Source organism: Symphalangus syndactylus, chromosome 2, assembly GCF_028878055.3.
Source record: "Symphalangus syndactylus isolate Jambi chromosome 2, NHGRI_mSymSyn1-v2.1_pri, whole genome shotgun sequence".
NCBI classification, from domain to species: domain Eukaryota; kingdom Metazoa; phylum Chordata; class Mammalia; order Primates; family Hylobatidae; genus Symphalangus; species Symphalangus syndactylus.
Genome location: NC_072424.2, coordinates 153,786,974 through 153,931,152, shown reverse-complemented (window position 1 = coordinate 153,931,152; position 144,179 = coordinate 153,786,974).

Sequence of the window (144,179 nt, the reverse complement as noted above, 5' to 3'; positions counted from 1 at the left end):
AATAGTGGAAAAACGAATATCTTCAAATAAATACTACACAGAAGCATTCTGTGGAACTTCTTTCTGTTCTGTGCATTCAACTAACAGAGTTGAACCTTACTTTTGATTGAGCCATTCTGAAACACTCTTTCTGCAGAAACTGCAATTGGACATTCGGAGCGCTAAGAGTCCTCTATTGGAAAAAGGAATATCATCAAATAAAAACTACACAGAAGCATTCTGTGAAACTTCTTTCTGATCTGTGCATTCAACTAACAGAGTTAAACCATACTTTTGATTGAGCAGTTCTGAAACACTCTTTCTGTAGAAAATCCAAGTGAACATTCGGAGCGCTAAGAGGGTTATAGTGGAAAAAGTAATATCTTCAAATATAAACTATACAGAAACATTCTGTGAAACTTCTTTCTGTTCTGTGCATTCAACTAACAGAGTTGAACCTTGCTTTTGATTGAACGGTTCTGAAACCCTCTTTCTGTAGAAACTGCAAGTGGACATTCGGAGCGCTAAGACGCCTATAGTGGAAGAAGGAATATGTTAAAATAAAAACTACACAGAAGCATTCTGTGAAACTTCTTTTTGTTCTGTGCATTCAGCTAACAGAGTTGAACCTTACCTTTGATTGAGCAGTTCTGAAACACTCTTTCTGTAGAAACTGCAAGCGGACATTCCGAGCACTAAGAGGCCTATAGTGGAAAAAGGAATATCTTCAAATAAATACTACACAGAAGCATTGTGTGAAAATTCCTTCTATTCTGTGCATTCAACTAACAGAGTTGAACCTTACTTTTGATTGAGCTGTTCTGAAACACTCTTTTTCTAGAAACTGCAATTGGACATTCGGAGCGCTAAGAGGCCTATATTGGAAAAAGGAATATCTTCAAATAAAAACTACACAGAAGCATTCTGTGAAACTTATTTCTGATCTGTGCATTCAGCTAACAGAGTTAAACCATACTTTTGATTGAGCAGTTCTGAAACAGTCTTTCAGTAGAAAATGCAAGTGGACATTCAGAGCGCTAAGAGGATAATTGTGGAATAAGGAATATCTTCAAATGTAAACTACACAGAAGCATTCTGTGAAACTTCTTTCTGTTCTGTGCATTCAACTAACAGAGTTGAACCTTACCTTTGATTGAGCACTTCTGAAACACTCTTTCTGTAGAAACTGCAAGGGGACATTCGGAGCGCTAAGAGGCCTATAGTGGAAAAAGGAATATCTCCAAATAAATACTACACAGAAGCATTCTCTGAAACTACTTTCTGTTCTCTGCATTCAACTAACAGAGTTGAGCCTTACTTTTGATTGAGCAGTTCTGAAACACTCTTTCTGTAGAAACTGAAAGTGGACATTCGGAGCGCTAAGAGGCGTGAAGTGGAAAAACAAATATCTTCAAATAAAACTACACAGAAGCATTCTGTGAAACTTCTTTCTGTTCTGTGCATTCAACTAACAGAGTTGAACCTTACTTTTGATAGAGCCATTCGGAGACACTCTTTCTGTAGAAACTGCAAGTGGACATTCGGAGCACTAAGAGGCCTGTAGTGAAAAAACGAATATCTTCAAATAAATACTACACAGAAGCATTCTGTGAAACATCTTTCTGTTCTGTGCATTCAACTAACAGTGTTGAACCTTACTTTTGTTTGAGCAGTTCTCAAACACTCTTTCTGTAGAAACTGCAATTGGACATTCTGAGCGCTTAGAGGCCTATAGTGGAAAAAGGAATATCTCCAAATAAAAACTACACAGAATCATTCTCTGAAACTACTTTCTGTTCTCTGCATTCAACTAACAGAGTTGAGCCTTACTTTTGATTGAGCAGTTCTGAAACACTCTTTCTGTAGAAACTGCAAATGGACATTCGGAGCGCTAAGTGGCGTGAAGTGGAAAAAGGAATATCTTCAAATAAAAACTACACAGAAGCATTCTGTGAAACCTCTTTCTGATATGTGTATTCAACTAACAGAGTTGAACCTTACTTTTGATGAAGCATTTAAGAAACAGTCTTTCTGTAGAAACTGCAAGTGGACATTCGGAGTGCAGAGAGGCCTATAGTGGAAAAAGGAATATCTTCAAATAAAAACTACACAGAAGCATACTGTGAAACTTCTTTCTGATCTGTGCATTTAATTAACAGATTTGATCCTTACTTTTGATTTAGCAGTTCTGAAACACTCTCTCTGTAGAAACTGCAAGTGGACATTCGGAGCGCTAAGAAGCCAATAGTGGAAAAAGGAATATCTTCGAATAAAAACTACACAGAAGCATTCGGTGAAACTTCTTTCCGATTTGTGAATTCAAGTAACAGAGTTGAACCTTACTTTTGAGTGAACAGTTCTTAAACACTATTCTGTAGAAACTGTAATTGGACTTTCGAAGCGCTAAGAGGCCTATAGTGGAAAAAGGATTATCTTCAAATAAAAACTACACAGAAGCATTCTGTGAAACTTCTTCCTCATATGTGCATTCAACTGAGAGATTTGAACCTTAATTTTGATTGTGCAGTTCTGAAACACTCTTTTTGTAGAAACTGGAAGTGAACATTCGTGGCGCTAAGAGTCCTATAGTGGAAAAAGGAATATCTTCAAATAAACACTACACAGAAGCATTCTGTGAAACTTCTTTCTGTTCTGTGCATTCAACTAACAGAGTTGAACCTTACTTTTGATTGAGGAGTTGTGAAACGCTCTTTCTGTAGAAACTGGAAGTGGACATTTGGAGCAATATAACATGAATATATTTTCACTTTAAGCATAGGAGTATAAGAGTAAGGGAATATGCCTGCAATTCCGCAAGGTTTGATTTTATCTTACAAGTAGTTCGTTATCCAGTCAGTAAGTGTTTGTTGTACTCGATCCTGTGCCAAGTGCTGGGAATTGAGGTATGGGGACATAGTTGTAGAAACTCGGGCTATTGAGATTCTATTCAAAAGGCTCTCCTCAGTATAAGTTAGTAATCACATAAATAGACGAGATATTGACATATTATAATATATGCTATGAAGAAAAATCAGATTGAGGATTTTTAAAAGAGGTTGAAGGTGAAGTGAGATAAGGTGGGATCAAGAAATGCCTGTTTGAGGAAATTAATCTCAGGCCTGAAAGAGGAGAAGATGACAAGAGATTTCCAGGCAACCAGAAGAACACATGACAAGACCTTCTAACAGGAGAATGTTCAGCGTGTATGAGTAATAGAAGTCCATGGTGGCCGGAGCATAGTAAGTGAGCGATGCATGACATGAGGTTATACACACATTTAGAGTTAGGGGGTCCGAATATGGGTTGTGAGCTTTCTTGCACAAGTATTGGGAAGCTTCTGCAAGATTTTTCTAGGGCAATGACCTGATGTTATTCCTTTCCTGTTTTCTTTTTCTTTTTCTTTTTTTGGTGATTACTTTCTTTGCTTTCTAGAGAACAGATGGTAGAAGGGGGAAGTGGAAATATGCAGACACATTAGGGATCCATCAAAATATTGAACCGAACTGATGGGTTTGGCCGTGGTTTGACCTAGAGTGGTTATTATAGAGAATGAGCAGAATGGATGCATTAGAGAGATTTCTCAAGTTTGATATGGTTGAGCTACAGATTGGATACAGGTAGGAAGATGGTAAAGGAAGGGATGACATCAGGTATACTTCGAGTTTGGTGTTGACAAGCAGGGTGCATGGTAGAGCCGTTTATGAGAAGGCTTCAGGAGAAAAAGGAGACTTGGAAACTATTCCGAAAGGTCAGAGACTGTGTTCTGAATCTCATGGTAGAAACAGGAAGGATTCTATTGTATACAGTAACAGGAAGAAGAATGCAAATGCAACTTTTTTGACCAGCTTTACAGAGTTCAGCCAAACAAGCCATACCTAGTTCAACCTCAGTTTAGAGATGAGCAAACTGAACTTCAGAACCTGTAAACAACCTGTCAGAATCAAAAACGAGCCAGAAGAATATTTCGCCCATTACATGATACTTTGTTTATTTAAATAGTTATAATTATTTTAGATATTTTACTTTCTTGATTTTATTATTAAGCACAAATAACATTGTACTTAAAGTTTATCTCTATTTTTCACTTTTCTTATTTTATCATAATTTCAGGTAAAAATCAATCAAAAAATTATATTGAAATTGAAATACTGAATTTTATACTAAAGACAAGGCATCCAAATGAAAATGAAATTTTCCAGGTGAAAATTTCCAAATCATAAATATGTAGGGACAAAAAACTTTATTTATAAAGAAAAAGATAATTCTAATTAATTGATGATTCAAAGGTTTACAACTTTAAAAGTAAATATTATCTTTGAAGTAAAGTCCATTTAAATTATTTATGCAGCCAAAGTTTTAGTAATTGTTTATGTATATCATGTAAACTTTTCCGAGAAAAATGGAATTGGAAATGTTAGAGTATTATGCGGAAAAAATCACCTAAATGAAAAAATTATCTCCTCATGAAGGATTACTTTAGCCACTTTGACAGGTGTAGGTAAAAGAACACTAAATGCACATCAATATGATTGGGAGATGCGCGCTTAGAAATACGTTATCATTGAAAATAGAATTGTACTATCAGGTTTGCAGGGGCCCTTCTTATCCTTCATATTTATGTAACTTTGTCATCTATAGAAAGATTATGGGAATTTTAAAAATAGCTGATAGTTAAGAAACATCACCATAAAACTGTGCTGAATGCATAATAAAACATTTCCCTTCTCTCCAAAAGCCTTTTAAAATTATGTACCATAATCAGTATGGCCAGCAGAGGGTCATTTCCATGTTCAAGTTCCTCTGTTTCTCGAGGGTGAGAATCCTTCTATAGTCTTCTGAGGGTGACACTGTAGGGTTTTCTTATCCTGATTATTTTTACCTATTTTTTCCGATCCTTTCCTTTGTATATTTACATTTTACATATTGAAAGTTATTTTTTCAAATATTTTATATGCAAGTTTACAAAGTACAACGACTGTACATTAAAATAACTTATTTATGCCATATGGAAGTTTAAATATAATTTTACAATATCTAATATTGATTGTTTAGTTTCTAATCATTGATACTTGACATGATTTTTCCCAGCATACCTCAAAATATTCTTCAAAATCCTGCGAATTAATTCCTGTAACACTTCTGAGGTGTATTAATAAGCTAGAGATGTAAAGAAGATTTGCAGAGAAAATTAGGTTCCCAAATTAGAAATTTTGTCCCACTATCGACTAGAAACCTCTTGAAATGATCAAAAACAATAATAATGCATGTCATAGAGGAAAACCAATAAGCCTGCTGCAGCATGACTACCTCTGTGACCTCAGACAAGTTACGTGTGGGTCCGCACTTATTTTCTTCATCTCTAATAAATATTTGACAAATCTCATTTTCAAAAGTCTTTTAAGGCCTTTCCACCTTTTTTTTTTTGAGATGGAGTTTTGCTCTCATTGCCCAGGCTGCAGTGCAATGTCGTGGTCTCGGCTCACACAACCTCCGACTCCCGGGTTCATGTAATTCTCCTGCCTCCACCTCCTGAGTAGCTGGGATTACAGGCGCGCAACACAACGCCCAGCTAATTTTTTGTATTTTTAGTAGAGATGGGGTTTCACCATGTTGGTCAGGCTGGTCTTGAACTCCCGACCTCAGGTGATCTGCACGCCTCGGCCTCCCAAAGTGCTGGGATTACAGGCATGAGCAACCGCGGCCTGTGAGGGCTTTCTACTTTTAAGATTCAGGACGCATAGCCTGGGAGGTAAATGGTAGTATATATATATATATATATATATATATATATATATATACACACACACACTGTATATATATATACATATATACGGTATATTATACTATATATACATATATACTGAATATTATACTCTATATATACATATCTACTGTATATTATACTGTATATATATATACACATACACACATACACACATGAGACAGAGAGAAGAGATAGACAATTTCATGTGAAAATATAAACTGTTAACATAACATTTTGCTTCTCTGAGGAATATTTAGCATTGTTCTCAAACTTCTCTGCAGAATTTAAGCATTTTTCTTAGAACTCACCAGATAGAATGAGGGAGGGGCCATATGATAGGAGCCAGAGATGAAGGGAGAATAATAGAGAGGGTGCTTTGGGAAAAATAGTACAGTAAGGCTAGGGAATACTTCTCTCCAACGAAAAGACCAAGGTCACAGCTATATCTCTTCAGAAGCCAAACTTTCTTTTAAAATGTCAATTTCCATCTATTTCTTGCTTCACAGACGACATTCCATTCATTGCTGGATTTCAAATAAAGCCTTTCCATGTGCAACTTTTCTATAGAAAAAGAGAAATATGGGGGACAGTACAGTCTAAGAAGTGATTAAGAATATCTAGTGGACTTTCCCAGACTGTAAATCTTTACATATATCTGAGCCTAATGAGGTGATTTATTGTGCTATAATGCACAGTGAACTATACAGATGCTTCTTTTTGATCATGCTGCAGAATGGAACTAAATACTAAATACCAAATAGCACTCCCATAATTCTTAGAGATGTCATTCATATGGCATATTTATGCTTTTTTATATAGCAATTCTTATTCTTAGCTCTTAGGCAATTACGGAATCTTTTTTGTCATTTTAATAATCATGCTCCATTTGAGTTATGCAAGGTAGAAATTCTAAGTAGAAAATCTTGTTTTTATTGAAAGTTTTTAGTAAACATTTTGGAAAAAGTCTGTTTTTTGATGCTACTTCTGCACGCTTTCTCAACATGATATTACTTGGTATTGTCCTTATTAACCATAGTACACCATATTCTGCAAATATTAGAGAGGGTTAAAAATCAGTCATGTATAAGTGTATTGTCCTTATTAACCATAGTACACCATATTCTGCAAATATTACAGAGGGTTAAAAATCAGTCATGTATAAGTAAAGTTAATGAAATAGAAAGGAAACCACATGTAGGAAATGGAAGGCAGAAGCAAATGTATTAACCGTGAGTTAGAAACGGTTTGGTCTTTGGAATGAAGCAGCAAGAGTTTAAAAATCTTGTTTGTGATTCACTAGCTTTGTGACCTTGGAGAATTACTTCAGATTTCTGAGTATCAGTTTAGTAGGTGATATCAATTGCAACTTCGCAGAATTATCATAAGTATTAAATAAAGGACTTAGTATTTGGGAGAGCATAGAAAATTACTAATAGTTACATTTTTGTTAATATTACTGTTATTATTATCATACGTATAGTATTTTCTTTCACTGACAATGCATTTAGGACATAAGCAGAACTATAGAACAGTGCTTCTCCAACTTAAATGCAGAGCATGAATCACCTGGAGTTTTGTCAAAATGCGAATTCTGACTCAGTAGTCCTGCAAACTAACGAAGTCTTGGTAATGCTGGTGCTGCTAGTTCACCAACAGGCCACACGTTTTGCAACAGCTATATAGAATGTCCTGTTTCTTTTTTTAATCACAAAACATGGCAAGCTCTAAAATAAAGCAGAATAACAGATTTAAATGTTAATACTCATGTCCTCAATTTATAATTTCTCCCTCCCTAACAATGGTATAATTCTGATTAAAAATTAGCAAAGAAAAAAATGGAAATTAATCTTCCTATGTTTATTCTTTTAACAAATTCTGGGTGATTACTACTGGGTTACTTGCTGTAGGAAATAGAAAAATTGCTTTGACATAGATCCTCAAGAATCTGTCCCACTACAAGCTTATTTTTGTAGGAAGCTAAAAGATTTATATAAATAACCGTAATTAAAGAGACAAATGAAGAAGTGCAATGAAAGACGTAGGGAAAGTGCTAGAGGAGTTCGGGGTGGAGGAAAATTATCCTCAAATAATATCTATGCGTAACATTATGCTATCTTCCCTAACCAGCGCTTGACCAGATTGTCACAGTGAACTTTGGTCCTTTCTTATATCTTAGTTTTGGTTCCCACATCCTTCTGTTTGGGGAAGTTCTTGTTTTCCTCATGTAATGACAACAACACTTAAACAATGTATACTAGATAAAAGGAACTATATTGCTTGCTTTATTTACATAGTTAATTTAATTTGCACAATGAACTATGAAGTAATCAGCATTATTTCCTTCATTTTACATATGAGAAAATGGAGAATCAGCGACATTGAATCATCTCAAGTTTCTAAAATATCCACTCTCACCAGGCTGTTTCCCTGTTTTTGTCTGTATGCTGCTATAACAAAATGCCACAGATTGAGTAATTCATAAAAAACAGAAATGTATTTCTCACAGTTCTGGGGCTGAGAAGTCTGAAATCAAGACAGCGGAGATTTGGCAGTTGGTCCCGAGGTGGCACCTTCTTGCTTCGTCTTCAGGTGACAAAAGTGGGCAAAAACGGACAATGTAAGGACATGGCAGAAGAGACTGAGGAGCCCGGCATTCCTCTAAAGCATCTTTTACGAGGACGTTTATCTCATTCATGAGGGTGGATCCTTCTTCACTTAATCACTTAACCAAAAGCCCCATCTCTTGATGTCATTGTCCTGGGATTTTAGTTTCAACATACAAACTTTGGATGGGCACATAGGTTCAAATCATAGCACCCTCCAAATTATAATGCCTCTCTCATGCCTGTTCTCCTTGAAGTACCTTCTGGTTTTGCTCTCTTCATTCTTGCCATCACAGTTAACCCTTCAGTTCCATTTCTTTAAGTAATCTCTAAATTTGTAAGATGGTTCCATCTTTTTTTTTTGTATATGGCAGTCTCTCAAACATATTTGTCATATGAACTAAGTAGGTAAATATGTAAATGCCTGCTAAATTTTAGTGAATGATATAATGGCCTAAAGATGTATCTACCCTTCAGCCAAATATATTTACTTTTAGTAGCAATCTCCTGCCATATACAAAGTCACGACTCTAGGGGTAAACATTTTAGCCTGTGGGTAAGATGTAAAGCAGTGGTATGTTATACTGACAACTCACTGTCATAGCACTGGGACATGCTCCTCTATCTGCTACAAATTGAATCAACAAAATATATATGATTTTGTGAGATTTAAATGTATGCTCCTGTTAGTAAAATAAAAGTATGGGAAAACTTTACGGAGTAGATTTAATAGAAATGTTTTCCTGAGTTATCTGCCTTCTTTATTTTTATGTTATGCTTTAAGTCTATGGTCAATGTATAGAGCTATGATTGATGTGCTTTTCCAATTCTGTTCAGATCAGACAGGTTAATTTTCTTCTTTTAAATCTTCTTGAATTTTGTCTAACACATTTTGTTCAAATTTCTTACTAGATTATACTCCCTTCCCTAACTGCTTCATGATTACTTATACACAAACAATATTATGATATTTACACATTGAATTCATTTTAGGTGATGATTTTGGTCATAAACATGAGCAGGTTGTGAACTGTTTCAGCCATCCCAGGGCATGGCTGTCAGTCCCTTGTCTAATGTTTCAAAAAAATCTTGAATTTGTGATGATGCTGTGATGGCCCCTCAGATATTCTTACACACATCTTTGCCCCTTGTTCCCTCTAACTTTCCTCTTCTGAGAAAAAAGCAAACACTGCCAAGCTCACATGGAATTACATTTGGATGCAAGTGTCACTATGCGATGGTTGCCAATAAAAGTACACAAGGAATTTTATTATGGTGAATTAAAGGCAAACAGACTTCAGAGAAATGAGCATGAACATGAAAATGGCGCATGGTATGCGGATCTCACTGGAAAGTCATTCGGTACACAATGTTTTCACTAGAAAAATCCATTAGCTTTAGCTAGAAATTGAAATTACTTTGTAGGAAATCAGAATAAAATATGTGAAAACATTATATTCTGTGCAAGATTAATACCACGCATGGTGTTGAAAGGTTTGTGGTCTTGCTTCGACGATGCTAAAAGGTCAGAAACCACAAAGATGCATATGTGCTGTCGTTTGCACAGTTACTAATTTTTCTCATTATTTCCATAATGCGATGTGTTGTTTCAACAGAGAAACCCTCTGGAGAGTGGCTTGCACTGTTTTCAGGCAGCTCTTTTGCTTTCATGTTTTGGCCTTGGCCAGGGAATTCAGACAGACTTTTCAGTTATTTTCGACAAGAATGTATTCATTTATTGTTTTAAATAATAATAAATAGATTTTAAAATTACTGTACATTACTGCACTTTAAACTCCATGAGGTCAAGGACTCTAAATTCTGGACATCATTGTATACCCTACATCTTGCACAAGGTTTAGAAAAAATGGCATGGACACCTATTTTTTGAATCAGTAAATGAATACATAAAAGAATTCCAAACTCTAGTCCAAGGTTTTAGATTAATAATGTATTAAAATGCGTAAAATTTATAGACAAAACTCTTCTTATTTAGAAGTTTATTCTTTAGTTGGAGAGATAAAATATATGCACATAAAAGCTTAAGGAAAAATAATAAGGGTTTTGAAGTACTTACTATGTGAAAAATTTAGCATAAACCTTACATCCATTTAGTTAACACATTTTATACGTTGCATTATTTATATATAGTGCTGATTGGTAGAATTTATATGTGAACGGAACTATAAAAATTTTGAGGATAAGCACTAGAAACACAGAATAAATAGAGTGTTAACATGCAAAACACAGAAATACTTCAATTGACTAGGTGAAAGAAAAGATTTCTGGTTCCATGTACACTGATTATTGAGGGATGAGTATGACATTATTATGCCTGAATCAATAAATATTTTAAATAGGGAGAAAACTATAATTATATATCTTTGTGTTCAACAGGAGTAGCAGTATTGATAAAGTAGAAGTTTGTTATACCTTGTTTATAGTCTTTTAAAGTTGTTTATAAATAAAATCTACTCCTAGTTAATTAATGGTTGATGTTCATTGAAGTGTTTTAAAATTTTTGACCTCTGAATTGCCTTGTACATATGGAGAAATAAAGCTTGCCTAGCATAATTTCTTGAGTGGAGAATTAATGATCTGGATAGATTTGTTGACAATAAATATGTCTGTACTTATTTTATTAATTCATTAATCTTCATGAAGAAAAATATAAAAGTCATATTCTAGTATTTTATACCATGGAAAAAATATCTTATCCTTTTCCTAAGGAAAAATACATCATGACACAAAAGTAAAGTTAATTAAATTACTTAGTTTGTTAATTAACTGTCTATTATTTCTATGGGTTGAAGTAAATCTGATACTCAATGCTATTTAATCTAATTCTAAAAGCTTGAATGAGTAATGATTTTTTCATGTAAGGTTAGTTGAAATAAATTATCATTGATTTTCAGATTTAATATTAATTAGCTATTGCATATTCTTAATGGGAAATAAGTGTCTAAAAAGCCCTTTTTGGTTGCGAAAAGACCACGCCCATTGTAGACTTCTTAGAATACATCACATCTGGCCTCTTTTTTAGAGTGGGGAATTCAACTCATAAGTGGCTGGACATTGATTCTGAACATATTGAACATTATTTGCCTGTCTTCACTCATACTGGTTGCTGTTCTTTTATAAGTAATCACCATGTTTAGCATGCACTTGAACTATTGTTACTTAGGGTGCTTGACTATTTACAAGTCTCACTAGGATTCTAGGTATTCATTAGTCTCGTGGTGTGTATTTGCTGATGGTCCTATTATCTTTGTTGGTTCAGTTACACAGTACCATCCAAGATGCTGCAACACATTATACACAGGCTATGGGTTGTGGGAGCTACAGATTTCAGTTATTATTTAGGCTCAGAAACTTAGAATCTCTGCAAGGTTGGACATGTTCCTTAGTCTTGTTTTAAGACCGTCTTGTTTTAAAAGTTAGTCCCAAATTCTTAAAATATAGAATAGGGGTGCTAGTAGTGCTCACAGAATTGTAGTAAAGATCAGCTGGGAAAAAAGAGCCTATTAAACAGAGCCTGGTATTTAATAAGTATCAGCTGCCTTCAATTAGGAATCTGTGTTGTCGTGATTAGAAGATTGCTGGTTTATTTTACAGATCTGTAAGTATAGCCAAAATATGTCAAAATAACAACCAGAAAGAATCATATACCGTCCCTTGAACATTTCATCCCTAGAATCTAGCCAGATTAGCATCTCTATACTGGCAATACTGTTAACACAGATTGTGCTCAAACCCCTCATTGACTTTTCAGCACCTGTAAATTACTGGAGATTTAGGAAGAAGTCTGGGGTTATGGCTTAGTTAAGCTGAATGGCCAGAAAGTGTGAGATGCTGGATGCCTCCTCCAGTTCATTTCTCCAGCGGCCGCACCAGGCGTATCCATAGCTCCGCTCCCGGGAGCTCGTCTCCGGCGTGGGGCGTGTGCGCACCCCTGGCCGGGCGGAGCCTGGAGCCTGCTCATTAGCAGCGCGGGCAGCTCGTGCGCCCGCAGGAGGGAGGCGGAAGCACAGCCCTGCGCCGCCAGCAGGAGGAGGGAGCGCGGCGGCTGCAGGCAGGGGAGGGAGAGGAAAGAACGGAGGGACGGTTCCCGGACAGAGCGGGAGGAATCGGGGAGCGGCCGGTCCGGGGGGAGCTGCTCCGCTGCGCTGCGCTCGTTATTCACAGGACGCGGCGGCGCTTCCCGGGGCCGCTTCCCGGTCCCCTGGGTGGAGGCTGCCGTCTAAACCTGACTCCAGGTGAGTTCCCCAAAGAGGCGAAGCGAGGGGTCTCGAACCAGAGACGTGGAACTGGCGAGGCTGCTCGGCTCCCCAAGCGCTGCTGCCTTGACATTTCCCGATTCACGGGAGGTTTTGGGGGCGGCTGCACAGGCTGGAGGGGCGGATGGGCGGTTGCGATCCTCAGCCGGCGTGGGGGCGTTCGGGAGGAATTAGCTTCAGTGAACGGGGTTTTAGGAGATGTCCCCAAGGCACGCGCTACGTATGCGTTTCTAGACGAGCTTTTGAGACAGAAATTTGGCTTTCCGGATGCCCGTTTTGGCCTTCTGTCCTTCCTTTTGCTTGCCTCATGCCCAATTTTCCAAGCCGAGGAAAGGACTGGAAGGGCGTGGAAGTAGGAGGTCTGGGCACAGAATGAGGCAGGGCAGCCCTGGTCTCCAAGTTTGGGGGTGGGGGGTGGGACTCTTTTCCTTTCAGCCTAATTTACCAGGGGAAAACCCGCAGAGCAACTTGAGGTGCCTTTGCTCCGCACCCTCCATAAGCTTATTAGAGGGAACTTCAGGCTCGCTAGACAGCCTGTGACAGGTGACGGCAATTGAGCTTAAAAGCCATGTTGGTTCACTTCGTCTCCTCTTTATCCTTTGTTGCAAAATTGATACCTTTTTGGATTTCTTTAACAGCACAAAGTTTAAGTGGCCGGCTGACAGGAAATATTTCTTTTGAAACTGCTATGAGAAAAGTGATGAGTTAACGTTGAGAGAAAGGCAACTTTATTTTCTTGGAAGAACTTTGGGGAAAGAGATTGATAGAGAAATTCTGGGCATGAAATTATGGACATTTCCCACAGAACTTCCTTCATTTATTTATTTTTTTACATTTCCTTCATTTTTTTAATCGTGTGTGTGTGAGTGTGTGTGTGTATCAGAGAGACAAAATTCCTTGGAGGTATTAGGACTTTATTTGGTTCAGAAGTTTCTTTCTTACTAATAGCACTAATTTTTGATCATCAAGATTGTAAGAATTTACTAAGTGTTTTGCTTTTAGGTGTTTTGGATCTGTTTTTTTTTAAAATTCAATACTTACTTTGTGGGCCTTGCTGAATACCTGTCAATAAAATCGGTGGGCATACAGCTAGTCACATGACCCCTGTGGATTTAATAGCAGGTAAGTATACAAATGATAAGTTTAGGAAATAAATGTCAGAATCAACATTTAGGTGTGAAATTGAAATATCTTTCAAATATTTACCAAATTCTCTTTTAGGATCCAATGTCATTTTATGGTCAAGAGAGCTTAAAGGTTTCTCAGATTGAGATATATGTATCTACTTTGTTAATCCAAATGTAATGTTTTATTTTGTTCTTTCTTTAATGACTGTTTGAATTCAACAAATAAAACTTGCATATTTAATGTAAGGTTCTTTCACATATATTACTTCTCCAATTTTTAATATAAATTTAAGGAGAAAAGCAATATTAATTCCATTTTGTAGATGAAGAGACTGTGTCACAGAAGTATTACTTTACCTAGATTTCTGTAATTATTATGTTATAAACTTAGAAATTACATATTATTCTGGAACATATAAAATATATGAATGTTATAAACCATAAGAATTCAGACCTATGCTATTTAACTTCAAGTTTAGTTGTTTACCCAAACAATTGCATGACTACATTGAGACTACTGAAGTAATTATATATAAGCATGCTATATGAAAAAATAAAACGTTTCTTATTTTTCTCCTTTCTCTTTGATATAAAATATACTATAATTTTATGGAGTTATATTCCATATTTAGATGCTCCTAACTTCCAAATAACACCTAAACTCCTAAAAACTGACCTGTGTCCTTCTTAATAGAAGTGGCTTGACAGGGAGACTCAATTTTTACTAAGAATATTCTTGGGATAATTTATGTCTTATAATCAAGATAAAGACAGGCCACATTTAGTTGTATTTTTAAACCACTTAGTGTGAAGTTGCAACGCAGACATAACTTGCTTCCAGGCTACACTGCCAGCTTTGCAGTGAATAGTCTTTAAGATTCCGTGGAAACATTGGCAGATATAGCTAATGTATATCTGATGTAGGATTTATGAGAAAAGGAGAGGTAGAAACTGAATGCTCTTATATTTCATATGTGACCACATTCATAAAACTTTATTGATAAGTACTTTGTTGTCTGACACGGGCTGATACAAATAGGCTTCTTCAAGAGTTGAGGAAGAAAACAAAATCCCCATAATACAGCCTTTTTCCTCCTTTTCTTTCTTAAGTGGTAATAGTGGATCCTAGCTTTTGTGTGTCTATGCATGCTCAATACAGTTAGGGGTATAAGGAGAAGATAAGCAAGAATATTGAATGCTAGCTAGGAAACTTTTTGGAGTCTCAAATACTTTGGAACGATTTTTCACATTATATACATAAAATTCATAGTTACACTTGGGAACTAAGTATATTATACACAACTTTGCATCTGATTACAGGATTCCCTGTACATTTATAGCTCAGGTATTCTGGAAAGAGTCAAGATAATTAGTTTTATGGCTCTTGCCCGTGTGACCTGTTTCTTTCTGGTCCTGATATTAAAAGGATGACTTAAATTTTCTGGAATGTCAAAATTTTCTCTTCCCTTGGATCCTACAAAATACTTCAAGCAGTGTATGTGTGATTCTCGCTGTCATTCCAACATTTCCAATCCTCCTGAGAATGCTAAACAATGCCCTATATTTCTTCCTTTGTAATTCTTTCAGATAGAGGGTTAGCTGAGTTAGGAAGAAAGGAGAGAGGGAGAGAAGAAGAGAGATGACATTTTATCCCTCAGGAAAGAACAAGACCAATTGTATTCCTAATTTAGAAATATTATTCTACAAACATTCCTGAACAAGAGGGCTTTGCATATACATTAAAGCAGAATACCTAGTCAACTTCTAGTTGTGCCATGCAGTGAGATGGAAGTAAGATGAGCAAGCCGAGATCATTTTTGTTGGAGAACTGAGACCACATGAAATAGGTAACAGAGTTACCCCAACTGAGGGGCAAGAGGACTTGAAAGTTTCCTCCATAAATTTGCAGTTAGTACAGGGCTGCTCCAGTGATCAGAGTCATGAATGCCCTAGAGTGTCTGTATAACCCTGTACACAGGCTGAGACAGCTCTAATGGCCCAGAAAAGCCTCTGGACAGAATCACTGCACCCTTGGACATTGTCCGACCGCATGTATGAGAATAGTGAGTGCTGAGGAGTTGTGGGTAGCTCGGTACAACTCTTGCTAAAGGAGTGTCATCAACATTCATTGCTGAAAGTGAATTTTTTCATTCACATATGTGATGCCTATTAGGTCATGCTTTCTTGGATACAAATTTGTACAAGATATGAATTAATTTTTGAACATCCTTTCTTAAAAGTACCATGTTCATATAGTTGCTCATTTTAATATGAGTAGTTCAGATGGGACATAATACAGTAAGGAGATGATTGAACATCCTAAGAGCTAGTGTATATACCTTTGTTCATGATGAGATTCATCCCCTGTCCCCCTTTGTAGTGACACTGATGGCATAAGGGAGTATTAGATGAAATTTAATGCAGAAAACAATGGGATATATGAATGGTAGATATGGTTGACAACCACCATTTTCATTGAAGTTGTTTCAAAGCAAAGAAATTTGGGATAAATTCATTTTATTTGCTCCTGAAGGGTAATTAGGAATAAGTAGGAATTGTGAAGAGGCTGTAGTGTTGACATTAAGAGAAGTTTTTGATTCTTAAAATAGGATATATTACACAAGAGTGAACAAACAGAAGATACTGAACAAATATTCTGTCATAAGTAAGTGATGGATTATTCGGACTTGTTGAACTATGTTTTTAAATGTATTATTTAAATATTTAAATATTATTAAAACCTTAAATAATATTTAAATATTATAAAAGTTATAGAAAATTATGTTTTCAATACAAATATACACTTATAAGCTATATTGTAGATATGGGAGTAAACAATGCAATTTTTTTTAACTGAGTGAAAAATTTAGTTTTTTAAAATTCCAAATGGAGCTAACAGCTTAGTGTGATACATATTTTGAATTTCAAAATTTGTAACCAAATAGGACAAATGTGTTGAAGTGTACTTTTCTTGAAGAACCGTGATAAGAATGAGCGGTGAAAAAATTACAGCATACTTACCAGGGATCAAATACTTGCTTAGGGTTAATAAGAAAAATCTCAGCAAACGCTAGAAATGAGGTACACGATCTATCACAGACCCATGATTAAGGTGGTATCTTGTTAGGTATATGAGCTTGAAAAGAAATGGCATGGCTTCACTTTACCTCAGTTGCTTCTTTTGTAAAACGGGGAGACTAAGAGTGTGGTAACTCAAAATCCTTTGTTAATGATTTTCTTCTTAGAACAGTGCCAGGTCCAATTAGGATGAGATTGCTATTTTTATTATTGATATTTGCCCTAGTTCTGCCTTTTATTGACTGTGTGAAATTGGTGAAGATCCCTTTCTGAAGCTTTGTTTCTTACCTACAAGCTGGGAATAGAATACCTGCTATGAAGAGTGGTTGTTAGTACATTAGAAAGGCTGGGTATTTGTTTATATAAGGGGCTCAGCGCATGGTAGAATTTGATAGCATTTTTTTCTTGCCCTCCCATGTATTACTGTGGAGACATCCCACATATTATGTCCAAGTTTTTATTTTCCCCTCAAATGCAATGTCAAGCACAAAACATTCCCATCTCCCAATTCTCTTCTGATGTTCTACAACCATTAAAGTATAGAAAACTAGAATGAGTGTTTTTATAACTTTTGCTGTACTTAAGCATGTGGAGAGAAGAGCACTAGATCACAGGACACACTTTGATAGGAAAAGGGAAATATTTACACCGCAAACAACTTTCTCCTCATGCTTAACAGTTTTATGCTGTCATTCTGTCAGCACCAAGTGAGATTTTTCTCTTTAAATAGTTTTCTATTTGTGGTATGATAATTCATGTATGGACTTCATGTAATTAACATAAATATAATGGATAGTTGAGAAGTGGTTTATTTTTACCAAGAGGAAAAAATTTGTACACGATTTTTTAAAATATTGCTTTGAAAATATTTAAAATTAATTTTGATTCAGTTGGTGGAAGATAGTGTCACAAACTCACTGCTAGTGGTATTCTTGAGAAGTAATGTTTGAATTTTCTAGGTATTGTCCCCAGACTGGCTTAAAATAATTTAATTTTAGATGTAAATTTTCTGCTTAACATGGAAGATTTTTCCCTGAAAATATTAGCTTCATCAGATACACAGTTGCTTAGGGGTAGCTACATGGAATTATGGGAAGGGTGAAATAGAAAAAAATTTTCATGTCTAAGTTATACATACTGGTGTAATCATATTGATTGGATGATAATGATAATTACAGCAATAATGTGATTGAAAGGGTAAGCAAGTAACATATACTACAGTTACTAATATAATCCTGTGATTGAGTTTACCACTTCGTTTCTCTTTTCTGGAATCCCTTAAGTTTGTCACTATTGCACTTTATTTCCTTTGCTTATTGTAGTGGTGTATTAGTTGTATTACTGCTGCTATAACAAATTACCACACATTTACATAACTTAACACATATTTATTGTCTTGCAGTTTCAAAGGTCAGAAGTCCAAAATCACTGTAATTAGGCTAAGTCAATGTGTCTGCAGTGTGGGTTCCTTCTCGAGGTGCTGAGGGGAGAATCCATTCTCTTGCATTTTCTGCTTCTGGTGGCACCTGTCTTCATTGTCTTTTCCCCATTCCTCCATTTTCAAGGTGCGTTGCTTTTATTTCTGTTTCTGTCTCCGCGTTGTCTCCTCCTTTAACTTTGAGTCCTTCTCTCCACTTCATCTAAGGACTCCTGTGATTACTTTGGACTCACATGGATGATCTGGGATAATCACCTTGTCTCCAGATCCTGAACTGAATCGTATCTACAAGTCCTTTGGCTGTGTAAGGCAGCACATTCCCAGGGCCTGGAGATTAGGTGAAGAACATCTTTTGGGACTATTATGCAGCCTATCACAAGTGGTAATAACACTTTTATGCCTTGAGACCCTGAAATTAATGTACTTGCTTACGCATGGAAAAGCAATGTATCTGTGGGGGTAACAGTTTATTTTTGAACCATTAGAAGGTATTGATGGGGAAGTTTTCATCTGACAACAGATACTGATAAATTAAATACCCTTAGATTTGTCAAAACTAGCTTTAGTAAAATATAAGTAAAAGTATTTGCACTGCTAGGGTCAAAAATATTAATTAAACCCATTATTTATCAAGGCCAAGTCCTGGATTAGTTAGGTTTAAATTAACATGGAACATTATCTTCCATAGTGCTTAATTGTGAAGCTTAGTTCTTGTTGACAAAAGCTCATCCATATAAGAAAGCATCGAAAGGTTGGTGTTTTTTTAACCTTTGCAGAATATAAATTTTCAAAGGGATGTTAGACAGTAGTTCCATCACAATTGATGCAGTTCACAAACATTCATTGTGAATATTTTATCTCATGAGTTATATCTATGACACTAATCATAGACTTCTAGAATAAATTTAGCAATGGTCATGTCAGCCTTTCAAATCTTTCTATAACCTAGAAGAGGATCATTGCATAAGATAGATTCATGTTCCCCTTTATTCCATTGTTGCCAGAGAGAACTTGAAATGCCCTGTTCAAATTAATTTAATGCAAATGAATTCTTGCTGCCTCACAAGTAGTTTGTCCTTCATTTTTCTTAAAATTATATTGAAAATGGATGTGACATGCTTTACTGGTTGTTGTGCAGGAAGCATTGTCCTTCCTGAAAGCTCCCTCATTTGTCAAAATGAAGCCATTAAGAGTAAAGTAAATTATATTATCTGATCATAGTATCACAATTGACCTTAAAACAATAAATTTTGTAATCAGTGCAAATTGCTGAATAGTGTTTGCAGTTGTAGAAATTTCAAAGGAAACCCTGTTTGAGATACAAAGCTGCTATAATCATTTTTAAAATCTTTGTTTTTCTTTTACTTTGGAACAGTAGTGCAGTAAGTACTTTTGCCTTATTGTTCTCTCTGCCTTCCAGAAACCCTCATTCAAATATTCTAAGTTTTTAAGTCTTTTTCATTTCTTTTAATATTGTAACATTTAACAATGTCAAAGAAAGTATAATTTTTCTGGAAATCAAGCTAAAAATAAAGAGAAGCCGATGTAAATGAACATCAAATTAACAAGATTGATTAGGAAAAGTAATTTTTGAAAAGGGCCCAAAATCCCTTTGCACATAAATGCAAAAGAATTTAGTGAAAAAGGTGAAACTGGAGTAAAGAACTCTACGGATGCGTAAGTAACTCTTAATGAGAATGAGTAACGTACATGCATATCTTTAGCTCCCAGTTTCAGAGATACAGTAGTTGTACAACAAATGGTCCTTTCCTGCTGTTAAGGAAGCCTCTCCTCCTCCAGCCATGCCATTCCTCAGAGCAAGCTCTTCCACTGAGTTTTCAGCAACCATAAGTAAGAAGGATGGTACGATAGGCTGCGTGTACATATGGCCCTCATTAGCAGGCCAACTGTTCCTTTTGCCCACCCACATCACTGGGGACATATGGCGTTACTTTGACTGTTGAAACAAGTGTGTGTGGACATATCTTGGTATGAGTAAAAGACTGTTGATTGTCTTTCTCTTGTCGCTCGTGCAACCGTCTCCTTGTGGAGATCGTATTATCCATAACACTAGATTTGAGGATGATAAATGACGTTGTTATTATTAACTGAATTTGCCTCTCTAGTTTGATCACAAAATCAGCGAATGTTTGCTTATGGAACATGTAAAGCTTATAGAAGACGGAAAGCTTACAGAAAGAAATGATGGCTTTTCTAAGCATAAGAATCAGGTCTTTTTCAATCAAAAACTAACTCATTCAAAAATTCAAGAGTTATGTAAAACCAGAACAGCAGAGGTTTCAGAAATGCTATTGAGATCATTTATTATAAAATAGCCATTAATGAAATGTAATAGTGAGTCTGTTGTTGTGACTATGTGGAGAAATGAATGAGAAAATATAAGATAGGCTGGAATGAAGAGAGTCATCTGATCCCAGCATAATTCATTTTATATAGTTCACAGTCTTGTAACTTTAAAAAAATTATGAATTTTTTCAATACTGTGAATTCTGAGTTTGCAATATGAGGCTTTTCAATCCTTGCAACAAGTGTGTATTTTTCAGTGGTTCTAGAATTATCGGGGCTTTCGAGCTGCTTCTGATAAGAAGGCAAGGCTAGAGGACTCGTGTTGAGGTGGCATTTGCACAGGACTTTAGATAACATACATCGATGATGTAGAGAGAAGAGCGGGTGATGTTGCTCCGGATTACAGTGGAAAGGCACCTTTTGCTCCCTCTCCTGACCTATTTGTGTATTTAGTTGTGTAGCATATTTCTTGTAGAATTACATAGTAATTTCACACACTACATTAAGAAAATCTGAACAATTTTTACTAAACTCATGTTTTCTAAATATTAAGTAAATAAAACCAATATTTGGCTAGGTAACATTTATAAAAACAGGATTTCTAGATGATAAATTTTCATCTATATCTATAGAGCTGATAAATTTTCAAAACCCTTTGAATATCACTAGTACTACAAAGTCTCGTTTCAGTTTCAGTGCCATGGCACATTGATTAATCACCACTAAAGCGGTACATGAAATATTTGGCAATATAGGTAATTGGTAATGGTGATTGATGCACAGAATACGGCACCATTATTATGCACTGGCCTTGAGAACTTTAGTTTTCATCTTCGTTCACCTGATAGAGAACAAACTAACAGCTTTTTTCTTTCAACTTGCTGGAGAATAAACTAACAACTTCAAATTATCTGATCCATCCAAAAACTTATTTCCTTGAAACTCACTGATTTATTTATTATTTCGTGGGGATCACTATTATTTGCTGTAGTAAAATATCAAATGATCGATGTTTTATACCAACATGGCAGCTCACATGGTAGGCAACAGAATGAAAACAAACAGGTTTACTACCAAGAATTATACTATATTGCTTTTATTGACAGAAAAAGCCTACAGATAATTTTATTCAGAGATTTTATGTGAATTATTTTGATAAGTGTACACATATATTTATAAGTGACCTTTCTTTGTCAAGTGTGTGCCCACACATGTATTCATACTAAATCAATCTTAGAGATTTTATCCAAAGATTGAATTTCTTAAAGTGACTGTTCCAAATATGTATAATTTATGGCCAAAAAGTCACAAAATGGCAATACAAGGAGGCATAAAAGTGAAGATAAAGGGGGAGATGATGGTTAAAAACACCTGTAAATGAATAATTGATTTTGATTTAAATTCTCTTTAGTTCTTAGCTGATGAAATGAATATAAATGAAATTATTATGCAAAACACTTCTATTTGTTGTATATGCATGTACATATATGTGTTACAAATACAAAACTGATAGGATATTATTTAACATATATTCACACTCATAATGTGCATATATGTACATAATGAAAATGAGTGCTTGATTTATATGTATGTATACACACACATACACATATTGCATACTTTCATTTTTTAAAATTTTACTTTAAGTTCTGGGATACATGTGCTGAACATGCAGGTTTGTTACATAGGTATACTTGTGCCATGGTAATTTGCTGCACCCATCAACCCGTCATCTAGGTTTTAAGCTCCACATGCATTAGCTATTTGTCCTAATGCTCTCCCTCCCCTTTCCCCCCACCCACCTACAGACCCCAGTGTGTGATGTTCCTCTCCCTGTGTCAACATGTTCTCATTGTTCAGCAGCCACTTATGAGTGAGAACATGCAGTGTTTGGTTTTCTGTTCCTTTGTTAGTTTGCTGAGGATGATGGTTTCCAGCTTCATCCATATCCCTGCAAAGGACGTGAACTCATCCTTTTTTATGGCTGTGTAGTATTCCATGGTGAACATGTGCCACATTTTCTTCATCCAGTGTATCATTGATGGGCATTATGTTGGTTCCAAGTCTTTGCTATTGTAAATAGTGCCATGATAAACATATGTGTACGTGTGTCTTTAGAGTAGAATGATTTATAATCCTTTGGTATATACCCAGTAATGGGATTGCTGGGTCAAATGGTATTTCTGGTTTTATATCCTTGAGGAATCACCACATTGTATTCCACAATGGTTGAACTATTTTACAAGCCCACCAACAGTGTAAAAGTGTTCCTATTTCTCTGCATCTTCTCCAGCATCTGCTGTTTCCAGAATTTTTAATGATCACCATTCAAACTGGTGTGAGATGGTATGTCATTGTGGTTTTGATTTGCATTTCTCTAGTGACCAGTGATAATGAGCTTTTTTCATATGTTTATTGGCCACATACATGTCTTCTTTTGAGGAGTGTCTGTTCATATCCTTTGCCCACTTTTTGATGGGGTTGTTTGTTTTTTTTTCTTGTAAATTTGTTTAAGTTCCTTCTAGATTCTGGATATTAGACCTTTGTCAGATGGATAGATTGCAAAAATTTTCTCATATTTTGTAGGTTGCCTGTTCACTCTTGTGATAGTTTATTTTACTGAGCAGAAGCTCTTTAGTTTGATTAGATTCCATCTGTCAATTTTGGCTGTTGTTTCAAGTGCTGTTGGTGTTTTAGTCATGAAGTCTTTGCCCACACCTATGTCCTGAATCATATTGCCTAGGTTTTCTTCTAGGGTTTTTATAGTTTTAGGTTTTACATTTATGTTTTTAATCCACCTTGAGTTAATTCTTTTATAAGGTATAATGAAGGGGTCCAGTTTCTCTTTTCTGCATATGGCTAGCCAGTTTTCCCAGCGCCATTTATTACATAGGGAATCCTTTCCCCATTGCTTGCTTTTGTCAGGTTTGTTGAAGATCAGGTTGTTGTAGATGTGTGGTGTTATTTCTGAGGCCTCTATTCTGTTTCATTTGTCTATATATCTGTTTTGATATTAGCACCATGCTGTTTTGGTTACTTTAGCTTTGTAATATAGTTTGAAGTCAGGCAGCGTCATGCCTCCAGCTTTGTTCTTTTTGCTTAGGTTAGCCTTGGCTCCACAGGCTCTTTTTTGCTTCCATATGAAATTTAACATAGTTTTTTTCTAGTTCTGTGAAGAAAGTCAATGGTAGCTTGATGGGAATAGCATTGAATCTATAAATTACTTTGGGCAATATGGCCATTTTCATGATATTGGGTCTTCCTATCCATGAGGATGGAATGTTTCTCTATGTGTTTGTGTCCTGTCATTTCCTTGAGCTCTGGTTTGTAGTTCTCCTTGAAGAGGTCCTTCACATCCCTTGTAGGTTGTATTCCTAGGTATTTTGTTTTCTTTATAGCAATTGTGAATGGGAGTTTACTAATGATTTGGCTCTCTGCTTGTCTGTTATTGGTATATAAGAAAGATTGTGATTTTTGCACATTAATTTTATATCCTGAGACTTTGCCAAAGTTGCTTATCAGGTTAAGGAATTTTTGGGCTGAGGTGGTGGCATTTTGTAAATATACAATCATGTCATCTGCAGACAGAGACAATTTGATTTCCTCTCTTCCTATTTGCATGCTTTTATTTCTTTCTCTTACTCGGTTGCCCTGGCCAGAACTTCCAATACTATGTTGATAAGAGTGGGGAGAGAGGGCATCCTTCTCTTGGGTCAGTTTTCAAAGGGAATGCTTCCAGCTTTTGGCCACTTAGCATGATATTAGCTATGCATTTGCCATAAATAGCTCTTATTTTTGTGAGATATGTTCCATCAATACCTAGTTTATTGAGAGTTTTTAGTATGAGGGGTGTTGAATTTTATTGAAGGCCTTTTCTGCATCTATTGAGATAATCATGTGGTTTTTGTCATTGGTTCTGTTTATGTGATGGATTATGTTTATTGATTTGCATATGTTGAACCAGCCTTGCATGCCAGGCATGAAGCCAACTTGATCGTGGTGGATAAGCTTTTTGATGTGCTGCTGGATTCTCTTGCCAGTATTTTATTCAGGATTTTCGCATCGATGTTCATCAGTGATATTGGCCTGAAATTTTCTTTTTCTATTGGGTCTCCGCCAGGTTTTGGAATCAGAGTGATGCTGGCCTCATAAAATGCGTTAGGGAGGAGTCCTTCTTTTTCTATTGTTCAGAATAGTTTCAGAAGGAATGGCACCAGCTCCTCTTTGTACCTCTGGTAGAACTCGGCTGTGAATACATCTGGTCCTGGGCTTTTTTTGGTTGGTAGGCTAGTAATTACTGAGTCAATTTCAGAACTTGTTATTGGTCTATTCAGGGATTTGACTTCTTCCTGGTTTAGTCTTGGGAGGGTGTATGTGTCCAGGAATTTATCCATTTCTTCTAGATTTTCTAGTTTATTTGTGTAGAGGTGTTTACAGTATTCTCTAATAATAGTTTGTATTTCTGTGGGATCAGTGGTGACATCCCCTTTATCGTTTTTTAATGTGTCTATTTGATCTTTCTCTCTTTTCTTCTTTGTTAGTCTGGCTACCGGTCTATCTATTTTGTTAACCTTTTCAAAAAACCCACTCCTAGATTCATTGATTTTTTTTTGAAGGTTTTTTTGTGTTTCTCTCCCATTCGGTTCTGCTGTGATCTTAGTTATTTCTTGTCTTATACTAGGTTTTTAATGTGTTTTCCATTGCTTCTTTTGATTGTGATGTTAGGGTGTCTATTTTAGATCTTTCCCACTTTCTAATGTGGACATTTAATGCTGTAAATTTCCCTCTAAACACTGTTTAACCTGTATCCCAGTGATTCTGGTATGTTGTGTCTTTGTTCTCATTGGTTTCAAAGAACTTATTTATTTCTGCCTTAATTTTGCTATTTACCCAGTAGTCATTCAGAAGCAGGTTGTTCAGTTTCCATGTAGTTGTGCAGTTTTGAGTGAGTTTCTTAATTCTGAGTTCTAATTTTATTACACTGTGGTTTGAGAGATTGTTTGTTATGATTTTCATTCTTTTGCATTTGCTGAGGAGTGTTTTACTTCCAATTATGTGGTTGATTTTAGAATAAGTGCTATGTGGTAATGAGAAGAATGTGTATTCTGTTGATTTGGGGTGGAGGGTTCTGTAGGTATCTATTAGGTCCACTTGGACCAGAGCTGAGTTCAAGTCTGAATATCCTTGTTAATTTCCTTTCTTGTTGATCTGTCTAATATTGATAGTGGGTTGTGAAAGTTTCCCACTATTATTGTGTGGGAGTCTAAGTCTCCTTGTGGGTCTCTAGGAACTCGTTTTATGAATCCTGGTGCTCCTGTATTTGGCATATATATATATTTAGGATAGTTAGCTCTTCTTGTTGCATTGATCCCTTTACTACTATGTAATGCCCTTCTTTGTCCTTTTTTATCCTTGTTGGTTTAAAGTCTGTTTTATTAGAGACTAGGATTGCAACTCCTGCTTTTTTTTTCTTTCTTTCCATTTGCTTGGTAAATATTCCTCCATCCCTTTATTTTGAGCCTATGTGTGTCCTTGCAAGTGAGATGTGTCTCCTGAATACAGCACACCTGTGGGTATTGACTCTTTATCCAATTTGCCAGTGTATGTCTTTTAATTGGGGCATTTAGCTCATTTATATTTACAGTTAATATTGTTATGTGTCAATTTGATCCTGTCATCATGATGCTAGCTGGTTATTCTGCACATTAGTTGAAGCAGTTTCTTCCTAGTTTCATTGGTTTTTATATTTTGGTGTGTTTTTGCAGTGGCTGGTACTGGTTTTTCCTTTCCATGTTTAGTGCTTCCTTTAGGAGCTCTTGGAAGGCAGGTCTGATGGTGACTAAATCTTTCAGCATCTGCTTGTCTGTAAAGGATTTTATTTCTCATTCACTTATGAAGCTTAGTTTGGCTGCTTATGAAATTCCATATGTACAGCATGGAAACGAGTGCATGTGATACACACACACACACACGCACACACATTGCATACTTTCATTTTTGTGTCCGTTTCTTTTCTGATTTTATCAGCAGCCAACTAAAGAAAATAGAAAAAAAAATTGGTAATTCGATCTTTCATGTTCTGCATCTTCCAGCTTCACAACTTATAGTTTTCTATTTTTATTGTTCTTGTGATCAGAATCAAAAAGTATACAATAGAATCAGAATCAGGTCAGAATCAACAAAAATACTATAATGTTTGTACATGCTTTCAATGCAGTTTGTCTCTGCAAAGGGTGTGTGTGTTTCTATGCAAATGTGCGTGTACACAAGTGTGTAAATAAGTGTTTTATTCATGATGGAGAAAGGCTGGTCAAAATGATTCTAAATGAGATAGCACCACTGCAGCAGATAATTAGGTCTCTAGCAATAAAACAAGTCATTAAACATGTTTCTAAGCATCTACTCAGTATCTGGCACAATGTTAAGTAGTGTAAATATAATCATTAGCAAAATTCAGCTTCTACCCTCAATGGTATATGTGTAGAACAAATTGGTAAAGCTGGAGTACATTTCAGGACCAAAAACAGTTTCTGTGTAGTTCCCACTTCATCAAGACCATGTTGTATACCTCTCATACACTTAAGCCATAGGGAAGCAATTATTCCATCCATCCTTTTACAGGGTAGTGGTGAGGAAGAAGAGCTGACTGTCATGCTTGAATTCACATAATTTCATAATTAAATAATTTCATGTTACATAATCTCGATAAACCTAAAATCCAATATATGATAAAGATAGTGTTTCAAATCAGTGGATAAGTGATAAACAGTTCATAAAATAGTGTTGAGATAATTGGCTATATGTATTTTATAGTTGCACAAAGGTATAATATGTCATTAATAAATATTAATTCCATAGTGGATGTCAAATACACATTTTCAAAATATAAAGAAAAAAACCATAGACAAATATCACTTGCAACATTACGGTTAAAATTAAATATCCAAACATAGCCCTAACCAGTAACAGAAAATTTAAAAAAAAATTTATGGATTGGAATTTGTTAAAATATAAAACTTTTCTTTTTCAGAGGATACCATGAATATGTGTAAAAAGCAAATATCAAATCAGCAACAAGTGCTTGCAATTCACTTGACATATTTAAGATATGAGTAGTTCCAACAAATCATAAATAAATGATTAGTAGTCCAATAAAAAAAAGACAAAGTACATTGACAGGAAACTGTATGAAACTCATGAACACTTAATGTATTAGATTCTCTATTGTTAAACAAAATGCAAAAACAATAGAGAACTTTATTAATATGGAGTTAATATTCAACAAAATTATTTTATCCATGTTATAAGTAAATATATACATCCAAAAACCCTTGTTTTCTCTGAAAGTTGTCACTTATGTGTCTATTTTGAAAATGTTTAAAGAACAGTAATTAATTAACTTTAATAAATAGGTACTCCTATTGAGGGAAAACAGACATTTCCATAATTTTTCTTCTGTTTCTAATCTAGTAGATGGTAGGAAAATAATGACAATTGCATGTTCATACCTGGAGAATATGCATTCCATTTCTTTTAAACTTTTGCATTCTCAAAACTATATTGATACCTCAAAGCATACCCTTTGCTGTTGAAAACAGCCTTTCAAGTATAAAGACACACACATCACTTTCCTTAAATCTTATATAGGGCAAGGGCCTAGATGCCTATCAGAAAATGTATTTCAAGAATGCTTTTTTAGTAGTTCCTGTGGCCTTATCTTATAGAGGAAGGTTTTTTTTTTAAACATACACACAGTATTTGATGCACATTTTTATTGGAAAGAGCTTTTATTTCCTTAAATGTTTTGTTGTCTAAGTGTGAAAAGTATCCTGCAGTGGAATTTAGTGGCACAGATGCTTATTGTGATAGATGAGATGAACTTGCTTCCCTAAGCATGCATGGGCATGAAATGCATCTGGCTTCTGTACATAAAAGTCAGTTATGTTCCCAAATGTGTCTCTGCATTTACACAGACGTTTAGGGGCAGACACCCTACTGTTCCCTCAAAAGGCGGCTCTGCTTAATTATGAAGTTCAAGTTAGACCAGAAGTTGGAAAATAGTAAATTCCACATTGCAGACAGAGCCTGAGCAGGTGATGTCACCACTGCATTCTAAGGTGGCAAGTCCTCAGAGAAGTCACTTATCACCTTACCATGGAGAAAAATAACCGTGTCCAGAACACAAGAGGATGCTTTAAGGTAGCGTACAATCAAGTGTGAAAACCTGTGCAATACATACCAGGTGAAATCCAGTTCAGAGGCTCAGGAAAACAAACAAATGAGGATATGCTTTAAAAAATAGGACTTAATATAAACAGTCGTGAGAGTAAAACTATTGCTAAGCACATAGGAAACATAAATCAGGCTTTCAGGAAGGAGTTTGGCACATGTGTGCACTGGTAGGAGGTGTAATGTGCAGAAATCCGGCCTTTTGTGGCATAGCAACTAAAGTTCCTTTTCTATTGTCCAGGCAACCTTAAATATTCCTTTATGCAGTACTATTTTAAAAAGGCCATCTACTGTGCACAATGTGTTAGCATCAAGGACATGAAATTTATCTGGAATATACCAAAGCTTTAATCAATAGACTAGGACCAAAGCTTTTAAAAACAGGTTTTTTTTAGATAAATCATTATAAGTTATTATTTCCTCACCATAGGTAAGGCATGATAGATAACTTTACTTTTTCTCAGTCACTTAGTGTGTAGGTAGAATAATGACCCTTAGCAGGATGACCTTTTGAATGTGTTGTTAGGCAGCATGGGAGCATTATGGTTAGAGGTGGAATTAAGATTGCTAATCACCTGACCTTAAACTGGAGCGATTATCTTGAATTATCTAGATGGGCCCACTGTAGTCACAAAGAACCTTCAGACAGGAAGGCGGAGAGACCAGGGTGAGCAGAAGAGCTTGGGGAAAGTGGAGCCGAGGCTGAAGTGATGTGCTGTGTCCAAGATGTGCAGAGGCCAAGAGCTCAGGGATACATGTGACCCCTCAAACCTGGTGAATTCTCTCCTGGAATCTCCAGACAAAATATAGACTTGATGATAACTTGATTTTAGCACACTAAGACCCATTTTGGACTTCTGACCCTCAGAAGTATAAAGAAAAAAATGTGTTGTTTTAATCCTCTGAGTTTATGTTAATTTACTGTAGCAGCAGTGAGAAACTAACACAGTAAGACGGCTTTTATTTTTATGTGATGTATAGAATTAAATTGGATATGCTAGGAAATATTGGAAATTTATTTATTTATTTCTTTGTCTGAGCTGGAGTCTGGCTCTGTCGCCCAGGCTGGAGTGCAGGGGCGCGATCTCGGCTCACTGCAAGCTCCGCCTCCCGGGTTCCCGCCATTCTCCTGCCTCAGCCTCCCGAGTAGCTGGGACTACAGGCGCCGCCACCACGCCGGCTAATTTTCTGTATTTTTAGTAGAGACGGATTTTCACCGTGGTCTCGATCTCCTGACCTCGTGATCCGCCTGCCTCGGCCTCCCAAAGTGCTGGGATTACAAGCGTGAGCCACCGCGCCCGGCCGGGAATTTATTTTCTTAATATAGTTCTTCATATTAGAATAATGAGAACCATCGAGCAATGAAGTGTTGTATTTTGTGAAGGATGATTATATAAACAGTACGAAGGTTAAAAACCGGGCGGGGCCGGCTGGGCACAATGGCTCGTTCATGTAATCGCAGCACTTTGGGAGGCCGGGGCAGGTGGATCTCTTGAGCCCAGGAGTCTCAGATCAGCCTGGGCAACATGTGAAACCCCATCTCCACAAAAATACAAAAACCAGGCAGACGTGGTGGCGGCGCCTGTGGTCCCAGCCACTCAGGAGGCTGCGGTGGAAGGATCGGAGCCCGGCAGGTGCAGGCTGCGGTGGACCGTGATTATGCCACTGAGCTCCAGTCTGGGTGACAGAGTGAGACCCTGTCTCCATTAAATAAATAGATAAATAAATATATATATAAGTAAAAGAGGAGGGTGTCTTTTGAAGGCTATTAAAGTCGTCTAAGTGTCCTCTGATTATATGAGGCTGGGATGGTGCATGGAAGGTTGTGTTGAATAACCTGATACTGTCTCTGAAACTATAGAAGCATTAGTAATTTTAGCCTGAGAGTGCTATAATCTGGGAAAATTTGGTCCAATACTTCCAGGGAGGGTTGAAGTTTTGAGATAGCTGGAGTTATTTCAGTTGAAGACCAGAATATGAGGCAACTGGATACTCAATTATAATTCAATTTCTACTCTTTATATTAGGTAGAAATGGGTAACATGTGGGACACTATGTTAAAAGTAATGCAGCCATAGTGTAGTGGTAGAAGCAGATGAAAAGTACTACAATAGTCGTATAGATGAGGTACTGGAAAGAAGCAGAGTTGAGAAATTGGAGATAAATGTCAGTTTTCCAGAGCCATGGGATGAAAACCAAACAGGATTACAACAGATTCAATTCACTCAAGATGTCTAACTTGGTATTAGGTCAGAAAACTAAATTTGCCGTATTTTCTTAAAAGTACCCAAAAATGTTCCTTTTGATAAAACACGTGTAGTGCACCTTCGGATTTGATTTTTCTTTATGTTCTGTAAACTGCTCACAGTAAAACAAAAAAAGTCTGACAAATATGATGGTCCTTAAATCTTGTAGGAGTATGATGCTTCTCCAAAGAATAGAGGTTTTGCTGGGAAGGCCCTAAGCAAGGAATCAAATTTCCTTTTGCAAGAAATAAAATTCTCAAAAGTTCCCTGCACCTTGGAAAGGCTCTGGTTGAAATTAATAGCACAACGTTATTTATTTAAATTTTAACTTTTAAGTTCAGGGGTACAAGTGTAGGTTTGTTACAGAGGTAAGCTTGTGCCATGGGGTTGGTTGTACAGTTTATTTCATCACCCAGGTATTAAGCCTAATTTCCATTAGTTGTTTTTCCTGATCCTCATAGCAAATATTACCCCCATAAAGTTTTATGGTTACTTTTTTCTTATGTTCTGATTAATGCCATTAGATTCACAAATTGAAATTATTTTTCAGTACTTTAATTCTGTCTAGAAGGTTTAAAAAATGTTTCCGAATTTCCTAAGTCTTCTTTCTTTGTTAGTCTTCTGAAAAGCTATATTCAATAGAATTCATGTGCTTAGGTACAGTTTCACTAAAAGCGTATCTTCAACATTTGACCTGTTTAAAAGTTCTTAAGGTGTTAAGGAACATTAGGTATCAGAGTTTATGGCGTTTGATTAATCTGAATAAATCTTGGCATCAAATTGAATTCAGCAAAAGTAACAGTGATAAATCAGAGAGCAATATTTGAAATGTCTCCATGAAACATTTTAAAACAATTTTTAAGTTCACTAATTTGAGTCATTACACTTGGCCCTAATATAGTAGATTTTAAGTGAAGCTCAGTCGAACCTGGCAGATATCATATAGAAACTTTTAATAGTCATAATAATTCCTGTACCTCATTTGGAAAAAGATTATTTCCAGAGCATCAGTGCTTTGACCAGAAAGGCATTTATTATTCTGTAACACTTTTCTTGAGAAATTAGCATGATTCCTCGTTTGAGTACGCTCTCTCAGATAAGATTCTAATATTAGGGTGTGAATAAAACTTCAGGGCATTGAAAGCAGCTGGAAGATAGACAATAGGGCGATCATCCTCTCTTGTCATTCTCTATCAAGGTCCTCTTTAATTATTGGCCTAAACAGCTATAACTTTGTGGTGAAAACAAACCGCTTGGATATAGCGTTAAAGGTTGAAATAATGAATTATACATAAATCTATTTAGTTCAGTTATATTCTGTTGAATTGGGAGAACATCTAATTTTTAAATTTCTCTGCATTTCTTGAAGTTAGGAATAAAAGCTGGGGTGGGGTCTCCTGAAATAATGAGGTCTAGAATAATTTCTGTTGTTAAATTTACTTTTTAGCAGGATAAGTCTACTAAAATCAATATGAATGGAACCTTCAATGTACCACTGAAGATAATTAATCTTTGAGAGGTTGAGTAACCATTACAAAGTAATTTACCTAATTAGCAACTAAACCAACCAATTTTTAGATTTCTTAACTTTAAGACTATTGCTCACATAGTCACGTAAGGTATATCTTCCACATAGTCACAGGCAATCACAAGCTAACACGAGCAGTTAGCACAAAATATATGTTCCACACAGAATGCAGAACAAAAAAAGACACTTTAAAAATCCTTTTCCCTTTTCCAAATTCATATTTAAAAAGTTTCTTGTGGAATTTCCCAAATGCCAGCATGGCCACATATAATACAGATTGATACTGAGACCTCTAATGAGAAACAGTTAGAATTATGCTAAACAAGGAACATTCTATATTGATTTAACAAATTCTCCTCTTTCCACTTATAGTTTCTCATAAAATGTAACATGTTTGTCTCGTGTGGAGTCTGTATAGAAAAAGTGTGATAACTGAAGATATAGATACACAGGTGTATGTGTGTCTGTGTGTTCCTGTGTATTATAGCCTTTCTTTAATGGTTTTCTCTTTGTTTATATATATATATACTTTAAGTTCTAGGACACATGTGCACAACGTGCAGGTTTGTTACATATGTATACATGTGCCATGTTGGTGTGCTGCACCCAGTAACTCATCATTTACATTAGGTATATCTCCAAATGCTGTCCCTCCCCCTCACCCCACCCCATGACAGGCCCAGGAGTGCGATGTTCCCCTTCCTGGGTCCATGTGTTCTCATTGTTCAATTCACACCTATGAGTGAGAACATGCAGTGTTTGGTTTTTTTTGTCCTTGTGATAGTTTGCTGAAGATTATGGTTTCCAGCTTCATCCATGTGTCTACAAAGGACATGAACTCATCCTGTTTTATGGCTGCATAGTATTCCATGGTGTACATGTGCCACATTTTCTTAATCCAGTCTATCATTGTTGGACGTTTGGGCTGGTTCCAATTCTTTGCTATTGTGAATAGTGCCGCAATAAACATACGTGTACATGTGTCTTTATAGCAGCATGATTTATAATCCTTTGGGTATATATACATATATATATATATATAAAAACTATATATATATATTTTTGGGACGGAGTTTCGCTCTGTCACCCAGATGGAGTGCGGTGGCGTGATCTCGGCTCACTGCAAGCTCCGCCTCCCGGGTTCACAACATTCTCCTGCCTCAGCCTCCAGAGTAGCTGGGACTACAGGTGCCCGCCACCATGCCCAGCTAATTTTTTGCATTTTTAGTACAGACGGGGTTTCACCGTGTTAGCCAGGATGGTCTCGATCTCCTGACCTCATGATCCACCCTCCTCGGCCTCCCAAAGTGCTGGGATTACAGGCATGAGCCACCGCGCCTGGTCTCTATTTAAGTTAGCTCTGTCCAGGGCAAACCAGCATTTCAAAGATACAATCTGTTTTTGCAAAAAGCAGGTATACACCTATCCATAGTGCAGACATTATGTCTACTTATTTCTCTCTAAATAGATCTTTCATTTTAACAAGTACTTCACCTTCACAAAATTTAGTTGAGTCAGTGAACTCATATGCAGATGCTATATCTTGGCCAGATTATCAAGAATTAAGCCTCACAGATAGGCTGTTTCCATTTCCTTTCACAAAGTTTATCAGTCCTGGGTTACTTCTTGATTTCTTGCCAGTGGCATATAATGATGACTCAGCCAAGTCAGTTCCCAGAGTTGGACTCTTTTTTTTCTTATACATAGGAAACTTCTTTTCCAAGAATACTTGTTCCAGTTGCTCACAATCTTCATAGTTGATGATTATAGAATGATCTATGTACTTTCAATGTACCTTCAAAAATGAGATCTGCAGCTGGATAAGACGTGTGTGTGTGTATGTGTGTGTGTGTGTGTGTGTGTCTTAGTAGACTTAAACCGTTCATTGAATAAGAAGCCTAGTTGATAGTGTAAGGAGAGAGTTAGAAGAACAGGGAATTATTTGGTTTAAGGAATTGTGAAGAAAGGTGCTATGCCATTAAAATTTTTCTTTACTTTTGTGTTAAATCTTAATTTTGTGCAGAATTTACTAAGCTGCAGGAAACTGTCAAAATTGACTGTTGCTAAGTTCCATATTGCTTCGTAATTATCTTAAAACAAAAGTTGGTTGATACCAAAGTACAATTGTTCCTCTAGCTTTCATAAATTGAGACAGGTCTTTTTCTCACCCTCCACATACCTATGGCTGGAAGCCGAGGTGGTTGTTCTTGGTTCTCATTAAAACTTCTAGACTGTTAATTTCTCCGCTCCCTTCAAATTAGACTGTTCCTTTGAAACTCAAACCCCTTGGAAATATCAGCCATGCCCCTTTGGTATTACCATCATCAACAGACCTCCCTCCTTGGCACTCTTGTCTTTATTTATTTATTTTTTTTGAGATGGAGTCTTGCTCTGTCACCCATGCTGGAGTGTAATGGTGTGATCTCGGCTCACTGCAACCTCCTCCTCCCAGTTTCAAGTGATTCTCCTGCCTCAGCTTCCTGAGTAACTGGGATTACAGGTGCATACCACCACACCCAGCTAATTTTTGTATTTTTGGTAGAGACGGGGTTTCACCATGTTGGCCAGGCTGGTCTCGAACTCCTGACCTCAGGTGATCTGCCTGCCTCAGCCCCCCAAAGTGCTGGGATTACAGGCATTAGCCACTGCACCTGGCCTCTTGTCATTTATTTAAGGCTTTAGATCTTTTGCTCAATATCATCTTCAGGCAAGTTCAGCCATCATTTTAGTGGCTCAGCTTTCACGTGAAAGGACCAGTACAAACCTCGGTTCCCCGTTTTTTGACATCTTTATTTCCATTACTTTTTTTCTTTCCTCCACTTTATTGTCATCAAATCTGAAACATTTTCTACAAGGGTATGTACCACCAGGATCTAGATGTAAATATTCTGCCTCCTGGACATCACTCCTTGCCAGCTCATTGGCCCAGATGTCCTCATTCCTACAACCCTTCATTTTCACTGAGACTCTCCTTAGGACACAGCTGCTGCTGCTCCCTCAAGATCCATCCGTACTCTCTTGCTTTCAGTTTCCACGTTTTCCTCCTCAAATGCCATAGTTCATTTTTAGCATTCCCTTGCAACTACCCTGAGCTTCATTTTCCCACAATTTATTTGTTTCTGTTTCTCTTCCCAAATTTTAAATATTGATGTTTCTAAGGGTTCTGTCCTAATTGCTCTTCTTTTCTCTCCACACACATACTCTCTCTAAGCTCTAAACACTACTAAACAGCTCATAAGTTCCAGTCTTAGAGTTTGGCCCAGACCTTTATTCTGGGAGTTGATGATTTACATGACAATAGCACTCGAATAATTCAGAGGTAACATGTCCTGGTTTCCCACATGTCAGTAAGTGGCACTGCCAGCCATGCTAGACGCTTATAAGTCATTTTTGGCCCTTCCTCAATATTGTGACAATATCCAATTCAACATTCATTTAAAAAATATTTTGGTTCCAAATACATCTGTAATTTCCTCCACCTATTTTGATTTCCAATGTCCCCAGCCTAGCCAGAGCCACATATTTTCTTACCTACGCTTATTTTCTTAGGTCATCCTTAGTCAACCTACTTGAATTCTTAGTCTCCTACACCCTGTTAGCTACAGAGAAACCAAAGTGATCTCTTAACATGTCTTTCGGTTTCCAACTCTCCCACTTTTCTGGTGTACTTGGACTAAGATTTATGTTCCTCATCATTACTAATGAAGACCTGTACTGTTTCACATATCCTTCTCTTTCAGCCACGTCTCACATTAGTCTTTCTCCCTTCTGTACTTCATCCAGATTCCTACTTTTCAGTTTTTAATTTCAGCCAATTCACAGGTTTCTTCTACATGCCAAGATCTTGTTCATATATTAGGGTCCATGAACACTGGGGGTTTTTCCTAAAAGACGCATCTTTCTGTATTGTATGAAGAGCTAACTCTTTTTATTCTCAGGTCTTAGCTTAAATATTCTCACTTGGAAGAAGTGGTTAGAATCTGTATAATCCAAATTAATATTTCTTTTTTTTCTTTTTCTTTTGAGACAGGGTCTTGCTGTGTCACCCAGGCTGGAGTGCAGTGGCACAATCTTGGCTCACTGAAACCTCTGCCTCCTGGGTTCAAGCAGTTTTCCTTTCTCAGCCTCCTGAGTAGCTGGGACTACAAGCGCACACCACTACACCCGGCTAACTTTTTTATTTTTAGTAGAGATGGGGTTTTGCCATGTTGATCAGACTGGTCTCAAACTCCTGGACTCAAGTGATCCATCCGCCTTGGCCTCCCAAAATGCTGGCATTACAGGCATAAGCCACCACGCCTGGCCCAAATTAACACATCTATATATAAAAATTATATGTATGAACCTTATATAATCTGAATTAAGATTATATCTAATGTTCGCCCCAACACCCTTGTTGTATATTCAGTCCCTTGCTTCACTTTTCATGTGGACACATTTTGTAATAATCTCTTCTCTTTGCTCAGTTGGGTTTCTGTGCCTGTCTTCGTCTTCAGAATTGAAACCCTAGGAGTACAGGACTGTGGCTTTCTTATTGACCACTGCAGCTCCGTAACTAAGAGAGCATCTGATACATATGTGTGAAGGGAATTGGTTAAATATAGACCACTAGGTCCAGTGGAGTCCACAGCCTATTCACTTCATGTAGTTTCCAAGAAACAAAGGCTTCTCAACATATATTAATGAATGAGATATGGGCCAGGGTATCTGGTCTGGCTGGAGATGGCTTAACTTTGAGTTCACTTGAGAGGGTATTAGTGTGAGCAGGAATGCTTTCACTCACTTCAAGAATTGCATGGTGTTTAGGGGGAAGAATCAGCCTGCTTCTCTGCAGAGACATGAGGGCTCTGTGGCTCCTGTGGGCTCTCAAACTGTTGGAAGATGACTGCTAAACCTGAGTTTTCAGGTCTCCTAGTTATATTCATTTAAACTTATAGATGATTTGTCACTATTTTAAGTTGTTTTTCACTGAAAAGTCAGTCTGAATATAGAGCCTTATTTCATTCAGATCAGAAAAACTGGGTTACAGTGAAATCTGTTTATCTATAATTTTTAAGTAAGTACAATTTTATAAACCAGTTATTCCTAACTTGAGAGGCCTGGAGGATTTATTACAATGTGTATTTCAGGGCCACATCTGCAGAAGTTTTGATACAACATTTCCTTACTAGTACCCCTGACAGCACATTTTGGCAGGCATCCTGTGTTATTGAGAAGCAGAACGTTTATGCACCACACTTTGGGAGAGAGAAGTGCATGTTATGTTACCATTTAAAGATGCCTGGTTCTTGTGGGGCAAATTGGCAAATGATTTATCTGAACTAATGGCAGAGTGGAATTTTAATACTTTAGGGTTTTCAGGAATCTTAGAGCTGTTTTCATTTGTCTCATACATAGAGCCTGAACCTTGAAGACATTAATGAATTTGTCACAGAAATTAAATTGGGTCAAAATTTACATTTCCAACCCATGTCTGTGCTCTTCATTCTAAAGCACAATGGCCTAGAGTCATATTTTAACCTCTAAGTTTTATCTTATTAAAAAATAAAATAAAATAAATAATTGTAAATACATGCATGTGTTATACCTATATATACAATTTATATACATTACAATATTAATTTGAATTACACATGACATCACTAGTAAAGGCCAGTTACAGTTTAGACTGAGATAAGCCCTGTGAGAGTTTACTAAGGTCAAAAAGACTCCTTTTAATAGTGACTCAGTGGCATCTACTCTAAGGACAAAGGCTCCAGTATGTATCCTAATCTAAGTTATTACTGAATGTGAGTCCTGTGATAGCTTCTAATGAAAATTTTCCATTGAAAAAATCAATGTTAATAACTGGAACTCGAGAGCTGTAATGAGTTCTGCCGTGTTTTTCGGGCTTAGACTGTGTGCTATAATATCCTAAGAAGAGGAGTTGATGACCTGTGAGCTCTGGTCCCTTCCTGATCTCATTTGATTCTTTGGTCTTTAGTTTTAAAAGGGTGATCAGAGAGGTTGCTTTATAATGGAGAAGTTGAACAAAAGGACCATCAACCTGCAGGCTCCCTGGCACAGCGCAAGTTTCACCGGATAAGCATTTCAGTAAAGAGGACTATTGCCAACAGCAATACTTGCAAGGAAGCTTTGTTCCAGAGAGGATTTTTTTTTTAAAGAAGCTGCTAGAAAAACTGACACTAGAAGCTAACTAGAGTCACTCTTTCTAGATATCAATAAAATTGTAAGTCTGAAGACATTACTTACCTAGATACAGAAATGGACTTTATTTAAGAACCAACTTTATACATACCTAATATACCTAGGCTTGTTGATCAAGTTGGCTGGCTGGGGAAGAATAAGACTATCCAGAAGATCCACATGATGAGAGAAAGCATTCGGGGAGGGCAGACAGATACTTGATGCTGGCCATAGATAGAACCCAGAGACGCTCTGTGATTGAAGTGGTTCTAATTCCTGGAAGCTTCGATTTGCTCTTATAACGTGTTCTAAAGCCCTTTAATTCAAGACTACCCTTCCTGGTTGGTACCTGTAGATGTAATACATCTCCTAAGGTATTACTCTAGGCTCCATCGGACAGAACAACTACCTGGAGGTGGGTGGTGGAGCCTCCGGACTTCACGACACATTTCGCAATGCTGTTTACTCCAAAACACTGGCCTAATTGAACTAATCTAGCTATTGGGTAAGACGAGAAGTAATACAAGAACATTCTTAAAGTCTGTTCTCTTTTGCCTTGTGACCTTAAACATTTGAAAGACCAAGATGAACACTATTGAATAGAATTGTGTTTCCATCGTCATAACTAATCTGAAAGCCTAAGTTTTACCTCTTTCACTGCACATCCAATCTATCTTATGGGCAGGAGAGCACAATGGGCTCAGCTATCCAGGCTTTAGGAGTTATTTTAATCTTTTTTTTTTTTTATTATACTTTAGGGTTTTAGGGTACATGTGCACAATGTGCAGGTTTGTTACATATGTATCCATGTGCCATGTTGATTTCCTGCACCCATTAACTCGTCATTTAGCATTAGGTGTATCTCCTAATGCTGTCCCTCCCCCCGCCCCCCACCCCACAACAGTCCCCGGAGCGTGATGTTCCCCTTCCTGTGTCCATGAGTTCTCATTGTTCAATTCACACCTATGAGTGAGAACATGCGATGTTTGGTTTTTTGTCCTTGCGATAGTTTACTGAGAATGATGTTTTCCAGTTTCATCCATGTCCCTACAAAGGACACGAACTCATCATTTTTTATGGCTGCATAGTATTCCATGGTGTATATGTGCCACATTTTCTTAATCCAGTCTATCGTTGTTGGACATTTGGGTTGGTTCCAACTCTTTGCTATTGTGAATAGTGCCTCAATAAACATACGTGTGCATATGTCTTTATAGCAGCATGATTTATAGCCCTTTGGGTATATACCCAGTAATGGGATGGCTGGGTCAAATGGTATTTCTAGTTCTAGATCCCTGAGGAATCGCCACACTGACTTCCACAATGGTTGAACTAGTTTACAGTCCCATCAACAGTGTAAAAGTGTTCCTATTTCTCCACATCCTCTCCAGCACCTGTTGTTTCCTGATTTTTTAATGATGGCCATTCTAACTGGTGTGAGATGGTATCTCACTGTGATTTTGATTTGCATTTCTCTGATGGCCAGTGATTCTTCATGTGTTTTTTGGCTGCATAAATGTCTTCTTGTACACCAATAACAGACAAACAGAGAGCCAAATCATGAGTGAACTCCCATTCACAATTGCTTCAAAGTGAATAAAATACCTAGGAATCCAACTTACAAGGGATGTGAAGGACCTCTTCAAGGAGAACTACAAACCACTGCTCAATGAAATAAAAGAGGATACAAACAAATGGAAGAACATTCCATGCTCATGGGTTGGAAGAATCAATATCGTGAAAATGGCCATACTGCCCAAGGTAATTTATAGATTCAATGCCATCCCCATCAAGCTACCAATGACTTTCTTCACAGAATTGGAAAAAACTACTTTCAAGTTCATATGGAACCAAAAAAGAGCCCGCATCGCCAAGTCAATCCTAAGCCAAAAGAACAAAGCTGGAGGCATCACGCTACCTGACTTTAAACTATACTACAAGGCTACAGTAACCAAAACAGCATGGTACTGGTACCACAACAGAGACATAGATCAATGGAACAGAACAGAGCCCTCAGAAATGATGCCGCATAGCTACAACTATCTGATCTTTGACAAACCTGACAAAAACAAGAAATGGGGAAAGGCTTCCCTATTTAATAAATGGTGCTGGGAAAACTGGCTAGCCATATGTAGAAAGCTGCAACTGGATCCCTTCCTTACACCTTATACAAAAATTAATTCAAGATGGATTAAAGACTTATATGTTAGACCTAAAACCATTAAAATCCTACAAGAAAACCTAGGCAATACCATTCAGGACATAGGCGTGGGCAAGGACTTCATGTCTAAAACACCAAAAGCAATGGCAACAAAAGCCAAAATCGACAAATGGGATCTCATTAAACTAAAGAGCTTCTGCACAGCAAAAGAAACTATCATCAGAGTGAACAGGCAACCTACACAATGGGAGAAAATTTTTGCAACCTACTCATCTGACAAAGGGCTAATATCCAGAATCTACAATGAACTCAAACAAATTTACAAGAAAAAAACAAACAACCCCATCAACAAGTGGGCAGAGGACATGAACAGACACTTCTCAAAAGAAGACATTTATGCAGCCAAAAAACACATGAAGAAATGCTCCTCATCACTGGCCATCAGAGAAATGCAAATCAAAACCACAGTGAGATACCATCTCACACCAGTTAGAATGGCCATAATTAAAAAATCAGGAAACAACAGGTGCTGGAGAGGATGTGGAGAAATAGGAACACTTTTACACTGTTGGTGGGACTGTAAACTAGTTCAACCATTGTGGAAGTCAGTGTGGCGATTCCTCAGGGATCTCGAACTAGAAATACCATTTGACCCAGCCATCCCATTACTGGGTATATACCCAAAGGACTATAAATCATGCTGCTATAAAGACACATGCACACGTGTGTTTATTGCGGCACTATTCACAATAGCAAAGAGTTGGAACCAACCCAAATGTCCAACAACGATAGACTGGATTAAGAAAATGTGGCACATATACACCATGGAATACTATGCAGCCATAAAAAATGATGAGTTCGTGTCCTTTGTAGGGACATGGATGAAACTGGAAAACATCATTCTCAGTAAACTATCGCAAGGACAAAAAACCAAACACCGCATGTTCTCACTCATAGGTGGGAATTGAACAATGAGAACTCATGGACACAGGAAGGGGAACTTCACTCTCCGGGGACTGTTGTGGGGTGGGGGGAGGGGGGAGGGACAGCATTAGGAGATACACCTAATGCTAAAGGACGAATTAATGGGTGCAGGAAATCAACATGGCACATGGATACATATGTAACAAACCTGCACATTGTGCACATGTACCCTAAAACCCTAAAGTATAATAAAAAAACCTAGGCAATACCATTCAGGACATAGGCGTGGGCAAGGACTTCATGTCTAAAACACCAAAAGCAATGGCAACAAAAGCCAAAATCGACAAATGGGATCTCATTAAACTAAAGAGCTTCTGCACAGCAAAAGAAACTATCATCAGAGTGAACAGGCAACCTACACAATGGGAGAAAATTTTTGCAACCTACTCATCTGACAAAGGGCTAATATCCAGAATCTACAATGAACTCAAACAAATTTACAAGAAAAAAACAACCCCATCAAAAAGTGGACAGAGGACATGAACAGACACTTCTCAAAAGAGTTATTTTAATCTTTAAAGAACAATAGACACAAGTAAAAGTACATACATAAAGTAGGTATTTTATATTTAATTTTTATTTTCATATGCATGAAAAGGGTGTTCCAAAAAAAGATTAGAGAAGTCCATGGCATGTCTTTCTGGTTAATGTTACTTTATTTTTTGGTTCATCTAAGATACTGCTTACAAGTTACTTGTTTTTTTTTCATGGAAAATTTTTTTTAAATGAATTGATTTTACTTTTCATCAGCACAGTTGTTGTCTAATACCAAAGTTAGTTAGAAGGTTATGATTTTTCTATTTATAGAATGGCAGGGGCAGCATTTAGATAATACATCATAGTAACTTGGCATTTATGAAATATTAGTTTTCCACAAACATGAACTCAGAGAGGAAGGTTACATTTTTTTAAATTATAATAACTTTTCGAAAACCATCTGTCCTTTAAAATGTTACTAAAACATATATTGGAACTGGTGTTTTAGATGCCAGTCCTTTCTGAAGAGTGTTTTGAGATTTTTTTCAAATACTGCCTCAGTTCTATATAAAATAGAAAAAAATTCTGCCTTGTAAAATGACTACTGGATGTAGGTAAGAAGAAGTTAAGGAAATATTACATAAAAATAGATTTGCAAATGTAATTTACTGAAGGATTATTTACACTTTGATGAGTGGATCTGGATATTTTGATACTAAGTGAAAGTGGTTCCACTGGAATTAGAAGGGAACAGAGATCTGCAAGCAGGAGTGAAAAGAATGTCTGTAAGCCGGGCATGGTGGCTCATGCCTGACCTCAGGTGAGCCGCCCACCTCAGCCTCCCAAAGTGCTGGGATGACACGCTTGTTAAGTGGTACTCTAATTAATCAGTAACTTAAACCTCAAAAGAGATTCATTATGTACACAAAATTAATCTTGTGTAATCAAGTGTATAAGTAAAATTAATTGAAGAAATCAAAAAACGCACGGTGGCTGACACCTGTAATCTCAGTGCTTTCGGAAGTCTAGGTGGGAGGATCCCTTGACCTAAGGCGGCTGAGACCAGTCAAGCAACACGGTGGGACCCATCTCTGTAAAACAATTAGCCAGGGATGGTGGTGCGTGCCTGTAGTCCGAGCTACTTGAGAGGCTGAGGCAAAAGTATCGCTTGAGCCTAGGACTTGGAGTCTGCAGTGAGCTATGATCACACCACTGACTCCAGCCAGAGCAACAGAGGGAGACAATGAGAACACGTGGACACAGGAAGGGGAACATCACACTCTGGGGACTGTTGTGGGGTGGGGGGAGGGGGCAGGGACAGCATTAGGAGATACACCTAATGCTAAATGACGAGTTAATGGGTGCAGCACACCAACATGGCACATGGATACATATGTAAGAAACCTGCACGTTGTGCACATGTACCCCAAAACTCAAAGTATAATAATAAATAAATAATAAATCACAAAACACTTGTAATTCCAAATCCAGATATATAAACCACAGGAATACTTAGATAAACACACGCTATACACACATATAGTATATATATGATAAAATATATTTGTATGTTCAACTTGGGAAAGGTTGATGATTTTAGAAACAAACTAATAATTCTATTGCCTTGTGCTCTAATGATTTTCAATATGAAGATGTATTTGGGATCAAATACATGAGGCTCCACATACAAGACATCTTTCTTTCCCCTCTTCTCAGCATCATGTTTTGGCTGATTATTGGACTACAACTGGGAGATCTAGAACTAAATTCCTGCTTAGTGTTTACTTGTTCAGAGCATAGGCTTTGAAATCGTCCTGTTTTGCCTCAGTCTCCACAGTGGTACCTACTAACCTCATGACTAGGGGATCGTGTAGCATTTCTCTAAGCCTTGTTTTCTTAGCTGTGAAGTGGTAAATTTTGGAAGTGCTTTGTTCATAGGATTTCTGTGAAAACTGAATTGAGTAAAGAATGTAAGGCATTTATCACAGTAAAATAACCTGGATTACAGTAACTTTTCCAGGAGTGTTTATTAGTACTTAAACTGTCATTGTCATCAAAATTCTGTTTTTACATATGAACTTAGAAATGTCATTGTAACCTTCTCAACTCATTTGGTCATTTAAAATGGAGAGGTTGAGTTAGGTGTTTCTTCAATTTCTCTTTAGCTCTGATACTATGAGTCTGACGTTAAGTAATGCAAAGTTGGTAATTAAATCTTCCCCTTTCGTGATGTAGGAGAAAGGCATAAAAAATTTCTGGGTGACTGGATTCCCTTGCAAGTTTATTAGAATTGTAATTACGTAGCATTTTGAATAAAGCATTCATTCTGGAAATCATTAAGTTTATTTTTCTTAACTCCGTTATTTTGTCAACTGTGGAAAAATTGGGATTTAGGAGTAACCTCTGATTTAAAATTCCACCTACTAACCATTTAAATTGTAGTCTTGTAATTTCCTAACTTTGGTCTTGAAGGTGTTTCTCATTCTTATGCGTTATTATACTGTATTATATATTTATGCAACATAAAATTTATAGTTTTAACTATTGCACATGTTTACATATGAAAGGTATAATTTTGAACTTATAATTATTAAATTTGCTAGTTTTTCTTCACTATTCATTTTGGACACTTATCCATATTAGTACATGCAACTCAAGTTTATTCTTTTGAGCTACTGTATATCATTCAAATGTATGAATAAATAACCTTGCTTTGGTGGACACTTAAGTATTTTCATGTATCAGTATGAAAAGCAGTTTCAAAATGAACATTCAAATATACATTGTCATATATGTGTATAATATTTGTATATATGAAGGTTCCTGTGGGTCATATATCTGAAATCAAAATTACAAGTGTTTTGTACCTTCTATAATGAATTTTACTCTCAATTTTAAGTAAACAAGATTAGTTTTTGCACATGATGCATCTCTTTATTCAGTTAAAATTACTGACATAATTAGAATACCACTTAAAACTTGAGAATATTTTCAAGGGTATTTATGCAAAACTTACATAAATGTGTTGAAAAGTCCTTTTGTATATATGTAGAGATTATATGGTATGTTAAATTCATCAATTTGCCTAAATATCAAGTTATACTTAAGTAGTGTCCATACACCATGCTTTTGCTTGACTGAACTCCAATATGTATATCGGGAGTACTTTTTAACATTCACAGGTTAAGTGGCCTGTTTTGGAAAATGATATTAAAAATGGAATTCAGATGAATGCTTAAAGATTAAAAATGAATGAGCTTTCGTATTAATCATCAATATGACAACCCTAAAGGGAAGCATGATTTTCAAATGTACCTCCTTGTAGGCAGGATAATTCAGAAATGCACAGTGCATATTAGATATGGGATTTGAGTCATAGTGTATTTCTCTAAGAATGTAATTTATTGTACTTTCACATCCACCCCACTGAATATGCAGAGTTTAAGATGCAATGGCCAGAAGACACGAGCGTGTCACTAGAAGGATGTGGACGTGGGCTCCGGGGCTGTTGATGATGACGGTGGTGTTTTGGGGTCATCTGGGGAATGGACAAGGCCAAGGTAAGTGCAAGGATTTTCTAATTCTTTGCGAGTTGGATGCGAATTTCACTTTGTGATGAAATTATGTTTAGTCTTTGGTTTGATGTTTAAGCAATTTGTTACAATCTTCCGTCAGGTTTTTGTTACAGGGTATTGTAATATCTCTGCAGTTAAATTGAAATAGAATTAGGTGTGAGTAAATGCATCAAAATTGAAGCCATCTTTCTGAAATTGGCTTTTCTCTGTTGTAATTGATGATATGTATATATATGTGAGGTATTACGAGGCCATATATATGCGAGTGTGTGTGTTTTGGGTGGGTGGGTGTGCCTGTGAGTTTGTGTATGTGGTATTTTACAGGAACATGTAGCACATAAAGTTGTTGTGATTTTGAAGAAAAGTTTTTGGACGTTTGTCTCTTTAGGGTTTTTATGTTTTTGGATGTTTGTCTCTTTAGGGTTTTTATGTTTTACATTTTAAAATTTCAAGAACCTATTCTTAAAGGATGTGATGTTCTTTAGAAATTAAATGAAAAATGTGACGTTTCTCGTTCTTCTGCCAAGTGTATTTAGGGGAAATTAATGAGAGAGTGGAGCTGCAATGTTGTGGCATCCTGAAATGTCAGTTGGAGAGTAGAAAAGGGCCATAGATTTTGGAATAAGGCTTTCAATACTGATTTCATCAATAGCTGTATGGAGTGGTTTGTGCCAAATCTAGTATCTGTGAATGTATTTTGTGATAAGTATTGTATTATTTTTGGAGGTGTGTTGCCTGCTCAGATACAAATTGCAATTCTGTATTTTATGTGATAAAACATCCTGACACCCCTGAAATTTTCTTTTCCTTTCGGGGCAAGTGTATTCAGCATTGATTTTCTGCATTTTCAAGGCTTGAAATGAAATCTGTGAGCAGGAATTTTACAGAGTTATTTCAAGGGATAGGTATATTTCTCCAGATAAAATTGAAAGTGTGCAGTGTTATTATATAATTGTGATGAAGTTGAGCTTTGCTAGTTTGGAGTATCTAATAAAGTTTAACACTTCTTAAAAGATCCTTCAAAAAGATCAGTTTTCTTGCCATATGTAATATTGTTCAATGAAGATTTGAAATGAAATAGATATTTTTTCAAAACCACAAATGCATCTGTGCCTTTGTATATGAACAGTTGTATATACATGTAAGCAGATAATACATTTTGTTAATTAAGATCAGCTTTGATTTTAATTTTTCTTTCCTGTCATTCAGAATTTGTATTTGCATCTAATAGAATTCTCATTTTTCTTTTTTGTGATAAAACTAATGTAAAATATATTCAATACACATAGTAGTTTTTTTCACCAAAGGTCTAAAACAAGAATATGTAGACAGTAGCTACGTTGGATTTCTGTGGCTATAAGAGTTGTCTATTTCTCTGGTGATGTGTAGAATTACTAAAATGCAGCATGACAACTGTTTCTCTGTAATAGTGATCCAACATGACATGTAGTATTACACAGGGTTGCTAATACCTTCCTCTGACCATCATTTCCAGTAATTGTGGCTTGTTTTAGATGAGGAATAGGTTATTAGATATTTAAAATATTTGAGAAAAATAGGTATCTTCTCTCTTATTTACCCAAACCCTTTTATTTACTCAATATTGATGGCTCAAGTATTCTATCTTTCACTAGGGACCATCATTTATTAAAAAATGGCCTGAAATCAATTCCAAGTCTAGCTGTAGTGAAGCTTCTAGTGGGAAATGCAAGTTAAGTAATTTGTTTTCTTTCTAAAAGGATAAATTAAAATAGACAATGATTCAAAGAACAAAACAACTTAATAGAAAACATAATGGAATGCTTTGATATTATGATTCAGGGAATTTTGCTTCCTTAGTGGTAGCTAGATTGAGTGAAGGAGATTGCTTAGGTATAATGAGCAAATCTTATAATTGCAAGTATAACCCAAGCTGCATATCATCATCTAGCTCAATAAGCCTCATTAAATATTAAATATTACCTTTTAACTTTTATGCAATTAAGCAGAATTTAAAAATAAAAGTTTTAAAAATTAAAGTTTTTATTACTAAGTATCTTTTAAAATACAAATCTCACAGCTCCTTATTGTCAAGAAAAGAACACATGAAAATTTATAAATAAGGTTTTCTCTCTATTAAGTTTACAGACTTGCATTAAATATTGGTTATTGGGACCCACCATGTCCAAGATTATGATTAAGTATCAATGAAGTATGACTCTTGCAGCAAATATGCAAGCAAATGTTTTAAGATTATTTTCACATTATTTCACATAATTTCTTAAGCATAATAGGATAAGTAAATTATACTTTCTACACAAGCTCTTCACATTTATGAATAGACCATGTTCTAAATTTTTCAATCATTGGGGAATCCCAATGTCATATTTATGAATGGACCATGTTCTAAATGTTTCAGTCATTGGGGAATCCTAAAGCCATATTTATGAATGGACCATGTTCTAAATGTTTCAGTCATTGGGGAATCCTAAAGCCATATTTATGAATGGACCATGTTCTAAATGTTTCAGTCATTGGGGAATCCCAGTGTCATATTTATGAATGGACCATGTTCTAAATGTTTCAGTCATTGGGGAATCCCAGTGTCGTATTTATGAATGGACCATGTTCAAAATGTTTCAGTCATTGGGGAATCCCAGTGTCGTATTTATGAATGGACCATGTTCTAAATGTTTCAGTCATTGGGGAATCCCAGTGTCGTATTTATGAATGGACCATGTTCTAAATGTTTCAGTCATTGGGGAATCCCAGTGTCGTATTTGTGAATGGACCATGTTCTAAATGTTTCAGTCATTGGGGAATCTTCCTAGAGAAACCGTGTGAGAAATTGTAGCTAAGCTCAAAAACGGAAGACAAAAATCGATTTAACGAGGAATGTAGATTAATGTCATAGTATTATCGCGACTGTGTGCAACCACTACTTATAAACAATGATATAAGAAATGCAATCTGAAATCTGAATTCTAAATAGGAATGTAGTGCCATTATCCCTCTGGGACCCTTAGGGTCAAAATAAGAGAAAAGGGATGAATGGTGGGTTGGAAGTAAGTCAGTGATCCTTGTCAAATTTTTGTATCTGTCAAGAAAAGCATCTGCTTGAGGACATCCATTTTCCTACTTCTGAGTTACAGAATGATAGGTACTTATACTGAATGTGACATTCCCTGACGTGGACTCTGTCTTTGCTGCTTAGGTGGTGTGTGCATGAGAAAGTGCTTAACATCTGAAAACGGAGACAATCCTTAGAGAAAGATATATATGAATTTTAAAAGGAAATATACCTACGATGGAAATAAAACAAATAGCATAAATATCTAGCTGTATTTGGTCTTTTTGGTAACTATTACAATATATACATTTTCAAACAACTAAGTTCAGCACTGACTTTGGGAGAATCTAGATAAAACTGAACTGACATATAATAAGCATTGGTGTAATTAATAGCACAGCGGGCAGAACCATGGGGGTATTTCCTGAGGAAGAGGGACTATAGAGAGGCAAAAGAAAACCCAGCTCATTCTGGGGAGTGCCAGGAGCAGTTATTATATTCAGAACTGAGAACTTATTTCTAACTCACCAACCCATAGTTCTGGCTGAAGTGCAGTGGTGCAGTCATAGCTCATTCTCAGCCCCAAACTCCTGGGTTCATATGGTCCTCTCATCTCAGCCTCCTGGTAGCTATGACCACAGGTGTGCACTACTTTGTCCAGCCAGTTTATTTTATATTTTATTTTCATTTCATTTGTAAAGACTGGGTCTTGCTATGTTGCCCAGGCAGGTCACAAACTCCTATCCTCAAGCAGTCCTCTAACCTAGGCCTCCCAAAGTACTGACATTACAGGCATGAGCCATTGCATCTGGCTCAAAAATATTTCTGTCCTAATGGCTTTAACAAAGAAGTGCCGTTTTGGGGATATATACAATGGTGTGCTGCTTGGGAGTGACAAAAAAATAATTATAAGAAGAATGGAACGAATATGTCAGTATGTTTTCAAAAGCAAGTTAGCCCAAGTTTTTAAACAAGCATAATTTTAGGGTTTTTGTAACTAACTTAGGGTTTAAATGTAGCAAAAATTTTAAACATTATCATGAATACACAGAAAATTTTAATCAATTTGGTTTCCATGATGAATTTACATGCTTAAATTCCTAATTTCAATTTGCTGCTAGATATGAGAAAGTTTGAGATTTTGAAGAAGCAAGTGGTTCTTACAAATGTAGCAAACTTAAATTTTGAGGACAATTTAATTTAACTTCCATTTTTATGACCAGATTTTGGGTCAGCTGTTAAGCATTCAAAAAATAAAATCTGATAATATCTGGCAATTCCAATTTTCAGTTTTATTGATCTTCACCATGAAATAATATATAAGGTAAGGGGCAAAATTTTGGAAAAGCAGATCACTTTGTTGTCCTATTTAGCAGGTTCTCAAATTATGCCATCCTGGAATCATTACAAGTAATTATAGGAAGACAATATCTTGTGTTTTGTATTTCATTGTTACCCATCCAGTTGTTCTCTAGAGATATCAGAGAAAACCCACTCAAGAAGGGAAGGTTAGATAAACAGCCCTCTCTCTCTCTCTCTCTGTCTTTGCCTCCATTTGGTTCCTTATGTTCATTTCTCAGTGCATTTCAGTTACTTTTATTGTTCCCTTCATTTTCTCTTTCATTCCAGAAGTTTAAGTGATTGCATAATTCTTTTGACAGCTGAAGGTAGTATCCGACTTTGAATGAAAGGTTTACAGCTACAGCTTTTCAATTAGAAAATCTCAGATCATGTGATCTATGAGTTTTAATATCTTAGGATCTCGACCAGTAAGGAATAATCACTTTGAAAAACCTTGATGCTACCTAGAGTTTGTGTTTTGTGAGGTTGCTTGGTAAATTATTTTCATTTGATAATTGAATATTGCTTCAAGAGAGGTGAGCTCAGACACTTGGCAATGAATATTGAATGTGTATTCCAAGAGACATGACCTTAAAATATCATCAAGCTAAGTAGTAGTGAAATTGAACTCTGCTGTATAATAGAAGTCAGTGTTTCTTACATCTTTGTGATATATAAATATTTTTACATTGTGGTAGATAATAATTTGTATGGGAACATTTAATTGAATTTAATTTATCCTATGGCAGAATTATGTTGCATAGGTCATTTTAGTTTTTGATTTAAGCATCTTAAAATTATAAATGCAAATATTCAACACGTAAAACCCACATGAATACACACTCCCAAACATTTGAAATCCTAACAGTCATTTCCAACAGCTTTTTCCTACAAAAGAAGTCAGCTATTCTTAGAGAAGACATGCATTCCCATAGCTTGAGAGGTGCACACTATAAGGTAAACAGAGAAAGGATTACAGCAGTTTAAGAATACCAGCGGATTTACTTTATAGACAATAGACTTTTGAATTACTTGTCTTCAAAATTTGGTTTCTTGAGAAAATTATCTGTGTAGATTAATCATGCATTTCAGATACGTTCCGGACATCTGAATGTTGTTTTCTTAAAAGTAGCCAGCAAGCCTTTTTATGCAGTCTGCATGGGAGATAGTAAGAGATGTGTATGCTGTATATCTACTAGTAGAGATTGGTTTTTGAGTGCTTCCTTAAAAAATTATTTTTTCTGAAGAAAGGGATTTATTTTTTATAATTTAGATTAGATGATTTTAAATGTTTTTAGGTTTTAACCTCACTGATCATCAGGGTCATTGCCATGGAAAAAATGCAAGTTATAGCATATTTCATTTTTATAAGGAAAGAAGTTGATAATTTAGACTTTTTTCATTTACTAAATTGAATCAATATTTGGATGGCATTAATTCACAATAGCAACAAAAAAATCTTACTATTCAACAAAATAAAGTATGATTTCCTTCACATTTAACTTAATTTGTTCTTTAAAACATCTCCTAACGAAGGTTTTCTCATCCTCTGAAGCTGAATTTATTTAGGAAAAAATATTTTAAACACCATCCCAAGTGATATAACTATTTTTATTGAGCTTTGATGTTCTATTTGAACATATTTGAAGACTGTACAAGCACTCAATTTAGAATTAAGATTTTATTTGGAGATTTTGGTTGTATTTGAAATCTGTTGTGGAATTAAACATGAAGAATATGTCAATTTACTAGATGTCATTGTCTATGACACATTTTAGTCTTATCTTTCTGCCTATATGTAAAGAGGAATAGAAATAATTGGTACAAACAGGAAAAAAGAAGTAAAGTGGTAGGATCAGATGGGAGAAATATATAAGCTAAGATACTCTTTTTTTGTTTGTTTGTTTTTTGTTTTTGTGAGACAGAGTCTTGCTCTGTTGCCCAGGCTGGAGTGCAGTGACACAATCTTGGCTCACTGCGGCCTCCACCTCCCAGGCTCAATGGTTCTCCTGCCTCAGCCTCCTGCGTAGCTGGGATTACAGGTACGCATCACCACACCCGGCTAATTTTTGGATTTTTAGTAGAGACTAGGTTTGACCATGTTGGCTAGGCTAGTCTCAAACTCCTGACTTCAGTTGATCCGCCCAATTCAGCCTCCCAAAATGCTGGGATTTCAAGTGTGAGCCACCAGGGCCAGCCTAAGCTAAGATATTCTAGAAGCTAATAATAGTAAAATATAATGTAAATTGTTTAAAATTAATCTGTATATGAAATTTTTTCTAGGACTTTCCTGCCAGAAAAGTAGGAATAGAATGGCAAAAGGAACGAGGTTCCTTCTACAAGTAGGCACACATCCTATTTCACTTTATCCTGTGATCAGTCTCATAACCATCTCCTGGTGTGAAGTGCTAAAACTGTGCTTTAAGAATAACTTAAGTCCTTTATGTACAAACTAAAGTATGAGAGCCTGAACCTTGGAAACCAAGAGATTCCAAAAAGCCTTATGTGTGAGACTGGGTGCCACAGATCTTGGCAGAAATTACTGCTTATTCTTAATTCTTATCGTTCCTTTCTAGCACTTCAATTTATAATGCCAATATCTACCTCAGCCTAAAGACAAGCTCTAGAATCACTTGTGTTACTTATTACATTTCTTTTAAAAAACTCATGAATTACACATGAATTTCAAAGTTGCCAACTGAGATTCCAAGGACTTAAAAAAGAAAAAACGTGGCACCTTTCCATTATAAAGGCTGTACGCAGTCTTCATAGTGTTTGTCTTTAAGGGACAACATGCCTCATCCATCAGCAACTTTTCTTCCTTAAATCATCATATCTTGCCTAAAAAGGTTTTCTGAAAACTAAGATTTGCAGATTGTTATATCACATCTTAATCTACGTATCAACTTTAGCATTATCAAAGCATGAACTGTTCTGGGTTTTCATAGTTAATTATGTTTGTGGTAATAACTGGGATGCAATTGTTTTTCTTCTGATGATTTTGTACTTGCTTTTCTTATGGTAACTTCTGATGCTTGTTTGTAAGATCTTCCTCTCTTTTCTCCATCTGGTTATCTTCTTACCTTCTGTCCTTTAACTCAGATGTCACCCACACTGTGTGTCTTTCTGGATTGCTTCTTATTTAACTGTTGCTTCTCATAGTTTACATACCTCCTCCTGTACCACACTATCAATATTTCTCAAGCTGCACTATATGCTGGGTTGTGTCTTTATTTATTTATAAGTTCCTTGATAATTCGGACTATATATTAGTATATTCAAAAAATACTTATGAAGTGTTTACTTTGGGTCAGGAATTATTGAGTGAAGGAAATTGACCAAAACTCTGCCATCATGAAGCTCGCATTCTAACTTAGGGAGACAGATAACAGACAATGAGCCACATAAATATGCAAAGTATCGTAAGTTAGATGGTGAAAAGTAATCCTGGATGGGGATCAGATAATTTTGATAGGATAATTTTTAACTGGGTAGTCAAGAAAGGCCGCACAGAGAAGATGGCAATTGGAAGAACAAGGTGGTGAGAACTGCTGAGTCTGGAGCAAACACACAATTTGGAGTAGTAGAAGATTCCAGAAGTAACAGAATAGAGGCGAAGAAGTGGGAATTGTGTGGAGTCTTTTACTTGCTGTTGTAATGACCTTGGCTATGCTTTGAAGTGAGGTGGAAAGTTGGCAGGGACCTTAGTTTTCTTTTTAATAATTCACTATGAATTTTGAACGGTCACTATTATAGACTCAATAATTTTGCTTTATTACTCTTGCAATTGACTACAAAAGAGCATATTGAAGAAATGTTAAATTCTAATTTAAACTGATTGAAATAGGTTTTTATGTTTTTATGTTTCTCATCACTGAATATCTCATTTTTAATTAGTTTGAAAGCATTCTAAGATAGTGAGCCAATGCAATTTAGCATAATGCATAACTTATTATTCATCAGATTTAGGTATTTAACCGAGGATGCTAATTAGGAAAGTAACTTGTTCTGTTGGATGATTTTGATAAAGCTACTTTCAAATGATTATCACATCCATTGATGTCATATTAAGTTGTGTTTCTGGAAACCAAATTTAGGCAGTGGTAATGAGTTAATATCTCTAAGTGGATACCTTTTATCTCTACAGTCAAGGATACTTGAAAGTGGAAAAACATACTGGCTTCAAGTCTTGGGAACTAGGACTTACCGGAAATGTGTGTGTTTGTTTTGTTTCCTGGTGGAATTGTCTTCTCGGAAAGATGGTGTTTCCTTTTCAATAGGAAAAAATTGATCCTATGCTGCTTTACTTTAATGCTTTGCTTTTGTCAAAATAGTGTTTTCTTAGGAAAATTAACCTATCATAATATAATGAAAAGAGAAATGCTGAAGACACAAAATGATGTCCATGTTAATATTGAGTAGGAAGCATCAAGGGACATGAGAAGAGGGAAGCGAAGAGAGGGAGAAGAGAAATTTATAGTGTAACAACAATTAGTAAAAAGGATTAGCATATACATGTAGTCAATAAGTCAATAAATGGCTGTTTATAGAAAGCCTACCAGGCACTAGGGGATATAGCAGTGAAGAAGGCAAAGACACAATTGGCTATACTGTAGTGAGGAGGGAAAGAGGAGGAAGACATACAAATACCTAAAAAAAGCAATGGTGTGAAGGGCTATAAAGTACACTACTACGAAGAAGATTACATGTGATAACATGGCTGAGTAAAACTGTCAAGGAGGAAGGCACTGATCTGGCTGTAGGTATTTCAGAGCATTTTTCTCTCTGAGGAGGTAATATTTCATTTGAGAGTTGAGTGAAGACAAAGAGGAAGGTACTTTGAAGATCTGGGGTGCTCTGAGCAGAAAGAAGGGCAGATATAAAGATTCTGTAATTTAAAAAGAGAGCTTGATAGTTTCTTACAAAGAAAAGAAGGCCGGTTTGGCTGGAATGTCCATGAAGGAAGAGCATGGAGAGAGATTACATGAGTGTTCTCAGGGACCAAATCTAGATCTTATATCAAAATGTGAATATAAATTAACTACATTGAAAAGTGTATGATGGATGTGTGATACGATGAGGTTAGCTCTTAGGAGGGTGTACTATTGTGGAAGGGTACACTAGTGAAGGAAGGGGGTTCATTTAGCTGACTATTGCACCTGTCCAGTTGAAGGATGATGGTAGTTGGGATTATGAGTGTAGCAATAAAGTTGGAGAAAATCAGTTGAGATTGGAAGTTGATTTGAAGATGATTGAATTTACTGAGCAAGAATTATATCAAGGTATTTGGATTTAGGGACATGGGGGATTATGGTCACTTTTAGTGATATGGCAAAGTCTTGATGACATGAGGCAGTTTGCAAGTGACAGAGGTGTGGGTAGGTGCGTATGTGTGATTGATTTTACATTTTTTAATCTTAAATTAAGACGCTAGTTAGAATCCAAGTGGAGACATCAAGTAGGCACTGACAAGTTGACTTGGCTAGAGATGTGAGTTAGATCATCGTAGCCTATAGATCATGCCTAAAGTCATGAATCTAGGTGAGGGGTTGGAAAACTATTATAGCCCATGAGCCAGATCTGGTCTGCCACCTATTTTTGTATGGCTCATGAGTTATAAGTACGTGTGGCATTTATAAGTCTAAAATGTAAAATACAGGGAAATTTTTCAGCAGGGAAAGTTCCATAAATTTGCCTCTTGGCAACACAAAGCCTGCAATATTTACTATCTGGCTCTTTGTCAAAAATGTTACTGACTCCTGATCTGGATGAAACCCTGTGAGGAGAGAGTGTTGACAGAAGAGAGAGAAGCATCACAGTGGAAATTAAAATTATGTCAACTGAAGTGTGTAGGGTAGAGAATTTAAGCCTGAGTATAACAGTAAGAGATTAAAATAACAGTAAATTCATTATCAGCGTGATCAATGAAACCTTTGGGGGCAAAGAGGAACTATCTTCGTCACACCTTTCACTCACTCATAGAAAGATCTTAGGCAGGAAATATAACTTGTTTGAAGATCTGAGATAAGGCTAATGTAGTTTGGACAAAGAAAGCCAATGGGAGGATGACATTACATCTGGCCAAAGATTTAGGGAAGAGCCAAATACTTCAGGCTTTTTAAAGTGATCTTTAGATAAAGAGGAGGTCATCAAGGCATTCCGAATTTGGAGGATCAAATCACATCTGATGGGAAAAAATCTGGCTGTATGTGCATCTAGGATGTAAGGAAGCCAACATGGATGTGAAGTTAAAATTGTCCATTGCAAATAATAAAATGAAGGCCCCAGGTAGCCTTGGCAAGGGCAGATTTGGTATAAAATCCTTATTGGAATGGGCTTAAGCAGTAACGGGAATACGGATCTAGCTGTTGTGTTTAGTGGAATTTTATCAGTCTTTTTGTTGTGTATGATATATAGATGGTCAAAATAAGGAACTTCTACATTTTCGGTTTTTGTTTTATTTTAATTGAGATTTGAATTAAAAATAAGAAACTTTTATTTTGAAGCTTGGAGACTGTGTTTAAAAAGTATAGAGTAGGGCTAGAAAAAAACCTAAAACTCTCCTGATGAGGAGAGTGCTAATCGTGACTCTAATAATAATAAAATACTTTTCTGATAATTTTTTGTGTGTTTCATTATTTATATATGTATGGGAAGTTGTACCCTAGCCACATGCCAATTCACCTGATGAACTTGCTCTTCAACGTGGCACAAATATTTCCTTCTATCTTTAGCCTTCCGGGGTTTCTCACATGGACTATTGGCTCTTCCTACATGAACCTGCTGGTAGTACCCTGTAGGAGACATGCTACTCCATGACAACAGGCACCACGCTGTAGGGGAATTACCATACCTGTCAATCACTATCTCTAGAATGTGGCCTTTCATGAGCCCTGAGATTTCATACTGTTTCTCTGAGCTGTAACAATATTTATATTGAAAAAATAAACATGTTCTTCTATCTTTAATATTTTATATCTTATAATTTGAATATCCCATTTTCATTATACTACTTAGCTGCTAAGTTATGTTATAAAAACAAGTTTTAATTATCTGCAAACACCTTCAAATCTAATCCTTACCGGTGAAGACTGATGTCTGGTTAACATCTGTTAGGACATTTATTTCCATACAGTATTTATAGCGCCTTTTTGTTATTGATTGGTATGATAAATGTGTAACTCTTACACAAAGATAAAATTTTTAGATTTTTGTATTTAAAATACTGGTTATCAAAAGAAAAACCCAGATGTTATTTGTTTATGTTTCTGCTTGAGGTACTGAATCCATTTCAAGTCATATTTCTCAGTATTGATATACTTAATTTTGCTGAAATAATAACACACTAACTTTAGCTACTTTTTTTCTCAGTGTATCTCCTTGTCGCTCACCATTTCCGCCTCATTTCACTTCTCATCTTTATTTCTTTTTCTTTGGTCTTCTTTTACTTTAGGGATTCTTTCAATTTAGAAGTGTTCTTGTTTTCTGTTAATTACTATTCTTCTTGGATGTACACAGTTATCCTTTTCCATTTCATTTGTGAATTCATCTCAGAGGCATTTTGTGTGTGCCTTTTACTCATAGCTTCTCAGAAGTCCCTTTCGAGGTTACCGATTTAACATGTCATGTACTATAAGGTTTGCATGGCATGGTGGCAGCTGACTTTGGTCTTTACAAGGATTGAAATGTTCACTCAACATGGATTGGTAGAATTTATTTTTTCCTTAAACATTTCATCGCCTTGTAAACAAACAAAAGCAAACCCAAGACTGAAAACTGACATTACTATTGGTGCCCCTGGAAATAGCTACCTTCTCACTAAAGTAGATTTTGTCATCCAACTTTATGTGTTGTTGAACACACATGGTGCTGTATGAGCACTCACTCACTAGTCTAGAAAACATTGCTGTGACCAGTTACCAGAAAAATAAATTCAGATTGCTCTTCACCTTCCACAGATGACCCTTCTGAAAGCCATTTGAATTCATTATAAATTATAGTTATATTAGTGTGACTTTAATTCACTTGTAATCTGAACTTTATGTGCAATGCATTTTTTCCCGTGTTTAATCATTTTTGAATGCTAAATCATTTGCAAACAAATGGCTTGTCCTTGAGAAAGAATTTAAGGCTGAAAGTACATTAAGTGCCATCTGGGTATCTGTGTCAATGGTTTTGTCACTACAAATGTGTGTGTGTGTGCATATCACCTACTTTATCACATTTATTTGATAAAATTGATATGCAATCTCTAAATCATTGTGTCTCCAACTTGTGTTATGCCACAAATACAAATTTTTGTCCTAAAGTTGATGGTACCCTTTGTAAAACTAGAAGTTCTCATTTGTGCAAAGGAAGGAAAAATAAAACAAGAAACAAATTCAATAAAAAAATTAAAGGTCAGATTTCTTTTATAGCTGCTGAATTCCTTTCTTTCCTTTCCATCATCCTCACATTCCCAAATCTCAACAAAGTTAAGAAATTAAAACACACATCATGAGATCATATGTTCACCTTGTTCAGGAACTGAAGGATTACATATACAAGACTATACCTTAATAAGTAGAGGGAGAAATATGAAGATATGAATAGAATATGAAAATTTATTATAATGCAGTTGTATTCTAAAGTGTTTCCTAGGCAGGCTAAGAGTATGTTGCCAGGAAATTTTAAGAGACCCACTCCATTATATAGAAGAGGATGTGTGTAGATCTCTTAATTCTGAAATGTTTAGAACTGAGTACAACAGGTCTTTGAATAACGACGTTTCATTCAATGTCATTTCATTATGATGTTGATGAGAAAAAACAAATTGATTCCAATTGGGGTTCACTGTCTGTGTAGAGCTTATGTATTCTCCCCATGTCTGCATTGATATTCTCTGGATGCTCCAGTTTCCTCTCACTTCCCAAGGCTGTGCATGTGAGGTTGATTGACGTGTCTATGTGGTCCCAGTCTGAGTAACTGTGGGTATGTGTGAGTGCACCTGCAATGCGACGGCACCCTGTCCAGGGCTGGTTCCCACATTGCGTCCTGAGCTGACAGGATAGGCTGCGGTCAACTGCAACCCTAAACTGAAATAAGTAGGTAAATAATGATTTTACTAGCTTTTATTAATCTTAAACGTATGAATAGCTGAAATTTATTTCAGCATTTAATATTAGAAGTGTTTTGATCTTTATTTACAAGTTTGTTGACGTTTTAGTTACCAAAAGCCATAGAAGCTTAACTCTTTTGATGTCAACCTATGGTAAAATGGGTTTCGCTGACTGTATTTTTGTACCAATTAACCATCCCCAATTTATCCCTCCGTATGCGTGTATCAAAACATCACGTGACCATAAATATATATACCTATGACCAGTTTTCAAGCACCTGTCAATGATGTTAAGTGAAGACTTATTGTAGTCCTTTTTTGGCATAACGAAAATGTGTGTGTTTTGTTCAAGATTGGAAAAGTTCTTTGTGTAAAGAACTAGACAGTAAATATTATAGGCTTTGCTGGCCATATGTAGTCTCTGTCTCTCCTTCATCTACTCATTCTTCTTCTCCCCTTCCTTCTCCTTCTTTAAACACTTCCAAAATGCCAAAACAATTTTTAGCTCTCAGCCATATGAAGCAAGCCATTGATTAAATTTGGCTTGTAGGCCCATAAGGTGTGAATTCCTTTACATCATCAGAATGCCGCATATATATGAAATGTTATCTATGAGAAATTAATGGGGCTCCCAGCAGAGAGAAATTAGCCTAAGTTAAGTTTGGGCTTTGGAATTCAGGGGAATGCCATGCACAAAAATGCTCTGCTTTTAAAACTAGTTACTAACAGTCCATTTCTGATATCAGAAATACATGAAAACTACCAATTGAACGGACATTATTCACTACTTTAGTGCTGCTACTCCTGTGTGGTGGAAAAAGAATCCAGAAAGTTTTCCTTTCCATTTGAACATTCATGCAATAAAAATTTCCAAATCTTTTTTTGAACAAATTTTTATCTTATAGCTCTCTTGTGTACTTTATAAGTACGTTTTGCTGCTTATTCTCAGTAACTGTATTGAAACAATCTGTTTTCCTTTATCAATCAAAATAAAATAAGAAATTTAGCTTAATACTAATATTAAGCTGAAGTGCAAGATATATGAAAAAGAGAGAAAAGAAGCAGGATAAACTGACCTTTTGATAACTGCAGAGGACAGCAGATCAAAGACTGGACTTTAACGTCTGACATTTTCAGAATCTATCACAGTAAGTCCACTGGGTCCAGAAATAGGTTTTAATCCTAGATTGAAATGACAATGCTGTCATGACATTGAGTTTGATGGAAAAAGTGAAGTTAAAGTTTTTCTCAATATTTTTTTAAAATCAATGATTGATTTAACTATAAAATGGACTGATTCTGAAGAACTCATTCTGACGTTGGAGGTGAAAATGCTTTTACTCTAATCATTAAAATCAATTTCTCTAGATATCTGACTTTATTCTGCTTTATAACATAAAGAATGAAACTATATTTATTAATGAAGTGTAATCTAGCAAAGTGGCATAAGCATAATTATGAGTCACTTACTAAAGTTGTGTGTTTTTTTCCATTGCATGAAAACCCTGCCTTGTTTTAATTTTTATTGACTCTTTAAAAGCAATTTTAGGTTTGTAGAAAGAAGTGAATAAGCATTCACACGTCATCCTCAGCCTCTACCCCAATTTCCCCGATTTTTAACATCTTGCAATAGTGTGGTACATTTGTTATAGTTGATGAGTCAATATTGGTACATTACTATTGACTAAAGTATGTAGTTTGTATTAGAGTTTACTCCTTGTCTTATGAATTCTGTAGGTTTTGTCAAATGTGTAATGACAAATAATCCTCATTACAGTGTCATACAGAATAATGGATTCACTCTCCTAAAATTCTTCCTTGCTCCATCCGTTCATCGTTTCCTCTACTAATTTATGTAGAAGATAAATTAGTAGATTGAGTTGATGGTTATAGCAGTTTAAAGCACAGATAGAAAACTAGATTGACCTGCCTACCCAGACTGTGCTTCTCACTCTCACTGTGCCCTTTCTTAACCTTTGGAAATGCTTTTATTCATATATAAAATAGGCTATAACTTCATATAGTTGTATTACAAAAAGTTAATGCACAGAAAAAGACTTGTGCTAGGTATATGGTTTCTTCTCAGTTAAATGGAAGCCATTGCGTGTGTTTGTCAATAGAATTCGTCATACTTTATCTCACATATCTTTACGTCATTGTTGGCACATGACATGTTTAGACTGCACAAATCTCCTCCAAATCCCTAATAGTCACTGATCTCTTTACTGTCTCCATAGTTTTGCTTTCTCCAGAAGGTCATGTAGTTGAATCATACGGTATGTAGACTTTTCAGACTGGCTTCTTTCACTTGGCAATATGCATTTAAAGGTTCCTGTGTGTCTTCTGTAGCTTGACAGAATACTATTCCATTGCCTGGATATACCACAGTTTATTTTTCCATTCACTTCCTGAAGGACATTTCGATTTTAGTGATCATGAATAAGGCTCCTGTAACATTCATGGGAAGAAGGCTTTGGTGTGCATGTAAGTTTTCAAATCCTTTAAGTAAATACCGGGAATGTAATTGCTGGGTTGTGTGGTAGGAGTATGTTTAGTTTTATAAGAAACTGCCAAACTGACTGCCAAAGTAGCTGTACTATTCTGCATTCTCACAAGCAATGAATAAAAGTTCCTGTTTCTCCTCACATTTGCCAGCTTTTGGTATCATCAGACTTTTGGATATTGGTCATTTTAATAGTCATGTAATAATATCTCACGGTTGCTGTGACTTGCAGTTCCCTAATGATACATGACTAGTAACTTCAAAATCCCCATTTGACAGCTGTATTTAGACCTTTGGACTATTTTTTAAATGAGTTGTTTTCTTTCTTATTTTCGAGTTCTCTGTATACTTTAAATACCAGTAATTTATCTGATATGTTTTGAAAATGTTTTGAATATGTTTTGAAAAAATTTTCTCCCAACCTGTGGCTTTTGTTTTCATTCTAAGCACAGTTTTAATAACAAAAGTCTTTAATTTTAATGATGCTCAATTTCTCAATTTTTTCTTTGTCTAACCCAATAAATCAGAAAGCTTTTTATCATTTCACATGACTTAATATTCAGGCAAGGTCTATATAGGCCCCTTTCAAACAGTCATAAAGTTTAGAAGCTCTGACCTCACAAACAATAACAACGACAACATAGAAACAAAAATGACAGCTTTTGATGTTGTCTCAGTAATTTCTCAATTCAAGAACAGATTACTGAGCTTTATAAGCAATACGTATAGATATCAATTTCACAATAAAATACCTTATGATATTTATCAAATCACCTTAGTTTTGGTCACTTATTACTATTAGACTAAAATGTAATTTGTCAGACATGAGAAATCCTTTGGAGTATTTTTTAGAGAACCAAGTATTTGTTTTAGCCTTTTCAGTTCTTCTCTTGCTGTTTCTCCAGTATAGTCATTCCAATTGTCTCTATAGATGTATTAATACCAGGTACATAGTAAACACAATTATCTCCCACGTGTACCCCAACCCCCTTCCCTGTTCATGCAGTGAACATAAAGGAAGCAGGTCAAAAGGAAGCAGGTCATGTACCCTGTGATGTGCTGGGTTGTAAGGAAAGGTACACAATTAATGTACCATGTCTGAGTTTTCTTCTTCTCTGTATTTGTTCCATTTAATGCATGTATGTTTTTTATTCCTTAGGCCTCTCCAGTCCTAACACACTCAGGGATACTTGATACAGCTATAAGGCTGTGTCTTTATCAGGTACCTTTGGGTTACCCCCGGCCAGGGGTGGGAAATAGAGGAAGTGAATGTCTGTATCCTCATTAAGTATCACACAGAGCAGAAACATAAAGAAGCCTGTGCCATGAATGGGTCTCTTCTTTCTCCAAAAACCACCTACCCCTTCAACTCCCACTGCTTAAAGGAAAATCTTGTATTAGTCTCCCCATTTTCTCCTCAAACTTGCTTTAGCAAAGCAGTTCCTAAACCTCTGTTAATGTATGTCCCCACCCCTAACTCAACACACAGTCTCATGTCACATCACAGAAAAGAAGTTCAAAACAAAACAAAACAAAGCCACAGTCTTATAAGAAAAATAGGTAAGTTTTACAAAAGTTGTGTACTGTATCTCTGCTTTGAATTTTGTCATTGGCCAAGGATAGTAAAACTCTTGGAAAACTATAAAACAGGAACTTACGTAATATGTTTTACCCAAGATTTTTCAAACATTTTTGGAAGGATACTTATTAACATCTTGCAGAGGTAATGTTACATGAAAAACTTAGCATAAGACCAATCAGGTATTCTATGCAATAATGCAGATATATGAAAAAATAATATAATGAAATAAATGACTTTTCAAAAGGTATTGATCCTAGATCCACATTCTTTTTTTGGTTCAGGTGAGGCAATTAGAATGTGAAAAAAAGAAGCATAGAACAACTGTCTAATGAGAGGGACGAATGCTCCTGGGTGGAAAGTTATTAGAAGATAAATTAGTAGATTGACCCTTTTGCTGTCTACGCAGGTTTTTTTTTTTTTTTTGCTAGTACCAATAGAAACAAATTCATTTTATGGTTTGTGTCACTGGAAATGTATAACTTAGTGGTAGCTGTATAGCAAACTTTGAATATGTAATAATAAGAGATTAGATGTAGGTTTAATATCATTATTTAATTTATTTGCTTGAATACCAGTGAGGAATTTCCACTTAAGCTCTCGTTTTCCAGATGAGTGTTTAATTGAATTCCAGAATTCATTTTGAAATAGAACTTTGTGTAGAATATGAATTTCTTTGCAAGAAGAATCATTTGTACACTTGGGTTTGAGAGCAGTTTAATGTCAATATAACTTCTTTCCAGGCTTTCATTTCCTACTTTTTGATATGGGAATAATCTCATGGCGTGATTGTGAAAGTCTTAAAAGATAATGTTTGGGGGGAGGGGAAGGGATAGCAATAGGAGATATATCTAATATTAAATGATGAGTTAATGGGTGCAGCACACCTACATGGCACATGTATACATCTGTAACAAACCTCCACGTTGTGCACATGTACCCTAAAACATAAAGTGTAATAAAAAAAGATAATGTTTGCAAAGATACTCTGTGCACTCAAAGCGTGCTCTATGAACTTCATTGCCGTTCACATTTTGGGTTTATGAGGCTTCCATTTGCTGGCAATTGAAATGTGACTCTGAGTTAGATGCCGTGGTGTGGGAGATGATGTTTATTGGAGTTTAAAGCACAGATAGACAACTAGATTGTCCTGCCCACCCAGACTGTGCTTCTCACTCTCACCGTGCCCTTTCTTAACCTTTGGAAACACCTGTATTTATATATAAAATAGTTTCATATACTATTTTATACTATATACTTCATATAGTTGTATTATGAAAAGTTAATGCACAGAAAAAGACTTGTGCTAGGTATACGGTTTCTTCTCAATTAAATGGAAGCTATTGCCTGTATTTGTCAATGGAATTCATCATACTTTATCTCACATATTCAGTGCTTTACATCATTTTTGGCACATGGTATGTTTAGACTGTGCAAGGGTTAATTACGCCAAATTTATCTATCTACAGTTAATATAGCCCAAAGTACCTTGTTTAGCTGAGCCAAAGTTTGCATTTATTAAAAATGTAAATTTATCTTGAAGTGATGCCTGATCTCACAGAACTATGGGTTCCAATCTCTAAATCACTGTGATCAGTAGTAAAACTATGTACTCTGTGTCTGTCCTACTAGCTATATTGCCGGAATCTGGAGCATGACTTTTGGGTCTTTCTGTAATGCCTTACCTCTCATCAAAATTCACAAAATTCACAAGACCTGCTCTCTGGATTGTGAGACTTTTGCATTACAAAGAAAAAGGTACTGTCCTAATGGCATTCCAAAGCCATTTGAAATGAGTTGCTGTCGTTTCCAGGGAGTCATTTTTGTGTTGGTTATCATTACTTTACCATTACCTTTTAATTTGGAAATGTTAAAATCCATTGCCATGCTCCTTGGAATATAAAGATCATATAGGGTCATTGACATGAGTCTGAAAGTATCAGTCACTGGAGACCTTCTAGTGGGATAATGTTGTTAATATTGCTGGTATTCTATTCTTCACGTTTCCTCCAGTAAAATGTAAAGTGACCAAAATATAAGCGTCACGCAGGCAAAGATTCTTTTATTTGTTCAACGAACACTGCTTTCACATAGTAGTCAGTTAATATTCACTACTAGAATGCATGTTGAATGGCAGCTCTTTTATTTGCCATTAGCGTTGGCCCACTTGATAGCAGTTGGACAAAAAAATTGGACAAAGTGTGTTGATCTTTTATGAAAAAATAGATATCTCTTTCTTTCTTTCATTGTTGCGTTTTCTCTGGGCAAGTTGATACACACTGTAGACCTGATGTTATTTTAGGGATACAGTTGAAGTTACTAGATACTTTAGAGTTTATTTAATTATAATATGAAGCTTTGAGTTTCTGTTTCATTATTAAATAATTTATTTTATGATAGTGTTGCTTAACTTAGTGTGCAAGGCCTACAAATAAACCTAATAAATATCTTACAAACTACCTTAAAATAAATCTAACATTTTTTACTGAAATATTTTTAAACATGTTGAAGTTGGAATGCCAGGTAATTGTATACATACACACACACACATTTTCTTTTGGTTTCTTTGTTCCTATTATTGAAATTCCTATGCTAATAACCATATCAATTTATGAAACTCATTTTGAGAAAAAAGGCCTAAAATATAACTCATTTTTAAAATGATTTTCTCTTAATTTATAATGTCATACTTTAATAAAATAGGGTAGGGCAATTTTGTATAAATATTTATGCTAAGTTTTCTACATAAGTTACTGCATGTAGTCTAGTTTTTAACAGAAGGGTTTTCTTTTTCTTCAGTATCCACTTTAAAGTCAATGACATTTAGTGTTTTTTACTTTACAGTTCTAAGTTACTTATGCTTAAAAAGACATCTGACTTTTAAGTTACTGTCCAACTTGATTGTTATCTCTCTGTATCTTATCGATGTGTTCTTGAAAGTAGTTAGATTTTGAAAGACATTACTAAGAGGGCTTTTTCTCATCTTTGGAGAGTAACTTGGGGTAAACGGTTGTCTTTCGTCTTTGTCCTCCTCTCTACCCACAACTCCCCATCCCAGATCATTAGCTGAACTTGTGTGCTCAGGTTAATGTTCTGTTTCACCTTTCTTGTCAAATTGCTAGATACAACTCTCTTCAGTTATATACTGTACAAACAGAATCTCATCTTTTTAATCTCTCTCTTTTAAACAAATGTGTTCACGCTCAGATTTGTTGTCATTTAGAACAGGACTTCCTATTAGAAATATAATAATTTTCCTTCATGTTGTATCTTCAATACAAAAAAAAAAAAACAGAAAAACACGTATCAATGGTTTGCATGTGTCATGCTGATAGTTGGAGGGCAACTGATATTAGAAAAAGTGACACTATATTTCTGAACACAAACCTTGTTTCATCTTAGAATTTGGTGTTGAACCAATTGTGTACCTCATAGCAATAAACTTTAATGAGTTGTTAATATGTGATTAACTGCCTTGGCCAAACTCAAAATCTTATTCACACATACAATACACACAGATAACTTATTTTTATTTGTTCAGTCACTCCTTTAGTCCTTCATTTATTTCACAAACATTCATTGACACTTACGTGGCAGCACTCTTATAAGAATAGAATATACCCTGTTAAATCAGACATGATACTTGCTTTTGTGGAGCTTATGCTTTAATGGAGAAACAGAAAGTCAAGCAAAAACTCAAACTATATAACTTTAAATTGGATATGTGCTAATGAAGGAAAATGTGGCAGTGTAAGAAAAAATAATAGGGAGTTAAAGGATAAATAGGAGTTTGGTGGATGAAATTTATGAAGGGCTGAAGATTTCAAACAAAAGAAACTGATGCAGGAGGCTGCAGCTTTGGAGTCAAGAATGAAGTTCTAGGAGATAGCAAGGAAATGGTGGGAGAGGAGGTCAAAGTAGGTAGGATTTTATATATTATCAATGGGAAAATATTGAACAACCCTAAGCAGAAAGGCAATGATAGGGGGTCAAAGTAGGTAGGATTTTATATATTATCAATGGGAAAATATTGAACAACCCTAAGCAGAAAGGCAATGATAGGAGGTCAAAGTAGGTAGGATTTTATATATTATCAATGGGAAAATATTGAACAACCCTAAGCAGAAAGACAATGATATATATTCATCTTCATTACAAATTCTTCTATCTTTAGTAGACCTGTTTTCAGGCAAAATTTCATGAGAGAATAGTAACAAAGAGAAAAAAAGTGGTGTTCTCAGATTATCTCTAACTCACCTGATGACTTTAAGCTAAATGACCTCAACATTTTGTGAGGCTTTTCCTTCTTATAAAGTAAGGAGTTTAGATGAGGTGAGGTGTCCAATTTCATTTAGCTTCAATTTCCTGTAATTTGACGGCTGTCAAGTCATGCTTTGATTTGTTCTGTTTGTGAGCCAGAGTAACTTTAAGGCAGTATATTAACTAGGAGAACTATTTCTTTACTTTTAAACTTCAAAATTATGATGACATAAGTATTTTAAAGAGCATTTAGAAAGTAGACAAATGAAAAATTTTTAACATTTTGGAATGCTTCTTGTATTTCTTTTTGAAACCTAGGTTTTTGGTGGTAGTGTTGATATTTATTTTTGCCAAACTAACCATTCCATGTAATTTTGTAGCATTTTGGGTTGATGACCACCGTAAGTCTAGTATTCCCATATGTGTTAAAATTTATCTTTACAATTAATATATTTTCACTGAATTATTTAATTAAAAATTAAACTACGATTTCTAATACATGTTCAGTGAGATATTATTAGGCATTACCTGAAAGGGATTTCTGGAGAAAGAAAGAATTTCTGGTTAAAAAGAGTTGAGCAGGTTTTCCTAGAGCGATTCTCTTGGTCTCTAGGATGGTGCTACAGCATAAAATATCCTCCTAATTTACTTCACAAATTAGCCCTTAGATTTCATGAATTACTTATAATTTTTTTTGTAGACCACAGTTTCTTTGCTCTTCAGTATTACACTTGCTTATGTGAGTTTCTAAAACTAAGTTTAATTTTGGAAATTCTTAATTTTATATTTATATTTTGAATTGTGTTTAAAATTAAGTTTAGTAAAAAGCTAGGTTTTTATTTCTACCTACAAATTCAGTGTCCCATCAATAGAAAAAAAATTCTCAATAATATTTTAAAGTTACTTACTTTAGTCTTTGTCATTAAAGAATAAAATTTACCAGGCAGAAATGCCCCAGAAGCTACCTATGGAGGAAATATAAATATTATTATTACCTACTAATAGTAATATACAAAATAGTCAATTATGTGTATAGAAGTTAAATATATATAAAAGTTAAATATTTATAAATGATACAGGACTCACGTGTTTGTATTCTCTGACTGCTGTGCAGTCACAGTCTGATAAATTGATAAACAGAGTTTGCAGTAAAGAAGGAGTTTAATGATTGCAGGACAGCTGAGTGAGGAGATGCGAGCACCCTCAAATCTGTCTTTCCAGAGAGTACTTGGTTGGGGTGAAGGGATTGTAGAGGACCAGGGGCTGGATAAATGGGGTCACTGACTGGTTTGGGTTAGGGGGATTAAATCTTAAATCACCAGGATATAGAAACTTCACCCTTTAGTGAGTCAGCTTCTCCTGGAGCCCTTCGGAGGAGCTGATGTCAGTAGTTTCACTGGTATGTAGGATCTGAAAGAATACCTCAGAGAGAAAACAACATTTCACAATGCTCAAGTTGTTATCTATGAGTAGTTAAGTTAAGGGATGAATATTCTGATATATGTAAGTCATCAATTCTGATATATGTAAATCATCTATTCTGATATATGTAAATCATCAGTTCTGATATATGTAAATCATCAGTTCTGATATATGTAAATCATCTATTCTGATATATGTAAATCATCTATTCAGATATATGTAAATCATCACTACTCACTATGCTGCATGATCCTTGACAAATTTTCTGATTTCCTTGTATTATTAAGTAATAGCTGCATTCTTTTAGGATACTATTTCATGATCAGCACTCTTCCTTCAGGCTCTACATAAAAATTATATAAGACTACTAAATCAGTTTATGATCTAATTATGTCATTTCTTTATTTGTCTATTATTTGCCACTGTAACTCAATTGTTCAAAGATTCAATGTAGGAGTCATATAATTCAGCCTGATTAATATAAGTATTTGCTCTAAATGACATTGGAAATATATATATCCATTATAGCTCATTTTAGCACATATGTTAATATTTCTGTTGCAGGATTCACTCAGTTATATCCTCATTAAATGTTGGTACACTTCGAAGATATCAAATGATATCAAATCAGCAATACTGAGCAGCTAGCTACATTTATGAATTTCTTATTTGCTAGTTGAAGTTACTTATATTTGTTACAATCTGGGAAGCTCTTAAAAATATAATTATGCCTTTAAATATATCTCTGCAAAAAAAACTTTTGGAAAGAATTTCTTTGGTGTCTCTGAGAACTGTGAAGTCTTAAGTCTGAACGGAATTAAAGGCATTTGTATTCATCCATTCTTTTTTTTTTTTTCCTGAGACGGAGTCTCGCTCTGTCGCCCAGGCTGGAGTGCAGTGGTGCAATCTCGGCTCACTGCAAGCTCCGCCTCCGGGGTTCACACCATTCTCCTGCCTCAGCCTCCCGAGTAGCTGGGACTACAGTTGTCCGCAACCACGCCTGGCTAATTTTTTTTTTGCATTTTTAGTAGAGACGGGGTTTCACCCTGTTAGCCAGGATGGTCTCGATCTCCTGACCTCGTGATCTGCCTGCCTCGGCCTCCCAAAGTGCTGGGATTACAGGCCTGAGCCACTGCACCTGGCAAGTGGTGTCTTTTCACTTAGTTTAAGTTTACTCAGTGATGAGGATATGAACATTTTTCTAATTGGCATTCACTTCCATAACTGTGAACTCTACCCAGTGACCAGTATCTGTGATGGTATTAAGTACCACCTGTTCAAGCTATTTATGTGTTGTAAATTAGTCCCTAATACCCCCTGTTTCCAAAGTCTTATGACATCTAAGATGAAATGATAATAGATAATTTCATTAATTTATAAAACTCTGACTGAAGATGGGAGAAAGATGTCTAAACTAATTCTTTAGATTATATTTATCAAGAACCAGACAGATTCTAATCATTCTACATGTACATTAAATATATTGAATTAGATTTCTCTTCTAACCTTTACAATAAATGCTATATGAGCTTGTGTGTTTATTTAGCTCCTGGAAAATATTAGCTCTAATCTCCCCTATTTCATGCTATTTATGTTTTAAACCTCGTTTCTGAATGTGCTTTGTTAATTTGAATTTTATTGGCCTAAACAAATTTTTTCTTATAATCAACATAAATTACATCGCCATAACTCATATGAAGTTTTCTTCCCTCCCTCAGAAAGTTGTGACCAAACAGGATTTTAATACATTGCAGTTTTTGTAGAACTCCTCTACCAACAATTTCATAGCTAGTTAACTGTTTAAATGCACACTTACTGTGCTAATGGTTGGAGAATAAGAGGTCAAGATGGTGGCTTTTACAAGGAACACATATTTCTGAGCTTATGGCCTGCAAAGCTAAGATAAATTTTAAGAGAGAGAAAAATATCCTAAGTATTTATATATTTAATTATGTTATATTTGAAGTCACATATTTAGGAAATGAAAGTAGGTGTTTTCAAACAATGTCAGTTTCTATCAGCATGCAGCAGGGGTATCCCTCTCCATGCACAGATGCACAGAAACGAGAGAAAAATTAAGTACTAAATTCTAGTGACTATTATAGGATGGTGCAAGTTTCAAGACATGTGAAAGAAAACACAAACTAAAATAATTAGTGAGGACTGTGATGTCCGATAAGGCAAGCAATGAATTCTCTCTTAGCCTCATCTTCTTCATTTGTAAAATTGTTAAATATTTTGCATGACTTCTTCATACTCAGACTTTAATTGTGGTTGGCTTAGAACTCTTTCTCTTTCAACATTGTCTTCATTTCTCCACCGTTTTACTAAATCTTAGTCGTGACTGTTGATATGTCCTCAAGTATCATATACGCACCACGTTCCTTGGAGGTGGTAGAGTGTAGTGAATAGTCAAACAGGTTCTGGGTTTAAATCCTGCATCCTCTGCTTTCTAGCTGTGTGATTTGGGTCAGGCTAGTTGCTATCTGAGCCTCATTTTCCTCATCTGATTGTTTTAAAGACAAAATAGTATATAAGACAAAAGAGTTAAACAATATGTGAAAATATTCCAGCCTCTGACACATCGAAATTCTCAAGAAATATTTACTGTTCTCAGAACAATATTCTATTCTATTCACAATAACAATTGTTACAATTTTTATGCCTGTTCTAAGTTAAAATCTCTACAAGTCCAAGGGTTAATCAAGAAACACTAAATGTCCCACAAATAATTATTTCTATTTAACATAATTTAATTTTAAAACAGTTTTAGGTTCACAGCAAAACTGAGCATTGAAGTGTAAAAGCTTTAAGATAATTTTTTGCCCTTTCAGTATTTAATTTATTTTATTTAGACCTGATTAATTATAAAATTATTTTTCCTTAGCCATGAGAATTCAATATTACGTTATAAAGATATTTCAACTGGAAAGCTTTTTTTTTTTTTTTTTTTTTTTTTTTTTTTTTGAGATGGAATCTGGCTCTGTCGCCCAGGCTGGAGTGCAGGGGCACGATCTCGGCTCACTGCAAGCTCCACCTCCCGGGTTCACCCTGTTCTCCTGCCTCAGCCTCCCTAGTAGCTGGGACTACAGGCGCCTGCCACCATGCCTGGCTAATTTTTTGTATTTTTAGTAGAGATGGTATTTCACCATGTTAGCCAGGATGGTCTCGATCTGCTGACCTCTTGATCCACCCACCTCGGGCTCCCAAAGTTAATTTTTGAATATATTTCAGATTTTGCTCTAGCATATTTAATGAGATATTAATGTCACTATACAATCTAAATTTTGGCATATCATTTTATGTCCCTCAGCGTGTAAAAATCCTTTGTCATTATAGCTTGTACTCTCTGTCTTTTAATAGTGAACTTAATGTATTTATACTAAATATGATTTTGACACATATGGATATATTTCTGCATCTTTAATAAAATTTCACTGTATTTTTACTTCTTTACTTTTTTCGTTTGTTTTCTGCTTTTCATTGACTTGATTGCATATTTTTGGGGGGTGTGTTGTTTGTATATTTCCTTTTCCATTTAATCTGTGTCGCTTTTCATTGCTCTTTAGTTATTAAATGTTGAACAAAGTGCATTAGCACTAATGAAGCACAAGGTTGCATTAGCAAAGTACAACTTGAATCAATCATCTCCTTCTACCTGAACAATTTAAGGGCTATAGAAAATTTTAGATATGATCATCTCTTCCAGTTTTTATATTATTGCAATTTGTAAATATAATTATGTATTGTTTTTTAAATTCCAAGCTAAATAGTCATTATCCTTAATGTTATTATTGCTGTTACTTTGGTTATTGATTATTTAGATACACCAACGTGTTTTCAAGTTTCTGTATAACTCAGTGCCACTTAGATCTCACTCTTTTCTTCTCATTGAAGCATATATTTTGGTGCTCTTTGGTATGTAAACTCAATCATTTATTTGAATATGTGTGTGTGTGTATGTGGCAGGGTCTCAGGCTGTCACCCAGGCTGCAGTGCTGTGGTGCAATCATGGTTCACTGCAGCCTTGACTTTCTGGGCTCAAGCAGGTCTCCCACCTCAGCCTCTTGGGTAACTGGGACTACAGGCATTTGCCACCATGCCCACACCAGGCTAATTGTTTGTATTTTTAGTAGAAATGAAGTTTCACTATCTTGTCCAGGCTGGTCTTGAACTCTTGAGCTCAAGCAGTCTGCTCTCCCGAGCCTCCCAAAGTGCTGAGATTACACGCATGAACAACCATGGCTGTCCTGAAAATTATCTTATTTTATATATCTTACTCTTAATAATTTAGAAAGGTTTAAAATAATAGATTGATGGATATTTTCTCTTAGCACTTTGAAGAGTTTAAAATCATAGGTTGATGGAAATTTTCTCTTAGCACTATTGTCTTTTATAATTTCAAGATGCTTTCATTTTAAATTATGAGTAGAAAACAGAAATTACCTAAAAGGGCACAATTACTAGACTGACAGTGTTATGGGTTGAATTGTGTACCTTCAGCAAATAATGAGGCGGTAATTCCAGTAGCTGTGAATGTGACCTTGTATGGAAATACAGCCTTTGCAGATGACCAAGTCAGGATGAAGTCATTAGGATGGGCCCAATCCAATATGACTCTGTAGTTACAAAAAGGAGAAATGTGGACACAGGGAAAGATAGGTATACAGAGAAGGCGATGTGAAGACACAGGAAGAATGCCATTGATAAGCCAAGCGATATGGTCTGTCTTAGCTCCTGTAACTCCCATGTGTTGTGGGAGGGATTTGGGGGAGGTAATTGAATCATGGTTGTAGTTTCCGTAACTCCCATGTGTTGTGGGAGGGATCTGGTGAGAGATCATTGAATCACGGGGTGGTTTTCCCCATACTGTTCTTGTGGTGGTGAATGAGTCTCACAAGATCTGTTGGTTTGATAAGGGGTCTCCTCTTTGCTTGGTTCTCATTCTCTCTTGCCTGCCGCCATGTGAAATGAGCCTTTCGTCTTCTGCCATGACTATGAGGCCTTCCCAGCACATGGAACTGTGAGTTCATTAAACCTCTTTTTCTGTATAAATTATCCAGTCTCTGGTATGTCTTCATGAGCAGCAGGAGAACAGACTAAAACACCAAGAAACACCCAAAGCTGCATGACATAAGGAGAGAGACTTCTCTGGAATAGCTTTTTCCTTGTGGCTCTCAGAAGGAGCCACCTTTTCAACACCATGATTTTAGACTTCTGCCTTCCAGAACTCTGAGACAGTACACTTATGGTTAAGCCACCCACTGTGCGCTGTTTTGTTAGGGCAGTCCCAGGAAACTACTACAGATACAAATCGTAAACAGAAACAAGAGCCAGGAGAAACCAGAACCTTCAACCCTCTATGCAGTACTCTGTCCTTTCTTTCTGGAGGTTTTCAGAAGGAATTTCAAGGATTCGGCAGGGGGTTGGTAGACCATGCTGGGCCCACTGTGTCCCATTCCTGCCAGATTCCTGCGGGAACTGCACGGTTTACTAGGTTACACTTTCTTTTCTGTTCATGGCTTCTCAGGATGCACACTTGACCCTATGCCCTCTCTTAATCCTGGCAACCCCCCATACTCTGCCTAAATAAATACCAGTGGACATAACTACCGACATGCCAAAGTCCTCAACATCTCATATTCCATGGAAGAGTACATAGACGGGCTTTTATACTGTCATAGATTATACCAGCCGGGTATCCAAGTGATGTCAACAGGGCCCCAGTGTTTTTTAGACATTTTAATAAAAATTTCTTTTTAAAAAATCAGATTTTGCTATAGAGTCAGGCTTATAATCCCTATGTTCTTTTCTTGACAGTATATTTTTCCAAAAGAATCCTCAGCCATCCACATAAAAACAGTTTCCATATATGCGAACTGGAAATTTTTATAACTGGTAGAAACAGACTAAAAACTGGACTTTCAAAAAATATAGTTGGCCTTTCCTGTGTACGAGCTCCGCATTCACAGATTCAACCAACTATGGATAGAAAATATAGTATTCCCAGATTGGGCAGCCCAAGGATGCAGAGGGCTCAGTTTTAATTTTCCCAGGTTATACAGGACCAATGTTGGAATTTTAGCATTTCTGGATTTTGGCATCCATCAGGGTTCTAGAACTAATCTCTCACGGAGAACGTGGAACCACTGTATATACCAATGGCAAATAAGCAGTGAAAATTTGCTTAACGCCACTAGTCATTAGGAAAATGCAATTAAAACTGCAATGAGATGCTCTATACAGCTACTAGGACGGCTATAATCAAATCACAGAAGACGGAGTACTGATGAGGATATGTAGAAACATCAGTGGTATAGTTGCTTTGGATAACAATAGGGAAGTTTCTTTTAAATTTAAATATACATTTATCATATGACTCAACTATCAATTCCTGGATGTTTACCCAAGAGAAATAAAAGCATGTTCATACAGAGACCCATTTGCTAATGTTTATAGCAACTTTATTTGCATGGCCTTAAACTAGAAATAATCCAGAGGCCCATGTATTAGTAAAGGTATAATCAAATGGAACACTAGTTTGCGATAAAAAAATACAATATAGACATATGTAACAGCATGAATAAATCTCCAACGCATTAAGTAAACTCAATAAAAAACAATCAAAGCTACATAGTATATGATTCAATTTTTGTGACATTATTTAATAGCCAAAACTGTAGCCACCCAAATCTGAGTGGGGTAGACAGGGGCTAGGTGTCAGGTTGGGGGCGAGGACTGATTACAAAGGGGCACCAGGTAACATAGTACTTTAGGTTGCTGTAACAGAATATCATAGACTGGGTAGTTTATAAACAACCAAAATTTATTTTTCACAGTTTTGGTGACCAGAAGTTCAAATTCACGTTACTGACAGACTCAGTGCCTGGTAATGACTCACTTCCTGATTCAGAGGTGGCTGTCATTCTTTGGTCTCCTCACATTGTAGAAGGACGGGATATCTCCAGGGTCTCTTATAAAAAGCACTAACTCCTTTGATTAAGTCTCTGTTCTTATGATCTAATCACCTTCCAAAGCCTCCAACTCGCAATACCATTATATTGGGTATTAGATTTCAGCATAAAATTTCAGAAGAATATAAAAATTGAATCTATAGAACAAGGGAATTTTTAGGATGAAACGTCTCCATTGAAGTGGTTGTTACACTACTGTAAACATTTGTCAAAATTCATCAAAATGAACACTTAGAAAATGCTGTTATATATCATTATCGTTTGGCTGTGTCCCTCCAAAAGGCATGTGTTGGAACATAATCCAATGAACCACTGTTGGGAGGTGGGGCCCAATGGGAGGTGTTTAGGTCATGAAGGCTGAAGCCTTGTGAACAGATTCATGCTGATTTAAAATAACTTAAACTGGGAGTTCAATCTCTTGCTGTCTCACCTTCCACCATGAGATGACACAGAAAGAAGGTCCTCACCAGACACTTGCCTTTGCATCTTGGATTTTCCAGTTTCCAGAACCATGAAGAATCTCTACAAATTGCCCAGTCTCTTATATTCCATTATAGCAGCACAGACTGAATGTAACTATACATGTATTGCATTTGAATGAATATTAGTAAGAAATTAAACATTCACCACAATAAAGGGATCTTTGAATGAGCACTGGGTCCCTCTGAGCAAGGCCATGGACAGATGTTATGTAAGAGAAAGGACTGGATCAGAACTTTGAGAGCAGAAAGCATCAAATATTCTACAGCTTGAGCCTTCTGTAATGGTAGCAGTAGGAACTGAAGATTCCTATGTTTTTGTTATCTTAGATGGTGAATTGGACTCCACTAATGGAGGGGCTTAAGATATCAGCAGCCATTTATTTTGTATAAACAGTTGTGCAAAATGAATGTGCCAATAAACCATAACAAAATAAATTGGGAGAGCTTCAAATCTAATCCACCTTTTAGGAAGTCTATGATGGATAGACTTGACCTACAGAATCTATGCACACTTTTGATAAGCCAATAATTTCCTCTCTATATAGATACCCCTAATTCAGGCTTCAGGGGCTAAAAAGTGTTCCCAGAGTTGCAACAAAATCATCAATACTTGAACAATATAACACACACTACAAGATTCCTTACTTTGAATGTTGAATATGTGTAGATATAGATACTAACAGAAGAAATTAAAGTTTGGCAGCTTTTGAAAGTGTAGTCATTCAAATATGTAAGGCACTGTTTGATGACACAACTAAAAATAAAGTTTTCATATTTCTTTTTTCAGTATTTTACATAATCTAGGGAGATATAAACTTCTGGCTAACAAAAAAATAAATGTTTGCTTAGGAAACAAGACTCCCAGACTTAAAAATCGTTACAAAAATACATATGTGACCAGCTATGTTTGGTTTCTCCGTTGTCTTTTGTTTGCATTCTAATTTTTCCAGCTTGAAGTATCTTGTCCTTACTCATTTTTAGACATCCAATACAGAGGTAATATTTATTTATTCAGTATTTGTCACTTTGAGAGTACTATGTTTTCTCAGATGTGAATCATCAAGTTGTTCTTGAATATTATACATTTCATTTTCAGGGTAGGATAAACTTTGTACCGATTATATTTGAATTTGTTACTTGAAGTGGAAATTGTATGTGATAGCAGAAAGGCTGAGTGCTTTGAAATGAGTAATACTGGATAGTGAAATATTGGTTAAAATTCTGGATCTTCCAGTGATAGCTGCCATCAAGGACACATTTCTTATCATTTTTAGCCTTAAGTCACTCACTTTGAACATGGAAATAATAAACACATTTTACAAAGTTATACTGGTGTGATGAGATCAGCATTCAGTAAAGGGAAGCTGATACGACTGTCAGTCAACGGATTCATCTAGCTATTTACCTACCGTTCTTTTGTTTTCCTCTCTGCAGCCAAAAGATTTAAGTTCAAATTCTGGATTGACAGTTTATTACATCTGTGACTTTTAGCAAATTATGTACTTTGCAGTCTAAAATTTCACATTTATAATGTATGATATTATTATTAAAGAGTCTATAAGAATCCAGTTTAGTGCCTGAAATATAGTAGGTGCTCATTTAATGACAGCTACTATTTCAACTTTTAGACATCACTATTACTACAAAACTGGCTTTGATATTTTACCTTTCTAAAATTTATTTTTTTGCTTCCTAAAATGCAGACTGTCCTATATCCAAACTATATTGGAAATTAAATATTTTAACGGAAAATAAAAATCACACACAGGTCAAGTAAGTTATAGTGGTTTTGAACAAAAGGCATACAATTTCTTTTTAAAAAATATAAAAAGTACTAAAGCTATGTTCAACACGAATATACTTATATGTGTATTATATACATGCTGGAAATATCAGTTTTTAAGGGACTACATAGCAGCTACATGTTTTGATAATTGACATTATTCAGCAAATTATTCTAATACAGGAAGTATGTCAAATGATGAGTTCAGTATAACATTTTTATCTGCATTGCTTTGTTACTTTTGTGCATTACTATTAAATGCATTGTTATATGTTGCTGTAAGTTGTATTATTGCATATTAAAATCACTCTTAGATAAAATAAAAATCAACAAGGTCATTTGCACAGCTCGAGAAAATGTTTTTATCATACACAGATTACGCATTTTTCTTTTAGCACTTTTTTTGCATGAAATCAATTGTTTCAGGGTTTTTTTTTAAAAAAAACACATCTTCCAGGTAAAGTAAATATTTTCACTTTTAGCTACACATGGATATCCTCCATTATTTATGTTGTCATATACTTATCTTAGTAAAAGTTTGCCTAAAAATAACTGCTTATCCAAAGTGTACTTATGTTAAGTGTAGATATATTTTGAGTAAATAAAAAGCAGGTATTGTTTTCAGAGATAATCTTAAAAATGCTTTATCATGAATCTGGAGGTTAAATAGCTGGAAATGAAATCCAGAAGTAAATGATACCACTTGTAAACATACCTCTGACATTAGGAGTATACAGGAAATTATGACAAGTATCTGTTATCATAGATAAGTAAGGGTATCCCATGGGTAACTAAAAATGAGCATATTTAATGGGAGCCAAGTTTCGTATTTTTAAAAGACATGGAGAAATTTATTTTATAAGAAAAATCTGTTTAAAATGGAAAATCTTTGTAAAAAAACTACTCTTTTTAAAATCCTTTGCTAATGGCCTTCTTGAACTTTATCTTAATGTATATAAGAATTCTTCAAAAGTCACATTATATAATTAATTAAGGATACTAGAGAAAATTAGATACTGCAATGTGTCAACAATGTTTAGAACTGATGTTAAATAAGTCTGGGTGCAGTGCCTCACTCCTGTAATCCCAGCACTTTCGTAGGCGGGTCACCTGAGGTCAGGAGTTCAAGACCAGCTTGGCCAACATGGTGATACCCCAACTCTACTAAAAATATGCAAATTACCTGGGTGTGGTGGTGGATACCTCTAGTTACAACTACTCTGGGAGGCTGAGGCAGGAGAATTGCTTGAACCTGGGAGGTGGAGGTTACAGTGAGCCGAGATCACGCCACTGCACTCCAGCCTGAGAGACAGAGCAAGACTGTTAAAAAAAAAAAAGAAAAAATATCGCTGCTAAATACGTTTCTGGCTATTACTAATTTCTATTTGTGATGGTCTAGTTTGTGCTTTTCTTTTTAATAAAGACTTGTTTTTTAAAAGAAAGCACAGTGATCTGGATGATGTCTTATGGTAAAGCCTTGGGGTAAACTCCAAAGGGTAAGTATTAGCAGTGTCGATGCCACCTCATTACGGTAACCACAATACCACATTTAAAGTGAAAAAAAAAATCAGACTTTTCTGAAGTGTCTTGCAAATTCAAATCCTTTCTATGATGGCAAATAAAACAGGAATTTGGAGCACCAAACTTGCCCCTTCCTCTGCAATAAAGTAAACAAAAGTTTCAAACATGTTTTAGAATGAATTCCTAATTTTATACATCAAATGACCACCCTCTCATCACATTGAATACCTATGGTAAGAAATTAGAATTCTCTCTCTCGTCCTTCCTTGTTAGTGTAGGGTAGAAGGGATTTTTTTTTCTCATCCATCACTAGGTTCATGGCTGAAGCACCTATAACAAAAGGCAGTTTAACAACAGAAAAGCATACATATTTATTTAATGTAAATTTTATGTGACATGTGGACCTTCAGAAATGAAGACCTAAAGAAATGGCGAAATCTATGTATATTTATGCTTAGGTTGGATGGGGAGTAGACAGTCATGAGGAAGCATGATTGAACAGAAGGAGTATGATCTAATGGTAATAAGCTGGGGGAACTTAGCAAGGCCTGTTTGTTCATATTATTTTCTGTGTCCCAGTGTGACATTCCTTGTCTCCAGATATGAGGCACATGAGGCTCTTATCACATACTTCAGAGGAAGATCAGATTCTTTTTTTATTTTTTTTTTGAGACAGAGTCTCGCTCTGTCGCCCAGGCTGGAGGGCAGTGGCGTGATCTCCGCTCACTGCAAGCTCCACCTCCCGGGTTCACACCGTTTTCCTACCTCAGCCTCCCGAGTAGCTGGGACTACAGGTGCCACCACCACACCCGGATAATTTTTTGTATTTTTAGTAGAGACGAGGTTTCACCGTGTTAGCCAGGATGGTCTCAATCTCCTGACCTCGTGATCCACCCACCTCGGCGTCCCAAAGTGCTGGGATTACAGGAGTGAGCCACCGCACCCAGCTGAAGATCAGATTCTTTTACAGCTTGCTTCAGAGAAGAAGGATTGGAGAAGGTCAGAGACCTTTCTCCTTTGTGATTTTCTCAAATGTGAAGGTGCCATCTTCTGGGGTAGCACGTTCTGAACCCAATGCTCTGGGGTAGCGTGTTTCTATTTGTAGAATATCAAGAGAATGGTGTTGCATCTTTCAGAAAACCCAGTCTAGAAAATCTTAGGAATGAAATATACAACCTAATTTTATACATTTTTCTAATTTCTATTTATGGTTAATATTTGAAGAAACATTCCCTCATGCATATAGAGTTTTAATTTAATGTAAGTGGATAATATACATAATAATGCTGGTTGCAAAGATTTTGTGTTCCAGAAGAGTTCAATAATATTTTCCTTAAAGGTTGGCGTGGAAGAAGAAAATTTATTTCCAACATTTTAATCTTTGACTCTGCATTAGCCATTTTCAAGTAGATAAATTAATTTTTTTCACTTGAGTTATTTACTGAAAATTGGTGAACTTAATTGCTGAAAAGCTTTAGCTTTTGCTGTTTTTTTTTTCGCTAATCATTGATTCAGTGATTACTATTTCTTTTCTATTTTCTTTATATGTACTGTAATTTCTCAATGGCATTCAAGAAACCCAGGAAAGCACATTGAAAGTGGAATTATTTGAGCTGGACATATACTTGTGCATTAAAAAATTCTCCAAATATGTCTTTAAAACTTAATTAAAAATGTCAACTTAGAAACTTAATGTGCCTGGGGCTTAGTCCAGAGGACAGTGGTATCAGCTGAAACAGGAAGATAATGGAAGGGGATTTGAACTTTATGATAAGGACTCCTGGTCAGTTTAAGAAAGACAATGGCAGGATCAGAATATACGTTACTGCCTGCTGTGTATATGCAGCAATAGTGGTTATACCTGGTTCTTTGTCTCCAAATCAGAGCACAGGCCCAACAAGAACAATCCTCGGTCCACTTATGAAGGAGGCTTATCCACTCAGTTGGAGGTATGGTTTCCCTGCATATTGCTGCCAACTTCCTGTCACTGCCCCAGAGGTTTAGAATTAGCATTAATGACCTTCAAACAGCTTAATTTCCCCAGAGTCATTGAACACAGCTAGTTGGCCCTACTAGGCTGAAAGCCATATGGCATCAATTGTAAATGTTTTGCTACCATTTCCCAACATAACCACCTGCCTGATTTACTGTTTGCTGGATACTCACCTTGAATGTGAATATGTCCACATAATTTTTTTCTTTAAATTAAGAAATGTAGTTTAAAATTATGATTCATTTTATCCTATTAAGATGTTGAAGGGGGATGCTGAAGAAGATTCACATTGTCAGTTTTGTATAAATCCACTTGTTGGAGAAAAGTGTTGAAATGAAATTAACAAAACCATCACATAAATATAAACGTGTAGATTGTTAAAATTACAGTTTTAGGAAATTTGCAACATAAAGTACAAGGTAAATAAATATCTCATTTTGAACTCACATATTTAGTACAAATTATTGCCCAAAATACATCCTAGGGCTTGGGGATATTTAGAAAAGAGAAGACCCCCAGAGCTATAAATCATTAAAAAACCAGATAGCTTAACTTCAAAATGCATTTTATTTTTTTTAGTCTTGGGTTTCAAGATAAAACCTTGAAGAAAACTGTAGAAGCCTTTTCTCTTAGCCATAAAATAGACTCCATATCCCTCCCTTTCCTACCATGTATACTCCCTTCACATTTATCTAATTGTATGCTGTCGTCTATATGCCTTCTTAGAAGTTGCAGGGGCTAATCTTGAGTCTGACAAAGGAAGCTTGGAGACTCAGCTGCAAAATTCCCAAGATTATTTCAAGGTGGCTGGCTAGTCAACAACCCCGCCATTGTTGAGATGCTGCCAGCTCGTGATTCAGGAGGACTGAGACACAAAATAGCCACCAGAGCAAGACACACAGACATTGTACTCAGCACAATTTTGCGCGCCTTCCTTATCAATTTTTCCACACTTAAACTCCTACCCTCACCCCCAAAATTGAAGTGGTTGCTTTGGATGGGAATCCGGCCACATCCCCTTTACTAGTTTTGGTTAGTAAAATCCCTTTCTTTCCACCAGACCTCACTCTTGTGAATTGGACTCTGCAAGTGGTAAGCATTCAGATCTGTATTCAGTTACAACGAAGTGATCTCTCTGCAATGGATACAGAAAAGATAGGTTCAAGGGGAAATATAGGGGAAGAGGGAGGGGGAACTTAAATAGGGGGGATAAATGAATTTGGGATAATTAAAAGCAGACATAGAGAAAATTCTGAAGGGAAACTGGTAATAGTGTATATGGAGACATTGTGCTCCTCAATGGAAATTTTGAGGGTACGATATTGTTTCCATGCATCTCCCTTTCAGCAATTCATCCCAGTGACTTGATGCAATGACATCACCTGTTCTCTTCTGAGGAAACAGTTTTAGACATTCAAAGCCCAGTTGTTCAATGTAGCCGAGATTCTTTAATTTCTATTTCAGCTAATTAGTAGCAATACAAACTCTTGCCAAACAAGAAATGTGAATTCTTAAAGATTAAATTTTATTTTCTTTCTATCTAGAGGTAGGAAACCAATCTTTCGGGAGGCACAAATTACGATGACAGCCAACATTCATTTATTCATTCCAAAATAAAGCCTTTATGTGTAATGAATTATTTTTCGTAATTCTAGAAAGTGGCGTGTTCCAGCAATTATAATTATAAAGTGTACTGTTTTTGGAGGGTAAAATAGTAAGTCACATCATTAAGGTCAAAATGATGTTTAAAGGAAAACTATAACTATGCCTTTAGTATATTAAAATTAGATAATATTTTATACATCTGTCCCTGCAAAATAAAACACTTTTCATATGTTTTCTTTGGCTCACACACAACTAAATTTGATGAGATAAAATATACAAATATTTGACAGGGTCAATTTCCTTTTCAAGTTGGATTTTAATTAATTCAATAAGCATGTATTGATGACCTACTGTATGCAATACATTTGGCTAAATTTAGCATATCTGATTTTGCTCTATCATCATGGATCGTGATGTTTGTGACGGGGGATGTTTGTGACTGGGAGCTTTTTTTTCCCATTAGCCAAATAAATAAGTAGGTAAATGCTTAAAGATTTTTTTAAAAATCCACGTGGTGTTATTTTGAGAGGTATAGAATTTATCTAAGCTCCAGTTCCTTCCATTGGAAAAATGCATATTTAAATGAGGTAATATGTATAAAGGCAATGGTGGCTGGGCACGGTGGCTTGTGCGTGTAATCCCCGCAATTTGGGAGGCCCAGGTGGGACGATCGCTTTAGCCCGGGAGTTCAAGATCAGCCTGGGCAACAGGGAAAGACCCAGTTTCTACAAAATATTTTTAAATTTAGCTGGGTGCAGTGGCACGTGCCTGTAGTCCCAGCTACTTGGGAGGCTGTAGCAGAAGGATTGCTTAGGCCTGGGAGGTTGAGGTTGCAGTGAGCTGTGATCGCGCTACTGCCCTCCAATCTGAACCACAGAGTGAGACCCTGTCTCTAAAAATAAATAAATACAGAAATAAATAAATAAAGACATACATACATACATACACAAAAAAGGCAAAGAGTAGGCCCTCAATAACATGAGCTAATATCAATCTGTATTTCCATAAATTGGTATCATTCTATGTATTCATAGCCTCCAAACCTGTTATAGTCCAGTCTTCGGCTCCTTTTCCTGTGGCTTTAAAAATTTATATTAGATAAGGAAAAGAATCACACTATATACTTATCCTTAACTGTTTTATAGTTATTTTCAGATTTACATTTCCTGTGGTTACCAAATTACAAATGGCTACATGTAAAAACATACCTTTCTGGACAGTTTAGTTTCTCAAAGTTCAGAGGAACTCATATGCACTTACATGTAAAAATTATATAAAATATGCATATGTTAACTTCTCATATATACTTGAAAGACACCTAACAAAATTGAGAGTTCGCAATGGCGTTACACACATATTTGAAGTTGCAAATAGAAAAAAACAGATATCCAGAAATCAGGCTGAGTTTATACCCTAGAGATATTTGCAATTCCTCCATAATAAAGTGACAAAATTTGTGACTTTGAAGCTAAAAATTATGTATAACTACATTTTACACAATTTTAGCCATCAACTACTTATATTAACAAATAAATTAAGTTATACATCAAGCCAGAAAAGATAGCAAATTTCTTATGTTCTAGTATGGGAAGAAGAAAGGCATTTTTAGTTTAAAATTTAGTATGCGACACAAAATGGCCAGATGGTGCACATAATCCATTTGTTGCAGGGCTTCTAGTTCTTTCTGTGCATTGGAAGAAAACCAGGTGACAAGTTAGGCAGCAGTTTTTATGTAGGACATTTCCAAATTGCATATAATCAGAGAATAAGGATCTAGAAGATAACTTCCAACTAAAAACAAGCCATTCTGACTCAAAGTCACAAGAATTCAGTCTTAATAATCACAAATGCTTTCTGGTCTCAAGCTTAAATATCTATTCTCTATTTTCTTTGGACTCTCAGTGTCTTAGAATTTTTGCACACATAGTCTTACATTTTCCTCTTCAGAGAATGGGATTGGCAGAAGAAATGAGAGAACTTTTTGCAGCCAGTCATTTTTTCCAAGATCACAGAGCTAGTCAATACACCCTGAGATTCACATAAAACATGAGAATAGCCAGTATGGGGTACCTAGAAATGAGGAGCACTGCAATTATAATACAAACAAAAATTATACCCCATTTTACTAGTTTGAATCATTACCACAATAAACATGGATTCATATGTTAGGCTGTGATAGAACCAAAAGAAGACATTTATGTGATTTTTTTTTTTTTTTAATGGCATGCATCTGCTCGGGACAGGCTGTGCTTTTTAGAGGAACAAATTTATCCTTCAGTAAAAAATTCTGGAGAAGTGTGATATAAAAGATCAATTAAACTTGATATTTAAAGTCTTTGTACCAAAATAATGAATCTATTCATGAACAATACAAGAATGAGATTTGGCAGGAAAGCTATGTCAGTATATCTCATATCAGTGCCTAGCTAGGATGCTAATTCACAAGAAAAAATATTGTCATTCTCCAATGTCAGACGGTTATTTGAAGCCTGTCTGCTTTTTTTGGTAAAGATACTTTAAATAAGGAACCTGGGGAAAGAGTTACAGATATCTACTGGCATGAAGAGGAAGACTGTTTACTGAATAGAATTGAATGGATTTTTTTATGAGTATTGGTATTATTTCAATTTTCAATTAAAAAATAAACTGGTATATGCAAAATCTTCATGCTGTGGGCCATATTGAAAGATAGTAAATAATTGAAATAAAATGCCGAGATATTGGTGGGGACCCGTCTGCACCTACTAGGGTCTTGATGTTACCTGAGCCCCCTTAGGTATTTTAAATATGTGCCAGAAGACATGCTTCCCAGGACATGATTTTTCTATTCCTAAAAATAAGTTACAGGAAAAATAGACAAATGAAGACTAAATGTTTCAAGAGGGAACCCATATAATGGGTTAAATGAGGCATAGGATAGCAGTGTGTGAGGCATTTTGTATTAGAGCTCATTTAAAATACCATCGGTTACATGAGGTTTCAGAAAAAAAGAAAACAGCCTGTGTTCTGCATAAACAACTGTATGCAATGCATTGTAAAATGGGTATGAGGAATTAAGGAAAGAATGCCTTTTCTTCTGGTGTTCATCTTCCTCCTGGTTCCTAGCCAACTACAACAATTTGTTTTATAATCTTGCTTATGGCACCTTCCATGGCAACAGGTGCTTACTCATTTTGACAAATGTCACTTTATTAACAATCGTGATGTATGCAAAGAGGACTAACAATCCCTCTAGTTATGCAAAGGACAGGCACAGTACCCGCTGGGGATCAGAGCCTACCAACTTTGTGACAGCTCACAGTATATTTTCACTATTGAAGCCAATGGAGTATATATTGAATATACACTTTGTTCAAGGATTGGTCCTGCTTTATGCTTGAGGCTTATTTTATTTTCAATGTGTCCTGATTTATTAAACTAGTTTTATGATGGACACACCTAAAGAGCATCTGTCTCCTATACAGGAAATGGCCATGTTATAGTGACAAACTTGGCAATGTAGAAATAAACTTAGAAATGTAGGCAAATATGAGATGATACCTGAACATCATCTCAGCCACACCACAGTTATTGAGATATTGTTTTCTAAGGGTAAGGTCCAAACACTTTATCATATTTTTATATCTTGCATGTAGTAGATAATTTATATACCTACCAATCACACACACACACACACACTTAATGTCATAGCAATCTAATTAGAAATAAAAGTTTCTAAATTTCAAACAATGTGGAGCAAAACTATAAAATATTGTCTTAAGTTTTACAAATTTTTTAAAAAGGTGATTCACAGGATTATGGAGGATATTGATCCAATTGAATAAAACATAAAGCCCTGAATACTTCTCCACTCTTCCATTTTTATAGAAACTAAGAAGCAATTTAAGGATTTCTTTTTTAATGTGAAGAAAAATGTTTTGTTAGATTTTCTGCTAAATGCCATTTAAATAATCAATTTGCCAACATTTAGGGAAATTGAGTATGCCACTTCTCTAAAAAGCTTGTCATTTCTCTTTAGGGTAACGTGTAACAGAGATGCATAGGAAAATTCAGGGATGTGCTTTGAAATACTATTAGTAGATAGCAAATGGGGGATAGATGGATAAAAATTTAATCTATATATTACTGGGCAATAGTTAAAAGGAATAAAGTATCTCTCTATACACATGGGTCTCAAAATTGGCCTCAAAAATGATACTGAGTTAAAAAACACTAAGTGAAACATGGTGAATATCACATTTCCCTGTGTAAATATAAAAATAGAAAAAATATAACAATCATTGTTGATATATATTTAGGAAAGAAAGGATTAATAGTTTAATATTGAGAGTAGATTAGACACACACATATATTAAATATATAAGAATTAGCCTTTCGATTTGTTAATCTTTTTGTTTTAATCTGCTGTATCTCTATTTACTATTTCATTCATTATTATTGTTGGTTTTTATAATTGCATTTCTTCTGCTTGGGTTTCTTATATTTTCCCTAGTATCTTAAGTTAACTGTTGAATTTATCGGTTTTCAGACTTTATTGCTTTCTTGTATGTTTTAAATATGCTTTCCTATTTCCAAATCTACAAATTTTTCAAAAAAAAATGTTTTTTTCTGACTTTGAACTTCGTTGTGCTAAGAGAAGTATATCTGTCTGATAATTCCTTGGAATTGGCTGATATGTGCATTATGTCTTCCCCATGTGGTTCGGCTTTCTCTGAAGTTCCGTGCGTACCTGAGAACACTGTGTATTCCTTGGTATGATGGGTTTGTTGACTTCTTTATATGTTTTGAGGCAAGTTATTAGAGGCATCAAAGTTGAAATGAGTGTATAATTATCATTGTTTTATGATGTTTTCCATTCTATATGATGCTTTGTGCCTTAAAGACTTCACTCTATAATATTAATATAGATACACCAGCTTTCCTTTGACTAATATTTAAGCTGCCTAATTTCTTATCCTTTGTGTATCAGTTTTTCCATGTTTTTATTTTCATGTGTGATTCTTCGATAGTATAATCCTGGATCTTATCTTTTATTGAATTTAACCTTTAACTAGAAAGTTAATTTATTTACATTTATTAGGATTGCTGATATATTTGGATTCATTACCATCCTATTTCTTGTTTTGTATGTTCCTCTTTTGCTTCATCGCTTTTACTTTTTATCACTTTTTCTGCATCTTTTACATGAAGTTTTTATTTAAATTCTATTTCCCTCTTTATTCTTTTAATAGTTACCATGAAATTTTAACAGATTTATTTACTTAAAGTCTACATTAATCATTTTCTCTATTCCTTCTTTATATAACATAGGGACCTTAGAATTATAAAAATCAAATCACCTGCTAGTCTTACTTATTGTCCCATATTTTAATTATATCCTTTCTGTATTCCCAAATTTAATTTTTTTGTTATTTCACACAGACCCTGTGGTTTATCTACATGCTTTCCATGTTCTTCACTCAACATTTCTTCTTGTATCTGCAGCTTTCCTTTTGTAGTTATTTTCCATCTTGCTGACATATCGTCAAAAGTTTGTTGAAGTGTGAATCTATTCACTTTTAGGTTTCCTAAAGGGAGTTTTAGTTTTTCTTTTAGGTTTACTTACATCTTACTTTTGAATTATTTCACACATGACAAAATATGTGAGAGGAGTACAACTATTAATACTTCCTATATACCTTGCGCCCACATCCTTTACTTGTTTATGTTTTACTGAATGCACTTTATCATTCTCTCTCTCTTCATCCTCAGTGTTCATTTTATTACCATGTTGACAGGAAGAGTTGTTCTTGATATTAAGTAAGGATTTTAAATCAACTTATTATCACTGCAAATTTCCAAAAGACAGAAAGAAGGGTAACAGTGTGAATCTCTCTGGCTTCTAGTAGAAATGGAAATATTGCTTAGATTGGAGGAAGGTCATAGAGCACTCAGAAGAAATATGATCGTATTGTCATCATAGAAGCAATACATTTGTCTTTTGTCTCCTTACTTGTTTATATTTTTTCAACTATTTAAATCAAACAATTTGAGGTGAAAGTTCACCACCACTCTCACCTACCAATAACAAGATAGAACAGTGGAAATATTGATTCACAAACATGTGTTTTCATTTTGATGATAGTCAGCTACTAATCTAGATGCTTGATATAAGAGACATTATCTAAGCTCTACCATACCTGTATCAGTAGAATTACTTCCCTATTATACATGAAGATATACAGGCATACCTTGGAGATATTACAGATTCAGTTCCAGACCACTGCAGTAAAGCAAACATTGCAATAAAGTGAGTCATACAAGTTTGTTGGTTTTCCAATGCATAAAAAAGTCATGTTTACATTACAATATAAGCAGCTGAGTGTGCAATAGAAGTATGTCTAAAAAACAATGCACATACTTTAATTTTAAAATACTTTATTGCTAAAATGCTAATGATTATCTGTTCCTTCATCAAGTCGTGATTTTTCACAGGTAAAGGGTTTGGTCCAAGTGTTGGTGGCAGCTGACCAATCAGGGTGGTGGTTTCTTAAAGTTAATGTGGCTGTGGCAATTTCTTCTAACAAGGCAGCAATGAAGTTTGCCACATTGGTTGACTTTTCCTTTCATGAAAGATTTTTTTTTTTTTTTGTAACGTGATGCTGTTTGATAGCTTTTTCCCCACAGTACAACTTCTTTCAAACCCAAATTCTACCACTGCTTTATCAACTAAGTTTCTGTAATATTCTAAATTCTTTGTTGTTATTTGAAGAATGTTCACAGCATCATTACCAGGAGTAGATTCTATCTCAAGGAACGACTTTCTTTGCTCATCTCTAAGAAACAAATCCTAATGCATTAAAATTGTATCTTGAAACTGCAGCAACTCAGTCACATTTTCAGGCTCCAGTTCTAATTCTAGTTGTCTTGCTGATTCCACCACATCCGCATTTACTTCCACTGAAGAGTTAAACCCCTCAAGGTCATCTGTGAGAGTTGGACTCAACTTCTTCTAAACTCCTGTTATTGTTGATATTTTGGACTCCTCCCAGGAATCACAAATGTCCTTAGTGTCATCTAGAGTGGTGAATCCTTTCCTGAAGATTTTCAATTTATTTTACCCAGATTAATCAGAGTAGTCATTATGGCAGCAATAACCTTACCATGTTTAGTTCTTATGTAATAAAACTTGAAAGTTGAAATTACTCTTTGATTCAGAGGCTACAGAATGGATGTTGTGTTAACGAGCTTAGAAACACTAATATCCTTGTTCACCTCCATCGGAACTCTTGGGTGGTCAGGTACATTGTCAATGAACAGCAATATTTTGAAAGGACTCTTTTTTTTCTGAGCAGTAGGTCTCAAGAGCAGGATAAAAATATCCAGTATACCATACTGTTAACAGATATGCTGTCATTCAGACTTTGCTCCATTTATAGAGTACAGGCACAGTAGATTTAGCATAATTCTTGCTATTTTCAGAATCGTTAATCAGTATTGGCTTCAACTTCAATTTACCAGCTGCATTAGCCCCTACCAAGAGTGTCACCCTGTGCACTGAAGCTTTAAAGCCAGGCATTGACTTATTTTCTAGCCATGAACGTCCTAGACAGCATCTTCTTTCAATATAAGTCTGTTTCATCTACACTGAAAATCTCTTGTTTAGTGTAACAAACTTCATCTATTATCTTAGCTAGATTTTCCAGATTATGTGCTAAAGCTTCTACATCAGCACATGCTACTACTTCACCTTGCACTTTTTCTTTTATTTTGGGATGGCTTCTTTCCTTAAAAATTATCAACCAACTTCTTCTAGTTTCCAACTTTTCTTCTTCATTTCTCTCAGCCTGAAGAGAATTGAAGATAATTTGGGCCTTGTTGTAGTTGGTTTGATTTTCTATCCAGACTGATCAAACGTTCTCCATATCAGCAACAAGCCTGTTTTACATTCTTCATCGTTCATTTGTTCACTGTAGTAGCACTGTCAATTACCTTCAAGAACTTTTCCTTTGTGTTCATAAGTTGGCTGTTTGTTATAAGAGACCTAGCTTTTAGCCTCTCTCAGCTTTCAACATGCCTTCTTCATTAAGTTTAATCATTTCCAGCTTTTGACTTAAAGTGGGAGATGTATGATGCTTTTCTTCTCACTTGAACACTTACAGGCCATTGCAGGGTTATTACTTGGTCTAATTTTAATATTGTTGTGTCTCAGGGAATAGTGAGGCTTGAGGAGAAGAAGAGAGATGGAAGAACAGCTAGCTGCTGAAGAAGTGGGAACACACATGATATTAATTAAGTTTGCTATCTTATATGTGCAGAGTGTATGGTGTCCCACAATTACAATAGTGACATAAAAGATCATTGATCACAGATAACCATAAGTAATATAATGACAATGATAAAATCTGAAATATTGTGAGAAGTATTGAACTGTGACCCAGAAACCAAAAGTGAGCACATACTGTTGGAAAAAATAGTGTGGATAGAATTGCTCAAGGCAGGCTGGCCACAAACCTTCAATTTGTAAAAAACACAACATCTACAAGAAAAGTGCAATGAAACAAAGTACGCTTGTCATTGCTCCAGGTTACAGAGAAAAAAAGTGGAAGAGATTAGATTCAAATCAAATCTCTCTGATGCCAAAATCCATGATCTTAATCATTAAATACATTGCTTCCAATTTTATGTCTAGATAATATATATTTCATAGGTTTTATATAAAAATCTATTGTTTAACCTCATCTCATTAGTAATATATATGTAATATTCAGAAAGTTTAATTAAACAATGGTTGCTTAAATGAACTACTGCTTTATTAAGCAAGAAACAAATCTTAATCTGTAATATATATTTAGAAGTAGCATTTATAACATTAAAATAAGCCATGATGGTTTTTCCAAAATAATGAGAAAATGACCCCTTAAATCAATTATACTTTAAAAAGAAAGATGCCTGTTTTGTCTGTCTTTATGAAGGAGATGAAATTTGGCAAGGCAAAAACTATAGATTGTTAAAAGAAGCAAGTTAACTCATGTTTATGTTTTATAACTTATTTTATTTTTTAAAACAACCTTGAGTAGAGTTTTCTTTGTATTTATTTTGTACTATTTTAAGATGTATAGGTCATTTGCAAGTAGTTAGTTTCTGAATTTTCGGTGCAATCCAAATACTTAGTTTAGTATTACCTGTGGTTTACCTGCTAATTTAAAAAAATGACTAACATGCAAATTAAGATTATAACCACGCATTTTCAACTGCAAACTATATGGAGAGAGTATTCGTTATGAAAAAGATAAAAAATAAAAATCACATAGTTTCTATTTTCTTTGCAGTTTAAAAATGAATTGGAAAATGAATTAGTAATAATGTTTAAAATGCATTTAATTGTGTTTTTTAATGTTGCATGGCATAAAATTTTAATAGCTCGGTTAGAAATCTATGTCTGAACTAGATTTCAGAGAAATTGTTTTCCTCTTTCTATTGGTGAAATACAAACTGCTGTGTCTTGATATGACCACTTGATGGAACTCTTTCATTTTGCTTTCAGCAATCTCTAAGCAGTGACAAACTTACCTTTCTTGGCAGGTATAAAAGTGTATATAAGTATGTATGTGTGTATATATACATGTATATGTATGTGTGTGTGTGTATATATATGTATATATATGTGTGCGTATGTATATATGTATATATATATGTGTATATATGTGTATATATATATCTATGCTTAAAGGAATTCGTTATTTGGCACATTTAGTATTCTCTACCGTTTTTTATGTATGTGAATTTTATTTATTTCTATGGAGAACCACAGTGTTAGTAAGTCGACCTGTAGAAAAAGAAATAAAATTCTACTTCTTAAATAAACTCTTGTTCTCATTTCCCTCCAAGAATTTTTTGCAAAAAATTAATTTTAAATAATTCTAAATATTTAAATATAATAATATCCAAGATGTTATTTGCTTTATAATCAAACTGAAACTGTATTTCTGGAATGCCTTCAAAATTCATAGTCAGAAGCATTCACAAGGTCTTGGGAATTAGAGGGTGTTAGGTAGCTGTGGGAACTTCCTAACAATTATCCTTATTAAGAAAGATAGTTTGAGAAGGGGAGAGATTGATTTTGAAGTGAAGCTTTCAATAAAGTCATATAGAACAATTAGGAAAAACTAGAAGTGAAGGATGGGGTGAAAATCACCTTCTCTTCATTGAAAACATTGACGCTATAGGTCATCCAAGAGCTGTGGATTAGGTATCAATCATCTATTTGTGACTTTTCATTTAAACTTTCTGAAGTTTTGCATAAAATAGGGATAATCGTAAATCTCTCACGAGGCTCAGATACAATAAAACTCACTGTAGTAATACATTTGTAAACTCTAAAAACATCGTGGAACTAGTAGTTGTTGGAATGATCACATTGTTGTAAAGAAAGCCCACATTAAGCATGTCAGCATATCTCGGAGAAAAAGGCCGTCTTCGGTAACTCTACCTTACAAAATATTTTCCATGCTCTGTAGTGTCTGGCTCCTAGTCAGAAGAATCTCAAGGAAGTAAGGCCTCTTTTTTGTTTGCCATTTATTCTAAGTGATCTCTGCCACTTTAGTGGCATCTAGTCCTATGCTAATGGTGGCCAAATCATTTTTCCAGTCCAGAATCTCTACATGAACTCCACCATCCTATTAGACACTTTCTCCCCAATATTCTGGAAACTTAAATTTCTCTGTCTTAAACCAAACTCACTGTGTTTATTCTGCAAAACTGTTGCATACACTTGGCTGACAGAGTTTTTGGTTTTTAAATTGATGACCGTGATTAATTTCTCTTTTGGCTCCCCAGTACCCAGCCTACAGTAGTCAGTGACCGATTAACCATTGAATGAATGAAGTATTTTGAAGCTCAAGACACAGATTTGACCTAATGGTGATAATTTCAAACATTAATTTGTTTTATTGTGACTCTGTTAGAGATTGGCTTATACAATATTACTTTCCTAGTGATTCTTGTTTTTATCTATTTTTGGTCTACACAAGGCATTGAAAATATAAGTCACTGAATGTGCCCTCATTTTCAGAGTTTAAAAGAAACTTCATTGCTGCACTAATGATAAACATTTAATCAACCCATTTTTAGGAATAAGTTATAAAACACTATTAATGCTTTTTCTCTATATACACTTTTTCTTCTTGAATTACTGGAGTGAGGAAATTCACTTAAGAGTAATGTCTTTCAATAAGAGCAGCTGTAAGGGAAAAGCATATTTTCACTGCCAAGAAAAACTATCAGATAAAATACATTCATTGTACAAAAAAATTACAAACGATTTCTGTAGACATGCAATATGGTATGTACTATTGAATGTGTTGGGGATAAAGTAATAAACAAAAGTACATGTCCTTACATTCTTTGAGCTTGTGTGGGAAACCCAATATAAACAAATGTGCTATTTATATTTCGGTTTAAATTATTTTATTTCAGGTTGCAACAGAACTATACAAAATGTGAAGTAGGGAAGGTGATGAAGTAACAGAGGCTGCTATTTTCTAATGGGTTGTCAGAGAAGATCTGTCTAAGGGGAGACTTTATATAGATATCTGAGTGAAATGATGGGCCAAGGCATTTCGGGAAGACATTTTGGATTGCCTCGAGAGGTCTCAAGAACCTTCCAGGGCTCTCCAGAACCCCTCTTCAGGGATCTCTGACAAGATACTGATTACAGAGATGTCTGAGGACAGAGCTGGGACAATCCAACATTTGTAGTACTGATGCAAAGAAAGCCCACCAAAAGAGATTTAGATCATTTCTATAGTTCTATAAAAATGTTTTTATGACTCCCAATTTTCATTTAGTTAGCGTATTTTTTCTTCTTCATGTCACCTTTACCCTTTGGTTGACTGTAAAGGAATCCATACACTTACGCAATGTATTCTGTAACAGCATAAGCTGTTTTCAATGATGGGAGCATCAATTTATAGGTAAGTATAACTCAATTAAAGCACATAAGTTCAGGTACTAAAATCAATACAAAGAGCATATTCTGGTACCTCCCAGTCGCCCGCCTCCGGTTTACATATGCTTAACATTTCTGGTGGACAGAATCTTGCTGCTTGTTTGGGATTCTTGACATCACAATATTCATCGTAGAGTAGGCATGCAATGCTTTTAATTTAAATCAATAAGTTAATTTCAAGGGGCAGGGAAGTGAGCAAAAGGGGGCTTATGACCCTTTTTCCTAAAGAGCAACCAATGGTCAGCCACCATTGATTGCTACACAAGGCCACTCCTGAGATCCCAGTTCTAATATCATAAATAATCAAGTACATGAAAATAATAGAAAATGAAACCCATCCTTTTCTGACAACAGTGTCTTGCTTCTGGAGATAAAACTAATGATTTTCCCAGAAAATTTTTAAGCAACATTTGGAGGAAAAGCTAAAGAGAGATTTGAATATTATTCCTTTAGGACAGGATTGCCTGGTAACTTACAGGGCACCTATTTAAATGTGAACTTCAGATAAGCCTCTAAGTATTTAAGATGTTCTTATACTAAAAAGTTATTTGTTTTTTACATGAAATTGAAATATAAGTAGAAATCCTATATTTTTATTTGCTAAATCTGACAATCCTATGTTAGGAATACTTTAGACAGATGAGGGTAAGATACTTTCTCTGGAAACATCAAGCAAGCTATTTTTGTTAGTCCATCAATCAAAGCCAAGGAGCCAATAGGATAGATTAGTATGGCTAAATGTCTTAGGCTATTGGCAAAAATGTGTGGGTGTAGTATTTTTCAGGACAAAATAAAAGAAAGGAAGTTAGCTTTTAGATGGATGAAATGTTCTTTCTTAGCTATGATTTTATTAAAAATATACTGAGATGAGAAAATCAATCCTTTCTCAGATGAGAAGAAATCCAAACATAAGCGCAATAAAACGTGTGAAAGCAATAAAATACATGCTATAGAATTCAACCATATTCCAATATATACTGATAGAGCAAATATGAGAGAGGATAATAATACATGAAGCTAAACTATGCCCTCTTCCATGAAAAATCATAGGCTCAAATTGTCTATGGAGGGGCTAGGCCACTCATAATGACAAAAGATGAAGACATTAATAAGAGTTATATAACATTTTTGTAGTTATATTAAGCTTCTAAGTGAGGGTAAAAAGTAGCAGAAATATTCCCAACCGTGTGATAAAAACAATAAAAAATTACTACAATTGACAGAACTCCAGGATCATAAGAGACTTGTTAGATTCTAAAGGAAGTTGCTAATGAATAAGGAAAGCTGTTAAACAGGCATTGAAAGTCTCCAAAGAACTAGGGCATGCATTAAAGAAATCCTCAGGAAAATGCAATATAGTAAAATTCAGAAAAAAATGTTTAACTGTGGTGTGGTATAAAATTCCAGTGGTGTGAATTTCAGAATCAAGAATAGACCTGAGAAAGAAGAGGAGGAGGAGGAGGAGGGGGACCTTTCTAGCAAAGATCATTACCTGTCAAAACCATGAAGTCTCTTAATAAAATAAGCTACTGACTAGATTTTAAATTTGCATTGGAAATGCCATGATTATTAAAAATTTTTACATAAAAAAAGGCCTGGGTTATTTGAATGTGTTCTCTAACTCTGGTTGTGTGCTTGGAAATAAAGCCCTATCACTGGCGTTCCAACTCTGCTGTGATCCTATTTTGGGGGTTAGTTCCTGGCAGTGCTGCTATGAGCATATTTGCCAAATTGTCTAAAGACCACTTTTCTTGTTATGCAAATATCAGTTTAGTCGTCCAACTTGTGTATACAGTTCTGGAACAAGAAGCATCTGGAAAAAAAGAACATATTATGACAGTTAGCTAAAAGTGGGGGATGGTGATATTCTTTGGAGGAAAAGAATTCTATCAAGGACCTAATGTATTTAATTCTGTTCGTTAAAAACAAATTTCCAATGGTTTCAAGCCAGAAATTAATTAAAATAAAAATGGGAGTTAACATGAAATATTAACAAAACTTTATCATTTCTATTTGTTTTTGTTAACTGTGCTTAATAAGTGTTCAGAAAAAACATGGCATTATATTAATGTCTCCTAAATATTTGAAAATCTGTAATTTAGCACTTCTTACATTTCTTTATTATTATTATTATACTTTAAGTTCTAGGGTACATGTGCACAATGTGCAGGTTTGTATACATGTGCCATGTTGGTGTGCTGCACCCATTAACTCCTCATTTACGTTAGGTATTTCTCCTAATGCTATCCCTCCCCCAACCCCCCACCCCATGACAGGCTCTGGTGTGTGATATTCCCAACCCAGTGTTCAAATGTTCTCATTGTTCAATTCCCACCTGTGAGTGAGAACATGCAGTGTTTGGTCTTCTGTCCTTGCGGTAGTTTGCTCAGAATGATGGTTTCCAGCTTCATCCATGTCCCTACAAAGGACATGAACTCATCCTTTTTTACAGTTGCATAGTATTCCATGGTGTATATGTGCCACATTTTCTTAATCTAATCTATCATTGATGGACACTTGGGTTGGTTGCAAGTCTTTGCTATTGTGAATAGTGCCACAATAAACATATGTGTTCATGTCTTTATAGTAGCATGATTTATAATCCTTTGGGTATATACCCAGTAATAGAATTGCTGGGTCAAATGGTATTTCTAGTTTGAGATCCTTGAGGAATCACCACACTGTCTTCCACAATGGTTGAACTACTTTACAGTCCCACCAACAGTGTAAAATCCTTCCTATTTCTCCACATCATCTCCAGCACCTGTTGTTTCCTGACTTTTTAAATGATGGCCATTCTAACTGGTGTGAGATGGTTTCTCATTGTGGTTTTGATTTGCATTTCTCTGATGACCAGTGATGATGAGCCTTTTTTCATGTGTGTGTTGGCTGAATAAAGGTCTTCCTTTGAAAAGTGTCTGTTCATATCCTTTGCCCACGTTTTGATGGGGCTGTTCGATTTTTTCTTGTAAATTTGTTAAAGTCTTCGTTGATTCTGGATATTAGCCCTTTGTCAGATGGGTAGATTGCAAAAATTTCCTCCCATTCTGTAGGTTGCCTGTTCACTCTGATGGTAGTTTCTTTTGCTGTGCAGAAGCTCTTTAGTTTAATTAGATCCCATTTGTCTATCTTGGCTTTTGTTGCCACTGCTTTTGGTGTTTTAGTCATGAAGTCCTTGCCCATGCCTATGTCCTGAATGGTATTGCCTAGGTTTTCTTCTGGGTTTTTACGGTTTTACATATAACATTTAAGTCTTTAATCCATCTTGAATTAATTTTTGTATAAGGTGTCAGGAAGGGATCCAGTTTCAGCTTTCTACATATGGCTAGCCAGTTTTCCCAGCACCATTTATTAAATAGGAAATCATTTCCCCATTTCTTGTTTTAGTCAGGTTTGTGAAAGATAAGATGGTTTTAGATGTGTGGTGGTATTTCTGAGGCCTCTGTTCTGTTCCATTCATCTATGTATCTGTTTTGGTACCAGTACCATGCTGTTTTGGTTACTGTAGCCTTGTAGTATAGTTGGAAGTCAGGTAGCATGATGCCTCCAGCTTTGTTGTTTTTGCTTAGGATTGGCTTGGCAATACAGGCTCTTTTTTGGTTCCATGTGAACTTTAAAGTAGTTTTTTTCCAATTCTGTGAAGAAAGTCATTGGTAGCTTGATGGGGATGGCATTGAATCTATAAATTACCTTGGGGAGTATGGCCATTTTCACAATAGTGATTCTTCCTATCCATGAGCATGGAATGTTCTTCCATTTGTTTGTATCCTCTTTTATTTCATTGAGCAGTGGTTTGTAGTTCTCCTTGAAGAGGTCTTTCACATCCCTTGTGAATTGGATTCTTATGTATTTTATTCTCTTTGTAGCAATTGTGAATGGGAGTTCACTCATGATTTAGCTCTCTGTCTGTTACTGGTGTATAGGAATGCTTGTGATTTTTGCACATTGATTTTGTATCCTGAGACTTTGCTGAAGTTACTTATCAGCTTAAGGAGATTTTGGGCTGAGATGATGGGGTTTTCTAAATATAAATCATGTCGTCTGCAAACAGGGACAATTTGACTTTCTCTTTTCCTAATTGAATATTTATTTCTCTTTATTTCTTTATTTCTTTCACTTGCCTGATTGCCCTGGCCAGAACTTCCAGCACTGTGTTGAATAGGAGTGGTGAGAGAGGCCATCCCTGTCTTGTGCCGGTTTTCAAAGGGCATGATTCCAGTTGTTGCACATTCAGTAAGATATTGGCTGTGCGTTTGTCATAAATAGCTCTTATTATTTTGAGATACGTCCCATCAATACCAAATTTATTGAGAGTGTTTAGCACGAAGCGCTGTTGAATTTTGTCAAGGGCCTTTTCTAAATCTATTGAGATAATCATGTGGTTTTTGTCTTTGGTTCTGTTTATGTGATGGATTATATCTATTGATTTGCGTATGTTAAACCAGCATTGCATCCCAGGGATGAAGCCAAATTGATCTTGGTGGATAAGCTTTTTGATGTGCTGCTGGATTCGGTTTGCCAGTATTTTACTGAGGATTTTCGCATCGATGTTCATCAGGGATATTGGTCTAAAATTCTCTTTTTTTGTTGTGTCTCTGACAGGCTTTGGTATCAGGATGAAGCTGGCCTCATAAAATGAGTTAGGGAGGATTCCCTCTTTTCCTATTGTTTGGAATAGTTTCAGAAGGAATGGTACCAGTTCCTCTTTGTACCTCTAGTAGAATTCAGCTGTGAATCCTGGACTTTTTTTGGTTGGTAGGCTATTAATTATTGCCTCAATTTCAGAGTCTGTTGTTGGTCTATTCAGGGATTCAGCATCTTTCTGGTTTAGTCTTGGGAGGGTGTATGTGTCCAGGAATTTATCCATTTCTTCTAGATTTTCTAATTTATTTGCATAGAGGCATTTATAGTATTCTCTGATGGTAGTTTGTATTTCTGTGGGATCGGTGGTGTTATCCCCTTTATCATTTTTTATTGCGTCTATTTGATTCTTCTCTCTTTTCTTCTTTATTTGTCTTGCTAGCGGTCTATCAATTTTGTTGATCTTTTAAAAAAAACCAGCTCCTGGATTCATTGGTTTTTTTGAAGGGTGTTTTGTGTCTCTATTTCCTTCAGTTCTGCTCTGATCTTAGTTATTTCCTGACTTCTGCTAGCTTTGGGATGTGTTTGCTCTTGCTTCTCTTGTTCTTTTAATAGTCATGTTAGGGTGTTGATTTTAGATCTTTCCTGCTTTCTCTTGTGGGCATTTAGTGCTATAAATTTCCCTCTACATACTGCTTTGAATGTCTCCCAGAGATTCTGGTATGTTGTGTCTTTTTTCTCATTGGTTTCAAAGAACATCTTTATTTCTGCCTTCATTTCGTTATGTACCCAGTAGTCATTCAGGAGCAGGTTGTTCAGTTTCCATGTAGTTGTGCAGTTTTGAGTGAGTTTCTTAATCCTGAGTTCTAATTTGATTGCACTGTGGTCTGAGAGATAGTTTGTTGTGATGTGTGTTCTTTTACATTTGCTGAGGAGAAGCACTTCTTACATTTCTGATGTGAAAACTGTTTAAACACTATGGCATCCTAGTTTAAAAATTACATATTGAGTGGTCCAAACAGACCGTAAAGTTTTCAGAAAGCAATATTCATATCACGTACATTGAAGTTAGTTTCGACTGGATATTATACGATACTGCTTATTTAGGCAAGATAGTGTTTTCTTTTAATATTGCAATGTGTGATGTACTAAAGAACTTTAATGTTGAAGCTTTAAAAAGACAGAAATAAGAGAAACCCAAACACATTCTGACTGGCTGTAAAAGTAAGAATAAATAGTACTTGCAAAGCATCATAAAATGGATATAACAGCAAAAAAAACAAAAAAAATGGGTAGAAATGTTATCGTTGATTTTTCTTTGTTTCCTCAAGGAGGAAAAATAACACTTTTATCATGGTTGGGACATAACTTCTAAAGAAAAACAAGTTTAGAGCTTTCTATGTATTTTCTATTTCTTTCTTTAGACAATGTTACCACGTGGTCTGGTCTAATACAGCTGTGACACATACACATACACACACATCACCGACCAGGATATGCTGTGCTATTGCTTTTGCTTCTTCGTGTGAATATTGAAAGGCCACAGGGTCACCTTCAGCTCCTTGGACACTGGCTTCCTCTGTGTCCTGCTGTGCATATAGGGCCTGCTACCGTGGTGTTTCCTCTGAGTCCCACACGCTGTGCCATTTTTGTACGAATTGAGCCAGATATTTTCTACATGGCATCATGGTCTGCCACTGGAATTTTACACTGAAAAGTTAGCAATAAGCATTTTACTACTCATTATTATTTATATGTTGCTATGTAATAAAGCACCGCAAAGCTTAATGACTTCAAATCACAGCCATTTTATTGGGTATGATGCCATGAGACAGCAATATGGGCAGGGTGAAGAAGAGAGAACTCGTCCATGATTGACATGGTTTTGGCTGGGACAGCTCAGCTGGACATAGTGGAACCCATTGGCCTCATTTGCACGTGGGGCCTGGTACTTGCTGTTGGCTGGAATGCCATGGGTCTCTTCCATGTAGATTGTGTTTCTGCCTGTGGCCTGTCACTCTCCCGTCTCTCTGTGTGGTTACCCTCCTTAATAGGAGATTCCGGAATTCTTTATTCGGAGCTGAGTTCCGAAAGGGAAAGTAGAAACTGAAGACCTGAGCTCAAAAGTCCTAGAACATAACTTCTGTGACATTTCATTGATCAAAGCAAGCCACGTGGGCAACCCAGATTCAGGAGTTAAAGAAACAGACTTCACCTCTTGACAGGAGGGTGGCAAACACCTTAGAAAACGCGCATAGGCATGACCATTGGTGGGCAGTTTTCATCACTGTAGCACACTGCTTTTATGGGAGATGTGCAGTGGCCTTTGAAATGAACAGCTATACCCAATATCATTTTGCTTTGAATAAGGCAGGAGCATGGATTCTAATTTTTCTCCCAAGTATTCCCTGAAGGAAAAAAATTTATATATCCATTTGTGGTTATAATGTTAAATTAGTTTTAAAAGTTTACAATTTTGATATAATCTCTTCCTCCTCAAGTAGCTTAGCTGGTTAATTCAGAAGGACTAAATGCATCTATTTCTATTTTTCTCCCTGTTTGAAAATAGACAAGTCACCTGTACTAATTTTCTATGATAAGACGTGGAGACTAGGTTATATATCTTTGCAGATAAGCACGCTCAGAACTGAAAGAATAAAGTTGAAAGTATGTTGTTTCAGTAGGGAACAGTGGGAAATAATTAATAACCCACATTAGTTCTGTGTGTTGGAATGTTGTTGTGGGGGTAGGAGAAGTAATTATTTTGCAGTTAAATTAATACAAGTCTACTTCCTGATGCTTCTGCTACAGTAACTTCTTTTTGTCTTACCACCTCGAATCCATGTGTTTTGTGATGTGCCATTATCTTGCTTTAAGCTCTTCAGTTTCTTCCAGTGGCTGGTAGAAAACAGTGAAAATTCCTTAGTGTGACATTTATGAGCCTTGCCTGGTTCCAGCTGTCACTCATCATGCCCCACCTCACGGCCTGTGCCCCAGCCAATCAAACTGCCTGTAATTTTCTCAGATGGCAGTCTGGGTCAGACCTGCAAGGCTGCTCGTTCAGTGCTCTCTGTTGTAGCTTCCTTTGGTCCCGGACTTCTTTTACTCTCCCACCTCCCAGAAAACTTGGTCCAAGAACAATGCTTCTCTCTTTAACCTTAGCCAATACTGAATCTTAAGTGAATCTTCTTTATAATCGCCTCCTCTTATGTAGAAGTGACTGTTTTATCCCATGTGTGCTAATTTCCAGACCTTCATAAGTTTTATCTTTGAAGCTATAGTATACTCCTGCATTTAATTACTTACTTATCTTTTTCTATGGCTGGACTGCGGTAAATATATCTTTATTTTTTTTTTTTCTAAATCCTCTCTTCCTAGGACAATGTCTGGCGCATGTTTGGTATTGAAGAAATGAGGCTTGCTGAATTAATGCACATATGCCAAAATCCCTTTTGATAGTGAGTCTTCCTAGTAAATATTCTAGACATGTTCTAAGACAGATGCATAAGTATTATCTCAGCATGGACTTTCCCTGTATGATTCAGAACAGATTACTCAAATATGATTCTTTGTTGTTTTTTTTTTTTTTAATTGAGACTGGAACCATGATGAGAAGGTGAATGTGATCAGTCTGAGGATGTGCTCGGCTAGATTTCTGCAGGGTAAATTTTCTCCTCTATGCCATAAAATAACCAGCAGACTGTTTAAGAGCCACCAGGAACTCCAGTTTTTCTTTCAGAAGTCTGTTAAGACATAATGTTTGATGTGCTTGCTTTCCAAGGCATACATTAGTTGAGTGCAATTATATAAAGGAATGTTGTACCCACAAGCCATATTGCACTGAGTATGTTCTGCAGAAATGTACCTTGATATGCCACATAACACCCATACACATTTGCGGGCCTGCACTCATTATCGATTGAAAACAATCTGATCGAAAAGTGACAGTCTCGATTGCGATTTTCATTTGATCTTACAAGTTATTTCCAAGGGCCACGGTGTTGGCACATTTTTAACTCCTGTGTCTCCTTCACCCTCTAAAACAGACTTAGCCCCACCTTTTCATGGAAAAGCACAAGACCCTCAAATCATTGTGTTGTCCTAACGGCTTTCAAAGAATTACTTCCTTCGAAGTTATTTTCCTCTTTTTTTAACTTACGTTTCTAAAGCTAGAGTCAGGATAGTTGATTCTGGTGCTGAAAAAAATCAGTTAATAACCATTTTTATAAACTTCTACACATTTCTTTGGTGTAGGGTTGGTGTCGTGGAATATTGTGCATTTGGAGGTTAGAAAGAAACTGTTTCACTTCTTTTTTTTTTGAGGCAGGATCTCACTCTTGCCCAGGGTGGAGTGCAGTGGTGCGATCCCGGCTCACTGCAACCACCGCCTCCCGGGTTCAAGTGATTCTCCTGCCTCAGGCTCCCAAGTAGCTGGGATTACAGGCACCCGCCACCACGCCCAGTTAATTTTTGTATTTTTAGTAGAAATGGGGTTTCACCATGTTGGCCAGGCTGGTCTCAAACTCCTGACCTCAGGTGATCTGCCTGCCTCGGCCTCCCAAAGTGCTGGTATTACAGGTGTGAGCCAACGCGCCTGGCTGGTTCACATTTTAAATATGCAACTTTTTAACCAAATGATTTGGGGCAAGTTTCTCCTGTTTTTCTTTTTTTTTTTGAAATAGAGTTTCATTCTTGTTGCCCAGGCTGGAGTTCAATGGCGCAATCTCAGCTCACCACAACCTCTGCCTCCCAGGGTCAAGCGACTCTCCTGCCTCAGCTTCCCTAGTAGCTGGGATTACAGGCATGCGCCACCATGCCCAGCTAATTTCATGTTTTTAGTAGAGACGGGGTTTCTCCATGTTGGTGAGGCTGGTCTCAGACTCCCGCCCTCAGGTGATCCGCCAGCCTCGGCCTCCCAAAGTGCTGGGATTACAGGTGTGAGCCAACGCGCCTGGCTGGTTCACATTTTAAATATGCAACTTTTTAACCAAATGATTTGGGGCAAGTTTCTCCTGTTTTTCTTTTTTTTTTTGAAATAGAGTTTCATTCTTGTTGCCCAGGCTGGAGTTCAATGGCGCAATCTCAGCTCACCACAACCTCTGCCTCCCAGGGTCAAGCGACTCTCCTGCCTCAGCTTCCCTAGTAGCTGGGATTACAGGCATGCGCCACCATGCCCAGCTAATTTCATGTTTTTAGTAGAGACGGGGTTTCTCCATGTTGGTGAGGCTGGTCTCAGACTCCCGCCCTCAGGTGATCCGCCAGCCTCGGCCTCCCAAAGTGCTGGGATTACAGGCATGAGCCACCGTGCCCAGCCATTTCTCCCCTTTTTCACATGTTTTCTCAGCTATAAAATATTTATCCCTGTAGATCTCTGTTCACCTCGAAAGTCAAGATAAAACTTTCCATTTGCTTCCCAGTATATATTTGGACATTTTGCCATAGTGAACTTACCCATGCCTGTTTTTAAGTGTGTTCATTTGTATTACTTTGGAAAAGCAATTATCTTGCCATCCTCTTTGTTGTCTTCAGATTTCTACTCCCTATTTTTCATTGAGATTTTCTTCTGCCCTCAAGTAGTACATGCTCATCCATCTCCATTGCATATCAATAGGCCTTTGAAAATAATCCTAGCTATAAATCCTGACTATTAAATAATTCAGAATTATTTACTCATCTGCATCATCCTGATTTATATTCCTATGTTTCCCACACTGTGTTCAGTGGTAGAAACACATGCTAAATTATGCATGTACATTTTCTTTTTTCTTTTTTTTTTTAGACAGAGTATCACTCTGTTGCCCAGGCTGGAGTGCACTGGCACGATCTTGGCTCACTGCAACCTCTGCCTCCTGGCTTCAAGCGATTCTGCTGCCTCAGCCTCCCAAGTAGCTGGGATTACAGGTGTCCACCACCATGCCTGGCTAATTTTTGTATTTTTACTAGAGACGGGGTTTCACCTGTGGGCTGGGCTGGTCTCAAACTCCTGACCTCGTGATCTGCCCTCCTCGGACTCCCAAAGTGCTGGGATTCGCATGTTCATTTTCCAGTCACTATTTACGCATTCTTCAAACATACTGCTTTTCTCAGCGTATACATACATAAAATGTTTTCTGTGCATCAAGCCTTATTCTAGGCACTGGGGATAGACTAAAAACAAACAAAATAGGATAATCTGTTCCCCTGCCCCCTTGAAACTCACGGTCAAACAGAAGAAAAATATATGAAACAAAAGAATAAAGTAAATAATTTTGTCATTTGAATAAACACAAAGATAGAGTGATATTATAGAACAAAATCCTTAACTACTTTTGGACAATGAGTAAGAGTTTTTAAAGAAATGCCATTTAAACAGATACTTTAAAAATAAAGAAAGATTCACCGAATGACAGGGATCAAGGAGGACGTATGAATAAGTAAAATTAACCTAGAGAGGAACTTAAGGAAGAAACGTAGATCAGAATGTGCAGAGCTTTGAAAGAGTCATTTTAAGAATGTTCTTACCTTTTCTGAAGGGTACTGGGAAGATACCGAAAAGTTTCAGCAGAAGGGTAACTTGACCTCATTTGTATTTTTAAAGAAATCATTCTAGTTTCTGTTTGTGGAGCAAGAAAAAAGAAAGATTGTTTGGGAAAGAACAGGAAGTGGGGGAAGATGGTGAGTAGAATTCTACAAGTAGGTTTTGCAAATATATGTGTAGAGCTAGAAGAAATATCTGGTACAGATATAAATTTGGGTCCCTTCAGTCTATCATTATTAAAGGAAAGAATGGGAGTAGGTGAGATTGCATTGAGTGTATATTGCATGAAGAGTGGGGAAAAGAAATTATGAGAAACTTCAACACTTTAAAATTAAGTAGAAAAGTAGGACCTGGTAAGGAACAATCAAGATGCAAGAATGATAGAGGTGTGAGGAACATCCTCAGAATGAGGTTACATTGTATGATGGGTGCTGTGATCACAGCCCTCTTTAAGGGTGGTCTCAACTGCCTGCAACCAATGACTGATCAATAGACGGATATGAAGGCACAGTCTACCCGTTCCAACTAGAACTTGGCCTTTATACAACTCTGAAGTGTTATTTTACCAGTGTCCCCATAGGCTGAAGCTGCGTCCAGCCCACTTTCTCTCCTTGTCCTACCATGCTTCTCTCTACTTTCCTAGGTATTGATCCCAAGAGAATTCCATAAAAGACATCCTTCTTGTTAGTATCCATCTGACATTCTCCTTCCCTGGGAACACAACTGGTAGCACATGGAAAACTGCATGTGTGTGTGTGTGTATGTGTGTGTGTGTGTGTATCTGTGTGTGTATGTGTGTGTATGTATGTGTGTGTGTATGTGTATGTATGTGTGTGTATGTGTGTTTATGTATGTGTGTGTATGTGTGTGTGTATGTGTGTGTGTGTATGTGTGTGTATGTGTGTGTATGTATGTGTGTGTGTGTATGTGTGTTTATGTGTGTGTGTGTATGTGTGTGTTAAAAGAGTGTGCTAGATTGTGTCTAGTAATCTTGCACAGTCAATAAATAATGTCTGCAATAGGAACAAAGTAGTGATTCGCCCTTTTGTTTCAGTAGTGAATGCAGCTAAATTGGTCAAGTCATGCCAGCAGCAATGGAATTGGACCGTGTAGAGGAATAAGAGAGGGAGACTTAGGATGGGTAATGTTGACAATCTTCCTGAAGAGCTTAGGAGGAAACACAAAATCAGGACAGTGGTAACACATGTAAAATTTGTTTCAGGTGGAAGAAATGACATTGACTTTGGAATGTTCCTCCACAGGTGGCGGAGGGGCCATAGGAAAGACTGGCGTTAGGTTGACTAGAGGAGGATGCAGCACAGTTTCCTGTCTTGGCTTTTGTTTGTTTCAGGGAAGAAAGAGACAAAGATTAAGGACAGCAGAGGGAAATACAGGTTGTGTTTGTGGTGAAAGATTAAAATAGTCATTCTGAAGGGTGATGGGTTGAATTGAGAAAATAAACGTGGTCTCTTTTTTTTTAGGCAGCATCAGGAGTTCAGTTGAGAGTAATGACAATGAATTTATACGGCACAAATGTAGGCAATCACATGTTCTACTTGTTTTCTTGTTTAATATAAATGGCCATGCATTTTGGGTTGGTTGGTAAATGGTGTTTGTGATGAAAACATCTGTTTCCCTTTTTTTTTACTCTCTTAAGAAAAATACCATTTAAAGAAAATTTAAATTACCTTGCATTTGAAAAGAACACATCAATAAGCTTATATAAACATTTTCTCTGTTGGGGAATACTTCCTAATGAATCGCATCCTTTGTCTATAGGGTAAAAGGAAAGAACATTATCTGACTAATAAGGAAGAAGGAGCTCTTTGTGAATCTATAATATTAAGCATAGATATTTGTCAGGCTAAACTTACCTGGTTGAGCCTCTATAATTAGAATATGACTGATGAAGAGAAGAAATATTTGTATATAATGTAATGAAAGGCTTTGTAAAGTTTATTTGCATAGGGGATGTAGGTGGAAGGCTGGCTCAAATTAATCAGTATTATCTGCGGAAGTGATGGCATTCCACTTCGGAGAATAAACGACATGACATCCTGTGGTTCCTTTGAATTCTGGACATTACATGAAAGGGGACATATTATTGCTCTCTTAAATAATATCCGACTTGTAATTAAAAATGAATGTAGGGTTTAATGACTTCTTTCGTCTTCTTTTTTGTGCAGAGAAAACTTCTAAAGCTCATTTTTAACATTTGCTATTCAATTTATAGATTTATAAGCCTAGTTCTTCTCTAGGTCTCTTTCATTACTGAGATTATTTTATTTTTAAAATGGGAAATTGCAGCAATTATTTTAAGGGCTTATGAATTTTTTTAATCTTGTTTACAAATGTAAGACATTTTCAAATATTTTTAAATTTATTTATAAACCTTTATAACTTATTTTTTGAGTGCTTCAAATTTAGGACAGTAAATTTTTTCTGCATATCTAAATAACTTTTATAAATCTAATTAATAAAAATAGTGACCCTAAAATGCATCTAGTTGTTCCAAAATAATATATAAATACTAAAATATCAATTTAAAATACCATGTCAAAATCAAGCAAATAATTACATATTTTAAGTTTGAAATTATGAAACCATCATTCCAATTCACTAGGAATTCCAAATGTAATATATTTTATTTCACTTAAGTTCTTTAGTGTCTGCATCTACAAACAAAATTTCCCCGATAATTTTATTTTTGTAAGAACAATCAATATGGTGAATCCAAACGCTTTGCCAAATGTTCCAATATTGTTTATATTAGTAAGAAATTTAAAATCAAATATCTGTTTCAAGTACTCAACTGCATATTAGATATTGTACCTTTAAAACTCACTCTCTGCTGGGCATGGGGGCTCATGCCTGTAATCCCAGCACTTTGGAAGGCAAAGGAGGGCAGATCACCTGAGGTCAGGAGTTCAAGACCAGCCTGGCCAACCTGGAGAAACCTTGTCTCTACTAAAAATACAAAAATTAGCCGGGCGTGGTGGGGTGCATCTGTAGTGCCAGTTACTCAGGAGGCTGAGGCAGGAGAATTGCTTGAACTGGGAGGGGAGGTTGCAGTGAGCTGAGATCCCACCACTGCCCTCCAGCCTGGGCGACAGAGTGAGACTCTCTCTCAAAAAACAAAACGAAGCTTTCTCTCATAAGCGAAGTTCTCTTAAACATTACACGTATGTAGATTTCCAACACAGATTGGATCCTTTCCAATGCCAAACTATCTTTACTAGGATTTCAAATTTTTAAAGTATTTCTATGCTTAATTGGAAACCCTGCCGAGGCTAAGGAGACGTGTACACATCATGAAAGCAACGACTATCTGGTAACTGAAGATACTCACAGTACCAAACACTTAATTCTAAATCTTATGCTGTGGGAGATCATGTCATCCTGCGCGACTATGATGTATTATGACCGGAAACCTTTGCCAGGATTTTGATCTTTTTAGATTCTATTTTTTTTTCTGAGCTACTAATAAAAACTTATGTAGAGCTTTTATGTTGGTGACCCTCGGACCTCAAGGAGGAAGTTATACCACCCATTCCCTGGAGTTACTTGGAACAGATTTTCTAATTCTCCTGTCTAATCACAGAACTCTGCCCTCCCACCTACACTGGTCATTTGTCTGTATGTCGAATGCATTATTTTAGCTCTTAAGAAACATATGTGTATTTTCCAACTAAACCGTAAAACTTCGTGGGAATACCAATGAATGCCTTTTCCATCTAACTTTAAAGAACTTTGAACTTCATAGAATTTTCTATTTTTTCGTGTTCTTAATACCACAAAACACAGGTATTAATATCATATGTATTGGCATTTGGATATCTCTTATAGCTTTATCTGACATGGGTTTGAAAATTATAAGGTCATTCTATTGGCATTTATTTAATTATTGCTTATGACATTTTATGTTGATTGAGCCCTACATTTTTGGCTTTTGGAAATAAAGACTGCTGTGATTTTGTCTGTAATGGTGCAAACACATTGTCATTCATTGACATATGAATGTACTTCAAGTTTAAAAGATGTCCTGTTTCTCTTGATCATCAGAAATCTCAGAGCTGACAGCACCAGGCATGTGTGTTTGTGTGTGTGTGACAGTGAGAGAGGGAGAGAGAGAGCGAGAGAGAGAGAGATTAAAAAACACCCCAGAACATAGTAAAGTGACAGAAACAAATTAAAGATGAATTAAATTTCATCCAAACTTTAAATATGGTCATTTTGCACCTTTGAGAAAGTTGGGTAGCTTATTCTAGGAAGACCATACTGTAGAAAGGATGGAATACCTGATTAGTACATTAACGTAATTTTGAAGACATGAAATGAATAAAGTACTTGATTCTAATGCATGATATGCAGGTGTATGTAAGAACTTTGCTAATAGTTGTCTTTTTGAAACAGTAATAGATGTTTCCACGTGTGCACAGGTATGTGCGAATATCAGAGATTAAAATAGAAATGGAACCAAAAAGCTGTGCCATCATTGAAAATGTATTTGTTTAAAGACTACGTGACACTTAGGAGGCATTTTAATGCAATATTTTATGTATGCAATTATTTACATATGTTTAAGTGTTTTTTATTTGACTTCCATAAAGTTTAGATTTGTCGCAATCTTATTTTTACCCTTGAGGGAAGAGAGAGACCCTCTCATATTGTTTTATACTGTTTTACACTCAGTACCTGTTTTAAGAAAAAAACAAGGAAGTGAAATCAAAGACAGGCAGCCCAGCGCCAGACCCAAAACCAGGCCTGGGCCTGCCTGGCCTAAACCTAGTAGCTAAAAATCAACTCATGACTTAGAACCCGATGTTACCCATAGATTTCAGGCATTGTATGGAAGAACATTGTGAAACTCCCTGCCCTGTTCCGTTTCACTCTGACCACCGGTGCATGCAGCCCCTGCCACGTACCCCTTGCTTGCTCAAATCAATCACGACCCTTTCTTGTGAAATCCTTAGTGTTGTGAGCCCTTAAAAGGGACAGAAATTGTGCACTTGGGGAGCTCGGGTTTTGAGGCAGTAGCTTGCTGATGCTCCCAACTGAATAAAGCCCTTCCTTCTACAACTCGGCGTCTGAGGGGTTTTGTCTGCGGCTCATCCTGCTACACACTTAGTAGTGTCTGAATCTTGGAAAGGAAGGGGAGGGAATATCCAGATACCTTAAACGGGGTTCTCGGACTTCTAATAAACAGTTAAAATCTTACACACACGGTATTTAAAGCATACAGATGATTCTACATTTGTCCTAACAGATCATAGTGCCATGAATATTTGTCCATTAACGAACATCCCTTACGTGTAAGAACATTTTGCCACTGCGCTTTGAGTTATCTCCTTTTCACCTACTGTCCCCTGGAATAGTCTCTCCCTTTCGTTTCTCAGGGGTCTTCTTGAGCCTGAAGCTTTTATTGGGCCTCACTTTTTGCTGCTTTGTTCCTTCGCCAGTTCTGGGCCTTTTTGCTGTGTCGACTACAGGTTGAAAAAAGGAGAAAGCGCAACCCCAAGCTACTGACCTATGAGTAACAAGGTCACCGAATTCCCCTTAATCCTGCTGGTCTGATCCCCCACTCTGTGAAGACCACGGCTGGGGAAGACCTAACCTTCACTCCAGCTCGCCTGAATTTGTCAGTCTTTGATGATGGAAGCCTGAAATGCAGACCTTATACCCTAACCAATTCTTCCTCGGCCAAAAAAAAAAACAACCAAAAACCAAACAAAACAAAACAAAAAAACACGGCCACCTCTTTATGACCAACCATAGTTTTGGTTTAAGCCTTCAAGACGCACTTATCTACTTCATCCACAATTACATTGTAGTATCACGCTAAGCCTGGAGTTAATATCAAGGAGCAAATGGCCTCTGGCCTTTTGGAATCCACATGATCTTGGAACTCTGTGGAGATTGTCTTCGGATCACTTTGCCCTGCTGTTGTCCCCCCACCCCGTGCATTTTGTCTTTTCTATCTCCTTCCCTATTGTCGTGTAAAGTTACATCACGATGTTGAGTGGTGTGTTTTACACCCCGATGTCCCATAAACAAATACTTTTAATACCCTTTTGTTGGTCTAATTTGTAAGTGACCATTTTATACGCCACAGTAAGTACCTGTAAAGTTGGAGACAAAGAAAAGAGAATTGTGTTGTTCTCGTTCTAAGAAAGGGCAGCATTAAACTCCTCCGTAACCTCTTTTCTGTATTTCCGTTTTAACAAGGGTAAAGTTATCACAAAGTAGGTGAATGTAAGCATTCTTCCCTCAAACATCTGTGTTCTTCAGCCTGTCCCACTTCACCCTTTCCAAAGAAGGGCAGGTTTTTAAATAGAAGAGAAGCAATGTTGAATAAAGAGTATATCATGACGCTCCATAATTCATATAACCTCCAGACAAGCTCTCAGGTTTATTGGTCAGAAAACACATGGTGACATTCACTACTTTTTTGTTATTATTTTAAAGATTTCTGTGAGAGTGTGGGGCTCAGTCAAACTTTGTAGGGAGAAATAAGCCACAGTCACAGAGATTCATTCATTCATTCAACACATAGCTTTGTTTCTATTATGCCCCAGTGTCCTAGGCTCTGGGGATTAGACAGTGACCAAAACTGACAGGTATTTAGCCTCATGGAGCTTAAAGCATATTGAAGGGAACAGACAAAACTCACATAGGAATGTGCGATGTGCATAAATAAAATACTTTCGGTAAGTGCCATGACTAAAATACACCGAGGGCTGACATACAGTTGCATGTTGCGTAAGAGAGACTTGCGTTAGGTAAGGTGTCTAGGTTAGCTGTCTCTGAGGAAATTGCATTTCAGCTGAGACCTAAAAGATTACAATGAGGTCGGAGAGTGTCCTAGGCAGAGATAAATAGAATGTGTAAATGACTTTACGTTGAAAAATTCCTAAGCTGTTTGAAAAACTGATAGCGGCCAAGTTGCAGGTGAAATGGATGAGAGCAAGTCAAGCTATTACCATTTTATTACAAACCACACATAGGGTCTTTAAATGTTCCAGAATTTTGATTTTTTTTATTACCTGGGAGAGAATGTAATTTTATTTTCATCAAATCTTGTTCTTATAAACTCCGTTTACATTTTGCTTTCATCTGAGTAAGCTGACCATATAGTGCCCTCGTGTGGCGTAGTGCTGTATTACACGATTAATACTGTAGACTCTTTGAGGCATGATTTTAGCAAAATTCTTTTACACCTTTTTCAGTTAATCTAAGTCACCTCTAGCTGCTCTCACTCAGACTCAAACATAGAATCTTATTTATTTGTATTTTTGTGTTTTACTACTTTCTCACATTCCACTGTGGAATGGACACGCGCTGGGAGCACAGAATCCAGTGACCTCAGGATCCAGGCAGACTGAGAACAAAAATGAGGGAGGCCAGACTAGACCTGAAACAAAGACTCCGAGAGATTTGGAGAAGCAGGTTATAGGAAAGACTTTCAATTTTATGTATTTACTTTATAAATAAGTAATGCCAAAATAAATAGCCTTGGGGATCATTGTATTTTTCAGTCTCTGTCCCCAGATTTCTACGTTTAGCAAATGTACATGGTTAATTTCTCAGTCAACACCACAAATGCTTTGTATCCTTTTGTACATTTTGACTATTTTAGAACTGATTATTTTGTGCATCAAGTTGTCTATTTCTGTTTCCAAGTTCAGCATTTTGCCACAGGTTTATTTTGGAAAGTATTTCAGGAATCTTTGTTGCTCAAAACCAAGCACTGTAGCTGGAGCTGGTTTCTTTCCTCCTCTCCCTTCCTCTCTCTTCCTTCTTCCTTCCTAAGGCTTGAGCCATTTTTCACTAGAAGAGTTTTATTTTTAATTTTATTTTTATTTATTTTTTTTGACAAATGACTGCCAGTATGCTTTATGGAATGCAGCTGTTGAACTTTATTTCCTGCTTTTCTTTGCATTAAAGTAGTCCCAAAATTGTTTTCTGAGGAACTCTTCACTTTGACTGCCAGCGCTGCTTGTGTACCTTTCAAGTCAGAAATTGAGCGGTCTGTTAAGGCCCATCTTTATCCAGCTCCTGCTTTTCACATGAGGATGTTTGTGCTACATGCAATTTTGTTGACTTTTGGAGTGTAATGCTTTGTTTGCAAATGAAAACATAGAATTACAGCTTTCCCGGTACTTGTCAGGGACTATAATCACGAATTCACTGCAGCTGGATACTTTTCAGACACGTGGATAAGATAAATAATATTTATGAAAGATGGCCTGGAGGAAACGAAGCCATCTATTCTGCATTGTTATCTAAAATCTGTTTCAAGATGAAGTGAGACCATCAAAAATGCCTAACTGGCCGGGTGCGGTGGCTCACCCCTGTAATCCCAGCACTTTGGGAGGCTGAGGCGGGCGGATCATGAGATGAGGAGATCGAGACCATCCTGGCTAACACGGTGAAACCCCGTCTCTACTAAAAACACAAAAAATTAGCCAGGCGTGGTGGCGGCGCCTGTAGTCCCAGCTACTTGGGAGGCTGAGGTGGGAGAATGGTGTGAACCCGGGAGGCGGAGCTTGCAGTGAGCCGAGATTGCACCACTGCACTCCAGCCTGGGCGACAGAGTGAGACTCTGTCTCAAAAAAAAAAAAAAGAAAAAAGAAAAAGAAGCCTAACTGGACCACATCATACTGGGCCCAACACAGTCGCTTCTTACTGAACTGCTTTAGCCATCATAAAACCTTCTCTTCTTGAGGGGCCGTAGGAAATATTTTCTCTTATTTCGTATTGGTGTTCTCCCAAATAACTAGAATATATCATGCACGGTCTTGTTACTGGTTATATTTTCTCCTTTCTGCATGTTAATTAGAAAACTCAAAGTCAAATTTGTGCTCTGCCCTGACTCAGTGCATGATTCGTCAAAGTGTCCATTTGTTCACTGACCACGTTTCTGACACCATCTTGCTTCCCTATTTTTTGTATTTTCTAAAGGTTCTTTCTAAAGAGTTTAAGTATTTTATATTGCTATATTGTATGCATTTGCAAGCAACTTAAATGCATTGGGAACAGAAGTGATAGATAAGTAGCAACCATGGGATCGCTATCGATTCTGTACCTAATTATAAGTACATAATTCCTGGCTTAACCGTCTGTAACCTAAATAAGTAAGAATTAATACACCCTATAATTCCTCGATAGCTGAAACCTCCCCCCAGATAAATTTTATAAGCCATGCTAATCCTATTTCTCAGTGCACAGAGGTTGAACTTGTGGACTAATAATGCATTAATATTCCTCATGAAAAATATAGCTAAATAGGGAGAAAGAGATGAAAAGAACCAAAAATATTCTTTTAAGGATAATATTTGATCCTCTGCATCCATTCATTAAAGCTAATATTCATTCTCCATTTCTCTCTGTCCGTCTGGTTCTATGAAAAGACCTAGCCTGCCCTCAACATGTGTGTGACATTAATAGATGTTAGTGATACAGAGATTGCCCTCAGTGCAGATTGACAGCACTGTGTGGAGGTGAGAAGGAGTCTTGTTTACCACTTAGGATCTGGATCTCTGGTCTGCTTTGTCATGCAACACAATCCTTCTGGGATTTGTAAGTGACGACAAGCCTCAGCGATAATTATATTAAAATGCTTTTAACTTAGTGTAAACATAATTTAATAAGATGTAGATGTTCAAAAGGCTAGCCTTGAATTCAGTCTTGAGACCAGAGACAATATGCCTGTGTGCATGGTGTATGTCTGGAAAGCATGTACATTCTTTGACCCCAGTTAATTTCTACGAAGAAGTGTGTTAGTCTCTGATCTAATAATCTCATCTGCAGATTACTACATTTTTATTACGATAAAGAACACCTGGGCTTTTAAAATATAGTAAGGTTATCTTACCTGGAATATTAAATATTATTGAAGTTACAACTTTGGAGAAATTATATTTTTAATGAATATGGTTATATTATACCTGTTCGTTATTAGAGTAGCCCTCAAAGTTGGTGATTTATCAATGCGTTGTTGCTGAATAACAATAGCTTTATTGAATGTCTGCTTGATACTGAGTGTTGTATTAGCGGCTTTTCATATATTATCTCATTTAGTCATCGTAAAACATTTTATGGAATGCATTGTCAACATTTTGAGAATGATAAGTGGAGTAAATTGTTTGCATTCCCTTAGGTGGGCAGGTATTTTATGCTAAAAAAAAAAAGAAAATAGTTGCATTCACATCTCTTAACCTATATGCACACTTCCTTTGCACGGTGGGGTTTGGCAAAGCTCTATCTTCTGCTAGTGATAGGGCAATTCTGATTGAAATCATACCATTTTAGATAAAATTAAAAATTAAACTTGTATTTGTATAACTTGAAAATTGTGAATTTTTCCTGCAATGACAGGGAGGCACACATCATGATTGGCACTCAGGTTTATGTTTTAGAGTAGCAAACAGACAGTGATAAGCCAGAAAAATGAGTTTGTACGTAAACTGCAAATATTTTTACTTAATATAGTAAGCAGTAAATAATTAGTCAATGTTTTTGATCATATGAATGACAATTTGAACATGGGAATATTGCAGCCCTTATGCACTGCAGATGAGATTATGGATTGTCACACTGGTTGAAAAAACAATATGAAATTATACAATATGTTTTAAGATGCTCACAACCCCTAAAAAGCTAGCAAGGAAGCTCAGACACATGTGCATAAGGACACACAAGAGCATCCATGGCAGCTCTGTCTACGGTAACGGGGCACTGAAGATTAGCAGGAGAGCAAGTTAACAAATCATAGCATGTTTACAAATGGAATACTACACAGCAGTGTGAATGAGGGACCGGAACTGTAAATGTTAACAAGATTAATCTCAGGAACACAATGTTGAATGAAAATAGCACACCACAGAAAGATACATACTTCTTGAGTATACCTGAATAAAGTTCAAAGCATGCAACACTAAACAACATATTAGAGGCACATATGATGGTACAACTATTAATAAAAATAAAGAGGAATTAAAAACCACACAAGATACAGGATAATGGTAATCTCTTTGGGGGAGAGAGTTGTCAGGTTGAGGGACCCTCAGGGACCCTAAGGGTTTCGGCAACTTCTTTTTTTTTTATTTTTTTTTTGAGACGGAGTCCCGCTCTGTCACCCAGGCTGGAGTGTAGTGGCGCGATCTCGGCTCATTTCAAGCTCCGCCTCCCGCGTTCCCGCCATTCTCCTGCCTCAGCCTCTCCGAGTAGCTGGGACTACAGGCGCCGCCACCACGCCCGGCTAATTTTTTGTATTTTTAGTAGAGACGGGGTTTCACCGTGGTCTCGATCTCCTGACCTCGTGATCCGCCCGCCTCGGCCTCCCAAAGTGCTGGGATTACAAGCGTGAGCCACCGTGCCCAGCCTCAGCAACTTCTTATTTTGAGCTGGGTAGCTAGGCGGTGGGTGTAAGGAACACCCTTTTACATTTAATCTCAGTGTCTCACGTTTATCACAAGCATTTTTTGTTTTTGCTTTTGTTTTTTTGAGACAGGGTTTTGCTGTGCTGCCCAGGCTGGAGTGCAATGATGTGACCACAGCTCACTGCTTCAGCCACGACCTCTTGGGCTCAAGCAGTCATGTCACCTCAGCCTCTGGAGTAGCTGAGACCACAGGCGCATGCCACCACCCCTGGCTAATTTACGTGTATATATATATATTTTGTGTGTGTAGAGACAGAGTTTTCCATATTGCCCAGGCTGATCTCAAACTCCTGGACTCAAGTGATCCATCTCCCTCAGTCTCCCAAAGTGCTGGGATTACAGGCGAGAGCCACAGAGCCTGGCCACAAGCGTTCCTTTAGTGTCTATGTATTCAATATTCCAACAAGGACAAACAATGAGAAAATATTTAGACCTTAAATATTTTCTAAGTAAAGTTATTTATATCACGCTCTTTAGAGAAGCACCTCCTCTTACTTTATTATTTACACATATTCTTCTCTGAATTTAATTCATAAAAGTTATTGTCCAGTGTCCTCTAATTTGTGCCACTTTTTCATCAAACGAGGAAGATATGTGTGTGTCCTCGTACCCTGGGTGGCATGTTGCAAATTTTTCACTCCTGGTAGTGCATAGTCCCTCTCTGGAAATCAGGTCAATTGGTAGAGTCCTCTGTATTTCTGCCTCCTGCCCCAGTGTATTAAAAATGATAAAAAGATAGGCCTCTTCTTCTTCGTGTTGTAATACAACCCAAGCATAGCAAAGCTTTGATTAAATGAGTAGAGAATAGTTGGTAGCTGATGCTTGCTATTCCCCAGTGTGATGGTTAATAACGAGTGTCAACTTGATTGGGTTGAAAGATGCAAATAACTGTTCCTGGGTGTGTCTTTGAGGGTATTGCCAAAGGACATTAGCATTTGAGTCAGTGGACTAAGAGACACAGACCCACCGTCAATCTGAGTGGGCGCTGTCTAAGCAGCTGCCATTGTGGCTAAGATAAAAGCAGGCAGGAGAACGCAGAAGGACCAGACTGGCTAAGTCCTCAGGTCTCCATCTTTCTCCCGTGCTGGGTGCTTTCTGCCCTCGAACATCGGACTCTGAGTTCTTCAGCTTTCAGACTCTTGGATTACACCAGTGATTTGCCAGGGGCTCTCGCGTCTTCGGCCACACACTGAAGGGGACACTGCTGGCTTCCCTGCTTTTGCAGTTTGGGACTCAGACTGGCTTCCTGGGTCCTCAGCTTGCAGATGGCGTATTGGGGGCTTCACCTTAAGATCATGTGAGTCAATTCTCCTAATAAACTCCCTTTCATGCATACATCTATCCTATTAGTCCTGTCGCCCTAGAGAACCCTGACTAATACACCCAGCTAGGAGGTACAGTTAAGTTGTAAATACCACCCACAGGCTGGTTCTTGTGGCCACTGCCTCTTACAGTGTTTATTTCTCCATCGAGTTCGCAACGGCTGTGTGCTTGCTGTGCTCTCCCTCTTCTCTCTCAGTACCTGATGGCCAGAGCTGTTTCCAGATCTTTTGCCTTTATAAATGCCTTCTTCCCTCCTACAGCTGATTCCTTCCAACAGGGCTCAGCAGGTGAAAGGCAGTTCACACAATTCTTCTCTAATGAATACTGCTGTGATGCTTTTTGAAATTACTAACATTCCTATCGTTTTCATTAAACAGTGAAGATAGAAGATTAAAGGCCACTATCCCTGCACAAGAGCTCCTCCTTGTGGCCTGCCCATGTTTTAAATGTGCAAACCTTGGTGATATATTGATATCCTGTGATGAGTTTATCCCACATCAACAATTGAGTTTTCTTCTGTTCTTTCGTATTTTATCACGTGTATAATTATTTTTCTCCAGATGAATCTTGTACTGTTTGTTATATTTACTTGTTCTTATATATATTGCCATATTGCCTAGGCTGGGAAAAAAATTGACGTATGCACTTACTTAGTGCCTCATTTGAAAAAAATGATTTCAGTGATATGAAACTCTAAAGTACATTTTCTTCATGTCTGTTTTCTATATTTTAAAAATGAAGTACTTTCATATGTATTCATGTCACTACAGTCATAAGTTCCCGTCCAAAGTTCCTCTGAAGAACCACCTTATCTTACACATCTCAAGGGAATTTAGCTGATGAAATAATTTGAACTACATTAATCACTGTTTCTGACAGGTAAAATGCTGAAATAAGCTTCTTGTAATGAATGTGAATTTTTTTGGGGGCTTGCAGAATATTGCAGATTAATATCACAGAAAGCATGTCTAGTTCATGCAACAATTATTTTCATGCAAATTTTGTGGGGCTTTACAAATAATACGTATTTGTTACCACTCTTCTTGACAGCAAAGAAAATAAAAATAATAAATATTTGAGAAAAGATCAGGTTCACTTATACTACATATACCACATTATCTTTCATGTCAATAGTTGCCTTGCACTTTAAACCTGTGACAAAACATGACAAATTTTAGAAGGGAAAATATTGTAAGATAAATTAATACCTCTGAAGCCTGTATTCCTATAAATTTAGTTGATAAAGCTCAGCTTATTTAGAGTTTTGAAGAGATATTTTCTCTTCAATGAAGAAATCTCCATAATTGAATGATCTAAATTTCAATGATTAAAAGTACTATTAAAAGAAAATATTTATAGAAAAGCTTTCCTTTAACAATTTTTACGTCCAAAATATGATTTATTTTTTCATGAAATGGGAATATGAATGATCATACATTCTTTTACACACACTTCATAAATTAAAAAGTTCTCAATCTATTTTAAAAACCCATATGTAAACAACAGTGTCATAGGATGTGTTAAGAACTACAGCAGTCAGAAAAAGTTAACAACCCTTGAAATGGCACAGGAAAGGACAGGATGTCTTCCAGGAAGAGGTGCCAATTCTGTTTAAAATTAAGAGACAACGGAGTAATGCAAATACTAACTTTACCCTGCAAATTGCAACATTTATCATCTAGCATCAAATGTGTATGCTGGGACTGACACATGCACGCATAGATGGTTTGTGTTCCATAATAAAGTTAATTGGTGAAATAAAATAATGGGTTTAATTTCTAGCAAAGAAATGCTTGGTTAATCTAAATTAGTAATGTTTGCTTATGGAATTTCCTACCCCAATTATTTCAGATGCTGTCCTTGAGATTCTTTTTGTTAAACTGCATGATACACATTTTGCGTGAAGTATTTTTAAAACTTAGGGTATCTCCTTATTTTCTGATTAAAGTAAAATTTCTCAGTGTTTCTGTAAGGACTTTGGCAAATACTCTTTCTGCTTTATAAAGCAAAATATAAGAACCAGAAATCTTTGTAATCCTTCACTATGTTGATGTCTTTTTACAGCAGATTTCTCAGGAATTATTGTTTGTGGTTCCAAATTGAAATTTTCCCTGCATAATCTAACATTCATATCTTCAGATCTGATGTGATAAACTGACCAATCTCTTTGTAAGTGATATTTTGTAAAACTCATTCTGTGTTTCGGACAAGGGAACACAAAGTTGTCACCTTCAAAATAGCTAATGGTCATATCACATGTTAAATTGACTGGGGAAATTCTAAACATTGAAAGTGTTCAAGTCTGGATTTTTCCTCAGGAAATATAACCTTTGGTTATTTATATTTGAAAGAAGCTAGTTTTATGAATTAAGCTTTAATTCTGAGATAATTATATGTTCATAGGCAGTTATAAGAAATAATACAGAGATATTTTATTGCCACTTGCCTAGCTTCCCGCAGTGGTCATGTAGGCCAAACTATAGGACAGTATCGTAACAAAGATGCTGACATTGATATAATCCACTGAACTTATTCAGGGTCAGTTTTACTTTTTAAGTTAAAGTACATGATTCATTTAGTTTTTGTTTTTAAAATAAAATATCTGAGGGCCAAGTCTGTTGACTTAGTTCTTTAAATTTTACAACTAATACAAAGTTACTGAGACTTACAGAGCTTTGAGAAGTGCACTGTTATTTCTAGAGTTAAATTTAAATAAAACACTTAAAGTCTGAGACTATTTTCTAGTTGTAAAAAGGTTAAAACTGCATTGTAGATGTTCTTTTCCTTTCATTTCAAAACCTAAACAATGTTCTATTATTTAAAGGTAGTTCATTAATAAGCAAAGATTTGTTACAACTGTGATGAGAATAACATGTATGTATATTTTAGCATTTGAATACATTCTACATGAAAACATTTCTTTATATTTAAACTATTATTTCATACAAATAGAAGTCAAAAGAAATGTTATCAGATGCTATAAAATAACTCTTCCATAATGTAGGATGCACTAGGAAAATAGTGAATACAATATCATGTGCTGTTTTGGCATTAGATTTTCCATACATTAAGATAAATGCGTTCATTAACTTCTTCCACCCACCTTTTTTATTTTGGAGATTGACTTCATATTACTGTGATAAGAGGCAAATTGAAATCCTGGCTTCCTGATGATATATCTTCTTGTATGAACTCTTGTTGATGTAGATTAAGTGGGCTAGCAGATACAGTAGTACTCATAAAATAGTTTTTCAGAGCTTTTTATAGTTTAATAAACATTTGCCTATTTCCCAAAAATATCGTGCAAACATACTAAATTTAAGTCAATAATCCGTACTTTATATATCTATTACCATTGTCTAACAATGTAATTTATCTATTTGAAACTAAATTGACCAAAGACATTAACAAACATATAGGGAAATTTAAGTTTTATGTCTTTATGGAAATATGTTTTAAGTCCTGCCTTTTTGTAATTGAGAGTTATATTTTTACTCGAATATTTAAATGTTATAAGTAATTACAATCATAAGGCAACCCCTATCATGAATGAATCCTGATTTGGTGAGGTGAAATGTCTTAGTTTATGTTTGTATAAATTGTATACAGTATTGTGTAATTTGTATAAAATATTTTATCTGAATTTAGTTCTTTAGTTCAGATTGAAAAACCTCTCCTGCCTAGCCCTACCTCCAATAATTGGAAAATCTTCTTACTGACATGTCAAGTCACTTCTCTTGAGGAATAAACTTCTAAAAGTAGTAGTCATAGAGTGAGTTTAGACAGAAATTCAGAAACGTCAACTAAAGTTAACTATACCCCTGTTGTTCACTGTTATCATGACTTTAATTTTTCTATCCAGCCAAAAATACTTCTAGTTTTATTCCCTCCAAGTTTAATGCCTTCTTGTTTACATGCCTATTGCATGTTGTCACTTATAAGTAGGAGCTGAAGAGTAAGGACACATGGACATAAACAGAGATAACAGACACTGGGAATTCCAACAGGATTTGGATTATGTATTATATTATTCACATTAAGTCCTATGAGCCTATCAGTGGAGGTGCATAATAATTATTTCAAAAATAATTTTAAACATGGAAGTTTGAAACGCATTTTTGGCATAGTTTATCAGGGAAAGTTGGAGAGAAGAGCAGAGATTTTCTAGCTGTCCTCTTGGTATGCTTGCTTATGCATTAGCTTGCATAAACTGACACATCCCGTGTCAGCCCTGAAACCCTTAAGCTGGAGTTTGGGGAGGTGAGGAATCTCTGGACATATCCTTGAGTTGATTGATTATCAGTTTGAAAGTGCAGTGTACTAGTCTGTTCTCATGCTGCTAATAAAGACACACCCGAGACTGGGTCATTTATGAAGGAAAGAGGTTTAATGGACTCACAGTTCTACATTGCTGGAGAGGCCTCACAATCATGGCTGAAGGTGAATGAGGAGCAAAGTCACATCTTACATGGCAGCAGGGAAGAGGGCATGTGCTTTATAAAACCATCAGCTCTCATGAGACTTATTCAACATCACGAGAACAGCATGGAAAATAACCACCTCCATGATTCAGTATCTCGCACGGGGTCCCTCCCACAACCTGTGGGGATTCTGGGAGCTACAATTCAAGATGAGATTTGGGTGGGGACACAAAGCCAAACCATATCAGGCAGACCTTACTAATTGTCACCACCATCTTTTTATTGTATTTATCTTATGTCTAATTTTAGATACATAGATTATTTGTTACATGGCTATTCCATGCGTGATGGTAGGGAATGTGCTTCTAGTACACCTGTCACCCAAATGGTGAACATTATACACAATAGGCAGTTTATGAACCCTCATTCCCATCGCCCTCCCCGCTTTTGGAGTTTTCAGTGTCTGTTATCTCCATCTTTATGTCCATGTGTCCCCATTATTTAGCTCCTACTTGTGAGAATATGAAATGATTTGATTTCCTGCTTCTGGGTTTGTTCACTTAGAATAATAGCCTCTAGCTCCATCCACATTGCTGCAAAGGGCATGATTTTATTATTTTTATGACTGTATGGTATTCCATGGTGTATATATACATTTTTTAAATCTAATCAACTGTTGACTACCAGCTTTTATTTTATTTATTTATTTTTTTAATTTCATTTTTTGAGATGGAGTCTCACTCTGTTGCCAGGCTGGAGTGCAGTGGTGCCATCTCGGCTAGCTGCAACCTCCACCTCCTGGGTTCAAGCGATTTTCCTGCTTCAGCCTCCCAAGTAGCTGGGACTACAGGCACCACCACCACACCCGGCTGGACCACCAGCTTTTAAAACAAACTTGATTGACTAATTTTACTAGTTTTTGTGACTCACGACTCATTCAACACTTTGGAGATTAAAAATACATCCTCTGGTTTTGCATCCATGGATTCAACCAAGTGCTAATTGAAAATATTTGAAAAAATGAAAAACAAAAAAAGATACAAATAACACAAATTAAAAACAATACAGTATAACAACTACATAGCATTCATATTGTATTAAGTATTATAACAACTCTGTAGATAATTTAAAGTATACGGGAGGATGTGCATAGATTATATACACATATTACACCATTTTATGTAAAGGACTTGAGTATCTGCAGATTCTGAGGAGGGTCCGTTCTGGAACAAGCGCCCCACAGGTACCAAGGGCTGACTGTATTCAGACTGAAACAAAATATTCTTAAACAGAAGCCATTGGCCCATATAATATAGTTCTAATACTAACCCTGCTTTTAAAACCTTTAAATTACATGATATTTTCTTTAAAAAATGGTGACTTTTTAAAAGGCACGATCATGTTGGTTGTATTTAATTTTAACTACATGTTCTAAAAGGGTCTCCAAAATAAAATCGAAAAAAAATAACCCATTCACTTTTAAAATACTGAGGTTTTGTTGCCTGTTTATAGAGGAGGTTACCAAAAAAAAAGAAAAGAAAAAGGATCTTACATGTATCACTACACTGAAGCAATTGCCTTCAGAATACTTAGCATAGACTTAAATTTGAGTCTTGTAACATTCTGAGGAACATTTATGATGGGAGGGTTGCAGATGTTTATGGCAATTTAAGGAGGTACACATCTTAAACATACATCAGTAGATTATGAATTCAGAAGTGGTGATTGGTAGCACTTTATAATCTGCAAATTGATTTGCTAAAGTCTACCCTATAATAGAGGAAAGTGTAATGTCAGATGTAGCAAATTGCAATTTTGGGGCATATGTTAATAGTATGCAGTTTCAATCCTTCATTAAAACAAAACAAAACAGCTAAAAATTATGGTCTTTTTTAAAAAAAAATAATTATGTTGTGTATGCATGTGTATGTATTTAAAATATGTTATTTACCTAAATATTCTGTCTACTTAATTTTGGAGTTCCCCAAATTTTCTAAAGACCAGTTAGAAACAAAATGAGATCTTAAAATATTTTATCATGAGCATCTGGATTCCGTTCCTTTGTGTGTAATATTTTAAGTTACCATCATCTCTCACCTTCTAGGGCCTTTTATTTATACGTGCTTCAATCTGATACTAGGCGTATGCAGGCTTATTCAAATGTGTGCCACTCACAGCCTGCAGTGCCTATGACATTGAAGGAGTTTCTTAAAGTCATTTAGACTCTCCATCCTTGGGTTTATACGACACATTTGTTACTTCAGTAATTCAGTATGAATGATCCTCAGTACCTCAGGAGGAACAAAGTTCTTATGCTTAGAGATGTTAATATTTAGAAGCTTTGGAAGGTTCGAAATACTTTAAAGGAGACAAGCATTCTCTTAAAAAGCTAGAATATTTCCATATTTCCTTTATAAACATGTTCATGGTTGATAAATAAGTCAGTTTTGGGTCACAAAAAGGGGTTGTGCTGCACACTTCTGCATTTGGAATTATCCTCAGCATAGTAAGCTTTCAGGGTGACACGTAGATGGAACTTTTTTAGAGATATATCACTTTCTCGGGAAAGTATTGTGGAGTAGAACAGATTTATAGAGCTGGAACCGTATTATACAGAGCTGTAGATCACTGCTGCTGACCAATGAGACCAGCTTTTTTTTCCCTTTTTGCAAATATTCACCAAATGTCCTTTGTTTTATCTTTCCTTGTTGAAGTAACAATTCAATTAGTTTTTTGGTCTGAAAAATAAGATCATTCCCTGTTCTAAATCATTTTTCTTGATTTTTGTTCCTAATCTCATACCATAAACAAATGTTTTTGTTTAGCTGTGTTTGTCAGGAATGACAGATTTAACAGCAAAGCATAAATGTAGATAGGTAGTTAAAAATCCAGTACAGTAAATCACTGCTTTTACCATGTGTTTGTGAAGGGTTATGATTAAAAATGGAACCTGAGTGAGGTAGATAAAAGAAATCCAATAATGTTATTTTAGGAGGATAGTGTTGTAACTTTCAGAATTGTAATCATTATAAAGAGCTTTTTTTTTCCCCTTTTTTAAACTATACATTCACTTCTGGGACACATGTGCAGAATGTGAAGGTTTGTTACGTAGGTCTACACGTGCCATGGTGGATAGCTGCACCCATCAACCCATCACCTCCATTAGGCATTTCTCCTAATGCTCTCCCTCCCATAACTCCCACCCCTGACAGGCCCCAGTGTGTGATGTCCCCTCCCTGTGTCCACGTGTTCTAATTGTTCAACTCCCACTTAGGAGTGAGAACACGCGGTGTTTGGTTTTCTGTAGAGAATATTTTTAAAAGGAAAACAGATACTATAGTTATTACTACTGAATGTATTTAGAAGTTCTAATAAGTTCATATTATGAATGTAATACTGCCTTTTGCCTGAAGCACCTAGTGGGTAATTATAAAACTCATTGCGACCTAATTGATTAAATAGGTAGAGTGACAATTTCCACTTGTTGATGAACGTTACACATGAACTATCACATGTCGAAACAGCAGAAACTCTTTTTTTTTTTTTTTTTTGCTATTTGGTTGCAAGATGGTTTCTTTGCCTTTTTCTTTTAATTATTATTATACTTTAGGTTTTAGGGTCCATGTGCACAACGTGCAGGTTTGTTACATATGTATCCATGTGCCGTGTTGGTTTGCTGCACCCATTAACTCGTCATTTAACATTAGGTATATCTCCTAATGCTGTCCCTCTCCCCACCCCACAACAGTCCCCGGAGTGTGATGTTCCCCTTCCTGTGTCCATGTGTTCTCATTGTTCAATTCCCACCTATGAGTGAGAACATGTGGTGTTTGGTTTTTGTCCTTGTGACAGTTTACTGAGAATGATGGTTTCCAGCTTCATCCATGTCCCTACAAAGGACATGAACTCATCCTTTTTTATGGCTGCATAGTATTCCATGGTGTATATGTGCCACATTTTCTTAATCCAGTCTATCACTGATGGACATTTGGGTTGGTTCCAAGTCTTTGCTATTGTGAATAGTGCCTCAGTAAACATATGTGTGCATGTGTCTTTATAGTAGCAACGATTTATAATCCTTTGGGTATATGCCCAGTAATGGGATGGCTGGGTCAAATGGTATTTCTAGTTCTAGATCCCTGAGAAATCGCCACACTGACTTCCACAATGGTTGAACTAGTTTACAGTCCCACCAACAGTGTAAAAGTGTTCCTATTTATCCATTTATCCACATCCTCTCCAGCACCTGTTGTTTCCTGACTTTTTAATGATGGCCATTCTAACTGGTGTGAGATGGTATCTCACTGTGGTTTTGATTTGCATTTCTCTGATGGCCAGTGATGATGAGCATTTTTTCATGTGTTTTTTGGCTGCATAAATGTCTTCTTTTGAGAAGTGTCTTTTCATGTCCTTCACCCACTTTCTGATGGGGTTGTTTGTTTTTTTCTTGTAAATTTGTTTGAGTTCATTGTAGATTCTGGATATTAGCCCTTTGTCAGATGAGTAGGTTGTGAAAATTTTCTCCCTTTCTGTAGGTTGCCTGTTCACTCTGATGGTGGTTTCTTTTGCTGTGCAGAAGCTCTTGAGTTTAATTAGATCCCATTTGTCAATTTTGGCTTTTGTTGCCATTGCTTTTGGTGTTTTAGACATGAAATCCTTGCCCATGCCTATGTCCTGAATGGTATTACCTAGGTTTTCTTCTAGGGTTTGTATGGTTTTAGGTCTAACATGTAAGTCTTTAATCCATCTTGAATTAGTTTTTGTATAAGGTGTAAGGAAGGGATCCAGTTTCAGCTTTCTCCATATGGCTAGCCAGTTTTCCCAGCACCATTTATTAAATAGGGAATCCTTTCCCCATTTCTTGTTTTTGTCAGGTTTGTCAAAGATCAGATGGTTGTAGATGTGTGGTGTTATTTCTGAGGGCTCTGTTCTGTTCCATTGGTCTATATCTCTGTTTTGGTACCAGAGAAATTCTTTTATATATTTTTAAGACATTATCACATCAAGGTATTTTGGTGTGATTTCCAGCAGAATCGGCTAGAAAATGTTTTTTTTTAAAAAAAGACAATGTGATTTGAGTATTTGATTATCATCACTGACTATAACTATAAATCATTTCCATGCTCTTATAATCCAAAAACTACCTGTGGGAAAATTATTAGCAATCACATCTATGCTGAATGTTCATTCATACATAAATTAAAAAGCATTTTCACACAGAGACCTGATTTTTGTGTACATCAGAAATAGAATAAAACCTAATATGGGTATTGTATTAATAATCCCATGTGGTGAAGGAACGATTAACTATATCTGTAACCATAATCTTGAGAAATATCTTACCTTTTAGTAAATAATAAAACCCATCTGCTGTTGCATCTCTCTGAGGTTTATAAAATTATGCTAGGGTTAGTTATTTTAATCAGCACAGGACATTTTGGCCCCGGATCTGTTGTCTTCTGGGAAAACATTGGCTTCCACAGAAGGTGGTCGTTTCGAAGGCTGGCAGCGATTTCTGCTGGTGACTGTCACCGAGGATTTTCATCTCTAACAATGGGAAGTGTAAATATAATCTGACTGCTGTGGCTAATTTGGGTCCCTTTACAACTGTAAATAACTAGTCCAAGGTTTTTGCTTAAGGTGTCACACCAATGTTACAACTCTTTTGAATTTTTTCAAGTCAGGAATAGACATCTCCTTCTTACTGCTGTGTGAAAGATAATTAATAGATCTTGTCTGTGACTCTTAACTTGGAAAAATGATTTGTTATGGGCAGAGAAATAACAGAGAATAAGAAATCTCAAACTTCGCCATCTCATGATCATCCCTGTTCCCACCTTGGAATTTGATTTAATGTTCTTTCACCTTGGACAGCGGTCAGTGTTTCAACATTAGAAATCCTAGAAGCATGTTCTTGCTATAGTTTCACCCCAAGGACAAGATTATTGCAAAACTCCACTCGATTTGAGGATTTTATTTTCCCTGGTATGATTTGCAGCCACCTGGAAAATGCCATGTTTATTTATGTTATTCTTCTTTATAAAGATTGCGAAAAATCAATGTCAGGGTGAATTCACATGTGCAAATTCTCAGCAACAAGTTAATTTAATGTCAAAGTTTAAAAAAAATGTCGTTATCATTCCTAAAACCAATTTTAGAAGCTGGAATTGTTTTACTGAATAAATTCAGGTAAAGTGCATGCTTCCTTTGAACACCTGCATCCTGCATCTCATGGTCAGCAACCAAGTTAATAATTAGGAAACACATCGCATTTCAGCTGAGTTGTTTGAGCTCTCTGTGTTTAAGTATAGTCTCATTATTCAGATTGTTTTTTTCTTTTTTTGGTAAGATGTATTTTTTACTTTTAAAGGAACCTGTAGTCATTGTTTACTCTGTAACTAAAGGTGGACACAGATATAAAATATTGCTTGCCTGTATTTTCTATATTTGACCAGGAGTTATTAACAGAGTTGTTTGATAGTAGAGACATGTTCTGTTGAAATTTGTGAAAAAAACATATTTTATCTAGATGAACCTGTTTACCAAATACTTTTTGGATACACAGCTGGAAGCACCAGAAATTTCCCTCCTGGAGAAAGTAAAGTCACACTTTTTAATTGTGTTAGTTCTATGCAGCTGCTGTAACAAATTACCTCTAATGGCTTGGTGGCTAAAACCCCAGAAATCCATTATCTTAAATTATGTATCTTAGAAATTCAACAAGGGTCTCAGTGGGCTGAAATCGAGGTATCAGCAGGACTGAATTCCTTTCTGGAGGTTCTACAGGGTCCATTTCCTTTCTTTTTCTATCCGGCAGGGGCCACCCGCATTCCTTTGGTCCCACAGCATCCTCAAAGCCAGCAACACTGCTCTCTCTGTTTCTTTCTTCCATAGTCACATCTCCCTCTGACTCTCGCTCTTCAGCTTCTCTTTCCCATTTTAAAGACCATTCTGATGTCACTGGGCTTGCTGGGATGACTCTAAATAATCTACCTATTTTGAGGCCAATTGGCTAGCAATCTTAACTTTCCCTGTGCCGTGTAACCTAACATATTCACAGGTGTACAGAGATTAGAATGCGGACATTCTTGGGGGATATGGCCTAGTTCTGCCCACCACAAAGATGGAGCCAACTCTTAAAACAATCTTTGAAAGGCATAACTGATTTTTGGGTGCAACAGTAAAATTTAAATATTAATAAGATAATCAAAACAGCACGTCTAAAATAATTTGTTTTAAAAGTTAACTTACAAATTTCAATTGAAACATATTTTTTTTTATCAGAAATCCTAGCAGAGTTATATGCTGTCCGACTACTTCACTAATGTGATCCCCAAACAATTACAGGTGTACGAGTCACTGTAGTTTTACGACATTAGCAAAACGTTGTACCAGGTTTTGTCAGTCACAAAACGCGAAATTTCAAATCCAAGTTTCTCCCTCCTTCATTGATAAAAAGTGAAGTCAATACTCAGTCTTACCTGGCATTCTTCTTCTTACTTGGGTTATAGGCCTGTGTTCTAGATGCAAAGGAAATTGGGTTTTTGCTTTCATCTTAGAGAAGAATTTATAAGGTGAAATTTTCCCAGACACAGGCACAGTATTCAAAGAAATGCAGATCAAAAAGCATGAACAGTGTTAGCTATAGGGCTGTCAGAACGGAATCGTTGCTTGACCCTAGCAAATCATAGCTTTGTTCTGTTTTCCCCCAGATAATGGTGAGAAATCACAGAAAACATTTGGGGAGATTTCAAAATTGTTAAAATCATATATGTTGGAGTTAATATAGGAGAAAATTATGCCTACTGATACTAATATTTGTCTATGTCATTTTTAACAATCAGAGTTCATTTAAGTGATTTTCTATTCATAAGTAAGAAATCTATTACTGTAAGTTCTTGATTAAGCTTATTAGATTCATTCATTCTAAAAGCCTGGTTACATTTTGTCACATATCAGCTCATTTAAACAACTGATACTCAAATACTTAACCTATGTTTATGCAAGGTAACACTAACTATAGTCTTTAAAGAGGGAATGAGTCACCATACTTGGCAGCTATGCAAAAGTTTTGCATTGTTAATCATGAGCGTAATGTAATGTGGCAGAGGGCATGGGGCCTTTTGAGTTACTGGGCGAAGTCTAAAAATAGCTGCCATTCACTGAGTCCAGACCGTAGACGTTGCTCTGAGAATTTTTTTATGCTGCCCTCCTCCCCCCCTTTTTTTTTTTTTGAGGCGGAGTCTCACTCTGTCACCCAGGTTGGAGTGCAGTGGCACAATCTTGGCTCACTGCAAACTCCACCTCCCGGGTTCACGCCATTCTCCTGCCTCAGCCTCCAAGTAGCTGGGACTACAGGCGCCACCACCACGCCCGGCTAATTTTTTTGTATTTTTAGTAGAGACGGGGTTTCACCGTGGTCTCGATCTCCTGACCTCGTGATCCGCTCGCCTCAGCCTCCCAAAGTGCTGGGATTACAAGCGTGAGCCACCGCGCCCGGCCTTTTTTTTTTTTTTTTTTGAGACAGAGTCTCACTTTGCTGCCCAGGCTGGAGTGCAGTGGTGCAACGGTGGCTGACTGCAGTCTTGACTCCCTTTGGGCTCAAGCAATCCTCCCACCTCAGACCCCCAGGTAGCTGAGACTGCAGGTGTTGCCACCACACATGACCAATTTTATTATTTTTTTTGTAGAGATGAGACCTCACTCTGCGATCCAGGCTTGTCTTGAACTCCTGGCCTCAAGCTATCCTCCCATTTCGACCTCCCAAAGTGCTGGCAATACAGGCATAAGCCACTGTACCCAGCCTGTGTTAACTTTTCTTTCTACCAAACTTTTGAGATAGGTGCTAAGCTTATTCATATACTGAGATGTAACTTGACAAAGGTCACTCAGCAGACTTATGGCAGAGTAAAATCTCTGTACATCTGTTTTGTCTCCTGTGTACATGTGCTTTGTTTAATACCCTACCTTTAAGTGGAATTGGTGTGTGTGAATATAACTAAGCAAATTATACCACAAGAGTGATCCTCTTGGGATTATTTCTTGTTACATAAGCCTCCCTTATAGCAGGCTGGAGAGTTTCCTCTAGCTTTAGAGAAGTAAGCTGCTATGTGTTGAGAGGGCCATATGGCTTGGATCTGAAGGTGGCCTCCAAGAGCTGAAAGCAACTCTCGTTGACAACCAGCAGAGAAACAGGGACGTCAGTCCTCTAACTGCAAGAAGCTGAGTTCTGCCATCAATCAGAATGAGACTGGAAAAAGACCTCCGAGTTTCATGTGAGAATTGCAGACCGGTTGACACCTTGATTTCAGACTTGTGAGACCCAGAGCAGAGGATGCAGTTGAGTCACACACTCAGATTCCTGACCCATGGAAAATGTGAAATAATACACTTGTGTTGTGTTACACTTCTAATTTTGTTGTAATCTGTTATGCAGCAAGAGGAAACTGACATATTATGAAGGTTACACAGCTGATGAGGAGTTAAGTATTTTGCTGAGGAAGCTCAGCTGCAAATCCTCTGGCCTCTCCCATTATAGATGGTTGCCTTCAAATTCGAGGACTCAGCCGTGAACCAGTCCAGGGAACTAGCACAACCCTTGTCCTCTGGGCCAAGCTCCTAGGTAGTTCCACTCTCATTAGAGAATTACGGTTTGGTCCTCTGATGACCAAATTTAAAGACAAATTATTGGTGATTTGAAATTTATCTGAATGCTAATATATGATTAGCTCTAACAATCCTTAAAAAGAAAGAAAGATTTTCTAATAATTACTTTTATTCCTTTAGCAAATATAAGTACATCTGAATCAGGTCTTTTAAACTGATTTTCTTTTAATGAAAATAAAAGTTGGGGGCCTGAAAGAATACATACAATGTAAAAGCACAATAGAGCTAAGATATTTGAGGAAGTGTCTATTCAGGGCAGCTTGAATCTATGCTCCTGGAAATAACATTTTAAAAATAAAAAAGAGAAAGATCTAAATATTTTAAAGGGTGTATGTACCTAATAATACCTATCTTTTCCAATTTTATTTCAAATGTGCCATGCTGCCATAAAATAAAGGTAAGTTTTTTTTCTTTGTTTGTTTGTGTTTGACTTGTATATCTTTATCACAGGAGTATAACAAAGATTATATGTATAGTCATTAATCAATTTGCATTCCAGATTGTTATTATATATATATTTGCATTCCAGATTGTCCATATATAGGGAAATAGATAAGTTGAAACAACTTTCAGAAAGAAATGAAGCAAAAGTGGTTAATAAATATAATAGCATAAAAATTATTGTAAGAAACCGAAAGATTTGTAGCCCGTAAAGATTTCATTAATGTGGTGAGAGACACAGGCTCCGTATCTCTCTGTTGTCAGAGTTAACTTGATTTCCTCACAAAAAAGTGCTTTCAACAATCATTGTGGTTGCTTATCCTAGAATTATAGAATATGTTTTTCTTTGCTCAATTGTAAAGTAGTAATTAGTGCTTATTCTCAGGATATTTTAAATAATGTGCGAGAACAATTTACAATCTCAAGGAAGATGACTGCAAAGCGGCTTTTAAAACACTGTGTATATGATTCAAAAATCATTGGTAAAGACATAACAATCGTGTTGTGTTGAATACTTACTTCCAAATCGATGCCAAAGATTGTTGGCCACTAGTTAACCATATTTTGAACTATAAGAAACAAAATCTTTGGCAAATTCTGTCTGTAAAAGCATCAGAAACCTAAAAAGCCTCTACTTAGAAAATGAAATTTCCCTTATAATAACCTTTCCTCCAAAGGGTTATATTTTTGTAATGTTATGGAAGAAATAAAAATTATTTGACAAAGTAAAATTTTAAATGCCTAAAAATACAGCCTGATATGAGTTTTCACATTCATACCTATTTTTAAACTAAATATAAGCATGTGTATATATATATACACTCACATATATGCTGCCATTTGTAGTTTTACTTAGACATGTTGATTCAGTGCAGTGGTTATTCCAAATTTTGTCTGAAATATTTTAGATTAACTATTTAAAGAATAGTCCCTGTATTGAAAAATTGTCCATCCCATGGCAGTGCAGATGATAAGCTTTCTGTACTTCTGTATTATTCCCTGCTCTCAACAGCTGCTCTTAATTGAACCCTAGGTACGATTTAGGATTGTTTTCTTTTGCTTTGTTGTTCTAAGAATTCTCACTTTAAATCCGTCTAAGGTTACAACAGCCTCTTATCATGTAGCTTTCGTACAAATGTGACATGGTCTCATTATATTTCTGCCAATGGATTTTATCGCTTTAATAATCCTTCGCAATATTTATAGAATGTCATGATGAATCATATTATATTTATCATATCACACAATAAATAGCATGACATGCTAATAAATCATTCCAGTTTGGAGAGTGTTGAAATTATTCTTTGTAAGCTTACATCAAAATGATTAGTCAGCATCCAGTCTCTGCATTAAATCTGTAGTCTTACACCAATTTATAACTTAGAATGGATAATGCAAATGAATACTCAAAATTATTTAATTATTTGCTAATATTTTATATAAGTTAACTTCTTTAGTTGTACAAAATACTAAATTACGGAACCAAATATTTTTTATAATGAACCATTTTCTTAAGAATAATACAATAGACATAAGTCTAATAAGACTTTGCAAAAATTGAGATGTTTGTTGAACATTTTTCAAATTAGCAAGAATAAATTTAAGAGAAAACTTTATTTTAAGGATATTAGAATCCACAGAGAAGAAAGGAATAGAGAAATATGATTTAGTCTGCCAATTTTATATGTGAAAAAACATAGGCTCACCTATGTTAAGGAATGCAATCAGTTAGACTGACAAAGAAATGAAATTAGAAATTAGGTTTTCAGACATTTATCTTAGTGGTACTTTATAATAAGTTCTTTTCTGTTCTCTTTAAAATTTCATGTTGAGTTTTAAGAATTTAAGAAATAATATATAAATATTAAAAGATAATTAAGCTGATAGATATAATCAATCAAGTTAGCTTAGATTGCATCAGAATCTTTTGGAATCCGGGTGTTATCTTCTTGGCTGCGTGTTTGAAGCCAGCAATTTCTTTTCAATTGTCTTTTGCCTTAATGTGAATTCTTTATTAGCTCTTTCGAAACAAAGACACTTTCCATGGACAAATACGAGTCTCCAGCTCGATGACTGTAGGGTTCCTGAGGTTGTGTGGCTGACACAGGAAGCCCGAGGCAATAGCTGAGCAAAGTGGTTCAGGTTGTGAATTCTGGAGTCGGCTTTTTTGGTTTGAATCCCAGATTAGACACAAATCAGAAATGTGATCACAGGCCAGTTATCTGATTTTTCTAAGCCCCAGTTCCCTTCTGTTAAAAATGGGGATAATAAAGAATACAACACAGCTCACATCTGTTGTATGATTAATTATTGTATATCAAGATCAAAGGAGGACAATATCTGCATAATAATCAGCAAATAACAGCTATTGTGTATACTAGTAACAGGGACTAAGAGGAATCTTTCTGAACAAATGTTTGGAAAACATGGTAGAGATTGGCAGCCAAATTTAGTCAAATAGTTTACAGAATTCCTGCGATTCACTGCTTTTCTTTACAATAGATACCAGAGCCTTGGAAATGTTTTTTTTTAAAAAAACTATTGTTTACCTAAAGATCCATAAATATATCAGGCTCCGCACAATTAAGTAGAAAAAGAATCTTTTTTATATTATTATTATCCTGTAGCATTTATCTGTACTTGGTGTCATATCAAAAACCTTTGCGAGAGGGCCTGGTTTCTTCCAATTACAAAGTAGGAAATGTATTTATTTTGTAAACTTTCACCAGTGCTCTAGTTACCAGTATTTATTTTTGCCTTCTAGTCTTACGAGAAATCTCACTGAAAACTACAATACCCTCTAGTGTACATGATTGCATATAGTGTAAACATTGTTGTTTTAGGATTTTTATGCAAAGTAGTAAAAATTTGAGGTTAAGCCCTAAAATATCATTTTATTCATTTATCTGGCAAACTTACTGAACATGTAATATGTGATGGATAGTAATTTAGCTGCTGGATATATAGCAGTGAACGACGGGTAAAAATTTGTGTTCTCTTAAAATCTAAAGGGGTAAGACAATTATCAAAGAAAATATTTAAAACTCTTAATATGTCGTGTATTGGTGAGTGCTAAGGAGAAGAAGTACACGTGGAGGGTGGAGGGTTACAAGGTCAGGAAAGACTTCATTAAGCAGGTGAAATGTGAGCAAAGGCACAAATGAAAAGAGAAGGCAAGCCCTGCAGAATAGCCTAGTTGTTAAGAGCACAGACTTTGCAGGTACAGAGGCGTGCAGGTGTCTGGTGTGTTTGAGGGAGGGTAAGGAGTTCTGTCTGACTGGGCTGTAGTCAGCAAAAGGACAGTGAGAGCAGAAGGGGACAGCGGGGTAATGGAGCCAAATTACATAGTTCCTTGTAGGCCTCCGTAACACCTCAGGCTTTTACTTTGAATGAGATGGAAAGCCACTGAGGAGTTTGTAACCAGCCATACCTTATGGTCTGGTTTAATACGAGAAACTGTCACTGTGGGTGCCATGGAGAAGGTGCCCTAAGAGGCCACAGTGTGTTCATAGGAAATGCTAAGCCTTCTACCTGTGTGCCAGACACTGTCACCTCTCACCTAATGCAGGAACATCATTCCCCCAACTTTTCCCTTTCTTCTGCATCATCAATTCTCCTCTTGCTAATTAATAATACTCTTCATATGCAAACATGCTACAATTATTCTTATTTTAAAATACCTTTCCACATTCTACAAATCTCTCAAGATACTGCCTCCGTTCTCTGATCCTCAGAGCAAAACTCCATGCACCCATTATACCCAAATCCTTTCATCTTGGTTTTTAAAGATTCCACCCCAATCTGCCTTCTCCTTTTCTACTGTCCAAAATTTGTTGTTGCCAAGGACAACATTGATCTCCATATTCTTCAACTTTTAGTCCTTTTCACAGAATTTGACACAGGTAATCACTGACTTCTCCTTGAAACATGTTTGTCACCTGGGTTCCAGGTCACAGTATTGTCAGTTCCATTCACCTTGTTACAGCTGCTGCTTCCTGCGTTCCTTCGTTCACCACCATCTTCCTGATTTCTCAGTTACAGCACAGAAGGGATGATTCTGGCATTTATTTACTTTATTTAAATGCATTTTCTTTTTTATCTCAGATGGTGTCATGCTTTAACTCCTATGCGTATACTGCCGATTTTCAAGTGTTTAATCCCCAGCCTTCATTGTGCTGTAGAACTCTAGAATTGTACATTGAGCCACCTAGTTGATATCACTTCTTGAAATCTAATAAGTAACTCAAGGTTATTATTTGCAAAATTGACCCTCTGATTTTCTCCCTAAACCTGGTTCTGCCGCAACTTGGCCAGCTCAATAAATGACAGTTTTATTCTTCGATAATTTAAACCAAACTCTATGAAGTTATCCTTACCTGCTATTTCTAGTTTTCCCAGATTCAATCCATCAGGAAATCCTGCAAGTCTACTTTTAAACTGAATGCCTGTTGAGGTAATTTGCACTGACACTACTTGGTATAAACCACCATCAGCTCTCAATGGAATATTGCCTTAGTTTCCTGTTTGCGTCTAGAGCTGATGAAGCCGGACAGCAGGCTGATGGCTAGTTTTTTTTTTTTCCTGAAAGAAATAAATTATTGTAATTTGGTGGGTCTTAAATAACTGACTTAGAAATTATGTAATCTCATTAAAATTCCTACACTATTTTTTAATGAAAATTAGAAACATCCTAAACTTTGTTTAGTAAAGTCTTGACAAGTTCTTTCTGTGTGAGTTTTAATGGCGAAATCTTGTTCAAGAACAAAGAACACGTTCAGACGTGTTAGGTAAGGGAAGGTCTAAGCTAAACTCAGAGAGAAGAGGCCTATTGCTTTATTTGAATTTGTGATTCTTTGAGATTCTTAATGTCACAAAAACAAGTATAAAAAGAAACCATACAAATACCTCATTAGCCATCTAGTTTTTAATATGCTGTCTAACCAAGGGTTGCATTTCTTGAGTCAAAGGTAGCATTTTATGATTCATAGTTTCTACCATTGCTAAAATTTTAAATTTGGTCTTAACATTTGATTGGTTCTCTTTCATAATTGCAATTTCAGGGCCTATAGTTTGTCTGGGTTGATAATTATTCAGATGAATGATTTATCCATTTAGATAAACATCAACTGGTTCTAATAATTTGCAGTTACTGTTTATGTCAGGTTGCTTAATCATAAATGCTTTCTTGAGACCCCCTCTTTGTCAAAACTGTTCTTTAGATTCCCACAAAACACTTTTGGAGTTAGAATTTTCCCTATCATTTCTAAAGATAAATGGAAGAACTCAGAAATTAATTTGACCTCTTTGCTGCCTTGCCATCCTGCTTAATTACTACAGAGTTAACTATAAAAGCTATTATCTCATCAGTAACTATCTAATTTATAATATCCTATATTGAGTATAAAATGTATGAACTGGTTGGGTTATCTGGCTTTATGTTACATAATTGCCCATTCAAATTTTTATTTCAACCTGGTTTATGTGCTTTGCGACATTTCGGATATATTCGTATTTTTAGGTATTTCTCGTTTTAGTAGAGACTGATGTTCTTAAATACAAGCTTTTACTTTGATTTTTATCAGCATTGTGAGCAATTTGCTCATTTTCTAATCGGACGTTTTCAGGTCATAGAAAAATTAAGGAATGATATTGTCATTTAAATTCACTAAGAGAGTTGGAAACACCAGTAGTGATTTACAAGTTAAGGAAAGTAAACAGACGCTTTAAAAATATATATTTTTTAATGATTATATTATTATTAATTGAAAGCTGATTTTTAGGAATGGAAACAAATGTAGATTTGTGGGTTCTTAATGTCAAGCTAACACCTGTTTCTGGTAGTTTAATTTACTTTGGTTCACTGTCTTCTTCATGTAAGAGTAAAAACTGTTTTGTGGAACACACTTCAGTACCAAGAAAAGCTTGTTAATAGCTGTTCTACAGTATATATTCTCAAATTCGTGTCATGCCACATCTTTTCATATGTTGTAAGTCAGTGGTTTAGGACATTAAAAAATGATGTTTCTCAAAACACTTGTTATTTTCTCACACATACTGTGTTCTAGCATTCTAGAAGTGTTTTGGTAGATTTAAAGATTGGTTTGCTCTGTCGCACTATAATCTAACAAAGTTTTCTTTGGCTTTTAAATCTAATCTCTGAGGCTGGATAGTAGGCTTTCTTTCCCCCACAAAAAAACTCTTCGTTGGATTTTTTTTCCTTGAGGCATATCAAATTCTTATTTCCTTTAGGTTATAAATAAATAGAGACTCAAAACATTGTGTCAAAACTTTTTCATATTTTACCCCCTATTTTGTGGAGAAATGTTTCGAAAAGTAGCCAATGCTATATTTCTTAGTTGTATTTTATTTTTATTTTTACTTCATATTATGTTGAATATAAAATAAAACTTGAGAGATGCATTTACCAGTTTATTCAATAAGGCCTTTTCTTTATATATACTCCTAGATAAATTTTAGCAGGAAAGTCAGAAACTTGTACTAAATTAAAGCTTAGTTTTTTTTTGTTTTTTTTTTTTAAGACCTACAAACTCCTCTTGTATCAGCACACTTCATATTATGGCTTAAGCTGTTATCAGAAATACTATTTCTTAATATCATATATTATTTTTAAAGCGCAAAAATTTAATACAGCTCTATTTATTAAGACCCTCACAGATCAAGAGCTGAGGGTGTTTATAAATGAAACATAAAAGATGACAGACATAGGGCCAGTGGTCTCGAGCAATGTCCATGAAACCCCAGTGCAGGAATGCAGGCAGGCCTCAGAGGTAGTAAAGTTATACTAAGAAGTAGAAAGTTGACAATTGTTTCTCTACCTATTCAGACCTCTGTTTCCTCATTTGTCAAATGAAATCAATAATAGAAAGTACCTCCCAGGACAAACGATGGGATGGATATAAAGCATTCTTACACTTTAGCACATAATAATTTTTCAGTGTTCCACAAGAAACCTTTATTTTGATTTATTTTATTTTGTCCCTATTCTTTCCCCAGTCACTTGAAATGTTGGAATGAAGGTGAGGGGACTGATCTGCTTACTGCTCTTGTGTTGTGGCTGAAATTTGTAGGGGAGGCTGCTCTCCATAATTAAGTCTAGTATCATTGTTTCATACGTGTGCCTTTAATATTTTTAAAACATTTATTTAAAAACTTAAGCCTAACTGATTTGTGAACTTCTCAGAATGAGTATTCTTCTGAAAATGTTAAATTAATAAGAAAATTAAGCACAATATAAGGAAGACATTTATATAAAAACTGAACAATAAGTTAAATTGGAGTGTAGTCAAAGGCACTTGGGATGCTAGAGCTGTTATAAGTGAGCTTTCAATTTATGTCAAGAGTCCTGGTAGATGGAAGATTAAGAGTCTTTGTATCTTACCATCTTATAAAGTAAGTTATACGGGTTCAACTAGAGAGATAAGCAGTGTCCTGACAAACGTGAATACGGGTTCCCTTTTAAAAACGTTTCTAATAAAGGCATTGCGTTGAGCTTGCCTCCAATGTGGCATCTCGGTGGAGACCTGAAGCTGAGGCTCCAGGTCCGTGGAGGTCATTTCTCACTCTTCAGTTCCATCAGATGATGTGCCAGGGGTTAGGAGAAGCTACACCCCGTCTCACATTTCAACTCTGCTGCAATGAGAAGGAAATAAGCCAAGGAAAATGCCTTACTGCGTTAAGGCAGGGGCAAGAGAGAAGAAGAGCACCATGGTTTGCTCATGATTAAAAAATATTCAGCCAGATGGCCCACAAGTAAATGTGGCCCAATGAATTGGTAATGTGTAATCAGATTAGAATCTCTTGCCTTCTTAGAGGAGTAAGAAATGGGCAAAGATATGGACAGAGGTGCCAAACATATCTTCTTTCTTAATTTCTCATCAGGAAAAATGTTGATTATGAGTAAAAAGGAAGGAATTAATTGAAGTTAAACTAATATTAAGTGAGATGGATCAATATGTTAGGTTAAATACTTGTCATTAATCTGGAGGAATTAGTATAAAGTAAAATATAAGACTGTTCATTGTAAAATAGTCAATAAATGAATATAAAGGCACATAGCCCACATATGCTAGTTTTTTAATGAAAAAGGAAAGTTCTGTTTCAGATATGGCCCTTCAAAATATATGTAAAGAAGACACAAAATAAATTGATCAAAAAATGGTAAAGTAACATGTCAGATTACTTTTAAAAATTGTTCCTTTAAGCAAAAGTTAATGAAATGGTGGTAGTTGCATATAAAGAAAGAAATATGTGACAATAGGGTCTTTCATATTCACTAGAAACATACTTGGGGATGAGACTTAACCCATAAGGCATGAATACGAACAGAAATGGAAGACATTCAGACACAAGTGATCATTTGTGAGACATGAGATTGGTCGTATTTATCCTGCTGAGTTCTTTGTTGAAACGACATTGCTTCCCCACATGATATTTCCCACAGCCCGTCTGAACTATGCTGTGTGGAGCCGTGTCACCCAGGCTTTCTGTGCCAGGGCCACCGTGTGATGGCTCATCCAGTATCTACTATCCACTAGCCAGTAACTTCCAAGGCTGAGAGTGGCCAGGGGAGGAAGAAAGATTATGTCATTATTACCAGGAAGGCAAGGTACACTGGTGATATCTACAGCCTGAATGTTTCTACAGGAAGAGTGTTTCAGAAAGGCTCAATCAAAAATATAGTTCAACTCTTTTAGTTGAATGCAAAGAACAGAACGAAGTTTCACAGAATGCTTCTGTGTAGTTTAGATTTGAATATATTCCTTTTTCACTATTACCCTCTTAGCGCTCCGAATGTCCACTTGCATTTTCTACAGAAAGAGTGTTCAGAACTGCGCAATCAAAAGTATGGTTTAATTCTGTTAGCTGAATGCACATATCAGAAATAAGTTTCACACAATGCTTCTGTGTAGTTTTTATTTGAAGATATTATTTTTCCCAACATAGGCCTCTTAGCGCGCAGAATGTCCAATTGCAGTTTCTACAGAAAGAGTGTTTCAGAACGGCTCAATCAAAAGTAAGGTTCAACACTGTTAGTTGAATGCACAGAACAGAAAGAAGTTTCATACAATGCTTCTGTGTAGTTTATATTTGAACATATTCCTTTTTCCACTGTTACCCACTTAGCGCTCCGAATGTCCAGTTGCATTTTCTACAGACAGAGTGTTTCAAAACTGCTCAATCAAAAGTATGGTTTAACTCTGTTAGCTCAATGCTCAGATCAGAAAGAAGTTTCACAGAATGCTTCTGTGTAGTTTATATTTGAATATATTCCTTTTTCCACTACTACCCTCTTAGCGCTCCAAATGTCCAGTTGCATTTTCTACAGAAAGAGTGTTCAGAACTGCTCAATCAAAAGTATGGTTTAACTCTGTTAGCTGAATGCACAGATCAGAAAGAAGTTTCACAGAATGATTCTGTGTAGTTGATATTTGAAGATATTACTTTTTCCACTATTACCCTCTTAGCGCTCCGAATCTCCACTTGCATTTTCTACAGAAAGAGTGTTTCAGAACGGCTCAATCAAAACTAAGGTTCAACTCTTTTAGTTGAATGCACAGAACAGAAAGAAGTTTCACAGAATGCTTCAGTGTAGTATATAGTTGAAGATATTCCTTTTTCGACTATTACCGTCTTAGCGCTCCGAATGTCCACTGGCAGTTTCTACACAAAGAGTGTTTCAGAACTGCTACTTCAAAAGTAAGGCTCAGCTCTGTTAGTTGAATGCAGAGAACAGAAAGGAGTTTCAGAGAATGCTTCTGTGTAGTTTTTATTTGGAGATATTCCATTTTCCACTATTACAATCTTAGCGCTCCGAATGTCCACTTGCATTTTCTACAGAAAGAGTGGTCAGAACTGCTCAATCAAAAGAATGGTTTAACTCTGTTAGCTGTATGAACAGATCAGAAAGAAGTTTCACAGAATGCTTCTGTGTAGTTTTTATTTGAAGAAATTCTTTTTCCCAATATAGGCCACTTAGCGCTCTGAATGTCCAATTGCAGTATCTACAGAAAGAGTGTTACAGAACTGTTCAATCAAAAATAAGGTTCAATAGTGTTAGTTGAATGCACAGAACAGAAAGAAGTTTCATACAATGCTTCTGTGTGGTTTATATTTGAAGATATTCCTTTTTCCACTATTACCCACTTAGCGCTCCAAATGTCCAGTTGCATTATCTACCGAAAGAGTGTTTCAGAACTGCTCAATCAAAAGTA